The 135,167-nt window shown below is 43.4% G+C and overlaps 1 protein-coding gene across 1 annotated transcript; it reads left to right on the top strand.

The window, feature by feature from the left end:
* Positions 1-40,167: 40,167 nt before the first annotated feature.
* On the top strand, positions 40,168-103,894 carry LOC113409527 (protein ITPRID1-like). The gene is made up of 15 exons (XM_026663549.2): positions 40,168-40,249; positions 42,366-42,540; positions 44,229-44,277; positions 49,417-49,460; positions 52,576-52,627; positions 53,654-53,740; positions 54,338-54,540; positions 62,489-63,078; positions 64,608-64,662; positions 86,157-86,239; positions 87,629-89,134; positions 94,850-94,977; positions 96,294-96,405; positions 101,697-102,032; positions 103,821-103,894. Exons 2-15 carry the CDS (start codon positions 42,387-42,389, stop codon positions 103,848-103,850), a joined length of 3,429 nt encoding a protein of 1,142 aa, XP_026519334.1. The 5' UTR covers positions 40,168-40,249; positions 42,366-42,386; the 3' UTR covers positions 103,851-103,894.
* Positions 103,895-135,167: the final 31,273 nt, after the last annotated feature.

Genomic DNA, 135,167 nt, shown 5'->3' on the forward strand with positions numbered 1-135,167 from the left:
TTGATGACTAATACAGAAAACAAAGATGAAGGTTTCATATCAAGGTTCTTTTGAGATATAATCTGAAGAAGTTAAAGGATTTTTCCAAGTGTTAAAAACCAACTGTGAAGCTGCAAGTGGGAAAGCAGTTCTGTTCAGAAAGTTTGGGGGTATGTGAGTCAAAATCAATCTCCAATAGGAACCATGGCCCTGTTAACTACAGAAGAAATATGATCATAATTCCAAACTATTGGTATTATACATTCAATATTTTGTCAGAGTACTAAACTACCTTTATTCTTCACAATTTATGGTAACGACACTGTGAAGACTATACCCTGCAGCAGTAGCAGAGTGTACACTATAGCAAGTATTAATGAAGTGGTGAAATATGAGGGGAAAATGAATCAGATAAGAGGATGGCAGTCTTGTGGTTAAGTTACTGAACTAGGACGTGGAAGACCTTGGTTTAGTTCCTGGCTCTGCCATAGACTTCTTGTGTGACCTTGGGCAAGTCACTTGATCTCTCTGTGCCTCTGTTCCTCGCCTGTAGTGTAGGGACAATGCTCCTTCTGTTCTGCCCTTTGGCTCTCTCTCTCTTGTCCATTTAGAATGTAAATTCTATGAGATAGGGACTGTCTCTTACTGTGTGTTTGTACATTGCATAGCACAATGTGGGAACTCCATCTCTGCTGGATGCTCTATGCACTATTATAATGCTACTAGTAATAACATAACCAAACTCTAGATTTGCCATTTCCTAAAACCTCACTCAATTAAATGAACGACACCTTGAATTCTTAAGGATACGCACATCATGACTCTGTGTGTGATCTGAAATCTTGTGCAGAGACCAGGGACGGCTCTAGCTTTTTTGCTGCCCCAAGCACAGCAGCCAGGCCGCCTTCGGCGGCTTGCCTGCGGGAGGTCCGCCGGTCCCGCGGCTTCGGCGTACCTGCCGCCGAATTGCCACCAAATCCGCGGGACCGGTGGACCTCCCGCAGGCATGCTGCCGAAAGCCGCCTGCCAGCCACCCTCACAGCAACCGGCAGGCTGCCCCCCCGCAACTTGCTGCCCCAGGCACACGCTTGGAGCGCTGGTGCCTGGAGCCGCCGCTGGCAGAGACAGACTGAAAAGCTGATATTTTAATGAAACTTTAGATATGAGGAATAATACATTGTCATATCACATGGCTTGATAGTGAATTATTTCACTGATTTGCAAGTTGTCATAATGCTGTAAACAAAATTAAAACCTCTCACTCATAGAAGTCTTTGAAAAAGACTGAATCACAAAAAAACCTTGTGTATTTGAGACTAACCCACATATAAGTGTTGCAATGTTATCACAATGATTTCAAAGTAAAAGGATGAAGAAAGGAAGCCAAGTATTTCATAATGAATGCAGCATATAGCTTTTAAACAGGAGTAACATATGGTCCACTAATGTGAATGTGAATGCAAATTAGATACTTTTGATTGCTTTGAAATAAAGTCAGCAGATTCCAAGCTTCAAAAAGCAAATTGTGCAGATTTAACCACCTGAGTGCCACATCCAGAATACTGTTCATACAACATTTCCATATGAAACAAGGTAATTAAACTATTTTTTTAAAGGAAACCTGCCCTAGGTAACTTGAAGTGTTTGCTTTCTCTGGAAATATCTATTTTTGGTTTACCTGGTTTTGTAACCCCTGTTTCTTTAAACGTTGGTGGGCTACACTGCAGTGATTTCACTGTGCATATCTGCAGCTGCTCCATAGATTAGCTGTCATTTGAAGAGGCTGTGCAGTGCAGCTTGCTTTTGAGAAGAAGCAGCACAACTGGTGTGTAGCTGGAAGTAGCAGTTGCTGGGAACCCTTCAGTCAATGCAGTGGGAGAAGAACGTAGCAGAAGTTGTGCTAGGGATTTTAACATGGTCTGATTTAGATGACTAATGAAAGGTCAGAGGCTAGCACAAAAATCTTGGAATTGCAGATGCAACATGGATCAGCACGAAGCAATGACAGTTCACTACACACCTAATCTTTCTACCGCAAGGAGTAGGGAAACCTCAAGTCATTGCTGTCCTTGAGAAAACAGTTGCTTTGTTCTTGATGAAAAAGGAAAACAACAGGGCTGCCCAGGTGTCATGTCTGCGGCATGACATTCACACATGGGGCAGCCCTGTCATGTCTGCTTGCATCTCAACCTGAATCTCTTGCCATTGGCAGAGCGGCAGGCAGGAACTGCAGTTCCAACTGTGGCTGCTAGGTGCTGCTGTGAAGCTTGGCTTCAGGCAGCCTGGCCACATGTCTGCCTGGCCTCTGGCTGCTCTCCCTGCTGGATCTCAGGGGGAAGAAGCAGCAGCAGCCAGGGGACGCCCCCAACCCCAGTGAGAACAGAAGGTGAGAGGGCTCACAATCTTGGCTCCAGCCTTATAGCTGCCAAGTGATGTGCCACTCAGTGTCTGATCTCCCCCATTGCTTGGGAAGGCTGTACTGACCATAAGTTGAAGTTTACAGCCAGATGCAAATGATTTAATTAGCTAATTTCCACATTTGCAAATATTTAAATTAGCTCATTAAATGATTTGCATACATGGTCACACCTGGAGCTGTGCAAAACTTGGCAGCTATGACAAGATTCTTTTTCAAATTAATAATTGAAGAAAAAGGAAAGTAAGCAGAACACAAATACCTTTGCAGTTAAATTGGGGTGGGGAAAGCAATTTTGAACTCACTTTAACATTGCTTGACAAATTTAAAACCTGGCGTAAACAGATGCAGTCCCATCAATGTCAATAGCATGCTACCCATTTATATCATGTCTAAATTTGGTTTCATGTTTCAAAACCTTGACTTGAATGTTACTGAAGTAGCACTCTGCTGAGGGGAGACTATTCAAAAGAGGGGCAGAGAGGAAGAGCGAGAAATTCTAATGAAAAAAGAAAAAGGAAAAAAGGAAATGCACCAGGTAGGGCTATTTGAACATTTGGGGGCGGTTCTATCCTTTAAACCTACTACAGGCTTTAGCCAAGTCTCTGTGGATGTGTCTACACATCAGCTCAGGTAGAGGTTCACATGCGAACTCTGCTGAAGCTAGCGTCTAAAAATAGCAATGTGGCCTCAGCAGCACAGGTGGCAGCTCAGGCTAGCCACCTAAAATGTGCATTGTACTTGGATGGCTAGCCTGAGCCCCGCTCATGTAGCCCTGGCTACACAGAGAATTTTAGTATGCTGGCTTGAGCAGAGCTAGCGCATGCATGTCTACCCCAGCTGGGAGTGACGCTTCCCAGCTGCTGTGTAGATATACTCCTGTGTGTTCCACAGCCACAGTATCCATGTCAACTTGTAAACTGAGAGTACGTCTACACTACCCGCTGGATTGGCGGGCAGCGATCGATCCAGCGGGGTTGATTTATCGCGTCTAGTCTAGACGCGATAAATCGGCCCTCAAGCGCTCTCCTGTTGACTCCTGTTCTTCACCGCCACGAGAGGCGCAGGCAGAGTCGACGGGGGAGCGGCCAGGGCCGGCTCTAGGCACCAGCTAAGGAAGCAGGTGCCTGGGGCGGCAAATCTGAAGGGGCGGCACCCCGTCCGTTCTTGGGGCAGCACTCCGATTTTTTTCTTTTTTTCTTTTCTTCTTCAGCGGCAGTTTGGCGGCAGCTTTTTCTTTTTTTTCCCTTCAGCAGCAGTTCGGCGGCAGCTTTTTCGTTTTTTTCTTTTTCGGCGGCACTGCTGCGGCCGCTTTCTTTTTCTTTGCTTCGCCGCTTGGGGCGGCAAAAAAGGTAGAGCCGGCCCTGGGAGCGGCAGCAGTCGACTCACCATGGTGAAGACACCACAATAAGTCTATCTAAGTATGTCTACTTCAGCTACGTCATTCACGTAGCTGAAGTTGCGTAACTTAGATCGATCCCCCCGAGTGTAAACCAGGGCTAAGTGTAACCTACATGGTTGTGGGAAAAAAACCTTCAAAGTATAAAGCAAGTGTAAATTAATGCAGTGCCGTCTTCATGAATCTGCAGACAGACTGAAATAGCAGCTCTGAGAATGGCTCCATTCATCTAATAGGGTTTTAACTCTGAAACTGAAATATTACACACTAAGGCTACATCTACACTACAAGCTAGGGATGTGATTCCCAGCTTGCCTACTCATACCTGTGCTAGCTTGATGAGAGCCAGTGTAAATATAAATAGTAGTGCAGCCATGATAGCACAGGCAGCAAGCATGCCAAGTACGTACCCATGGGGTTCAGGCAGAGGTGAAAGTAAGCCGGTACGCCCCGGTACAACGTACTGGCAAGAGCCGGTTTGCCATACCGGGGCGGCCCAGCTTCCCCAGGGGGCAATTTAAAGGGCCTGGGGCTCCGAGCAGGGGCTGGAGCCCCAGACCCTTTAAATTGCCACCAGAGCCCCACTGCTGGAGCCCTGGGGGCTATTTAAAAAGTCCGGGGCTCCCGCTGCTTCTACCGCCCTGGCCCTTTAAATAGCCGCCGGAGCCCCACTGCTACTACTCCAGGGCTCCAGCGGCTATTTAAAGAGCCGGGGCGGTAGAAGCAGGGGAGCCCCGGGCCCTTTAAATAGCCCCCAGAGCCCAGGGGTAGCAGGGGGGCTCCAGGAGCTATTTAAAGGGCCTAGAGCTCCAGCTGCCTCTGCTGCCCTGGTCCTTTAAATAGCTGCGGTAGCTCTGTCACTTCCCCAGGGCTCCTGTGGCTATTTACAGGGCCGGGGCGGTAGAAGCAGGGGAGCCCCGGGCCCTATAAATAGCCCCGGGAGCCCTGGGCTGCTGCTGCTACCCCGGTGGGGAAGGGCACTTACCTTACAGGGTGGGCTGGCTCTGACTCCCTCAGCCCCGCCCCTTCCGCCCTAGGCCCCGCCCCTTCCAGGGGCCAGAGCTGGCCCCAGCGTACTGGTAAGTCACTGGACTTACTTTCACCCCTGGGTTCAGGCCACTGCCCGTGCTATTGTGGCTACATTACTTTTTAACGCCTCACTAGTTCTCATCAAGCTAGCACCAGTATGAGTACCATAAGCAAGAGAATCACACCCCTAGCACATAGCGTAGAAGTAGCCTAAATATCTACACCTGTCCCTATTTCACTGCTGATCATTTGAGCACAAACATCCAGCTAATGTGCTTATTCCTACTATTAGGAACTCCTTTTTATGTCTTCCATGGTGACAAAAGCTCCATCTATCCACTACCCAGTGACCAAAACCATAAATGTCCCCCAACAGCTTCTATGGTTCAGGCCAGGTCTACACTACAGACTTTTGCTGGCATAGCCATATCAGTCAGGGGTGTGATTTGTGACCGACATAGCTATGCAGGGAAAGCCCCCAATATAGCTACAGCTTTACTGGTAAAACTGTGTTTTTATTGGGATAGCTTATTTTGCTCAGGAGGACTAGAATAAGCTATGCCAGCAAAGTGAGAAAAAGCCGTGTCCACAGTAGGAGTGCTTTGTTGGTATAACACACTGATATGGCTAGATGGGCAACTTGCTCTTAGCGTAGACCTGGCCTCAGTTATTCTTTGTCAGCACAAAATTCTGTGGCATAATTGAGAATTGAAAAGGTGGAAGCATGGAAAATAAAGTTAATTTTAATATCTAAATTAGATCTGGTCAAAACATTTCCATTGAAACTGTTTTTTGACAAAACGTGGGTTTTTTCCAAAACAAAGATGATCATTTTGGTTGAAATGTTCTGTTTTTTTTCCCAAGGAAGGCAGGAAACCAGTGAAAAATGCAGCTTTTAATGTAAAAATAAAATAGAATAAAAATTCGACTTTTTTGGTTAAAGGTTTTTTGGTTTATGTTGACCTAAATTTCAAATGGAGCCCAGGCCTAGAACTAGTTCTGTCTACCTGCAAAATATCCAAAGAGGCTTGCAACCCTCAAGCTCCCAAAGGTTCTCTCCATGTTGATTTAAATGTCATCCAGTGTGCTGAGTACTTTTGGGTGTTACTGACTACATTGTAGTCGGCAGTAATTAATTTATTTGTGTTCCCCTTGGCATGAAGGATACAATTGAAAATCTGACCAGGTAGAGGAAAAAAAAGTCCAGAGTAAAAAAAAAAAAAAAAAAAACAAATAAAAAAAGGTGACCCAGGCCTGCTCCAATTTCACAGAATTTAATGCCAGAAGGGACCATTGTGAGGGACCATCCAATCTGACCTCAATTTCAAAGTAAAGAAAATGAAAAGAACTGCAACAAGGAATCAAGAAATGGTGGCAGAGAAATATTTCTTCTCTTCAGGAATAGCAGGGTTGTGTTCCTCTATGTCAGCATAATTCTTTGTTTTATTTACTTATATTTTATATTTAGAATCGCCAGTGAACAAAAGCACAATAGTTCAAATATTGGCAATACCACTAGGGAAAAATATTTACATTGCATGTCCAGCATTGTGTGTTGAATTCAGAAGCACGCACTATGTTTGCACATCCTCACCTGCCCGTATCACTGCTGGAGTGTACCTGAGTAAAACTCACTTGTAGTCAAATTCACTTTGTTTGAACATGCACGTGATGTTTGGTGAATATAATTCTATTGTGTGTGGGCACCAGTGACAGAGCTCAGTCATGCTAAGAGCCAGCTGTTCCTGTAAGGTACTGAGCACTCTCAACTCCAGGTCAATGGGAGTTCAGGGTATGCCACACCTTGCAGGTTCAGGCCCATACTATGTAAAATTGTGCTTGCAAAGTGGGATGGCCACATTTTGAGAATTTGGCCCTGTACATCTTGCATATCTGGATAGATTCGCTACTATTCAGAGGGGGAGGAAGTATGACCTAGTGGTTCTGGCAGTAGCTTAGAACTGGAGAAACCCAGCTTCAATTCTCTGCTCCAGCATGGACTTCCTGTTGGACCTTGGGCAAGTCATTTTAGCTTCTTTGTTGCTTCAGTTGCCTATTTGTAAAAGGGGGACAATGGTATTTCCTTGCCTCACAGGGGTGTTGTGAGGAGAAATACATTAAAGACTGAAAAGTGTTCAGATACTGTGGCAATGGAGGCCATATAAGTACCTGAGATATAGAAGATTATATATAAAACTTAGTACCTATGTAATGCAAACTTCCTAGTTTACCTTTCAGGTATCATGATTTCTGGCCCAATTTCTAGAGCAAATAGGTTTGTATGTATAAGTTTAGCTCAGCTTCCAGATTTCGGGATGCTTTTCTGAACTGTACTGATTCTTCAAGCCTATTGCGTTTGTGTCTATCACTCATCACACAGGATGTCTTCTATACTTAGGTCAGGATTGTGCCCCATCTTCCAATGATGTATGCGGTAGATGTGCAGCTACTATGTCATAATCTCAGAATTCTGATCTATAATAATTTTATGAATATTGTATGTGACCTCATCAGTGAGGTAGAGTTACTGTATATTTGTACTGAGTCATTAGACTTTTCTGTATGGATGTATTGATCTAGCTTAATGGGGGCGGCGGGGGAGGGGAGAGAACAAGCAGGAAAGCAATGCAATGAATCTAGATAAGCAATCTCCCAACAAACACTTGGAGGACAATTACTAGAAAATGGCTTACTTCCAGTCTCCAACCTGAAGGTACATCGTTGTTTTGCTGAGGTTGGGAGCCTAGAGGTCAAAGGGCTGTACGCAGTGACTTGTTCTCTGAAAATGGAGGTGATCAAAAAGACTGAGCAACTTTTAGAGATGACCCCCTGAACGAGGGGGTGGGGCAGAAAGGGGGAATGGTTTTGAGTTAAAGAAAGAAATACAGATCTTAGCAGTCTTCTTAGGGTGCCTGTAGTAAGCTTAGACCTATCAGGATCCACATGTGGAAGATGGATAGACGCCTTGCACACTAGACATGCATATCGTCTGTTTTGTTGTTTTAAGACCTATTTTCTCTTAAATGTCTTCGCTCTAAATAAATCATACATTACTGTAAGAAGGCTGTTTCGTTGCTGTGTTCACCACTGGTCACTGCTCCCGGAGGGAACAGAACTGCAGGTACTGAACGCAAGTCCGGTCTGATGAGCTAATCACAGTTAGCACCCGGCACTGCAGAATTGAGAGAATCATGTGTGTGACAGAGAGGTGACAGTCTGAGGCCCGAAAGGGGGTGCACGCAAAGAGACCAGGAGGGGCTGAAGTGCAATTAACCCAGTAACGGTGATAGTGAGCAAGGCAGAGGAGAGCGCACAAGGATCTTTCCCCTCTCAGTGTGTTCCTTGTGCTTCGTTGAGTGCAAGAATTAGAGGAGGTGAGTGACACAGCTAGCCACTAGTGTCTTCAGACTGGGCAGGATAAGGCAGTGAGAGACCAGGGCCATGATGCCCTATCCTGTCTCTTTACTCACTTCACTCTATACTGTAGCCAGTTGAACTAGGTGGGTGCAGAGAGGAGCAGATATTGCATCCTCTTCAAAGCAGGTGCATCAGACACTCTCTTCTATTTTGCTTCAAGCACAGTACCTCCCAGAGTTCCTGTAGGAGCCAGGAAGAGAAGCATCCCCCACATTATCCACCTTATCCACTTTACTTGGAAGGGTCCCATCACTGTAATATCTCATCATCTCTTTGGTATTTAAAAATAGAAATCATGTATCTGTCTCTTTCTTCCTTTTCAGCTTGTGGGAAACATATGCAACTGTGCCTTCAAGCACAGTAAAGCTTATAGGAATTTATAGTAGTGTCCTGTACAGTACTTATCACAGAGGAATTTGATAATGTTTCTGGTACTTCATGGTTCTTGCCTAGTCAGAAACACTACAAGAGTTGGTTTTTGCATGCATGTCAGTGCTGGCCCTTCCAGTCTTGGCTACGGCCAGAAAGTGCTGCAAATAATGAAAACAAAAACAGAAAAAAAAATTAACCAAATCTTTTGCGCTTCCTAGAAGGTACATTTTCAGATTTGGTTCAAGTTTTGCGTGAAAATTTGAGTCATTTCTTATTTTAGCAGAACTGGCTTTCCCATGACTACTTAGAATTAATGCATTATGGAGGCAGAACTGTCTTTGTATCCTTGATCATATTTTATCCTGTTTATGTGTTGTACACTACTGCAGTGATGTTTAATGATATGTACATTTGTCTTGAGACTAATGGGATATTGAATTTATCATCTTTGTTCTCTAGAGTGAATTTGTAGTTACTCTATGCATGGTTTCTGTGCATAAAAGGTAGGCCAGATAATGACAATTGCCCTGATTTGGGAAAGAATCTCTGTTCAGGACAGTACTTAAGCACATGCTTCAATCCCAAATCTAAGCACAAGTCTTAAAGTTAGGGTGACCAGACAGCAAATGTGAAAAATCGGGACCGGGGGTGGGAGGTAATAGGAGCCTATATAAGACAAAGACCCAAAAATCGGGACTGTCCCTATAAAATTGGGACATCTGGTCACCCTACTTAAAGTTAACCATGTGCTTAAATGCTGTCATGAATAGGGATGAACTTAAGCCTATTTGTATGTGGTTTTCTGAGCTGGAGCAATGGCAGATGATACTACTCAAAATTTAGAGTTTGCTTCAGTTTTGTTACAAACATGTGTCTGGGTCTATGTTTGTGGAGAAATAAGTTATTGAAAGATGAAACTGGGCCTATTTGCTAAGCGAAGATGACTTTCCTAGCAAAACTATACAAAAACGCATGTTAACAGAAAGCACAAATTCAGTGTAAGAAGTAATGAGAAATGAAATAGGGCAACAAGTTTTGTTTGTGCAGCTCCATTGTCTGCTCTTCTGATTACACTAATGCAATTTTAACCCTAGTTCACGTCTTTTAAATTCTGCTAAGAACAAATGTAGAATTAAAAAAAAACAAAACCCCAGTGTATGTTGAGAAATAAAGATGCACAGGGATTCTGTACCCTTCAGAACGAGTCCCTGAGGGTCCTATGGGGCAGAATCAGTGCGGCTATTGCTAGCATTGCTAGAGGAAGCTATGAGTGTCACTAGCACACAGCGTTGAGGGGTTTTTCAAAAACAGGCAAAATTTTATTATTACCTATGCAGCATCCAAAATGTGCAACTGTAGATGATTTACAGGAACAAAGACAATGTTTCTCCTCTGATGGTCTTTCAATCTACCTAGAATCTAAAACTGCACATGTGGGTGCAGGCAGGCACAGTATGCAGTGGAATGGATCGAATGAGTGACTGTACATACAAACAGGAACCATTACTTATTTTGTGCACTCAGTTGCATATCTCCCCCACATAAATATTGGATGCATGAATGCATATTTTGCATACGCAGCTTGGGTACCTTTTTTTCCCCCATTCCACCACTGAAAGTCTGACATTGGAGAATAGTTTGCAATGAAAGTGACTCTCTTACTAGACATTACCTAACCTCACAGCTATAACACGCATTTTTGTCCTCTACAAAATTCCACAAATGAAATCTATTTCCTTGTTAAGCCTTCAGTAGAACAAGTTCAGAATGGCCACATGCAGCTATGAAGTTTGGTATAATATGTGAAAACTGCTGTGTTTCATATTTGTTTACTCGTGTACTTCATTTATGTAGGTGTAACAACCTCCAAACTCTACACACACGAACATTCCATTCTATTCAATTATCAAAACACACTGTTATGAAAAAACCCACATTGATACGGCTGACAATGAGAAACATTCCCCAACTTACACAACCCGGAACCTTCCCACCCCAGGCCTACCGCATCAGAGACAGTCTGGGAAAAGAGAGTGTTTACAACAGGCCCTAAAGGTCAGCAAACTCAGCTTCTGTCAGACCAAGGGTGTGTAGGCAGGTAGCTGGGTTGCCAACAGTCCCTTCGTGCAAGAGATGTCCCTTATTTTTTCATCTCTGTACAGCAAAGTCTGGAGTTGCTGAGTGCTGCAGAAAGCATCAAGAAATGCCCCTGGTGAATGTAGGTGAGTGCGGATTATTATTATTATTATTTTATGTATTAATGATAATAATTATAATATTGGGAGGAGTGGTGGGACAGGGGGTGCTAAGAAAAAAGTCCCTTCTTTTTGAAATACAATATTGTTAATCCTAGTGGGTAGAGAGTAAGTGACAGAGCCAAGAGCCAGTTACTGAGAAAGCCCTGCACTCCCTTGTATAGGAGTAAGTGGGCTGGATCCTGAACTCCGCACAGGGCAAGTGTGGGGGTCAGAGGTAGAAGTGAGATAAAGCTCACCTTTGCACTCCCCAACCCTGAGGATGCTCTGTGTAGGGCCAGTTCCCTAGCCTACAAGGTGGTATTGCCAACCCCAAGGATTCAAAAATCGTAAGTTTGGCCCCAAAAAACTCACGAGACTGGTTTAAAAATAACAAAGTTGGGTTCTTTTTATATAATTTCTAGATTTTGAGCTTAGAGGGGTCTATTTTCCTAGCTTTTCTCTGCAACCATGAAGGTTAGAAACTTTCTTTTTTAAATAAAAGGTTTGTTTCTCACATATTCATGTGACTCCATGTGCTGGGGCTTTAAGAAAAATACCAAATATCACAAGATTCATCAGAATATCACAAGAGTTAGCAACCCTGACATGAAGCAGCTCAATGAACTGAAATTGCAGTGTAGGAGCATCCCAGCCACCCCCACTTTCCTCCAGCCTTCCCCTCCGGTTATCAGAGGATTTGCCCTGCGTGGAGATGATTGCTCAGGTTTTTGGGCCAAATTTTGCCAGTGGTTCAGCAAAAAGTGTTCCCATTTTAGCAGAGGATCTTGTCCACTCTCTGTACATGTGACAAAGGCAAAACTGTTCTTCTTACAGATACTTTTGAACATTGTATCTTCTAAATTTATACTTGCAAAATTAGGTGTGCCAAACCTGCCTTTGCACAAGTAAACATGTATTCAGATCAGGTAATCAGACAGTGATTTGCTTGGGCAAATGCAGATGTTGCACGCACAGATTGGTACCCATGCACTATAGCAAGAGCAAATTTACCAGCCCCCTTTGGAAACGTGCACATGTAAGAAGTAATCACTGAACAGCAATGAAAATTGTGGGCATAATTACTCTCATACCATGATGACCATTTACTTTTTATGACAAGGTCTCTCTGCAGAATTAATTATCAGCTTTGGGGAAATATGGGTAGCTTTTTATAGTTTGATAATTTATCAGCCTCTCTCCCACATTCCTTTGCTGGCTGGCTGCTCTAAAAGCACACAGTCAACAAGAGAGCAGCGAACAGAAATATTTTCAAGAGCAGATGGGATGTACCTTCAAAAACCAGGATTGTCCCAGTGCAACTGGGACATCTGGCGATCCTAAAAAAAAAAAACTAGATGAAATAAAAATTATGAGATGGAGGAGCAGAAAAATATGTCTTTGCCTTGATTAGCAGGCAATGTAATTAATCTCCTTCAATTCCCTTTTCAGTCCTTGGACTAAAATGAGGAGAAATAGGGACCTTATTGCTTTACCAAGCATTAATTATCATATAGTAATTTCAAAGCAATAAGAGTTTTAAAACTTAGAAGAAGGCATAATTCATTTATTTTTTCTTCCAAACATTTACTGTAAAGTGCCTGCCACCGTTTTAAGAAATAAAAACAACACCTTTATATCCAGAGCCCATGTAGTCTTTCCATGGATTTCAATCCACTTTGGATCAGGCTTATATGGAACAAACAAAAATACATGGCTGTTCGGAGAGAGATTGTAAAATAGCACTAGCTGCTCCTTAGTTAAACATGAAACTGGCATCGCATTCTGAGACTGATTTTCAACTGGCCCAAATCCATCCCTCAGAAATTTCATATGCCACATTTAACCCTAGGGTAATCTTTTTTTCTGGGAAATTTACAAAAATATAGAAAGGGAGTTTTTAAGTTGTAAAACACACAAATCAGTCACTCCAAGTCATTCATACTCTACTGACACATCACACAATGGGAATTTCTAGAACTCTGATGTAATTGAATGTGTCCTTGGACTTTAATAATTTTGAAATATTTATTATACATACAGGATGCAATGTATACATGTAACAATCTACATCCATTATGTTTGTACAATGTTTAGCACAGTGGGCCTCTAATCCTGATTGGAGTGCTATCATAATTGAATGTTGACCATTGAATGTAAGCTCTTTGGGGCAGGGCCCATCTTTCTATTCAGTGTTTGTACAGGGCCTAGCACAGTGAGGTCCTGATCTGTGAGTGGGACTCCTAAGCACTACCACAATACAAATAATACAGATGATAAAGGTATGTTTGGTTAGGCAGTGCAAACTTCTGAGGATGTTTGTAATAATGGAAATATGGGAGGGGAAAGTAGACCTCTTTAGACATCATCATGGCACAGTACATTTTTATATACTACAACCTGAATAATCAAAACTCCCTGTGATCCTAAATGCATCTATGTGTCCCAAAGTGATTGTATAAGAGTCAATCATTACCCGTCTCCCTTATGACCCAAGCTTCTGTTTATCCAAGTAGTTTTGATGCTCCCAACCTCCATTTTGGATAAATGAGTTTGTGCTATATTATTGGGCTCTATAGCTTTTCTCTATTTTTTTTCTTATGGTCAGCTGCTTATACTTCCCCAACTTCATCCAGCAACTGCACTTTACAGTCCTTTCTGGATTTTTCATATCTGATTCCCTTTTAAATGTACATTCTCACCTTTTCTAAAGCTAATAGGTAAAGAAAAACCTCCCATAAATCTAAGTATCTATCAATTGCACAGAGGCATCTTGTGACGAATAGAATATATTTCTGAGAGAGAACATTTATGTCTGTGTGTCTGCAGGCATACAGTATATGTGCCAAATGCTGTCATCAGTGACACCCACACAATTTAGGTGATGTAATGGAAGCCAGGATTTGGCCCTCTATGAAGGGACTCACAGACAATGGTGCTGGAAACATCCAGGGAAAGAGGGGACACAGATGGATCCCATTTAACCATTGCATTTATACTGAGATTTATAAGATGCTTTACTATCGTATGGACAAATTTGCTTAAGAGAAATGTAACTTCTCAGCACAAATATTCAGACTGTCCCAGTTGCTTAACAACTAAACTATGCCATATGCACTAACAACATAAACAATGGAATATTGTTGATACTTCACAGCACATATTGAATTTGTTTGACCAGACAAATATAGTTTAGTAACCCTTTTTTAGCATTCTTCTTCACCCATCCCAGGGCTATTATCTTTGGTATGGAATAGTCAAATCATTCAAACAGTGTATCAAGATGTTTCCTTAGATAAAAGCAGGCCTTTCACGAAGCTACTTAACTCATTCTTGGGCCAAAATGACCTCTGCTGGTGGAATTTTGCATATCTGTTCAATTGATAAAGTATCAAATCACATGAAAATCTTCTCATGAATATTTGCCTCAAAATGTATTGTGTATGTTTTTTTTAGTATATTTCCATTATGATGTGCTTGAATATTTTAGAGGCAGAAAATTGTAGACTATCAACTGTCCTTAGTACCAAAAATGTACAGGATAGAATAGGTGTGAGATAAAACTTGACTGCTTGAAAGTCAGATCAGGAGGTTATTAAAGAGAACACTTGGAACCACAGACTGATTTGTAACTGATGTCCAAGACTGACTCATGATATTTTTTATCAATTTTTTAAAATAGCTGATTACATCCCACCTTTTCAACAAAATCCTGCAACAATGACTCCCACGCCAGTGATCACCTCTCACATGCATGTTAATGTATGTGTATAATTAATAAGCACTGGTATCACTGGATTTAGATCAAGGATGATTTTGGCCCAGTTAGATCAGCTATGTTAGAATATAATCAGTGTAACACTGTCTATATAGTGCATGAATTTCATATGAAATAATATTATATTACATTTACTAATTTATAGCGCACTTCATTCCACAGTACCACAACATATTTTCTAGTCTTAGAGCCTGATTCTTATTTACACTTAATCTACTTTACACCACTTTGGAATTTAAAAGGCCCTTAAATTGAAAATAATAAAATGCAGCCACCTTTGGATGGAGGGTGGCAATCACCCAAAGCACAGCACATAGCATAACGATGGAAGAATAGAAAATGTTGGCCAACGATACCAGGCAAAACTTTATTCTTACAAAAAGTGTCACATGATCTTTAGTCCCCAAGCAGAGCAGACAGGGCCTCAGGTTTAAAGCTTTCATCTGAAAGGAACAAAAGACAGCTCCTTTATTAACATATATAATCATAATGAATAACAGTGGCACTCACATGATGCCTTTCCTCTGAGGATCTCATAACTCTTTACACACACACTAAGTAAGCCTTACAACTCCCCTATGAAGTACAGCAGGTATTATTCTCCCCATTATACAGGTGAAGTAACTGTATGGTGGTTCTCACAGAGCATTTGTATTTACCATTGAAATTATTTTTATTTAAACGCTAGAGAACACAGCAACCAGAGGCTGCTATAATCGGCAGCCAGCACTGTCTGTTCTGCCCCCTGCAGTCCAGAACTTGCCTTCCAAAATGGTGGATGGCCTTGAGGCCTTGCCTACACTGGTAGCAGGATGTAGGATATGTATAGCTACAAGCTGCATTGAGAAGCAGGCTGTATCCTCACGGCAGTGAAAGGCTTTGGCATGGGAGACTCTGGCAGCATGGAGTTGCCAGAGCCTGTCCCCACTGCTGGAGTCTTTCCCTGAAATGGGGAAAGGCTCCAGCAGCAGCACGCTATACTGCTGAAGATAGCAGTGTAGACATGGGAGGCACCCCATGGGCATGCAGAGAGCAATGGTGCAAGTAGAATTCATTTCGTACCGGCACGCTGCACCAGCTAAGGGGGGGGGGATGTGATCCCCCACATGACTTTTCACATGACCCCTGCCCCACTCCCAGCCCGGGGCCCCGCGCTGTCCACCTTCCCTCCCCATGATCCATCCTATATTACTGGGGGGAGGGGCTGCGCTCCCAGTGGGTGGACACGGCACAGCTGCTGTGTGGGCTGCTAAGAGAAGAGGAGGGCTTGCTCTCTGGAACAACAGCCAGTTTGCAGTCACACCTGCTTTGGGAATTGCCAGCAGAAGAGCTTCAAACCAGTTCCCTCTGACAGCAGAGAATATTTTTTTCAGACACATTGGCAACCGAGCCCCGCGCTGGCCAGAGTCGGCTTTAGGCACCAGCCAGGTGCCTGGGGCAGCAAATCTGAAAGGGCGGCACCCCATCCGTTCTTTGGACCGCACTCCGACTTTTTTCCGCCCCTTCTTCAGCGGCACTTCAGCAGCAGCTTTTTCTTTTTTTCTTCTGCGGCAGTTCAGCGGCAGCTTTTTCATTTCTTCTTCCTCGGCGGCAGTCCGGCAGCAGCTTTTTCATTTTTTTCTTCTTCGGCGGCACTGCTGCAACCGCTTTTTTTTTTTTCTTCCTTTGCTTCGCCGCTTGGGGCAGCAAAAAAGGTATAGCTGGCGCTGGCAGCTCCTCTGGTGCGGCTGTGCCACCCCCAATCCCGCCACGCAGCTGCGTCTCCTGAGTCCTGTCTGGGGTCTGTACAGAATCCTGCTGGAGGACAGACTGGAGCGGGGCAGTAAAGTTGTGCCAGAGGAGCTGCCGGCGTGGTGTTCAGCTCCTTTTGCTGCTGCAGTTTCTGGGAGAGCCTTGAACCGCAGAGCTCTCCCGGGAGCCACAGCGGCAAAAGGAGCAGAACATGGGGCAGCTGGGCGACCCCATGCCGGCAGCTCCTCAGGCGTGGCTGTACCGCCCCCAGCCCTGTCCTCCAGTGGGAGGACAGGCCCCGGACAGGAGACGCAGGCACGCAGCCGGGTGGAAGGGCTGGAGGCAGTACAGCCACGCTGGAGGAGCTGCTGGCGTGCGGCCGTCCAGCTGCCCCACATTCTGCTCCTCCTGTGTCTTTCCAGTACGTCGTACCGGCTATAAATAGCTTACTGGTATGATGTACTGGACCATACGGCCTACTCACCAGTAGAGAGCCATGTAGAGTGCATATTCTACGATTTCCGTGTGTCTTTACTCTCCTAAGCTGTACCTCGCTGTCTACACTACTGGGAGTGTGCAGTGTATGTACTCTACACACTGCCTTAAGTGACATAGTCTGAGTCACCTTCACATCCTTGCATTACAATTGCAGCTGCTTCACATAGTAGGCTTTGTCTACACTAGAAAGTTGTACCATTTTAACTATACCAGTATAGTTCCAGCAGTACAATCCCCTGAATGTAGATGCAGTGTTTATATTGTTACAATTGATTGCTGTAAGTTTGGGAAAATAGCTGTACTGATATGCCTTCATACTGGTTATAACAGGGTACTGGCCCTTTAAGGCCAAAGGGGTAGTGAAAGAGGTGAGTTATCCTGTTCCATGGGTCCAGGGAGGCAGGGGACAGGCACAAAATAATTGAAGCAGTAATTAGGAGAGAAGAAGATGGTCCCAGGGAGCAGTCAGTGGCTGGCAGAGGGAAGGTATGGGGCCATGCCAGACCATTGTTCCTTTAAGGGCCTAGGATCTGGAGCCTGGTACAATGGGCAGGGCAAGGCTCCCCTCTCTCCCAACCAGTATGGACAGATTTGGGGGGTTATCAGACCCACTTGGGAAGCATTAAGAGTCTGATTAGATGATTGGGTGGGAGAATTCAAAAGACTGTCCAAGCCCAGCTACAGAGAACGGCTGAAGGGGAAGCTGCTGAAGCTAGCTAGGAAGAAGAACTCAGCCAGGACACAGCCCCAGGAAGGATGGCTGTGAAAAACCTGAACTTTAGGGGGGAAATGTTCAGAGGCTGAGACTTGAAAGCAAAGCACACCATCCTGGGAAGGGGAGCTCTGCAACCCCTGAGTTTGCTGGGGAGAGTCTACAGGCCATGGAGACCAGGACTGAGGAACACAAGTTTCAAGAAGGAGGTCTGTGAAAGCCCTGAACTTAAGAAGAAAAGTACAGTCCCTAGAAGGAGGGCTGTGAAAGCCTGAACCTGAGGGGGGAGGGCATTTGGGGCTCTTTGGGGAGCCAGATGCTGTTTAATAAATTAGACCCTGGAGAGGGGGAAATGTTAGAAATTTTGGGTGTAAGTGGAGTTGTTTTTAAAACCTCAGTGGGAAACGGAGGCAGAGTTCCTGTGAAGCCAGCCTAGGCCATGAAGGGATGCAATGGGAAGGCACCTGTTTACACCAACATAACTGTATCCACGTTATGGGTTAAACTAGTATACCTAGTTTGATGAAAAACATCACACCCCTAAGTGAAATAGTTATACCAACACAAAACTGTGTGTAGAGACCAAGCTTAACTGTGGCACAGGAAGACTGTTACACAAGTGTGTCAATGGCAGAGCTGGGAATAGAGCTAGGGTCAGATTTTCAAAGATATTTAGATGTCTGAAGATACAGATAGGTGCCTACCTTTGAAAATCTGGCACCTAGAACTAGAACTGGTTGGAAAGTGGGGGGAGAGGGAAATCCAGCAAATTTACGGGTGGGGGGGGGAAGGGGGGTCTGAAATGTTGGGATTTAAAAATTATGAATTGCTGTTGTGACTTTTGAAGCAAAAGGTACATTTTCTTTCATTGCAAATCCCCATCCCTAAATGAAATATTTTTTTAATTTTATTTCAACTACAAGTGTTCTCTTTTGATTTTTCTAACCCCTGCCCCAGTTTTTTAAAATTGGAGTTCCCCCCCTTTTCTGTGGGGGTTTTTTTTTTCCCCTATTGAAGGGAAAAAAGGAAGAAAAAGCAAAAAGGGGGGAATACCCGTCTACTTATTTGCATTTCTTTTAAACAGTAAAAAGGTGTGAAGAAGATAGACTTTCCTCCACTTTCTCATGTTTTCTTGTAGATCCTTAACTTCTGCCCATGTTGAAAGTGTTACTTCACTTCCAACACTTAGCAGGATCTGCACATTTTGCCATTCTTTTCCAAGGAACAGAAGTCAGGAAACAGGCAGAAAGTGGTGGGGGGAAAAGTTACTTTTCCATACTTTCTGCCTATTTACCAACTTTTGCCAGTTAGAGAATAGTAACAATGGGGAGAGCCTATTATATCAAAATGAAAAATTTCTATCTGGAAAAAAAAAATTAAATTGAAAAATGTTGAAATTGACATTTTCCTTTAAAAAATGCCACTATTTTCTGATTGAAAAAAGTTTCTTTGAAAATTTTCTCACCAGCTCTATCTAGTGCTCTTTAATGGGATTGGGCTCATTGTCTGTATATTTGTTTTTTCTTTCTTTTGCCTGGGTCATGAGACTGTGTTCTATATAACAGAGATGGGGGGAAGGAGGAAGGAACAGAGGATTCACAAAGAATTCTTTGTGACATAGGTGGCAAAAGTAAAATATTACCCTTCTGAATTACGTTCGTCACCATTTTCCGGCTAAAGTCATTCAGGACACAGGAGAAATACAGCTACAACAGTACCACGTAAATTTCCGCACAGTCACACAAACGTGCCTACATGCACACACGTTCTCAAATCCCTTCCTTATTAATGACTGCCTTGTTGAAAAATGTTCTCGTCTTTTGCATAGTGTTCCAGAAATAGCTCTGTCAGGAACAGTTTTGCTTGAAAGCCATACATCATCAATGGGACTTTCATTTATTATTTGTATAGAAGGTGTATGTGTCCTTAAATTCTTTATGCAGCAACCAGCCTATTTGCATTTTTGAAAGGGAGGAGGGAGGAAGTTTGTTTTACTTGAAATATGTTGTTCAAGAAAATTTAACAGGCTGATTCTCAGACTAAAGCCCCAATTCATGCTTAATTTTAAGCACAAGCTTAGGTCTAGCTCTAGCCAGCAAAATACTTAAGCATGAGGGCTAGCCAGAAAACAAGAATTCTGTGTTGAGAAAAATCTGAAGATTTTGAAATGTCTTTTCATTCTGCATTGGAAGAAAACTGAAACCTTTAGAAACTTTTGTGAAAAAACAGAGAAAGACCCACCCCGCCCCTCCGCACACACCCCGAATAGCCACTAGTCTGGTGGCTAGGGCACCATGGCGGGAGGTGGAGCACCCAGGTGCAAGCCCTTGCTCTACCTGATTTGGGGCAGGAACTTGAACCTGGGTCTTCCACATTGTATGTGAGTGCCTCAGCCCCCAGGCTGTCGGCTAGTTGGGTGGGTTCCCTCTCCTGTTTTGATCAGAAATTCCATCCTGGATTTGAGAAACCTTGAAAATGAAAGTTGTGTGTGAAACCAGTATGTTGCTGGGAGATGTTTCAGTTCCTATGAGGGGCGGCGGGAAACATTTTGTCAAAAATATTAACTGTGTGGTCTGCTGAATCAGAGCCTAAATCCTGTCCTCAGTTACCTCAGTGCACCCAGTGTAAGAGAGCAGAATTTGGCCCTGCATGTTTAAGGGAACACCATATCTAGTGATCTTTCACATGGTCATATCAACAACAAAACTCTCATTGACTTCAATGTGAGTGGGCATGAACTGTTATTGCACCCGCTGTGCTGCCAGTATTTTAACATGGAGCTCCCACAAAAACTCTTCCCTAGCTTGTGCGAAACACCTCTGTTGGAGTTGTGTGCTCTTGGGGTGAAATTCACTGCTGTGCAGAGTGCCAGCAGATGGGCTAGGCACCACTTAATCCCACTTAAACCTTACTTTGAGAAGAGGGAAAGAATGTATGTCGGGGAGGGGGGATTTCATTCCTTTGTGGTTTTGTTTACATTTACACAAAGATTTCCTTGTAACCATAATGAAGAAAGGAGGCTGCAATGGTTGGCAAGAACACTGCTATTAAGTATATTTGCTGGAAATGTTTATACTTTCCAATGCACTTGTTCAGGTACAAGTATGAGACTCTGTTCAACTTGTGTAAAGTAAGATTGACAGGTGGGCACTGGGCGGGGAAGGGGGTAGCTGTTTTGAGAGGAGCCTAAGGGAACCTTTCTCTAGGAATGCTTATTTTAAATCTCTGCTATTTGAGCTAATCAGGTGCATTCCAAAGGGGAAATATGACTCTTCAAAATTACTTTTAGGAGCCCCAAAAATAGATCACGGCAGGGATGAGTTAGAATTATCCAGAGAGGAAGTGAGCTGTATTAGGCAGGGAAATCAGCCCAAACCTCCTTCCACTTGGTGGTAGATGTTTAGGAAGCATTACTGAGAACCTCTTCCAGCAAACCACCTCCTTTGACTCATCATTTTATGGGTTACTGGTTCCTTAAAATTATTTAATCAGGTTGCAAAACCCCTCCAAGTTTCAAAATCTTATTTGTTTTTTTAACTCTACTATATCAGCAACAAATAAAGAAGAGAATGAAGCAATAGCCATCCGCTTTATATAACACACAGCAAAAATATTGAGCCAGTTTCTCAGTGGATGTAATTTGGCATAGCGCCACTAAAATCAATGAAGCTGCACTGATTTATACTAGTTGAAAATCTGCCCCAGTGTCGGAGGTTCCTTCTGTTGGGTTGACAGCAGCAAACAAAGACACACTGGCCCTCATCATGAATCATGTATCACCGGGAGTTTAGTATGATCATGCACCATTGTGTCAATGTGAGCAGGATCGTGTCCATTGTCCCTAAATGTTTGCCCATGTCATTGATGATATGGTGAGGCTGATATGAAAGAGATTTTGCAGCACAAGTGCACACTGCTAATCCATTGCTGTAGTTGTGTGTTGTGTACATCTGTCGTCTTGAGGGTTGGATTTCTGGCTTTGGGTGGCAGAGGATTCTCAACGCTGGAATTCATTCCCTTTTGCTTCTAATCAAAGCCCATGTCTGGCAATCTTTAGGATGCAATGTAATTCCACCTGGCTTTTTTCCAGTTTTGGTCACTAGCTGGGAGACTACTTATTGCTGGTGGGTAGGAGTGGCAGAGTTCGGATAGACTGAGTTTACTGGGAATTGATTGGGGTTTGATGGCTTTAAATTCTGTCTCTTTATTCCTGGCTCTCTCCCCATAATGGCCATAAATATCTCTTATCCATAATGGCATCCACTGGAAGACTATACATGGATTTGTCACATGTCTAGTTAGTTTTGTGTGTAACATATTTATAAAAGTGTTAAAAGAACATTATTGAGATTGCAAAGTCAAGCATGCCAAATGCCTGTGCCACCTTAATTTAGCACCTGCCCATGTGTATCCATTACGATAGTCTTTAATTACATGATCACATACTACTTGTTTCACATGCCCCTGCCTCATTCAGTGCCTTCTTGCCTAAGTCTTTTTGCTCATCTACTTCCAGTTCTCCCCCTGGAAGCAGCTCCTTGTCAGATCTGTCTCCCCGCCCACCTCATCTCTCTTCCCCGGTCCCGACCACTGATTTCCTCATCCCTGTCTCCTAGTCAGCCATTTCCTTCTTCCAGCTCCCTCAGTTCCTCCTATGCCCCTGGCAGCCAACTGGGTCCCAGTCCCCCACCCAGCTCTAAATCCCAATCTCATTACCCAACCTTTTCCAGTCTCCTTGTCCAAGCAGTCCTGGCCTCCTCTTCCTCACAGCTCAAATCTTGTGACCCAACCTGTCCCACTCTCCTCCCTAACTCCTAGTCACAGTCTTTCTCCCCCTCCAATCCCAGTCTCACCAGAATGCTTGTCCCAGTCTACCCTTTTCCCCTCACTCATCCAGCTGTTGTCCCCTCTGCATTTGCATCATTATTACTGTAAGCTAGAGTCTGAATGAGCTCTCCTGGCCATCTATTGATGAACTGGGAGGAAAGACTTTGGGAGCAGACAGTTTGTCTAGCGACACCTACCTAGGTAATCAGCAGACAAACCTGCTTTGCCAGTGTTTTGGGTTAAAATTCACTTCAGTTTTGAGTGCGGGGTAATAAAATGTTACCCTTCGCTTATACAATAAGGATAATAACAGAACTGAACTTAACATGCCCTAATTGAGGGGCTCGCCCTAACTTTAACCTCACCCACTCAGCCGAATCCATGTGAGAGTCAGCGGTGGGATGGGCTCTGTTTAAAGAGTCATAGATACCATTTGTCTGTCCCCTTCTAGAGTTTCAAGATGGAACTGATGAGACCTTGTTTTTGTTCAGTGATCACTACAGTTGAAATCCTTAATGAGCAGGTCTAGGGTGCTAAGCCTTAGATGTGTTGCAGTGAAAAACAATGCAGAGGGTTCAGCAGCGTACTTGTTCATACTTTTCTCGTATGGCTAAAAGGGAGCAGAGATTGAAAGTCAGATCTTTATAGGATTCCAACAGCGTTATATCTTTGAGCTTTACCCGTCTCTCCTTCATAGTCACCTGCTCCTTTGTTTTCAGCAGGCCTGTCTACCCCCTTTGGAAAATGTTCTTACAAATGGATGTAACACACATAAATTGCTTCACAACAATTTAGGGCCTAATTGTCATGTACAATAAGCTCCATTCCACCACTCTGGCACTGTAAATGGCAATTAAGCCCATCATCTGACTGGATTAGACAGTTGCTGAGAAGAAGCTGGTTTATTGGTGGCCACCTGTTTAATTTGAATTTTTCATTTAATCACTTCACTACAACACGAAGGGTGGGTTCATGAAGGGACTTAGACGCCTAACTGCCACTTTAGGCACTGAAGTCCACCATTCCGGCTCCACTGGCATTCACAAAACCCCAGCTCAGCTGCCACTTAACTCCGTAGGCACCTAAAGTGCCTGGGCACATAAGTTTCTACTGTTAAAGTCCCCAAGGAACCTAAATTTTGGCAGCTGGGTGTTCACACAGCTGCCTAAGTTCTGGCACTACCAGGTAGCTCAGCACATAACTCATGCCTAAGCCCCAGAGGGATTCACAAACTAAGGGGTTGTCTACACCTGAAATGCTACATCAGCATAGCTGCACCTCTGTAGTGCTTCAGTGTAGATACTATCTACACTGACTGGAGGAGTTCTTCCATCGGTGTAGGTAATCCACCGCCCCGGGAGGCAGTAGCTAGGTCAATGGAAGAATTCTTCTGTGGACATAGCGCTATCTATGCTGGGGGGTAGATCAACTTAACTACACCCGGCAGAGGTGTAGAAATTTTCTAGTGTAGACCCTAGCCTAAGTGCTCCCCCGCTTATCTTACCTGGGGGACTGATCCAGTAGACATGCTCAGAGCTACACCCACACAAAAGATGCTGCCAATGCTACCAGAGAAGGTGATGCCTCCACTCCCTTTATAACTTGTAGCCCAGTGATTAGGACACACCCCTGCATAGCTGGTGGGAGACCTAGATTCCAGTCCTACTGCTCTCATGAATATCCAATAATTTATATAGCAGGGCACCAGCTCCTATAGGAGAGCTTGAGAGAGCCCTGCCCTGGAATATTCTGTAGACCAGCGGCTAGAGCACGGTGGTGGGAAACCCAGGTTCAAGTCCCCACTCCACATCAGGCAGAGTGGGGATTTGAACCCACGTTTCCCACATCCAGGGTGAGTGCTCTAATTCCTCAGATAAAGTTTATGGGGGGTGAGGGGAAGGGCATCTCCTTCCTATTTCTCATGAAAAAACACTAACCTGACTTAAGCATCTAACTCCAGAAGAGGATTCATGGTTGTGAATCCTGAGCAGAGGCAGCATGCAGCTAGGCATCTAATTTCCTTTGGGGGTGAGAGCTTGGGCTACACCTCTGTCCTCAGTATCGCTTACTCGCTAGTTTAGCGGCTTCCTTGCTCAGCCTGCTGCCAACTCTCCCCATGCATTGTATAGGGGCCTGGGCACCTAACTTGGCTGTGAATTCCAGTGAGTGGCAGGACATCTAAAAATTAGGCACAGGAACACTTCGCATTGCAGCTCCTAAATCCTCCCTGTGCATGCCACCCTGAGGGTGAGATTGCCTGTACCATAACACTACAATTCACTTGGTGAACTCATCCTGGCCATCTTAGAGGCTTAGGAGGATAACGGGAGTTTGAAACACAAAAGTCGTGACAGACAGGAGCTGGAATTGGAGAGGCAGTGGAACTTAGAACCTCCAAAACCAGAGGCTGTGTTTGTGAACTGCTACTTGAAGAAAAGGGTCAAAGGGATATACTTTGAAAGACTGGGAGTCAGAGAGGGGAAAAGGATAAATTACTCCCAACAAAAGCACCTTTTATGTGTGTCGTCCCCCCCCCCCCCCCCAAATTTATTGTAACTAGACTTAAGGTGAACCTATCTGCATAAGCTTTTACAGACTGTCAGACTAGGCTCTTTTGTTTGCATCTAGTCTTCTTCTCTTGTTGTTCTTCATAGTGTTTTTAATTAGACCCTTGAGCCTTAGTGTGTGATTTGGGAATTTCACACGGACCATCCTGGAGAGGTTGCAACAACCTTCAGCCTTTAAGATGAAGTAGAAAAGGAAGAGAGGCAGGAGTCTGGGTCAGAAAGGCTGGCCTATGGAGTGGCTTCTCACAGGTGCATTGTGCACAGGGCTTTCGGCCTCTGATTGCAGAGAAAATGCCTCCCCACAAACAAGACTTGCGTTTAAGGGGGTACAGGTAACAATTTACATAATGTATTGCCACTTTCAAGTGCTACAAATACATTAACAAACCAATCCTCAAAACACCCTTTTAAGATAAGTAAAGTATTATAGACTATTTTTACAGGTGGTGAAATGGAGACACGGAGAAGTCAAGTGATTGCCAAGCCCACAGAGGGAATCAGCAGCAGAGCCAGGTTTAGAAATGCCGCCCACCCACATCAGCAGGTGGGGGAAATTGATGGGGCTGGTGGTGAAAGGGGGGGCAGTCCCCATAGCAAGGGAGGGAGACGCTTGCCAAGAGACAATAGGTAGCTCCTCCCATGGGAGTCTCTGGCACCCATTGGCTAACTGGGGGAGGGGGTGCTGGTTGGCCAGCATTCCCCAGCTCCCAGGATTTAGCCCAGTGCCAGGGCCATATGGAGCCTCTTTTGGCTCCGTTCCAGCAGCACACCCTACCCACCTGAACTAGGAATGAGAACCCCACCTGGCAGAGGCTGTGGAGCCGACGGCCTGTTTAGGGGGTGTAAGAAGGTCCGGACTCACCCCTGCGGCACCCCCTACTGGTTGCTTCAGGGAATCAGCTCTCCAGCCTCTGGAGCACCCTCTGCAGGCCAGTGATCCACCTGTCCTTCTCAGCTCCCATGTCCCTCCCAGGACCCCGGTGCCCCTTGCTCTGGGTGCTGCCCCCTGGCAGTACCCACACACTAGGTTTCCCCTCCCAGGGGAACCCCCACCCACTATCCCCACCTTGCCTCAGCACTAGGCCACTGCCAGTCACCAACTAGCCCCCACTCCCTGGGGCAGACTGCAGTATAGGCCACTCATCACTGGCAAGGAGGGTTTGGACCTGCTGCCTTGGCCTAGCCCTGGGCTGCCCTCTGCAACCCCTAGTACCCCTTGGCCTCCTGCTAGGCCGCAGCCTGGGGCTATCCAGGCTGGAGCTCCTCAGCCTGTCCCCAGCCCTGCTCCGCTCAGGTACGCTATCTCTAGCTTACTGCAGCCAGGCCCTTCTCTCTCTGCACTCAGAGAGAGACTAGTGAGCATCTGGCTGCCCTGGCCTTTATAGGGCCAGCTGAGTCTGTTTGGGGCATGACCCCAGCTGCAGCCACTTCCCCCAATCAGCTCAGCCTAAAAGCTGCTTTCTCCAGCCACAGCCCCCTCTGGACCGGAGTGGGGTTACCACCCCGCTACACAGGGTCAGGAAGAAATTTTTTCTCCTAGAGGCAAAATTGGCAGAGGAGCAGGGAGTTTTTTGCCTTTCTCGCAGCATCAGCAAGCCGCAGTGGGCTAAGGAGAACTGTGCATGGTGCCTAACTGAGGCACTGGGGTTGTGTTGCTTACACGTCACAACTCACGGCTGGTTTCTTCTGCGGTTAAGAAAATAAAATGAATGGTTCCAAGAGATAAAAGACCTGGGATTTTGGTGATGGGCCTTGTGCTTATGTGGCCTTTGCTGGCCGAGGTCAGATCTTGTGGCCCACGTGGGCTGAGATCCTTGCTCTGCTGTACCCTCTGTCCCGTGTGTGTGTGTGTGCGCGTGCGTGCGCTAGGACTCAAAGAGAGCTGAGTCTTGGGGAGTAGACTGAGGAGAGCCTACCCCGCATTGTGGGTTATATGGTAAGGAGCCCTGTAACCTCCCATCCCCCGCACTAGAACCAATTAAATTCCTGGTGTAAGGTTGTATGGGTGATGGGCAGGTAGTGCCCCGCCCTTGAATGGCATATCTGTTCACACATATGTATTTTATAATATTGTATTACTGAGAGTAGGTTTGTGTGCTCTGGTTTTGTTGTTGGTCTGGCTGTTTGTTTTTTTAAGTCTGATGAGAGCAGCTTTGAATGCTTTGGCTTTGTTGTTATTTTCAAGGGCTGGGTCTGTTTTTGTGAGCTTGCCTGTTTGTTTTAAAAGTCTTGTTTGTTCTTCTGACTGATGTTTGAGAGAGCTGTGTGTAATTTACATGTGTCATGAAGGCATCAGGATTTTTTGTCCCTTGATGAACTCTCTCCAGCGCTTGGCTGACAGTTCCCCAGGAGGTTACTGTCTTTTTGGGAGTATACAGATCTTTGTGCCTCTAGGAGACGGTGTTGATTTTTCAAAGACAAACTCTTGGGCATACGTGACAAGATAGTGTGTGTGTGTCATCATACTGCCAAGGGTGGTTATAAGATCTTGATACTATAAATATCCTGATTTTCCTTGAGGAGTTAAGTATAATAAAATCATATTTTAAATTAAGTTTTTCAGCCATAAACTTTATAGACATGTAAATACGCTACTTGAATTGTGGGATGATTGTCAAAAAATTGCGGCTGAGTTGCGGACAAGCCATGGAAAATTGTAGAAACGTAATAATGAACCTTATTATTTGTGATAATAAAGTCCATTATTACTTTTCCATGATTTTCCACTGTCGGCTGCATGGGGCTGAGAGTGGGGGCCCCCTCTGTCAAAATTGCGGTGGAAACCGCAATTTCTGCAACATCGCAAATTAAGTAGGGCCTTACTTATGCACAGTTAGGTCATCCTAACAATTTTAACTTTGCTGACCAGGAAGGGAGAGAAAACAACAATACCCTAATGGGCCTTTAAAAATCAGTTTAATGTAATTTGGGACGACAAACTCTACAATGCCTTAATAGTAACCATATGGTTATTGCATGGTGTCATAAGAGGGCAGTGTTAATGGAAATGCTAACCATGCCATTGCTCAATATGTCTGGGTTTCTTTAAAGTTTAACCTTAACTCTGGATATTTTTGTGGTTGGAGGGAGAGGAAAAGAGGGGAAAGATAATTGCAACATCCCTGTAATTGTATTTTACCCTAAACTATTGATAATGGCATCAAACTTAACTCCATCTTGACACAGCTTTGTCTGGGGATATAAAATATGTCCTCTCTTATACTTTATAATAATCACATGCTACATAAATGATTATAGTGTAACTGAAATTACAGGTGGAAAAGGTGTACTAAACTGCTCCCCCTCCCACACGTGCAGGATAGACCCAGTCAGAGGATGTATTGGATAATAAAGGGCTACTATATTTGATCTTAGCCAAAAGGCCAAGAGGTAGATTCACTGGAAGATACTGCCAGAGTCTAGCTGGATATAAGAATGGATTTTTAAAAATCTGCAAAACCAATTTACTTTTTCCTTCCTTTTATTCCAGTGCTTTTATACAAAATCTTGTCATCATCACCTGAGAGAACACGCTCACAGAAGTCAGCCTCTGGGCACACCTCCTCCTTTATTCCTCCTTGTTTTCAATCTGCCCCCCTGCCCAAGACAATTCTGAACAGGGATTGATAGGTCACAACAGTTTCCCCCCGCCCCCCCTCTAGTTTGCATGTTGAACAGTTTAGTTAGCTCACTGAACACACCATCCCTTCCTGAGAACACTTGTGTGACAGTAGGAGCAGATAAGGTGTATCTGAAAAACAGGTTTCTCTTTAGAATGAATGGGTGGGGATTATGAAAATGTCAACATAGATTAGGCAAATATTTGTCCTTTCTCCTTTCTTCCATTAGGAACTGTTAAAGCTGTGTCAAAGATTTTTAAAGCGTGAAAGCTGTTGAGCTAAAATGGGAAATTCTACTGGACAGCTTTATCTGTTAGTTTTCTGCTTCTGGATGAGCTTTAGAAAGTGGTTTCTGGATTTCATACTTACATAGGTAAGGCTATTTCTCACTCTCTCTCTCTGTATATATATTATTTAACTATTATAACCTTCTGGTGTAGGACTATAAAAATGAGTGAGCCTCGCAGTAATGTTTTACTACTTTCCCCTAACCTTTATTAAAGCCATGTTTGTCTTACAAATATATTATAGATATCCCACAGCTGGCAGAAAGGTGATCAGGGCCGGCTCCAGGCACCAGCTTAACAAGCAGGTGCTTGGGGCGGCACCTGCGGCAATTCGGGGGCGGCAGGTCCCTCACTCCCTCTAGGAGCGAAGGACCTGCCGCTGAACTGCCGCCGATCACGGCTTTTTTTTTTTTTTTTTGCTTGGGGCGGCAGAAATGCTGGAGCCGGCCCTGAAGGTGATGCCAAGGAAAATACTTTTTGAAGGACCAAATCCTTTGTACACTAAAGTGTGTTATGCATCTAATGGTGCAACCAACTCACTAGTGATGGGAAAGACTGACTCACTAGTGATCTCACATGCTGTCAATTAGTTGTGTCTATTGGAAATTGCTTATTGTTGTTTCTATCTCCGATCTCTTTGACTGAGAAAACTGCATCACCTAGTGATTAACTCGTGGTGCTAGTAATCAAACACACAGATTTTTTGACTCTCCAGCAATGCATTATTCCTTTTTTATATATCCGGTCAAATCCTAAATCAAACCTGTCTATTGTACTATTTTTTCTCAGTTTCCATTCAGTCCTCACTCAAGCAAATTCTCACTGACATCAATGGACATTTGACTGAGTGAGGGATGCCCATAATATGGAAGATGTAAGCAAAGTTGATTAGACTATACATATCAAAACAGAATAAAATCCTTGCCCTAAGAATTTGCAATATAAATTCACAGACAGCAGAGTTCTATAGAGTCATTAGCACATGTGGGGCCTGATGCAGTGAAATGTACAGCAATGGGCAGCTTTCCATTGACTTCAATAGGCTTTGGATCAGGCCTGTAGTCTCTCAGATAAACTGGGAATGGTTTAGGGAAAAATCCTATCTACTTCCTCACTTAAACTCAAAAGGACTTTTGCATGTGTAAGATGAGCAGAAGTTTGACCCCTGAGGGGGAAGAGGGAAGGTGCTCGTTAAATATTCACGAGAACAAATCTACCACATAACTGTAGTATTTAACATCTGATTCTGCCACTCTTACTCACATGGAGTAGGGGATTAGTCCAAGGACTAAATAATTACTAGCCTTACTTAGTCTTATCTGAATTCTGATACTTTTCAGTCTATCTTGTTCCACATACTCTCATTGAAGCCAGTGGAGCTGCTTGTGGACTGGGGTGCATGAGTAAGATGATCAGAATCAGGCCCAATATGAGTAAGGATGGCAGAAACTGAGCGTACATTTCCTGCCTTATTCATTTTGGACACCAATCAAAAATAGTTATATTCACATAGCCAATGCTGATTTTTGTAGTGGAGATATAAGACAGTGTTTGCATGCAATGGGGCAGTGGGAATAGACGTTGGCAAGGAAATAGAATACTTTCCAAAAGTTTATTATTATAAATATTAATGAGTGCAAACATATTTTAAAATTAAGTTCTACTTTGAAAAGCAGCCCTATAAAAATGACATTGCAGGGTTCTACGTTTATCTCACCGTACTTACTGGATTAAATTTTATTTTTCAGTTCTGTGAATTTAGCTTGGGCTCTAAGAGTCAAATTGAGTTCTTTCTGACTCTGGCAGCACTAAAAATAAAAATAACAGGCCAAATCTTCAGCTGGTGTAAATGTGTTTAGCTCCAATGAAGTCAATGAAACTACAGTGATTTATACCAGTTGGGAACATGGCTCTCTGCATGTAGAATTTAGCAAGTGCATCGATTTCAGAGACTAGAATACAGTGACAAAGAGTCCTGTGGCACCTTATAGACTAACAGAAGTATTGGAGCATAAGCTTTAATATTAAAGCTTATGCTCCAATACTTCTGTTAGTCTATAAGGTCTATTAGATACTGCATTCAGGGTAGTTACTCTGTTGCTACTCTTCCAAGGCACACAGCACTGCAAAGAAGACATGGCCCTCCTTTCCCTTCATACTGGCCCATAAATCGGGACAAGACAGCAGAGGAAGGCAGGCTGGACTCTATAAAGGGGTACAGCAGCAGGACAAGAGCTCCCCCTGCCTTAATATTAAAGCTTATGCTCCAATACTTCTGTTAGTCTATAAGGTGCCACAGGACTCTTTGTCGCTTTTTACAGATCCAGACTAACACGGCTACCCCTCTGATAGAATACAGCCTTTCCCATAGAAGTGATGCCTCTGCAGGACTAACAGAATTAAAAACAACCAAACATTTTTTTTCTCACTCAAGTAAGTGGATATATCTGTGAATACACACAGGGAACTGATCTATTGGGTGGAGGATCTAGACGAAAGTTATTTCAGAGGTGTTGGGGTAACACCTCTCTCAATGGATTATTCACTCAGAGTGACTATTTCATTTAACTAATTTGCCATGCTACTAGAGTTTTAAAAGTTTGTGCTACCATCTGGTAAATTTGCCATTTTAAAAAAAAAATGCCTGCGAGAGCATTTCAAAATTAATTGCATAGCACTGGAAAATGGGGAGGAAGGAAAGGACTCTGCTTGCGGGACAGGAGTAATGGAACTGAAAAGTTGAAAGTATGAGCCCAATAAATTTTCAAGCACCTATGTTAGAGGGCCAGGTTCTGCCTTTGCAGATGATAGTCAACACTTGCCAATTTTGCCTGCGCTATATTGAAAAGTTTACCTCAGTATTTGCTATACTTCCCTGTCCTTGCTAGAGGGAATACCTGGAATGCTAGAAACACTGGACTAGACATGCCTGTTAGACCCAGCTGTGCATTGGGGGTGGAAGCTCTGCTGCACTGCATTGGGGGAGAACGGGGAAGCATTGTGCAATAGGGAACTCCTTCGTAGGCAGGGGGAGCTCTTGTCCTGCTGCTGTACCCCTTTATAGAGTCCAGCCTGCCTTCCTCTGCTGTCTTGTCCCGATTTATGGGCCAGTGTGAAGGGAAAGGAGGGCCATGTCTTCTTTGCAGTGCTGTGTGCCTTGGAAGAGTAGCAACAGAGTAACTACCCTGAATGCAGTATCTAATTGTGCTTTACTCAGGCCACGCAAGGGTGGAGGAAGGGTCTTTGGGCCCATTCCTTCCCCCATTCTTCCCCACACTGTGTGCTCACCTAAGGGCCTGGCAGAGGGAAAGTCCTACTGAGGGGAAGTTATCACTAAGGCCGTGGGAGGTGCCTAAAATGGGCACTGGGTATCTGAAAGTCTTGGTCCTGTAAGGTGCCAAGTACCTCTTGAAAATGGCACTCAGCATCTCATGAGGGACATTCAACACCTCACTGGATCAGGCCCTAAAGTGAATGTTTCAGCAACCAGGTAGATGCTCACATCTGAGAACTGGGCCCACAATGTAAAGTAAGAGGTCAGCTAAAAAACAAACAATAAAACCCCAACCCTTTCGCAAAGCTTCCTGCTCCTTATTTTCTTGCCCTATTTTCTCAGTAATACAATAGCAGTTGACTTTAGCTTTCTGCAAATATAGTTTTAAAAACACATGCTGGGCTAGGCATGGTGCCAGCTCCCAGGTTTAGAAGAAAATGAAAAGCAAAACATATCTGGATGGGGAGGAGGAAGAAACATATTGGGTCTGATTCTCCTCTCACTTGCACCAATATAAACAGGGAGCAAATCCCCGGAAGTCACTGGAGCTACACTAGTGTAAAACTGGTTCCTGTGAGCGGAGAATCAGACCCACTCTTTATATACCAAGCAATTCTCTCCTCTCCCCTCTCTAGCTTTTCCCATGTCAAATCTCAGCAGACCTGCTGGGCTGGATGAGAAAACTCAGTTGATGCAGATAGTGGTGATCTGGATTCAGTTGTGGTACTGGGGACTGTGTGTTTGAGGGCTAAGCTTCCCAGACAGAACACCATACAGTAAGTGGCACTCTGCCCCAAGTCAGTATGGAATTAATGTCCTAGCATGGAATTAGGGGTCCTATTCTCTCTTGGCATATTCATCAAACTGGAATCCTGACCTCTTCTGCTCACTGAAGATCCAATGACACATTTTATTCAAGTCAGGATGTCTATGCCTCGTGTCCTGGTCAATTTCCAAGTCTGGTAATTACATTTTACCTCCCTGAATCTCCCCAGGAGTTTCACATGTACACAACAGTCCTCCTTATCTGTCCTAAATTGTTATTCCTGCGGGGAATTCTGTGCCACTACGCATGCACAGAATTTATGTCCCCTGCAGATTTCTTTGCTTCCCCACAGAAAAATGACTTTCTGATGGGGAAGCAAAGGGAAGCCACAATAGCGGTCATGCGACCCTCCCCAGCAGTATGTTTCGGGTGCCCAGGGCAGCAGGCGGAGAGGTAAATCACTGTGGGGCAGGGAACGGGACTGGGGAAGACCTGGCCGATGACTCCTACCCTGCACTGGGCTCAGCTGCTAGTCCCAGCTGGGCTGGGGAGGAAGGGACTCCCTCTTCCCCTGCACGGCATCTGGGGCCAGGTCAGACCCACCCCCAGATTTCTCCCCCAACTTCAGGAAGCTTCCTGCATCCATAACTCCTCAGCTGCAGGGGGAGGGATCCCTCTGCAGGGTGCTGCTCCCCCATCCACCCAACCCCGTGCATCCAGACCACTCATACACAGACCCTCACACCGAGCCTCATGCCCTCACACTCAGTACTTATCCATGAGCCCCATTCCCCATGCACCTGGACTACCCTGATGAGCCACCCAGATCCCCCCCCCACCAAGTCCCAACCAGCTGCACCTGTATCCCCACCCCACTAAGCCCCACTCCCTCATCTGGACCCCCCCCCACACCCAGACCCTCCTGCTGAGCTCTATCCCCCCGATACCCAGACCCCCCCTAGCTGAGCCCCAACCACCTTCGCCTGGACCCCCCTGCAGAGTCCCATTACCGTTGCACCCAGAACCCCCGAATGAGCCCCTGTTCATCCAGATCCCCCCATACCCAGATCCCCCACTGAGCTACCCACAGAACAGATTGCCCCACACAGAACCCTCTCAATTCACACCTGGATTCACCCACACTTGGACCCTGCCTTGCTGAGCCTGCCTGTCCACACTTGGTGCACCTGGCATAGAGGGGCAGGGCTCTGGGGTGTTTCTGGGACAGGCCCAGTCCTTGTATTGTGTCAGGGTTGGGTGCAGCCTCACCGCTGAGTCCGTGTGCCAGGGGAGAGCTGCACAGTGATCTCCAACCTCTGTGCAGTCAGTGGCCTGTGCTCCCCAATGCCATGCTGGAGCCTCCACATTTATTTGACAAATAAAATTTGCAGAATTTTAAAATATTGTGCACAGAATTTTTATTTTTTTTGGTGCAGAATTTTTAACTTTTTGGTGCAGAATGCCCTCAGGAGTAAATAATTGTGATATAGTCTTGCTTTACATTCTGAATCGGCTGTTCTTTTCCCAGGGCTAGATTCTGCACAGCTCTTCTGTGGCTCCAATGGTGTATCTGAGAGGGAGGGAGGTGCCTCCTCTGCCTTGCATGGCACATGTAAGGCTTGGGCAGAATTGCAGCCCTAATTTACTCCTCTGGGGGAAGACAATACCTCAAATGGTGCAGGGAAGGGGTGGAGATTAGGCAGCCATGGCTCTGCCCTCCTTGCTCCACCTACATTTAGGTGACCAGACAGCAAGTGTGAAAAATCAGGACAGGGGGTGGGGGGTAATAGGAGCCTATATAAGAAAAAGACCCAAAAATTGTGACTGTCCCTATAAAATCAGGACATCTGGTCACCCTACATTGGCAAAGCTGGCTGGCCATGCAAAGGAGATCATGCTGCAGCTATTAGTGATGCAACAGTTTGTGTGCTCCCCTATACATTGGGGAACTCAGGGAGGCCCCCTCACTTTCTGCTTCCTTTGGGGTGATCTGACTGCTGTGTTCCCAGTGCAAAGATGGCACGATCCAACCCCAAGTGACTAAACAGCATTTTTAGCCAAATGTCTGTATAAAATTCCTTTTTAAACTGTATCAGATCCTTTGAAATGAGAAACCCTTAATAGGTTCTTGTAATAACTGACATGGACTGACAAATTTGGGACCCAGTTCTGCTCCTTCTGAAATCTATCAGAATTTGGCTATTTACATCAATGGGAGCAGGATTGGACCATTTGTATCTGGTATCACATGGAATAAAAATGATGTGCTGGACTTAATGACTATAATGATGGCTACATTTTAGTTGATAAACAGAATTACTAGTAATCAATTATGTGCCGTTCCTTTTTGGGGCAAATGACACAGTTTTTCACTTTGCTATTTGCTACTATGCATTCAGATTGGATCCCTGTAGCTCTGTTTAAGGGATTTTGCATTTATTCTTTTAGCTCGTACAGCATCTTGCACACTGGGGTCTTGGTCTGTCTCTAGGGCTCCTAGGCATGATGTTAATACCAATAACAAATAACAATAATAAAAATACAACTTTGCCTCTTTCATTTCTATTCCAGTATTGATAGAAATCTAGTACTTTGAAAATATCAAATGATTTATATAACCTTGGTGCCAAGTAGCTACTAAATTGGAAAAAACAACAACCTGAAACTACAATTCAAAACTAGATATCAGTAGAAATGTCATTTGCTGGTTACAGAGTCTTAAGCACGATCGAATGTACCCGTTACTTAAGAATCTGAAACCTAAATCCTTTCTTTCAACCTTTGTATTCTAAGTACCAATGCAGGTCTACAGGTCTGGCTTTTTTTACTTGTGAGCTTTTACATGGACGTTCAGGTGCTCTGCATCCTGAATATCAAGTTCTGTGTCCTTCATTGCTTGTGATTGTTTGCAATGCAAATGGGAGGGTTTGTATCAAAGAGAACCATATCCATGGTAACCAAATGAAGACAAGTTTGCATTACTTCCTTAGTAAAGTGTAATCCTTCCCCTTGTGCATATGCCAAAGGGTTACACTGTGTTAAAGAGACGGGAATACATTTCTTAAAAATAAAGGCAAATAAAGCAGTTTCTACTTTTTTTATTTGTCTCAGTTCTCTCTCACACCCCCCTTCACTCTGTGATTTTTTTTTTTAAGTCTTCTCATCATTAGAACCTAGACTAGACATTGTTCCTACTTTCCTTTGGCAGGGAGGATAAGCAAACAGTCATCCATCTTAACTGTCAACTCAAACACCACTTGTTGGCAAACAGCCTTTCTTGGCCCTTCGTGTTGGTTTTTTTTGTTTGTTTGTTTGTTTTGTTTTTTTAGTTTAATGGGGGCTGGAGAGCCGACCCATGAGCACAAGTTCCTGTATCTTGGTTTTTCAGTCTTTGAGGGAGTAGCACAGCACAGATGTAGATGCACCCAGACACCAATTCCATTTTATTAACAGCTGGAGCAAGCAATACAGGTTAGATCGCAGCTAACTGTTTTTATTATACTACAAAATGCCTTCTGTTCTTCCCATGTAATGGAAAAAATGCTGTTTTGTTTTTATTTTTCTGGTTTACGTTCCAGTTAAAAGAACTGTAGCCTTGATTTCTTTAGCTTTTTCCCTGCCTTTTTAGCTTGTACTTGTTTGACCAAGAAATGGTATTAATGAAGGCAATGGAATCTGGTCAAATGGAATGAATTGCTAGACCTTTGAGGTTGTTGCTTTTGTATAAGTTGTTCTAGTTAACAGGTTGTATCAAGTTTCACGAGTGATGAGCTCTGTGCTAAATTTTCAAACTTTCCCTTTTGTGACAATATTAAAGAGGTTTAAAATTCAACTATTTCTCTCTGTACAGTTTTACATTGTGTTTCAAATGGAAAATTTTGGGGAGGGAAGGTGCTGTTGGTTCTTATCATCTGCTATGCTTCATTTTCTCAATTAAGAGCTAAATCATTATGATTAAAATTTAACATTATGATATGATTCAGCTTCCGTCACAGAATTCATTCACAAAGAGCTGCATTAATTGTCTTACATTGCGCTAGTACTTCTACTTTAATAAGAACAGGAGTGAAATCCTGGCCCTACTGAAGTCAATGGAAGTTTTGCCATTGACTTCACTGTGACCTGTAATTCACAGCAGATTTTTATCTACAAAATCATGATAAAAATAAGGCATTATTTGAACTTTTTTTCCATTTTGAGTAACTGCTGTATTTTTAAAAAGTTTTCTATTTCATACCATGGAATTATTTCATATTATTATTATTATTATTATTTTAGTCCCCAGTATATATTTTACACTTCTACAGCAGCATCACATAGGGATTGCAATACGCTTAACAAACAATTAATTTAGCCTCACAATGTCTCTGTAAAATAGTTTAGTATACATGGGGAAATCGAGGCACAGAGGGCTAGGTTCACAAATAGACATATTACCTAACTGCCGCTTTAGGTGCCTAAATCACAGAATCAGGCCCTCACTGGGAATCGCATAGCCCCTGCTCAGCTGCCCCTGAATCTTGTAGGCATCTAAAATCACTGAGCCTAAATTTTTGTAGTAAACAGTCCTTAGACACCTACTTTTCTGCCTCTGAGCGTGTGCACTGCAGACCACACCAGGTATCCAGACACCTAAATCCCAGAGTGATGCACAAACTGAGAGAAGATAGGTGTTCCTATGCCTAACTCACTTGTGGGACAGACCTGATCACTGTGCTCTGAGCTCACCTACTGGATCAGGCCCCTGAAGGTGAGCGTACACAAAATGGCCTGGAGGTTGGGGGAAACAAGGAGGAGTCGTCCCTCATAACTTTTAGCCCAGTGGTTAGGGTACTCACATGGGATGTGAGAGATCCCAGATTCAAATACCCCCTCTGCCAGAGGGAGAGAATGGATTGGAACAAGGATCTGCCACCCCTCAGGGATATTCTGATGTGGGGCTCCCTTAGCCTCTCCTTCTAAAATTGTTCCACTGTGTATGTAGATTGGCTGTTGTCACAAGATTTCCACCATCTGGGTCCACCTCCAAACAGGGAACAGGTTCCAGAAAATGAATCTCTTCCAGCTTTAGATATGAACCAAAACTGTAATCGTGGGTTCAAATCCAGAAATTTGAAGCTGAAACCCTCTTCCAATTCAAATTTGGCAGAGGGAGGCTTGAATTTGAGATTCCAGTGTGATCCCGTCTCTAGGGCTAGATTGTGACCAGTTCTGCACAGGTTCCTGGGGTGGGAGGAGAAAGAGGGTGCAAGAAATCTTTTTTTACCCCCCACCTTCCTGGGACTGGTCACTGCTGGTGCTCACGTCCCTGGAGCTGGCAGGGCTTTGGTAGAGGAAAGTGCATGCTACAACCTATGTCGCTCCCCTTCTACTCCGGACGTTGTGCATCCTGTGTCTTCTTTCTTTTTTTACTAGGTTATGTATATTGTGCTCCATTCACCTAATATATTGGTATATAGAGAAGAGAGAAGACTCAGGATGATGACCGTGATTCTATTCTATAAATACTTTCAAAGTAATAATAGCAAATAATAGCCATCTTTGTGTGGGGGTTTCTCTCTCTCTTTTTTTTTTTTTTTTTTTTTTTAATCCTTCCTAAATGCAGGTGATCAGTTTAGAACTATATATAGTATTCCACTTACACATCCCAGGATATACATAACTTGTTGTGTGATCCCAACACATATGTCTGAAAATAGCATTGGCTTTTTCCACAATGGTGTTGGATTGCAACAGTATGCTTAGTTTGCTCTTATAATGCATAAATCATTCTGGCCCCAAGAACATGCTCGAGTGCTTTGCTGAATGGAGATGGAATTACAGATGTGTTTAAAGTTAAGCCTGTCCTTAAGTGCTTAGCTGAACTGGAGTGTCTATGACTTGCTGCTGTCTTCTAATCTGTATATGTGTGATATATGTCACTTTCCTAGGAGCTTAGCTTTACATTTATCAGTACTGATTTTCATTATGTGCAAGCCACTGTGTTGCTCTTGTCCTGTAGTTTGTTTCTGTCCTGCTGTGTTTTATGCAAACCTCTCCATTTTACTGTTATCAGTTGATTTGATGATTGTTGAATTCTATCCTTTCTCTGGATGGTTAATAAAAACATTAAATGATATCCATTCCAGTGACTGACCCTTCCGGCACATTACTTTTCCATTTGGAGATCTTTACATTAATAATTAGTTTCTGTTTGTCAACTAATTTCTAGTTTTCATACCTGGCAAGTATTTATCTAATTCCTTTAAATGTTTTTTAACGTGTACGTATCGCACACCATGATGAATGTGGTGTGATGAAAGGCGTTCCAGAGTAACTTGTTTTTGTGAAATAATAATTTAAATATTGTCAGTGGCAAGGAGAATGGGGTTGCTAAGTGCTGGCAACTTTAACTGAGACTGATCATCCTGAAAACTTGCCATAAATTGTCTACATCTTATTTCAGATGTATTTATTTGTTTGTTTATTTACTTTGTGTAGTTAAGAACCTGTGTACATAGCTCATTCACAAGAGTCTTTAACTTCTACCTTGTTGCCTTCCTTGTGAATAGAGCCTCCAAGATGTTCCCAATGTGTTTATCAAATGAACAAAACACACAGAACATGGAAACTAGCCAGTCATTCATTTCATCGACAGATTTGCAGAGCTAAATTTACTTCTGGAGATCAATTAAATTAAAACACACAGATGATGAGTGGCTCTGGCACCCAAACTGTGATCAAGAGGACACTCTTGTCTGAAAAGATGTATCTTATCAGATTAATCATTATGTTTTATAATTAATATGAAATCAAAAGGAGCTCTTGAGTTGTGAGTTCAATCCTTGAGAGGGCCATTTAGGGAACTGGGGTAAAAATCTGTCTGGGGATTGGTCCTGCTTTGAGCAGGGGGTTGGACTAGATGACCTCCTGAGGTCCCTTCCAACCCTGATATTCTATGACTCATTCTATGACTCTATGACTCACTATCCATGGAAAAGAAGTTAATGTTGCTAAGAATAATTAAGGCTAATGGGAGTTACCTATATACATTTCCAGATATAAGGCTTGATTCTCTATTGCCCTGCACCTTGTGTAGTCATTTACACCAGGGGGAAATGGGTACAATATACTCCAGTTTGGATTTGGTAGTATTTTACACCCATTTTGCCCAGGTAAAAAGGACAACACAAGGTGCAGGAGAATCAGGCCCCCAGATACAAAACTTGAAAATAGGCACATTGAACTAAACTATATCTGAATTTTTGTCCTTCATCCTCAGACATTCCGTGTCACAGCATCTCACCTTCTGTTTCTGCTGAAAATGGTGAGAAAAAGGAGATCTCCTCTCCACATTGTAAAAGGTGTGGATTTACATCCTTTGTGTGTCCTACTTTCCAAGCATTTTTTTTTCCTGACAAGCATAAGATTCCACTTCCTTGCAGGCAGTAGTTCCTGTAGTCCCATATCTTCACTATGGGCTCAATAGCGAGGCAGGCTGTGTAGCCTTGCATGAGTGTAAGGAGAAGTTAGATCTCCCTGCCTTATACACTGGCACAGCCTCTATGGAGGTTGGGCCTGTAGGTATAGGGCTAAGGGGGCACTGCATGCCCACTTCTCTGCCTCCACCTCTTCCCCTGCCTAGCAGGTAAGCAGAGATGGAAAGGCATACATAGCTCTGTCCTTCACCCTTGTCTCCCTGCAATGTGTTGGCCAAAACTGCTCACATAGAGAAGACCTCACATGTATCCCCCCGGACACTGCTATGTTTCCAAGTAGAGAGAGAGGGAGGTCACTCTGTACCCAGTGTGATTACCCCAGATTATCTTCACTTGGAAACAGAGCCAAATGTTTTTTGCTGTGAGGAATGTTTAATTTATTTCCCTCGCAGAGTGCCAGGACTGGGACTGTGCACAAGGTGTGAGTGTGTGGGAGAAATGCTTCCTTTGTTCTCTTCTTCCCTCTCTCCATTCCTTTCCCCCACACTATGTCCCTCTCCATTGCCTGCCATAATCTGGACAAAAGGAGTTTGAATGGACTAGACTCCCTCCAAGAAAAGGTAGGAGCACACTGGCAGCACAGCATGGGGAAGCTCACGCTGGCACTGTCTGTACTAGGCCTGTTCTCTGCATAAATAGAGGACTTCACTCTCTAGTTCTTTCAGAAGTGCCCAAGTCACCTTGAAAAGGAAAGAACTCCATGGGTAGACCAGGTCATGTAAGCCAATGTTCCATGAATGAGCTTCAGCCAACAAAAAAAAGTGGTTTCAAAGGATGTTAAGAATCCCAGTTCATTTACCTTGAAAGCATCCACAAAAGACAGACAACAGAGGGATTTTTACACCCTAGTTACAGACACTTTGCTGGGTAGGCTCCTGCCTTTTCAGTTACATTCAGTTCCAGGTTTATTATGTGTAGTTCTAACAGAACAAGCTTTGAAAGGGATCTTTAGGCTTTGAAACTATAAGTGTCACTAAACTGCCCCACTGTTGGCTATTATGCCACTTCCTGGGCAGATTCTCTGCACGAGAAGAGATTGGATTTCCTGGGGGAGACTGTGGATAGAAATGAAGTGCCTTAGCAAAGCGAGGAGGGGAGACTTTCCCAATGCCTGCTAAACTGTGCCTTTCTCAAGCCAGTGTTGTCATTGACAAAGAAAAAAAATCTCCAGATTAATTTAAACAATGAGAGAGACAACCTAACCAATGTTCCCCTTCCTCTCCTTTTCTCTCTGTCTCTTATGATAAAAAAAAGCTCTTAAAAGCTGCTCTTACGGGGCTTAATCCTCTCTCGTCTCTTAAAATCTTTGATGCAGTCTGGCCTCCATCTGTCATCACACACACACACACACTGAAAAAACAATCTTGTTGTAAATGTGATTCACGACGACAGTGATCTTTGTTAGAACGTTGCTGCATTGGAGCGCGGCGGGCAGATTGAACGGCAGCACTTGGAAGGTTGAGTCAGGACCACTTTTTTTTTTTTTTACTGCAGACTTAATGGGTGATTTGCTGGACTGAAATGTGGAAGGTTAACAGCTGAACAATGCTAAGCTTGGTAGAGAGTAAGATGTGCCCGCAATGCCCATTGCAAAGATATTTTAAATTTGTATTACAGTAGCACCCTACAGGACCAGCTGAGACCAGGGACACATGGTACAGGACACTGTACAAACACATAGTAAGAAACAGTCCCTGCCCCAAAAACCTTCCAATTCAAACATATCAACATTACAGACAGGGAGCTGAGACGCAGAGAGGTGAAGTGACTTGCCCAAGTTCATACAGGAAGTCTATAGTAGAATCAGGCATTGAACCCAGGTATCCTGAATTCCAGTCCAGTGCCTTAAATTCACTGCTGAAATGCAGGCCTCTCCCACTTGAGCTAAAGGATGAGCTCTGTCTATAGGTTGCTATAGTGTAAAACAGCCAGGATTTGTTAAATGTATTAAACATGATTTTCTTTGTATCTGTTTTCTTAGCTCACAAACTTGCACCCTGGGATGGCTTCAGAGTCTTACTGTCATGGGACCAGCAGTACCTTTGAAATGAACAAGAGGGATATCCTGTTATTTGCCAAAGCATCATGGACTCACCTGGATGAAGATTCTCTGACTCCAACTGTAGTAGACAACCCTCTTCCTCTTTCACAGCTTGGTGAGACCTGGGAATGGCATTACTGGATTCTTAAAAGCCTATTATGACAGAGGATAATGGCATTTTTCTTGCATTGTAGTGACTGCACTAATGACATGAGTACTAAGGCACACACTGCACTAGAAGTAAGATCAGGCTTATAGTCACATGGCTACCTTGAAATAATCATGTCATTTTACAATAATTCCATGGTAGACAATATGCAAACTCCAGTGGAAACAATTACACAGTAATAAGCATTAATACTATTGCATTATCTCCTAATAACTCTGGTGATACAAGTTCTAAACAAGAATGTCACACAGTTTTTTAGTACCAAAGAGCCTTAAGTGGGGAGTATATGAATGTACAATAAAAGCAGTCCTTTTATTTTTGTTGAGTTTGCCTGACTGCTATATTTGCCAGTTGCTCCCATTAGATCGATCCCCAGTCTTGTCCCTTCTCTATTCTATATTTCATTTCTAGTTATTTTAAGGTTTTATACTGTCAGCTATCACCATAGGATTTGAGCCCCTTCCATGTAAAACTGAGAGGAATAGCAAAGTCCATAGTGGGATTCATGTAGTTCCTGGCACTTCTCCTTTTACTTTTTAAGGCTGATTTGTTTCAGAGTATTTTTTGGTTGGTTGATGTTTATTGACTAAAAGAGGTATCAGTGTTTTATCTACTATTTTAAAACTATTTTGTTAACCCCAAACCTTACACTGCAGAAATGCAGGCCTCTCCCACTTGAGCTAAAGGATGAGCTCTGTCTATAGGTTGATATATTGTGAAACAACCAGGATTTGTAAGATGTATTAAACATGAGTTTCTTTGAATCTGTGTGTGTTGTTTTGGGGTTGGGTTTTGTTGGTTTGTTTGTTTTTTGTTTTTGTTTCCATTTTAGGCCCTGATCTGTTAGTGTGCCTGCACAGTGGGAAAAGATGCAAAACAAACCTAGGTCTTCTTTACATTCATGTTGCACTGGTTTAATTTGAATAGGCTTTAAACTGATTTAGGCTTGGTCTACACTAGGAAATTAGGTCAATATAACTATGTTTCTCAGGGGAGTGACAAATCCACACCCCAATTTCTGGTTTTGTTAAAATTTTATTTTTGTTGTATTTTTCTGACCATCTCTTATTTATATTTTGGTGACTGCAGTGTCTAACATTTGACAGCGCACAAACTTCCAGGGAATACTCTTCCAATGAACTTTAATCCTAATCCCCTAATTAATTAAAGACTCAGTGGTGACAGCTAGGCTATTTTTTAAACTGATGATTTATCTGAACATCAAGAAGCAAAAAAAAAAGAAGCATTAATACATATCAGATTTTCATTGTAGCATTTTTAGCAATTAAATAATTGTCTCTCTGTGCCTCAGTTGCCCCATATGTAAAATAGGGATAATAATCCTTCCTTTCTCCTACCTTTTATTCATCTTCTCCATTTAGATTGTACCATTTTTGGGGCAGGGACTGACTCTTACTATGTTTTTGTATAGTGCCTAGCACAATGGAACTTCATTTAGAAAGAACTCAAGTTATTGAAATGAAATTACTGGCAGTCTTTCCCTGGATAGCTTTTGCAAATTCTGGGATTAATGGCACTGGGAAATGAAGCAGTTCAGTCATATGGTAAAGGGCTATAAACCAATCAGCAACTGTAGCCAATGATCCTATATTTTTTTTTATTGTTATTTTTAGAAGATTCTAAAGAAGAAAATATTCGCCACTGGCTGGATTCTGGGTTCTTGTAAGTTTTGGTCATGTTATTGAATAAGTATTTCCTGCATCCTCGAATTATGCCTGTGCACTTAGTGATAGCAACAGTAGAGCTGGCCAGGAATTTTCCATTGGGATGATTTTCTGACAGACAATGCAGTTTCTGAAAAATTGAAATTTTCTGCAGGAAAATTGAAATTTTGCTGAAAATTTTTAATTTTCCATTGGAAAAATCAAAACTAAATATCTGATTTTTAGGTGTGTTCAAAATGTTTTGTTTTGAATCAATTCAACATTAAACTATGTTTCCCTATTATGGTGCATTGCCTCATGGGAGTTGTAGTGCACTTTCCCATTCTCTCATATTGTTTAGGGGGCTACACCTTCAATAACACAGTATGGATAACCCTCTGACCAAACTGCGTGATGCATCATGGGAGTCATGTGATTTGGGTGGATCATGGGAGATGTTCTCTGCTGAGGGAGTTTGGTTTATAGAAAAGAATAGAGGCATCAGACTTCAGTTTCGGGGCTGTTGAAATGTTTTGTTTCTACAGAAAATGGCAAAATGAAATGTTTCAACATTTCCAAATCAACATTTTTCAGAATATTTTATTCCATAAGGTTTTGCTGTTTTATCCAATTTGTGATTAAAACAAATATTGGAATTTCCCATGGGACATAAATTCTGAATTTTGCTTAGTTGTAGCCTATAGCACTGTGGATACGGTATTTCAGTAGCTAGAACTACATTCTGCCTCTTCATAGGCAGAATTGCACCAGGGAGAAGGAATGGCACAGCCTTAGGAACAGTGTCTGGAGGCATGGTGATGAGTATAAAAGGATGTAGGAAGCATGCCAGCACCTTCTAGCTTAGCGTGGGCAGGACCATCACCATGGCCTGTGCCACCCAGCCTGTGCCACCCAGCCATGCCCCACTTGGTCATTTAGTACAGTATTGCAAGCTAGTGACCACCCCACCACACATATTGGATCTAGTGGGAACCAGATTATGGCTGCCTCCGGTGTGGGTGCACTAAAAAGGGTAAGGCTTTGTTCAACCTCTTCCCTCACTAGTCCATGTGCAAAGGGGAAGCCATAATTTTAGTTCTTGATAGATTTAGGGCCATAAACTGCAAGCTTTACTTAGGCAAAATTTTCAGGGACATAAACAGAGTCTTTGCCTGTAGCAAGGACTGCAAGATTGGACCCTTAGTGCTTAATTAAGGTCTCTGAATGTTGGTGAGTGGGGGAGGGGGCATGTACTGGTAGAAATTAAGTTGGGCACAGGGAACATTTTCCTCACCACCATACATACATGGCAGCTCTAATATACATTGAATGCCTAGTGCTGTACTTTTCTATGAAACTGCATCCCCCTACCATATCTATTTAATGAATCATAGAATCATAGAATATCAGGGTTGGAAGGGACCTCAGGAGGTCATCTAGTCCAACCCCCTGCTCAAAGCAGGACCAATTCCCAACTAAATCATCCCAGCCAGGGCTTTGTCAAGCCGGGCCTTAAAAACCTCCAAGGAAGGAGACTCCACCACCTCCCTAGGTAACGCATTCCAGTGCTTCACCACCCTCCTAGTGAAATAGTGTTTCCTAATATCCAGCCTAGACCTCCCCCACTGCAACTTGAGACCATTGTTCCTTGTTCTGTCATCTGCCACCACTGAGAATAGCCAAGCTCCATCCTCTTTGGAACCCCCCCCTCAGGTAGTTGAAAGCAGCTATCAAATCCCCCCTCATTCTTCTCTTCTGGAGACTAAACAATCCCAGTTCCCTCAGCCTCTCCTCATAAGTCATGTGCTCCAGACCCCTAATCATTTTTGTTGCCCTCCGCTGGACTCTTTCCAATTTTTCCACATCCTTCTTGTAGTGTGGGGCCCAAAACTGGACACAGTACTCCAGATGAGGCCTCACCAATGTCAAATAAAGGGGAACGATCACTTTCCTCGATCTGCTGGCAATGCCCCTACTTATACAGCCCAAAATGCCGTTAGCCTTCTTGGCAACAAGAGCACACTGTTGACTCATATCCAACTTCTCGTCCACTGTGACCCCTAGGTCCTTTTCTGCAGAACTGCTACCTAGCCATTCAGTCCTTAGTCTGTAGCAGTGCATGGGATTCTTCCGTCCTGAGTGCAGGACTCTGCACTTGTCCTTGTTGAACCTCATCAGGTTTCTTTTGGCCCAATCCTCTAATTTGTCTAGGTCCCTCTGTATCCGATCCCTACCCTCTAGTGTATCTACCACGCCTCCCAGTTTAGTGTCATCTGCAAACCTGCTGAGAGTGCAGTCCACACCATCCTCCAGATCATTAATAAAAATATTAAACAAAACCAGCCCCAGGACCGACCCTTGGGGCACTCCGCTTGAAACCGGCTGCCAACTAGACATGGAGCCATTGATCACTACCCGTTGAGCCCGACAATCTAGCCAGCTTTCTATCCACCTTACAGTCCATTCATCCAGCCCATACTTCTTTAACTTGGCAGCAAGAATACTGTGGGAGACCGTATCAAAAGCTTTGCTAAAGTCAAGGAATAACGCACCCACTGCTTTCCCCTCATCCACAGAGCCAGTTATCTCATCATAGAAGGCAATTAGGTTAGTCAGACATGACTTCCCCTTGGTGAATCCATGCTGACTGTTCCTGATCACTTTCCTCTCCTCTAAGTGTTTCATAATTGATTCCTTGAGGACCTGCTCCATGATTTTTCCAGGGACTGAGGTGAGGCTGACTGGCCTGTAGTTCCCCGGATCCTCCTCCTTCCCTTTTTTAAAGATGGGCACTACATTAGCCTTTTTCCAGTCATCCGGGACCTCCCCCGATCGCCATGAGTTTTCAAAAATAATGGCTAATGGCTCTGCAATCTCATCCGCCAACTCCTTTAGCACCCTCGGATGCAGCGCATCCGGCCCCATGGACTTGTGCACGTCCAGTTTTTCTAAATAGTCCCGAACCACTTCTTTCTCCACAGAGGGCTGGTCACCTTCTCCCCATACTGTGTTGCCCAGTGCAGCAGTCTGGGAGCTGACCTTGTTCATGAAGACAGAGGCAAAAAAATCATTGAGTACATTAGCTTTTTCCACATCCTCGGTCACTAGGTTGCCTCCCTCATTCAGTAAGGGACCCACGCTTTCCTTGACTTTCTTCTTGTTGCTAACATACCTGAAGAAACCCTTCTTGTTACTCTTAACATCTCTTGCTAGCTGCAACTCCAAGTGTGATTTGACCTTCCTGATTTCACTCCTGCATGCCTGAGCAATATTTTTATACTCCTCCCTGGTCATTTGTCCAATCTTCCACTTCTTGTAAGCTTCTTCTTTGCGTTTAAGATCAGCAAGGATTTCACTGTTTAGCCAAGCTGGTCACCTGCCATATTTACTATTCTTTCTACACATCGGGATGGTTTGTTCCTGCAACCGCAATAAGGATTCTTTAAAATACAGCCAGCTCTCCTGGACCCCTTTGCCCTTCATGTTATTCTCCCAGGGGATCCTACCCATCTGTTCCCTGAGGGAGTCAAAGTCTGCTTTTCTGAAGTCCAGGGTCCATATTCGGCTGCTCTCCTTTCTTCCTTGTGTCAGGATCCTGAACTCGACCATCTCATGGTCACTGCCTCCCAGGTTCCCATCCACTTTTGCTTCCCCTACTAATTCTTCCCTGTTTGTGAGCAGCAGGTCAAGAAAAGCTCTGCCCCTAGTTGGTTCCTCCAGCACTTGCACCAGGAAATTGTCCCCTACACTTTCCAAAAACTTCCTGGATTGTCTGTGCACCGCTGTATTGCTCTCCCAGCAGATATCAGGATGATTAAAGTCTCCCATGAGAACCAGGGCCTGCTATCTAGCAATTTCTGCTAGTTGCCAGAAGAAAGCCTCGTCCACCTCATCCCCCTGGTCTGGTGGTCTATAGCAGACTCCGACCACGACATCACCCTTGTTGCTCACACTTCTCAACTTTATCCAGGGACTCTCAGGTTTTTCTGCAGTTTCATACCGGAGCTCTGAGCAGTCATACTCCTCTCTTACATACAATGCAACTCCCCCACCTTCTCTGCCCTGCCTGTCCTTCCTGAACAGTTTATATCCATCCATGACAGTACTCCACTCATGTGAGTTATCCCACCAAGTCTCTGTTATTCCAATCGCATCATAGTTCCCTGACTGTGCCAGGACTTCCGGTTCTCCCTGCTTGTTTCCCAGGCTTCTTGCATTTGTGTATAGGCACTTAAGATAACCCATCAAGCGTCCCTCTTTCTCAGTATGAGACAGGAGTCCTCCCCTCTTGTGCTCTCCTGCTTGTGCTTCCTCCCAGGATCCCATTTCCCCACTTACCTCAGGGCTTTGGTCTCCTTCCCCCGGTGAACCTAGTTTAAAGCCCTCCTCACTAGGTTAGCCAGCCTGCTTGCGAAGATGCTCTTGCCTCTCTTCGTTAGGTGGAGCCCGTCTCTGCCTAGCACTCCTCCTTCTTGGAACACCATCCTATGGTCGAAGAATCCAAAGCCTTCTCTCTGACACCACCTGCGTAGCCATTCGTTGACTTCCACGATTCGACGGTCTCTACCCAGGCCTTTTCCTTGCACAGGGAGTATGGATGAGAACACCACTTGCGCCTCAAACTCCTTTGTCCTTCTTCCCAGAGCCACGTAGTCTGCAGTGATCCGCTCAAGGTCATTCTTGGCAGTATCATTAGTGCCCACGTGGAGAAGCAGGAAGTGGTAGCGATCCGAGGGCTTGATGAGTGTCGGCAGTCTCTCCGTCACATCGTGTATCCTAGCTCCTGGCAAGCAGCAGACCTCTCGGTTTTCCTGGTCGGGGCGGCAGATAGATGACTCAGTCCCCCTGAGGAGGGAGTCCCCGACCACCACCACCCTCCTCCTCCTCTTGGGAGTGGTGGTCGTGGAACCCCCATCCCTAGGACAGTGCATCTTTTGCCTTCCAATCGGTGGAGTCTCCTTCTGCTCCCTTCCCTCAGATGGGTCATAATTCCCTGCATAAGAAGTAACCACTTAAACACGGGCCTTTGAATCTTTAAAGCAGTGCAACAATGCAGATGGGTAGTACTGATGGAGCTCCAGGGTAGGATCAGCTGAGTATCATGCTTTTTATGGCGATTTAATTCCTTCTTTTTAAAAAACACATCTTATATTTACAGTTTATCTACAAGTGAAGATTTACAACAAGACAGAGAAAAAGCAGGTAAAACAATAAAAAATCTGGGACATCTGCCTCTCTGGGCAAAGGATTAACTTTAGTCAGTAATGGTAGATATTCTGCATCAGATAGCACATCCATGATTAATAAATAATCAGTAAACGTTTCACCATTTGTCTTGTTCCTCTGAAGAATTGTTCATTTGTACAATACTAAAAGGCACAGCTCTCCATTTGTCTTTGCATCTGCTGTGTAGAGCCTTTCATCCATAGGTAAACTCTCTGTTCCTTCTCCCTCTGGAGTCTCAATCAGAAGACTCCCGAACTAGTACTCAGCAGAGACCTCTTTAATCTCCAGATCCTCAGTGGATGTAAACTTGTGTATCTCCACTCAAGTCAATGGAGATACCTATGCAGATTTCTACCAGTGGACGATCTGGCCCACCGAGTTTTTGTGGCGTTTGATTTGATCTGCTTTAATTCTTGCTTTGATTGTGACATTTCTCCTAATGTACTTGTTAACTGAGGGTAATAGATCTCTGGGTTATGTCAGTGACGGGGAAACATGAAGGGGAGCCAGAAAATCCAACCCCTTGTTCCCTTTCAGATATGTAAGTCCACCAAAGCTTTCAAATCTTGAGTACCTGCTGTGGATCCAAATAACTGCTTAATAATGCTGCTCAGATTCTAACATGGTATTCTCAACTTCCTATTTGCTCAAAATTAAGAGGTATAGAACTTCAAAATGAAATTTCCTCTTATCTTCTCTTGATATCCAGCATCTTCTGTGCTGCTAAAGTGTCCTAGTCCCTTTCAAGTATTAGATACTACATTTAACCCTGCAAAATGTATTCTTTACTGCACATATGTAAGTACATCTTTGCCTGTGAACACAGTACCGATTAGCACTGTTGTTGGCTTAGAAAACCCTTTTTGTTTTGTGTTGTTGTCATAAGCTTTTTCTGACTGATTTCTAAAGGGCATTATTTTCCCAAAAGTATATTCCAGCTCAGTAATCAGATGAAATGTTTTCAGAGTCTAGAACAAATGCATTTTTAGAGATCAGAAAGCGTACCTACTGTACCATCACACTACCTTATGGTCTCTTAGTTTGAGAATTTGTAGGTTCTCTTTCTATATATCCCCTTACAATCCCACTCTGCCGGTTTGGGGATCTTCTGATTAAGGCTCAAGAAGGAAAGGGAAGTGGAGAGCTCACCTATGGATGAAAGTCTACTCAGCAGGTACCCTCAGATGCAAAGATAAATGGTTCTATGTTGTGTCTAAGCCTATTGCTGACAGACTAGTTATGTTCCATGGCTACTCAAAACACTGAAAGCTACGACCATTTCAAATTAACACGCAGCAGCAGCTTCCACAGTGCTGTATTTTTACATTGGTGGTGCATGTGTTTGTTTCAATCCCAGTAACACACACTATTGAGGAGTTTACTATAATGTTAAATTTCTGTTGGCAGGGCATCAAGTTCTTTTGGAAGGAAAAATTGGCAAGCCCTATCAAGGAAGAATTCTAATAACTTCCCACATTTTTTTTTCTTTTGCCTTTGACAGGCACCCAGCATTTTTATAGTGCATCTCCAGCTTTTGATTGCATGAAACCGGAAAAGAGAATACGTTGTGTCATGAGACAAGTAGCAGATTCTTGTGCAAATGGAGCACAGAGTTTGCTATTAGAGGTTCTGGTTTATGTTGCCATAGCAATTACAGAATGCCAACATCCTTTTTGTTCATAATTTTGTTGGTTATCTTTGCAGCGAGTAAACCACAAGAATTTGTGTTAGGATTTATGAGCAGGAAAGTAATCCAGTAGAGAACATGAGGATGCTTTTTTCTTTCTTTGTAGACAAAGCTTTGTTAATAGAAAGCAAATATTTAAATCTCGAGAAAAGAGGTAAAAAGATATTGGCATGTGCCACAGAACGACATCTATTGTTAACCACAGGAAAATATTCTGCCCCAACTTCCAAGCAGCAAGGAAGATTTCGAATCCATGAGTGTGTTATTTCATTGTTGGTAGGAGCAATGAGTTATACTGACACAGCACACTGTATCCTAATCTCACTTATTTACAGTAGTGAGCAAGGTTATTAGATGGTATAAACAAAGTGTAGCTTATAACTTCTAACTGTAGCACCCTGGAACTCCAGTAACCAGTGTTCAATACTTCCAGTTCATAGCCAGACTGTTTCTCTAACAAAAACTATTTCAGCTGCTCTGTGACTGTTTTAACCCCAAACACATTACAGATTTGATCCAAAACCTAGTGGAGTCAATGGAAAGACTTCCATTGACTTCACTGGGCATTGGATCTGATGTTACGAGATTGTCTACACTGGAAAGTTGTACCAGTGTAAGATAAAGTGTGAATTTAAATAGATATAGTTGTGCTAGTATAACCCCCTGTGTGGATACTCTTATCCCTATGAAAATTTAGCCCTCCTGATTCAGGTGAAAATCAAAACTTCAACAAAGCTTGGGGATCAGAATCTTTACAACAAAAAAGGAAACTCATTTAAGAATTGTTCCACATAAATATAAGGAGTTTGGTATATACTGTTAATGGTGCACCACATCCAAAAACATCTCAACAGTCAACATGTGGAACTCTTTGCCAGAGGATGTTGTGAAGGCTAAGACTATAACAGGGTTCAAAAAAGCACTAGATAAGTTCATGGAGAATAGGTCCATCAATGACTATTAGCCAGCATGGGCAGGGATGGTATCCCTAGCCTCTGTTTGCCAGAAGTTGGGAATGGGCAACAGGGGATGGATCACTTGGTGATTACCTGTTCTGTTCATTCCCTCTGAAGCACCTGGCATTGGCCACTGCTGGAAGACAGTATCCTGGGCTAGATGGACATTTGGTCTGATCCAGTATGGCCGTTCTTATGTTATCTATTTTCCTTACCACTGAACCCAATTCAGTGCTTAGGTAGGTTGATCATCAGTGGCTAACATGCTCTATGGGGTCCTATCTCACATCTGTGTGACAATGAAGTTAAAGTTTTCACATATTTGCTGCTTTTGCTAAAATAACATGGTCATGCAATAAAATAAATCTTACGTTTGTTCTAGTTTTACAGCATTTCTGTCCTGAGAGGCATTAGGAGTACAAATATAAATGTATTTTCTTATTTGCAGTTTCCTTGGCTAACCCAGGAATGGTGCAAATGACTGTGCAAAGCTATATGAGGTAGGTTTCAGACAATGCATGGCTATATTAGATATAAAGGAAGGAATTTTATATTTAATATTTTCAAAGAAACCACAAAGTTTTTTCTGTAGATACACCTCTACCCCGATATAACGTGACCCAATATAACACGAATTCGCATATAACGCGGTAAAGCAGTGCTCCGGGAGGGGGAGGGGCTGCACACTACGGTGGATCAAAACAAGTTCGATATAACGTGGTTTCACCTATAACATGGTAAGATTTTTTGCTCCTGAGGACAGCATTATATCGGGGTAGAGGTGTAGTTGTTTTGGTTTTTTTAACATTAGTACGTTAGTACAAGACATAAGCAAAATTTAAATCTTGTTTAAGCTGTATCTTGTGGGGCAGCTTGGAAGGATAGAGAATGGACCAACTTTTCATCCATAACTATATTAATGAACCTAATCGCCTTAGGTACATGTGAGTAAAACAAAGTCCATCTATTACAGAAGCATTCAATTTGTGCCTTAGAAAAAGACTACCAGATTACAGAATGTTCATTCTACAATGAATAGCTCCTTAAAAACAAGCATTATTATCCAGATTATTCATTACAAATACAGTCAGAAACCTTAACTATGTAAAGAACTGAGATGTAATTTGAAATGTAGTTTCTGCTGTTGCTACTTAGTGAGCCTATTCTATCTGAAACTTTGTTAACAGCAATTATATCCTTTAGAAGTAGGTGGCTAGAGAAACTGTGCTCCCTAAAGGTTCCCCAAAGATTCACCATCTGTCAAAAGCGAGACATTCTGCCACCTTTATAATTAGCATTTATTGGTACCTAACACCTACATTCTAACACCTACTGTAACATACTGTTCTTGAGAATAAGTGTATTGCCATAGTATCATACATGCTCTTCTTCTACGGCCTTGATATTATGTATCATTATAAACTAAGACAAAATGCAAATGTTTACTCTGGAAAAAAATCATAATGACATCCCAAAGGACCCCAAGAGTAAACACACTTCATTGTTACTTTTTCCAACTCCTGTAGATCTCTGCATCAGTTTTCAGAAACTCCTGTTATGTCAAGATGGAACAGTTTCAACTCATCCCATTCTCTTCCTAGTGCACCGAAAAGGTTAGTAGTTTCCAGATATTTTCAATCCAAAGCAGTAGGGATTAGTCCCATTTAGAGACTGACAAATATATGAGGATTAAAAACCCAATAAATGGAGTGTAAAGAATAAAGATACATGACACCCAATCCTGTTCCCATTGAAGTTAATGGGAGTTCTCTCATTCACTTCAATGAGAACAAAATGGCCCTCCACTGATTAGTAGGCACCTGATAAAAGCTTTCCATTGACATAAGAGGTGAGTATTGAGGCATGTTTGTAAGGCAATGTGAGGAATGAATTGCTGTAGCATTTGTCTTATCTATTCTATCAAGGATAGAAAGAGGATTTCAATCTATAGGAATATCAACTTCTACATATGTTCCTCTTGCTGAGTACTCTAGATCCGCCTTATCTTTCCAGTCTAATGCATCCCTGGGAGAAAAAATCATGTGCCTCTGAACTGTAAGAATATAACTACCACTAATGGAGTAGTGTGGGGAGAGTGAGATGGAGGAAGGAAATAGAATTTCTGAGCAAAGGCAAAACCATGTAATAGCTAAACAAAAAGAAGGGTAATGTCAGGACAGTGATATGAATTGTCTTTGTTTTATCCACAGCATCACTGAATGGTTGGAGCTCTGGGAAAAGGATCCAGTTGAGATTCTGCTGGATTTGGGGTTTGGAACAGAAGAACCTGACATTTGCACTAAAATCCCTTCTCGATTCATCAGTAATGCTTCAGTAGCAAAAGGAATCAACATCCGAGTCTTTCTGGAAGCTCAAAAGCAGCGTATGGACATTGAGAATCCCAATTTATATGGTAAGTGTTCGTCAGAGATGCAACAACAGCAAATAAAGTGGGGGTTGTGGAGGTAGGGAGAGGACCTTGAGAGGGAAAATTAATGAGACCTGGGACCATATTCGGGGGACATAAACACAGTTCTGCAAACTTACAGCATAACTTCTTCCTGACATGGTTAATACAATTATGATTTTTTAAATGTATCTAACCAGGTCTTCTAACGAACTGTTTTTATAGGGTAAACAGGCCCTAAGATGTAATATCATCTACAACTATGTTAAAATTTGCTATCTGGGCTGTTACTTTTTAAATTGCATTTATTACTTATATAGAATCAACAATACACCGTGCACTTCACAGACAAGTTCTTTACACCAAAGGAGAACCATGATAAAGCCAAGTTAGAGATTTTTTGTTTTTAAGCATAGATCTGGGAGACACATATTTGGACAATCAGTGTTTTAACATATTTGCACCTAGTGTTGTTCTATCTTCCAAGGATATTGAAAATGTGAAAGGATTCAGAAAAGAGCAATAAGAATAATTTGAGGACTGGAAAACCTGGTTTAGAGTGAGAAACTTAAGAAGATCAATCCATGTAACTAATCAAAGAGCAGGTTAAGAGGTGGTTTGATCACAGTCTAAAGGTACATATGTGGAAGATGAGATATGGAAGAGAAGATTTCAACAATCTACCTACTGATGTGGTATTTTGAAGTCTTTAAATGAAGATTGAAGGGTCTTTCTAAAAAATATGTTCTAGCTCAAATTGAAGTTATGATCTTGATGCAGAAATTACTTGATGAAATTCACAGGCTTGTCTTTTGCAGGAATTCAGACTAGATGATCATAATGTTCCCTTCTGACCTTACAATCAGTTACTCTTTAGTATAGACAGGATTTTAGGATTATGAGCACACCTTGTAATCTCTATGGTCCAATTTCTAATACAAATTCCCCCATATTTATGCTGAAGACTACCTAACTCAGATAATAGTCCCACTGAAGCCAATGGAGATACATATGAAGAAGTGTTAAAGTATCTACCATGAGTAAAGCTACCAAAATCTGGACCCATGTTTCTTAGTATAATTCAAGTAACTGGTGTTTTGTGCCCCATAAATACCAGAGGTAGATAGATCACTTCACTACGTCACTTATCTTAACTCATTCTTGTCTTGCTGCCCTTTCTCATGCAATTAGGAATGCTCTGTGGTGTCAAGATACTGCAATCCATCTTCTTCCAACACCCTCCCAGCACTACACCCTGCCACTAGCAGAGCAGTGAGGATCTGTTCTTCAGGCTCAACATTAGAACTGGTTGACATTTTTCAAATTTTGAAATTACAGATTTTGATTTTTTTCAAAGGAAAGGGGGATTTTTTTCACACTGCCCTCCTTTTTTCTACCAACTTTATTCAGTACATATGCTACACACAACTGATCACACCATTCCCTTCCTCCTCCTGTTGCTCAGACACCCCTTCCATTTTTTTTAAAATCTGGACTACACTTCCCAAGTCTGCAATTCTTATTCTTGCACAGCTTCCACTCCTGTCTGCTGCACAATGATAGCCAGATGACCTCAAGAACTTCAGTTTGCTCATGAGATGCTCATTGAGGCAGGATTTCATACATGTTGGCTGCCTTCCTATTCAGAAACTTCATCAAGTAAGCCGTACATTATCGAATGAGAAATGCAACAGAAATGTCTACCCTTACAGAAAATGTTTCATAGACCCGTGTGCCCATCTAAATGTTTACAGCAAACCCACACATCAACAAGATTGGTGTGTGAGCAAGAGAACTCCCCAGATGGAGGAGAGGAGAGGGAAAGAAGAAAATCAATGAGAGTGAAAGGAGTGAGTGAGGAGGAAGGGCAGATTAAAGGAGGAGAAGAAAAGTGAAAGAGTGAAGGAGAAGAGGAAAAGAGATCAGAACAAAAGAGCAAAGGATTAAGATCTAGCTTGGAAGAGAGAAAAGGAGTGGATGACAGAGGAGGAAGAGATTTGTCTGTCTGACTAGGCAGAGTGGTCTCTCTAGGGTTTGTTGGTTTTTTTTAAATCTCCCAGTTATTAATTTCCCAGTGAAGTCTTTTCTATTTGGGTTTCCCTTTTGGTGGGAGAACAAACTGTGGGTTTGGCTTCCACAGTAAAGTTAGATTTATTATTTTCCTGAGTTTCTAGAGCAGTTTAATTGCTGATCTGACCTTTTCAAATGCATTTGCTGCTCAGTTGGTTATTATTTGTTGATGCTTCTGTTTGATTGGTAGTAATTGATTTTTCTGTATAGTCACTGAGCCAGATTTTCAAGAGCTCAGCAATCCTTTGGGCATCTAAATAAAAGCCAGAGGTGAAATCCTGGCTCCATCTAAATCAATGGCCAAACTCCCATTCACTTCAATGGAGCCAAGGTTTCAGCTCTGATTTTTCAGAATAGCTCAGCAGCTCCCATTGTGACACAGATGGCCAGATTTTTATAAGAACTAAGCACCAAAAATGCTGAGCTGTTTTGAAAATCTAGCTACTTATTGTGGTGTCTAAATAGGAGCTGAACTCTTTAGAAAATCTAGCTAGTTCCAGTCATCCTCAGATGGGAAAGGACTTTGCTGGGAATGAATAGCCAGAAAACACAAGTCTTTAGAAGAAGAAAAACATGTCAGTCGAATTTCTCTCCTTTCTCACTCACTCCATTTCCCATCTGTTTTCCTCTTCCTCCGTTTTGATTCTCTGTGCATGTCTGATTTGAGAAACTTTATAGTTTGTACTCATGGATCATCAATCTGGAGGTTCCCCAAGTTATTCTGTATCATATTCTGCATATGTTAAATACTGCATTTCTGAAGCTCTTCTAACTATCCCTGAAAGATAGTTTAATATTTTGACTATAAAATCCAGAGTGCAATATATTGATTGTGTGACTCACTGGAACAGAGGAAAGGTTGCTTAAAGAGAAGGAGGGCATATGTGTTAAGATCCATCATCAGTTTCTGTTTTGTTTTAAATTCCTAGAGCTGTTCAAATATTAGAATTTCTGTCCCAGGGAAAATCACAATACACCAAAATTTGTTAATGTCAATATTTTTTGTGAGATGGAAAGTTCAAAAAATTAGGATTCAGAAAGGTCAAAACATTTCATTTCAACATATTTGATCGAGGGCTGTCAAGCAATTAAAAAAATTAATCGTGATTAATCGCACTGTTAAACAATAATAGAATACCATTTATTTTTAAAATATTGGATGTTTTCTACATTTTCAAATATATTGATTTCAATTACAACACAGAATACAAAGTGTACAGTGCTCACTTTATAGTTATTTTTATTACAAATATTTGCACTGTAAAAAAACAAAAGAAATAGTATTTTTCAGTTCACCTAATACAAGTCTTGTAGTGCAATCTCTTTATCATGAAAGTTGAACTTACAAATGTAGAATTATGTACAAAAATACCTGCATTCAAAAATAAAACAATGTAAAATTTTAGAGCCTGCAAGTCCACTCAGTCCTACTTCTTGTTCAGCCAATGGTTCAGACAAACAAGTTTGTTTACGTTTGCAGGAGGTAATGCTGCCCGCTTCTTGTTTACGATGTCACCTGAAAGTGAGAACAGGCATTCTCGCGGCACTGTTGTAGCCAGCGTTGCAAGATATTTATGTGCCAATTGCACTAAAGATTCATATGTCCCTTCATGCTTCAACCACCATTCCAGGGGACATGCGTCCATACTGATGATGCGGACCGACGCATGTTCACTTTCATTATCTGAGTCAGATGCCACCAGCAGAAGGTTGATTTTCTTTTTTGGTGGTTCAGGTTCTGTAGTTTCTGCATTGGAGTGTTGTTTTTCTAAGACTTCTGAAAGCATGCTCCATATCGCATCCCTCTCATATTTTGGAACGCAGTTCAGATTCTTAAACCTTTATCTCCTGTAAATGTAAACTAACTTGTTTGTTTTAGCAATTGGCTGAACAAGAAGTAGGATTGAGTAGACTTGTAGGCTCTGAAGTTTTACATTGTTTTGTTTTTGAGTACAGTTATGTAACAAAAAAAGCTACATTTGTAAGTTGCACTTTCACGATAAAGAGATTGCACTACAATACTTGTATGAGGTGAATTGAAAAATACTATTTCTTTTGTTTATCATTTTTGCAGTGCAAATATTTGTAATAAAAATAATATACACTTTGATTTCAATTACAACACAGAATACAATATATATGAAAATGTAGAAAAACATCCAAAATATTTAATAAATTTCAGTTGGTATTCTATTGTTTAACAGTGTGATTAAAACTGTGATTAATGACGATTAATGTTTTTAATCGCGATTACTTTTTTTGAGTTAGTTGCGTGAGTTAATTGCCATTAATCAACAGGCCTAATTTGATCCAAAAAAAAAAATTTCAACATTCACAAATCTAAAAAATTTCCTTTCATTTTAACACTCATCTGTGTCCTCCTGAGCTTCCGTGGTGCCTCATGGGAGTTGTAGTTTGGGTGCCTCATGCACCCATTCTTTTTTATGGGCTGGAGTCCCCAGCCAGACTACATCTCTCAGATATACTGTTGTCTTATGACTCCCATGATCCATCATAGCAGTTCAATCAGGGGAGACTGCAGTGCATCATTGTAGAGCTGATCTGAAATGAAGCATTTCAGTTCGACAAACCAAGATGACATGAACCAAAATTAAATATTTCATTTTGATTTTCAAAAGGGTAAATAAAAATTTAGATTTTGCTTAATTTTTTTTAATGGAAATATTTTTGCAGAAACCGCATGTTCCATTTAAAAAACATTTTGTTGGAAAATTTCCAGTCACCACTAAAAACGCCAAAGGCCCCTTATTCATTTCCGTGATGGCCACTTATGAGATTCGAAATCCTTATAACACAGTCTTCTAGACAATTTACCTTGGGACTTAGGTAAAGATCAATTAAAATGTGTTTTTTTTTCCTCTCAGCTATTTAAGACCCGACCTTACAAATTCTTAGACACTGCCCAAATTACACATGCAATATAACTGAGTCAGTGGGCTTGTTTGCAACATAATTATCCTGAGACAATTACAACACAACTGCAAATTCTGGTGTCTCATCTCTATTCCTTAAGGCAGGGGTAGTCCATTATTTTTTTGTCAAGGTCTAAATTTCTTGGTCAAGGTATAGTCAAGGTCCAGGCTCCAGAGAAAATAATAAGAAAACAATAACAATAATGATAAGTAGTAAATAAAAAGATTTTGGGGTTAATTCAAAAAGCATCTGGTGGTCTGGATTTGGCCCGCAGTCCGCCTAATGACTACCCCTGACTTAGTCTCATCTATATTACAGATTTCAGCTGTGTTGTAAATGGCTGTGAGGATAACTGTACTGTTATCAGGATCTCACAGCTATAATGTGAATAGGCCCTGATTCACATGAGTAGTCGAATTGTCTTCAGTGGGATTGCATGCATGGGCAAGGATTACTTGAGTGAGTAAGGATTGGCAGAGTTGGGTCCTTAGTATTTAGGAAAAGAGCTAAAAGCTCTGTAAGTAATGTGGGCTAAATTCAGACCTGCTCATCTTACTCACATGTTTAAACATTACTCCTGGGAGCGATCCCACTGAAATCAATGGGGCAGCCTGCATGGGAGGATCAAGCAATGAAGCAATGTTAGCCTGATGTAGTTCCTCCAGTGACTTGGTTGAAATCGGTGCAGTTACACGAGGGATGGATTAGATTGTGCATTGATTACATTCACAATTAGTGAATTATTGTTTGCTTCTCTTTTTCCTCATCATTTGATTCATTCATTAGCTGTCAGAAACTGAGGTCGTTTTTGACGTGTTGTTTTGCTTTTGCAATCTATATCAAACTATAAAAGGTGGTTCTGATTTAAATTAGAAACGTTAGACCATTCTGTCACTAATAATTCAGAGGAGATTAGAAGTTGGCATTTTTACATCCTGACTCGGTTAACAGCCTAACAATGTACAATACTGAGGATATATGTTTTATTCGGGGAATATGTGATGGCATCATTGATATGCAAAGCCATGAATGACTCATACCATCATCCCAAACTCATGCCAATAAAACCTTTATATCACAAAATACCACTCTGTACTCTGTTTACTGGTAGATCCAATTACTAGTTTTTAACCAGAGGAAGTGAGAGCTTTGCCATCGTCCTTAAAAAGACTTTGGGATGGCAAAATCCTCCTCTGAAGTTAAAAATCAGGCAGTGTTTGGAAAAACATGAGTCTTAGAGAGAAATGGTAACAGTCAGGAATTATATGTCATGATACTGGTCCTCATGCACAGGCCCAGCTCAGATCTATGTTAAATATCCCCTTGTTGTCTAATCATCAGTGAAGCGGCTTCAACAGTCTGCACGCAGAATATATGCAATAAATTTGGCTGCTCACTAGGAGAACCGGAAGCCAAGAATGTTAGAACTTTGCCATCTATTCTCCTTAATGAATTTCTCAAGGAATCAGGAGCCCTTTTGACATTTTCATTGCCTCAGGAAGGGTTTGGGGCACAATATATAGGAAGATGTGTTGTAGCTCCTTTTATCAATAACCTGACAACATTTTACAATAATGGAAAACTCCAAAATTCTTTGGTTATTTTTTATTTTTTTTGTAAAACAGATGAAAAATTAAAACATTTCCCTTTAGCTGTTATGCTGTGGAATAATATTCGCCAGCGAATTACAGAGACTTAATAAGCTTAACAAGCTGTGGGAAACTTATGAAACTTCTGTGTGTGCATTCTGCTGTGTCTGTGGAGGACAATGCACTTCTTGTTTTCTGTTGCTCTGAAAACAAGAACAGAGCCTTTAGGGGTTGTATTGGTTAATACAGTGAACTATTTATTGAAATAAATTACAGTACTTAATCACTACCAGCTAAAGGGTTTATACATTTACAGAAGTCTTGGATGACAGCCAACTGTAAATATTTGAGAACTGATCTGATACCTTTATTCACAGTGAGTAGCACCGTACTCTGAGTGGACCAATTGTACTATGAGTCACAGTGGGGTGACTCATAGTACAAATTGCTATTCAGTCTTAATACTGGAATCAGATCTGGCTTATGGTATTTGAGAACTTGAGGCTTGATTCTGCAGTGCTTACTTATGCTGAGTAGTATTAACACAAGTAGATCCAATGAACTCAATGAAACTGTTTCTATAAGTACTACCTGATTTAAGAGTTGCACAATCAAGCCATTATAACCCTGATCCTAAACCCATTTGAAGTCAATGGAAAGACTGGTTGACTTCAGTGAACTTTGGATCAGGCCCTTAATGTGTTCATTAACAGTGAAAAGTTTTAAAATTAATTATGCTCCAGAAGGTAGTCAATTGTTTCAGAAATACAATTCATCTTAATTCACATACATGTAACATAGATGGCCCCAATTTAGCAAAGCACTTAAGCACATGTTTATCTTTAAGCACCTAAATCCATCCCTTTTCAACAAAACATTTAGGGAGTGATTCTCATTTACACTAAGGGCCTTTTAAGTCCATGTTAACTGCCAGCATGGAGTATAGGGCCCATAGTGTAGCTCAGAAACACGCTCTTTAAAGTTCAGTTTAAGCACGTTTAAATTCTTTGCTGAATCTTTGAGTCTCAAGTTAGGCTCCCAAAGCCATATTCATGCATCTCTCTCTGTACGCCCTGCAAATTTTGGTTGCAGAACTTTGGAAACCACTCTTCAAAATTTGGCCTTTAAAATATGGATAAAAAAGAATCCATAATAAAGGGATCTGGAGAAGCCCTAGCATGCATTTCCCAAAGCAGCCTGTTATTTGAAGAATTCCCAGCCTCTCTGAAGAAAAGCAGAGGGGAAAGGCTGAACCATCTTGACAACTGTGTGTAACCTGATAGCGTTAGTTTAGGTCATGACCGCATTATTCTTTTCTGTTTTAACAATGGGTCTTTTCATCCCTTTCCATCAAACTCCAGGGCGTTTTCGACAACTGGAAGTCTTGGATCATGTGACTAGTGCCTTCTCCTCTTTGCTGAATGGTGTTAACACCCAGCAACAGAAATCAGAGGAGAGTAATGGGGACGAAAAGAGCATGACGGACATTGAGAGGAACAAAGCCGAGGCCACACGAGCCAAGCGGAGAAGGCTAGGTCATCTTCTGAGAAAAGCTTCTAGACAAGCAACAGTACTGCAAAGGAGCGCTCGGGCTTCTGGAAGTTCAGAGTCATTCAAGGATAGAGAAGAACAGTCTCCCACCTATGCTGAGATGGACCGGCGCACAGCAATCAGGACAGGCTTTTCTGAAAATAATACCTTGGTGGGTCTGACAGAGGAACATTCTTCCACTGAGGATGATGCACTGACATTATCACAGCTGCCACAGGCTCCAACCGGGAAATCTCAGGTTTATTCATATATACCTATAAAGCAGCCCCAGCTTCCTTCTGCATCGGAGATGGCTGTCAAAGACAGACCAAGGAAAGAGTCCAATTTGCTCTTGACCCACACACTCAGAAGGGTGTCTGGTCTAAAGGGCAAGCCTCCAGATTCATTTGAAATGGAAGAGGTAAGGCAGATTTCAATGTACTGTATAAGGACCATGTGCATGTACAGATGGTAAATACAAGTGTAGATCTGGCTTCTCTGGTCCAGGATGAGAGCTAAAGTATAATGTTTTCAAACATCATATCCCCGCACCAGGGAGAGAAGCCAGACCCCTTTCTCTGTGTGTTATAGACTGTTTAAGATTTTCAATTTAGGTTAAAACTGCTGTCAAAAAATTTGGCACAGGTGTTTCACACAAAAAATCAATGGTGTCAACAAGTACTGTAGTATAAAATGCCAACGTGCTTTCCAGCAGTTGTTCCTTAAGCTCTGTGTCCTAAAAACAAGCTCATTCAAAGCAATAGCTTGTCCTCTGATCCACATTCCATGGCATGGCTCTAGTCCCTGATGTTCTGCTGTCAATACATTTTAGGAGCAATGGGAAGCAGATCAGGGTCAGTGTGGTGCAGCATAACCTGGAATGTTTGTCAATCCTAGTCTTATATAAGAACAGTGTGCAGTTGCAACAGTGGGATCAGCTGGAGTGTGTCTGGTCCCATTGCTGCAGAAAGAGGTCCAGAAAGGCTACTGCCCCATACTGGCAATTCTAATAGGATGCACAGAGGAGCAGGCTTATCTTTCCAGCCACCCAAAGACTAAGGATAGGGGAAGGAGGCCAACAATTAGGGTCTCCCTGAAGAACCAAGGAAATGGGGAGAGGAAACAGCCAGCAACCCACTACAGACATTTGGAATTTGAGAGAGAGAGAGAGAGAGAGAGATGGCATGCGTCCTCCGTAGAAGATGGCAGCAGATTAAGGAAGGTTTCCACTTTCAAGGGTCATCTTGGGGAGCTGGGATTCTGGATCCATGGAGAGGAGGCTCGTTCATCCGAGTCCTGTTTCAAGTTTTTCTTTTGCTACAAGAGTTTTGTCCCAGCCTACATTTACCTATATGTCCTACAGTGGCTAAGAAAAATGCTAAGCTCTGACTGCAAGGCTGGGGTCGTGGTGCTGTCCTCCCCCATCCAAGCTTGCAGAGAAACACATGAAACACTATTGTACCTCTCTGAGGTGGTGTGGTTCAGCACAGTGGATTAAAAGGTCCGAACTAGCTGCATACATTTTGAAGAGCATCTAGCACAATGGAGGCACCAATCCCTATGCGGGAGGTTTGGGTGCTTCTCTAAATACATTCTCTGAGCAAAATCCTGCCCTTCCTTACACCTCATTGCAAGAATTGCGCCCCAGAGTCTGATTTATGCTAATAAAGGCACATTTTCTGAGGGGCATTTGTTTGAGCCAGTTCAGTGGCAAGAGCTTGAATGTATAGTATAGGCGTAGGGGGCTTTTGTGCATTGATAGTTAAATATGGGAGTTGGAGGGTGACCAGGACTAGATCCTGGCTTAAAATACTAAACAGTAATAAAAACAAGAGCCACCAAAAGAAGACTTAACAATATTTCAGTTGGAAATTCTTAATTCTAAAAGGGGAAATACACTTGTAATAATAAATAAGCTGGTTTTGCTTTTGTTTGTTATTTTTGTCTCAGATCCAGAGCTTTGAGGATGAACCTCCAGGGGGAAATCTTCATGACAGCACTTCAGGTAGGTATTAAGAAAAAATTTAGCTTTAAAAAAAATTAATTTTGCTGTGTATTTTTTCTAATTTCTCATCTCTTGCAGAAAGCATTCTCTAGCTGCTCCTACCATCTATGCAGTTTGGATGCACAACTATAAATGTGCCAACCAAATGAGCATTCCGCGTAATAAAATAATGTGACTTGCAAGTACGCACACCAAGTCAAAGGGGCTATATGTGTGTGTGCCTAGAGATCTGCTCATACACAACTCATTGCCAGGCTGGGGCCTGTGTTAAGTGCTTAAAGGGTTAAAGCACAAACTGCTGGACCGACGTAAAGTGGAAGTGTGTCTTGACATCCTGTGGGAGGACCTGAGTTTGAGTCCTGAGTTCTTCCTGCTAGAGAGATGGATGGGAAGTACTGGAGAAGCAGGCTGTTCAGTCTCCAGAACAGGGAATGTCTAGCAGGGTTCCTCCCTCTAGTTGTATTCAAAGCAGCAGTGACAAACTCCAGAGCAAGGGAGAGTCATTATGTGATTGAGCTTGAGAGTGGCAAGGAACAGACAGCAAGGAATAAAGGGAGAAATCCTGGTGGGCCTTACCATATCATAATAGAATGATATTGATGATTTAAATGCAAATCCATATTTAGTCACATAAATAAGTGGCCTGATATCCATAGATGCAAATCATCCGTACATCCCATTGATTTACCCAAGAGTTGACATCTCCAAGGGTGACATCTTGGTGGCAGTGTAGTCAATAGCACAAGTCCCGTTGACTGCAGTGAGGCCAGGAGTTCACCTCAAGTGCATAAGCTTCACTTAGTAAATGCTAGAGCTGATCAAACTATTTGCAGTGAATAATTTATCCGACAGCCTTTCTTTCTTTCTGTTTCCAAATGATCTGTGAGCAGGTTTTTGTTTGAATGGTGTGTTAGTTATACGTAATCGTTCAATAAACACTGTATGTGGGTGTATTTCAGCTTACGGATTGTTCATTTTGGTCCTGTCTTTGGCTTTTCACGATGGGCCTGATCCAAAGCCCATTGATATCAATGGAAAGACTCTCAAGGGTATGTCGACACTGCAATAAAACACCCGCAATGGCCCGTGTCAGCTGACCAAAGCTTGTGGGGCTAAAAAATTGCAGTGTAGACATTCAGGTTCAGGATGGAGCCTGGACTCTGGGACTCTCCAATGACCAGCCTGAGTCTAAATGTCTAACCGCTAATTAAACAACCCCGCAGGCCAAGGCCTCTGAGCCCTAGTCAGCTGACACAGGCCAGCAACAGGTGTTTTTATTGCAGTGTATACATACTCTCATTGACTTCACTGAGCTTTGGATAAGGTCCTCCTGTTTGCTATTCATGGTGTATTAATCACCTCAGTTACATGGTATTGTTTTGTTTCTGCTTCCTGAATCACAACTGAAACTTTATAAATAGAGACATGCTCCCACACCAATGCACAAATAATCTGCATACTGGTATTCACACAAAGAACAGTCATTCCCCAACATTTGTGCAAAGAAAACCTCATTTGCACAAGTATTCACAGAGAGTGACCACAGCCAAACCAATTCAGGATTTGCTAAAATGCTCACAAATAGAGTTTCTTACTATTTGTCCAGCTCCAGTGAATTACTGTACCATGTAATGACAAATAGTATTAATTTCTGCAGATCACATAATTATACTCTTCTCACTAGGTACCCTGCATTCTGGCCTAAAACACAGAAATAAGCATGGTCTTAGTCGAGATTTCATGGTACAGTATGTAGAATGTGATTACTTTGCCTATACTGACAGCAGTGCTTTGTCATCCAGTTAAATGGCCAACCAATATCATATAAGTAAATAGTACAAGTATTGTACTAAGGAGGGGTCGGCAACCTTTCAGAAGCGGTGTGCCGAGTCTTCATTTATTCACTCTAATTTAAGGTTTCGTGTGCCAGTAATACATTTTAACATTTTTTAGAAGGTCTCTTTCTATAAGTCTATAATATATAACTAAACTATTGTTGTATGTAAAGTAAATAAGGCTTTTAAAATGTTTAAGAAGCTTCATTTAAAATTAAATTAAAATGCAGAGCCCCCCAGACTGGTGGCCAGGACCCAGGCAGTGTGAGTGCCACTGAAAATCAGCTCGTGTGCCGCCTTCAGCACGCATGCCATAGGTTGCCTACACCTGTACTAATGTCTGTGACACAAGGTGTAGTTCCAAAATGTTATTTCAGCATGTGATTTAAATTCTGGTTTTTCTCTGTTGTTATGGTATTATTGATACTTGTCTTAATTTCAAAGAAGACAATGTAGGGCCAGATCCTCTAATGTATTTAGGTACCTAACTCAGAACTGTGGATTCCACTGGGGGCAAAGTACCTAGAACATTGTACCACTGAATCTAAGTCCCTTTTGTGGATCTAACCTTAAGGCCCCAATTCAGCAAAGCACTTAAGTACATGCTTAACTTAAATTGAATAGTGATGAACTTAAACATGTATTTAAAGTTAAGTATGTCCTTAAGTGCATTCCAGGACAGGGATAGACTTAGGCACATGGTTAAAGCCACATGCTGAAGTGCTTTTCCAAATAGGAACCTAATTATGGAAAACATTAGCCCCAAAAGTGAATGTTAATGTAGACTGTAATCTCTCTGGGGGCAGGGACTGTCTGTTACTGTGTTTGTACAGTAACTAGCACAATGGGACCTCTTTCTCAGTTGGCCAGCAGGATCTATTGTAAGAAATGTAAGTTACAAGCATCTGAAAATAGGGATGGAATGGAAGCTGTTCCACTCCATTACCTCTGGATGTAGTGCTAGGTGCTGAAGAAGTAGGGCTAACTAGCAACAGAGTATTTTCCATAAATGGAGCATATTAGAAATGGGTGATTTATTGAAGTACTTGCCCTAAATGGTCTTTTCCCTTGGTTCTGTAGCCTGGCCTCAATTTTAGTCCAATTGCTTAATTTTCTACACTCCCTAGGAAAGCCAATTCCCTGTCTGCTGCGCGCCTTCTTTATATTTCTCCATAATGTAGATTTTGGCTGCTTAAATGCAGCAGGCTTTATGATAAGGCTTTTTTTCTTCTTCTTTTCTCTTCTGGCAGAATGCTGAGACTTAATTTTAAAAGACACTCAAACCCCCAAACATCCCTGAATGCCTTACAAGGAAAACAGTGTTTTCTAGCTCTGTTTTAAAAAAAAAAAAATACAATTTTTTATTAGGCAATTTTATCATTGTTATAAATAAGTAATTGTACTGGGGAGAAGGGATAATCCTTATTTAATTAAATTCATCTATACTCCCAGGTTGGCAGCAACCAGACATATGTGAGACTAATACCCACAGCCTGCCTGTATGCATGTGCAATTAAAAATTCGCTCTACAGTAGCACTGGCAGTTTAGTGTTGCTTTTGGCATTTACAAATTCTTTTATTTTGTGACTTTTTTTTTTTTTACCATACACATATGCTGGAGCAGATGTTGCTTATTTGTTGTTTATTCAAATCTGTAGGCTCTGGCAGCTAACTCCATTGTTCTGTAATGAAGCTTTATTCACTGTCCTGTATTAGGACCCAGCAAATTCATGACAGGCAGAGTTAGCTCCCAGCAGAAAGCTATAGTTATTGCTCTTACTTATTGGCTGTTTATATTCTAAAGCTCACAGTTGAGAGAGCTGGCTGGGCAGTGCAAGGGACTGGTGCTGTTGTGTTCTGAGGGAAATAACTCCACTGTATCTTTGCCCTGATGAGGTGCAGGCTTGCATGTAAACTCATCTGTTGCAGGGATTTCATATTCGATACTTGACAATAGAGCTGTTCTCGCTCTCTACCCCCCATCGTTCTTTCCGTTTTCAATTAGCCTTTGTAAAGTACTGGGTTTAACTAGAGGATGTTTCGGTGTTGTTCATGCCCGTTAACTCAGCACGTGTCTGAAGATTCATTTGCAACAACGTCTATTATGGATGCAAGGGAACTGAGGTTTATTTTTGTACAATATTGTATTCGTTCACTCCCACTTCTTTCTTCTTTACTCCTCAATGCCTTTCCCCATTAGGGGAGCCACACTATTGCTATGCAAGGATTCCAATGTGGTATTGACCAAAGAAGGACCTGCTGATCTCTGAAGGTTGTGTGCCAACATAAAGGCATTAGCCTGCTGGAAAACCTCTTTGTAGCCCAAGAGGCAATCAATCAGAGAAGTAACCACCTCCATCTGGCACACTGTGACATGGAAACTCACTATTAGAGCATTCGTGATTCATCTTGTCCCAAGTAATGGTGCCAGGGATCAAACTATACTCCGTCTTCACAGCAGCTGGGAACATTCTAGCTTCCCAGCATGCTAAGCTAACACATTAGCTCCTGTGACTTATCAAGTAGCAATTCTTTTAATTATCACACCTTCACTCCTCCTACCCACCAACTCCACATACAGTGTGGCACCATGGGAATATTTCCAGAATGCAATCAGTATTTTTCTTAATTGACTGCGTTCCAACAGTGTGAATCCTGTTTATTCTTCATTGTAACGTGCATGGCATTGATTGCTCCATGCCACCACGAGTACAGGAAAGGAATCCACATTTATTTCCGTGTTTCTTCTAGCATTAGGATATTCCTGTTGCCTCTCATCATTTTTAATGTTTAGCAAAATAGTAACAACATAGAGCCAGCTACCATAAGAAAGATTCCTTCTCGCCAGCGGAAGGGGGTAACAAGGTAATTCACAGTCCTGGTTACCACTAGAACTGTCACACTGTAACCATTTACACTGTGGTCCTTAATTGTCCCCACTTGCTGAACAGTCCTGACAGGTCACTTTAGTGTAATAATGACCTCCAACAAATGGGGTGAGAGAGAGGGAAATTAGAGCATTGCTGGTGGAAATCCAGTGATGGATCTTGTTGCCTGTGACCTAAAGGGGGCTGATTTTCCACTCTGCTACATGGGGTTTACATTGGTGTAATTCCCTTAACTTCAGTGGAATTATATCTGCGTAAGTATGGGGTAATGGGGTGACTTGGTCCCAAATATTTTCTATACTACTGTTACTTTGCTATAGCTGCTGTGGGAGATAGGTGGGCTTTCCTGTCGTCTGTGATGACCGCTGTGGAAATGCTGAACAGTGGAACTCTTCTGGGTGGCTTCTTTCTGCTCTGAGGAACTTAAGTTCTTCACAGACAAGTCCCGACCGATTCAGAACAACCTCTGTGGAGCTAAGGTCAAAGTGGATACTGGGTCAAGGAACAAGGATTTACTGTGCTGTCCCACCCTCCAAATGAGTCTTATGCAGTATTCTAGTTAGAGGTTTTTAAGCTATTGTAAGCTATTGTGATTTGGACCTAATCCCTCCCTCAGAGAGGGAAAGCTGCAGGGAAGTTGCAAACAAATTGTGGTCAAACATACTTAAAAAAATGGACACCAATATTGTTACTTATCTGTACAGTGGTAATGCCTATGAGCCCCATTCATGTCCTGAGCCTTTTCTTTCTGGCTGAGATCACTGAGAAGGCCATGATGGGTCTAATCCAAAATCTGATATTCTGAAGTCCTTAAATCCCCTTCTAGTCAGGCTTCTGGCTGGACTATAGCATGGAAACAGAGCTAATAGCATTGGCTGGTGAACTTCACGTCAAGACATCCATGCTGACCTTTCAGAGGTTTTTGATACCATTTAGCAGAGAGTGTTACTGGACCTGGCAGGGAAGGGGGGAATTTTCATTCTATTTGGGGTGATTCTATAGGATGGTGTCGAGTGACTCCTCCTCCTTCATCAGGGCACTCGGCTGTTGAATCCCACAGGAGTTCAGTCCTGTCATTTCTTTTTATTCATGTCTCTATGCAGTTGCCACTTGGGGAGATTGTGAAATAATATCTGCAATGTCATCTGTATGCTGATGACACTTAGCTCTACATCTCATTTTCATTAGAACCAGACATAGCCATCACCAGGCTCTCCTGAAGTTTGGCAGAGATTGGAAGATGGATTAAAGCCAATTGGCTGAAGCTCAATCACTAATAAGATGGAGGTGATGCAGGCTGGCAAGGAAAAATACTGGGAGGACCTGGCAAAGTCTGAAGCTGTTCCATCAATTGAAGGAGGATAAAAGACCATTGCCAAAGTGGGCTGTAATCTCAGGGTTTAGCTAGATTAATCACTTCTCTTAGACTCCCAAATTGTATCAATGGCTAGAAATAATTCTGATCATGCATCACTAACTAAAATATTATGCCCTTTCCTCTAAAAGGCAGATCTCACATTGCTCATTCACACCTTCATTATTCCTAGACTTGCCATGCAGTCTGTTTATGACTAAGCAAGAAAGCCATTCAGAAGCTCTGACTAGTGCAGAAAGCAGCTGCCTACCCTCTGAGTGAGATCCGTTGTCAGAGCATATCACACCTGTGCCCTGGATTATTCCCAGTGAAAATGTGTGAAATTCAAAGTGTTGGGCAGTATCATCACACCTAAAATGACCCCAACCCCTGATACCTTAAAGATAATACTCTCGTGCTCTCACTCTGACCCAATTGCCTTTAGGGTGTGGCTGCTGGAGCCAAAGATGAGGTATTCTCAGTAAAGAACCCCCACCTCTGAAGTTTGCAGAACTCAGTTCTGGCCTTTCTAGTAAGTTGCAACATTTTGTTCACTAGAGATTGTTGAGAAATATTTTTCCCCCATAAAAATTTTTAATTAAACAGCATTTTTTCCATTTTCATCTAAATTTTTCTTCTCCAATTCTGGGGCGGGGTTGGAAAACACACAAAGGAATACGTTCATTTGTTTTTTATAGAAAACAGAATTTTCTTCATTTTAAAAGTTGTTCTAGAGAAATTTTTCACCCAGTTCTGCTCCTCACCAAGGCTTTCTACTAAATGTGAGCTATGAAAGCATGTGCTCTTAGATAGAGAGAGCCCTAGCCATTTCACTATTTTCTAAAGCATAGGGCTCATGAGGAACATGATGCCAAGCGCCTAATTTCTCAGGTGTTTTGGGTGGGAATAGATTGAAGGCTGAGGGCTATGGTGATGTGCTAGTTATTCTGTGGTTGTTACATGGCTAGTTTAGAGGATGTTTTATACATTTATTTTTATTCTGCGTGATTTAATCTTATGAAATGCTTAGAGCCTGGGATAATCACTTTTAAATCAAAATAACTAAATACATTTTGTTCCTTATATGTGGAAAATATAGTCCCTTTTCAAGTTATGTGAAGAGTGCCCCTATACCACAGTGATGGGTGCCTTATAAAAACATGTGATAATAAATAATAGCATGTACAGTGGGAGGCAGAAAACAGGAGAGAAAATTGCACAATTATCTACAATATAGGCACCATATAACTGAAAATGTACATCACATCTTAGATGTATCCGTGTTATCTGTGATTACAGAAAGAAAAACAGGCCAGACTTTGAGAAGGAGGGTAAGAGGATGGTTCTTTGGTAAAAGTAGAATAATTATACAGCAACAGCTCTGGGGACCCTGGGTGCCTTGAAGTTTTCTGTTCTTGTTATAAGCTCTCTGGGGGCAGGAACTGTCTCTTTGCTCTGTGTTTGTACAGCCCCTAGCTCAACGGGGTTCTTGCCTATGACTAGGGCTCCTACGCATTACCAAAATGCAAATAAATAATAATAATAATTGTGTTTGGTACAGGATTTTGTATGTTACCGGTAATATGTGGTGGATCACAACTTCAGCATGAGTTAACAGTGCAATGCTGTTGCAAAAAAAGCAAATGCAATTTTAAGTTGCATTAACAGAGGCATAGCTGCAAGTCACAGGAGGCGACAGTACTGCTCTGTCCAGAGCTGCTTATGCCTCAGCTGGAGTACTGTGTCCAATTTTGGTCACCAATGCATAGAAAGGATGTAGAGATAATGGGAAGGATACAGAGGCAAGTGACAAAGATGATAAAAGGGATGGATTGCAAACCATGTGAGCAAAAGCTGAAGGAACTGGGTAGTTTGGAAAAGAAGAAATTGAGGGGGAACATGTTAGCAGTCTTCAAATATTTGAAAGGCTGCCGGAGAAAAGTTGTTCTCTCTTGCCACAAAGGGAAGGACAAGAGACAACTACAGCATAGCAGATTTAGATTAAATCTCGGGAAAAACTTCCTAACTGTAAAAATAGTAGGACAATGGAACAGACTGCCTAGGGAGTGGAAGCTCCTTCACTGGAGGTTTTCAGAAGGAGATTGGACAGCCATCTGACTTGGATGATTTTTAGACACAACAAATCCTGCATCTTGACAGGGAGTTAAACTAGATGACCCTTGTGGTCCCTTCTAACCCTATGATTCTGTAATACTGTGTATACTAATTTAAACAAGAATCTCACTTAATCCAAATGGAACAGAGGACATGGAATTTATTTAGCTAACCTGCATTTTGAATAAGATGTAACTAATGCATCGTGGGGCACATAACCCAGTTTTCTATAATGTGGGTTTCAGATAAGAAGATTTTTCTAACTTCTACTATAGTTTTGTTTAAAACAAAGATCAGTGGAAGGGCATTAATGAAAACTGTAGTTTATTCCAGCACTGAAAACTGAAGTTATGGTTTGTCTACTGCTGCCACCTGGTGATCATTCTCCTATGCTGTTGCATGTTGTTCAGTTTGTCAGGTCTAGTCATATGGCGATGCGCCTAGTTGGGCAGCCCTTACTCCAATGAGAAATTCCATTGAAATGGGCATTCCTAGAAGGCGACAGACTATAAACATGAGAGAGGGTTGTAGAATTGGGCCTCGTATTGTTTCTATTTCAAAAGTAAATATAAACAAAGATTTGCTAGCACCATCTGATCTGTATTTTTACTTCTGCAGTGGGGAAAATAAAGTTTTTAAATGCTTCAGAAAATATATTTGAATCATAAACATGCTGTTTTGTATTTCAGCGATACTAAGTGTGCATGGCATGGATATTGGTAATCAGAACAGCTGAAAAACAGCCCTTTAGAATAAAGGCAGAATGTGCAGTTGTGGCAGTTTTGCACTCCCCAATTTTGGCAGTGATGTGGAGCTGCCCTGCAGATGTGCAGCACAGGTTAGCGCAAGACATTTTGGTCACATACCTGCAGGGCTGGCCTTACCATGAGGCGAACTGAGGTGGCCGCCTCTGGTTCCAGACTGTGTAGAAAATTGTGTCTGCTGCTGGTGCGTATGTATTCTCTCTGCTCTAGATGCACAGAGATGGTGGAGTGCTGTGCTGGAGGAAGAAGGGCACAAGAGACATAACAGGCAGGCAGGAGAAAAGGTGAGAGGGAATAACCGAAAGCAGCAGGAGCTGCAGGGAGAGAGAGGAGGAGGAGCCTCTTATGTTCCTCTCTAGCACCCCCAGAAGCCTGGACTGATTAACACCAGCTTCTCAGGGAGCTTCCTGTTTCCTGCTGCTTCCCTGAACCCGCTTGAGGAGAACAGGCAGTCAACTGAAGTAGTAGGAGCCAGTTAGGCCCTTAAGACACTGATATCTTCCCTCACTCAGGCCCTGCTACCAGCCTGCTTATTTGTTCCCTTCAATTGAGTGTTGAGAGCCACTATAGCTGGCACAGAACAGCAGTCATGAGTGAAAGAAGAAAATGCTCCTCTGGGGCAGCATTCAGAAAAAGAAAGAAAGCAAAGGAAGCTTTTCTATCTAAGCGGGAAGGAACTCTCCTGAGATACATAGACACAAATGTTCACGGTGAGCCCTCCGGCCCCAGTGAGGATGTGAGTGGTGAGGAGAAGGCTGATCTTCCAGTTAGTCAGAGTGCAGGTGACCTGGCAGCTACTGCAGCATCCATATTTCCATCTCAAATGGATGTAACCATGCACATTCCTGAAGAAAAGTGTAGAGCAGAGAAGTGTGTGGTGGAGGCACAAGAAACAGCTGCTGCTGAGTTTAGTTCCTTAAGTCTAGATGATCCAGGACTGTGGACCTACTTGAGCAGTAGCCTGAGGGACTTCTTTGTACTGCATGGGCCACAGCAAGTGAAAAACTTCATGTTCGCCAAAGCCAATTAAAATAGAAGTTTCCATCCAACACATTACTGGCATGAAATCCCCAATGGTGACAAAGTGGAGAGGCCATGGCTTATGTACTCAAAAATCCAGAATACTGCATACTGTGTTTGTTGCAAACTCTTCCCTCTAATGTTCCAGCCACATTGGGTTCTACAGGAACAAAGGACTGGAAAAATCAGGCTAGAAATCTGGCATGCCATGAGAAGGCAGCAAATCACCAGAGAGCATTCCATAGGTGGAAAGAGCTTGAGATGAGACTAAGGATAAAGGCCACCATAGATGATCAGCATCAAGAGAAGATTGCATCAGAATCTCTTTACTAGCAAAATGTTCTGAAAAGGCTCATTGTCATTGTGAGAATGCTTGCTACCCAAAACCTAGCCCTGCGTAGCACTTCAGATCAGCTGTATGTGCCAAACAGTGGAAACTTCCTTAAAATTGTGGAGCTGATGGCTGAGTTTGATGCTGTACTCCAGGAGCATCTAAGAAGAGTCACCACCCAAGAAATGTACACACACCACTACCTTGGAAAAACAATTCAAAATGAGATCATACAATTACTGGCAACAAAAGTCAAACAGAAGATTGTGGCAGACCTGAAGTCAGCAAGATATTACTCTGTTATTCTGGACTGCACACCTGACATCAGCCATATGGAACAAATGACTTTTTAACGGTGCGTTTTGTAACAACAACAGAACCTAGTGAAAATGTCCCTACAATAGTGACTGTCAGAGAGCATTTTCTAGAATTTATTGACATTGATGATACTACAGGAGCTGGTATGACAAATGTGCTTCTTAAAAAGCTGGAAGATATGGGAATTGCGATAGCTGACATCAGGGCCTGCTCCAGGGTTTTTGCTGCCCCAAGCGGCGGGGGGAAAAAAAAAAAAGCTGCGATCGCGATCGGCGGCAGCTCCACCGCGCCGCTTTCTTCTTCGGCAGCACTTCGGCGGCAGGTCCTTCCCTCCGAGAGGGACCGAGGGCCCCGCCGCTGAAGAGCCAGATGTGCCGCCCCTTCCCCTTGGCCGCCCCAAGCACCTGCTTGCTGCGCTGGTGCCTGGAGCTGGTCCTGGCTGACATAAGAGGTCAGGGCTACGATAATGGTGCCAACATGAGAGGAAAGAACAGAGGAGTGCAGACATGGATCCGAGAGTTAAACCCTCAAGCTTTTTTTGTCCCATGCAGTTCTCATTCATTGAAGTTGGTGGTCAGTGATGCAGCATCAGTTTCTAGTGAGGCTGCTGAATTTTTTAATGTAATTCAAAGCATCTATGTATTTTTCTCTGCATCAACTCATCGATGGCAAATTTTGAAGCAACATCTGGGAACATCCTCTCTGACACTGAAACCACTGAGCGCCACATGATGGGAAAGTCGAGTGGAGGTGATAAAGCCTATCAAACACCAAATTGGGAAGATACATGATGCCATAGTTGCCATTATGGAGGATAATGCTATGACAGGAACTGTTCATGGGAGAACAGTGGCAGAGGGAAATGGAATCACCAGAAACATACATAACTTCAAATTTCTGTGTGGTTTAGTGTTGTGGCATGACATATTGTTTGAAATAAATGTTGTAAGCAAGAGACTCCAAGGTGTTGACCTTGTTATATGTTGAGCAATGGAACAACTGGACAAAGCAAAGTCATACCTACAGTCTTACCGGTCAGATGAGGGATTTAAAAAATTTCTGAAGAGTGCACAAAAATTGGTAGAGGAACTTCACACTGAAGCTATTTTCCCACCCATTCAAGAATACAAGAGTCACCGAAGAAGAAGACATTTTGATTACGAGGCACGGGATAATCCCATAAGAGACCCCCAAACAACAATTCAAAGTTGAATTCTTTAACCAAGTGCTAGATTGTGCAATACAGTCAGTTGAAGAACGTTTCATGCAGCTCAAGGAGCACAGCAGTATATTTGGGATGTTGTATGATATTCCAAAACTCCTCACTATACCTGAAGAAGACCTACACCAGCAATGCAGGGCACTAGAGACAGTGTTGACACATGATGACATGCGCAATATTGATGCGAGTGATTTAGGTGATGAATTGAAAGCCCTTTCGAGATACATTTCAGCAGGATCAACTCCAAAGGCTGTTGTAGAATATATGTGCACAAATAAGATGACCACCCTCTTTCCAAATGCGTTTGTTGCTCTGCGCATACTTCTAACACATCCTGTAACAGTTGCCAGTGGACAGGAGCGGCTCTAGCTTTTTTGCTGCCCCAAGCACGGCAGGCAGGCTGCCTTTGGCGGCATGCCTGCAGGAGGTCCCCGGTCCCGCGGATTCGATGGCATGCCTGTGGGAGCTCCGCCGGTCCCGCAGCTTTGGCATACCCACCACCGAATTGCCGCCGAATCTGCGGGACCGGAGGACCTCCTGCAGGCATGCCGCCGAAGGCTGCCTGACTGCTGCCCTTGCAGGGACCGGCAGGGCGTCCCCCGCGGCTTGCTGCCCCAGGCACGCGCTTGGAGCATTGGTGCCTGGAGCCACCGCTGCCAGTGGAGAACGCAGCTTCTCCAAGCTGAAGTTAATAAAAACACATCTACACTCCACAATGACACAGGAGAGGCTGGTCGGCCTTGCAACCATCTCAAGAGAGCATGAGCTGGCCCAGACTGTGGCCCTTCAGGAAGCAGTTCAAATCTTTGCAACCAAGAAGGCACAGAAAGCACCCCCTTGATTATTCAAACAGATAAAAATGCCAGTGTTTACTATGCAGACAAGAAAAGTTACATTTGCTGTTCAGGCGTTTGAAAGTAAAGTGTTACTTAAAATTTTTGAACAAGGCATTTTAAGTTGTTAGTTCTCCTTTATTGGAGTAGGTAGCAGAGCAGTACCATAAGAGGAGTAGAACAGCAAGAAGGCAGAATTGAGACTTTTCAAAGTTTTGGCCCAAGCGAGAGGACATGGGGGCGTCATTTGAGCTCCCCTCCTCAGGTGCCAAAATGTTGTGAGCCGGCCCTGCATACCTGAGGACCCATATGCTCATTTCTAAGCTGTTTATATTTTTGTTTTGCATCCAGATGCTTAGATGAAATATTTTCTTGTACTGTGCAAAAATCCAATGGACTGCGAAGAGTCCTCTACTCAGATAATAGTTGGAAGCCCACTGTATATCTGACAACAAGTAACTATTCCAGGGGAGTTTTACTAGATTTGGTTGTAGCAGTTCGGGGAACAGAAGTATGTGGAGTATCAATCAGTCCAGATACAGGTGATTCTTTATCCTTTATTCTAGTTACTTTAACCTTCTCCAAATGATGTTCTGATAGCAGTTAGGTTAGTGGTTGCACTGAGCTCCCTGTCTATCATGCTGAGCAATATTGTCTCATGGTTTCCTCGTAGTCTCCCCATTGGTCTGTCTTCATCCATCTGTTATCTCTGATCTCACACTTAGACTACAAACTCTTTGGGGCAGGGACAGTGTTTTTGTTCTTTGTACGGTGCCTAGCGCAGTGGGCTCCTGGTCTATGACTGGGGCCCCTATGCACTATGGCAATACAAATAACTAATAAGAATAATCGGATCTACTCAGCCCTGATCTAGCAGGTTGGTTTGGAGATAGTGGGACATAACCGGGTAGGAATTTCCTGTTGATAGATGTTGTAGGTAAGGTTGTATTGTGGAGAAAGATGACATACAGACCTAGCCAATGGTATAACAGAACATAGATGGGGCAGACACCCCACAGGAATCTGCAACATCAGGTGTTGTTGATAGGGTTGGGGGGTATAAATGAGGCGTAGTCAGTACCTATTCCAAAGTTAATACAGCTCTAACTTTAGTAGACTCTTTTGTCCATCCTTCAAGACAAATACCTGAATTTTAGGTACCACAATGTTGTGTCTTGACATCATGAGGTGCACTCCTGTGGGTAAATATTAAGACTGACATTTTCAAACTTTGTACCTAAAGTCAGGCACCTAAAGTGACCTGCTTTAAATAGGTTATGGGGGGTGGGGGAGTGTACTAAAAGTGACCTGATCTCCAAAGGTGCCAAACTCCCAGTTTCACAGGTGCTGACTTTCCAAAGTGCTAGGGGGTGCTCGACCCCCAGGCCCCACCCCCACTCCACCCCATCCCCCAAGGCCCCACCCCCACTCCACCTCTCCCCACCCCTGCCCCATCTCTTCCCACCCAGTTCCATCCCCCTCCCCCGAGCCCTCCATGTCCTTGCTCCTACCCCCTCACCCTCCCACCAGAGCCTCCTGAACGCCGCAAAACAGCTGATCGTGGCAGGCAGGAGGCGTTTGGGGTGGAGGGGAGCTGATCAGGGGGGCTGCCAGTGGGTGCTCAGCACCCACCATTTATCCCCGTGGGTGCTCCAGCCCCAGAGCACCCATGGAGTCAGTGTCTAAGCCCAATTTCTTCTGTTAGAGTTTTGATATTTGGCACCTTTGAAGATAGGCTTCTTAATAAAAGTGACCTATATATGGATTTAAGTGCCTAAGTTAGGCACCAAAAGTCAATTTAAAACCTGAGCTCTGATTTTTTTACAAGTCACTCTAATTTGTTTTCATGCTTGTTTGGTTTTTTATATATACATTTTTAGAAACGAGAACATCCAATCTGTAATCAAATGTTTCCATTCAAGATCCACCACCACCATGTAATAGCTGCAGGAGACCTGACTCTCATCACAGTGGTAGCTTACCATAGTTGCACTGGGACTACTCACTGCTTAGAGTTAGGCATATGCTTAAGTATCCTGCTGAATCGGGCCTAAAGGAGGAGAAAGTCATGATTTATAATTATGCAAAGACCTTGAGAGTTTTGTGTGAAAGACTGTAAAGTGCCTTACAAATACAGCTGAGTGAATAATTCAGAATGACTCCTTCAGCCTTTTTTCCCCCCTTACAAAATATCCATGATCTCTGTTTCTCGGAATGTATTTATTATTCAAATATATGTGCTGGATATTTTTTAGAAAAATGTACTCTGTGTGTGTTTATCACACATATTTACAATTTGAGCCACATTGCTTACTTGTTGTTGGGCAGATAAGTCACCTCATATTGTTTCTCTTTTGTGACTGGATGAGCAGGTGAGCACTTTGATGTGCATTTTTACACGTGTGAATTTAAAATTCAATTTCTTCAAATACTCATTCATCCAGCTTTGAAAATTATGAATATTTGTGCCAATAAATCTTAAGTATTCAAATGCTCATGAAAGACAAACGAGGTGTGATCATGGCCTAAGCGAATTTATTTTAAAATTCATGTGAATAGTACTGGATACTTTTTTGCTGCATTCACCCAGCATTATTTGCATTATTAAACACAACATCCGTTTGAGGTACGTTAAATATTCACTCGGTTTTTCAGATTAGAAACCAGGTCACAAAGAGGTTAAGTGTCTTGCATAAGGTCAACAGAGAACCAGTGACAGAACTTGCAGCTGAACTCAGAACTGGAGCCCGGTCGTGTATTTTAACCACAAAACAGTACTCCTCCATTAGGAGTAAACATACAGACACAATAATTTCAAACAGTCTGTTTACTCTAATCTTATGTGCTGGAGATTGCTGAATTTGGAAAGTACTGTATCCACTGCACCCCCCAAAATGGGGAGATTAAGTCTCTTTATGAAACTATTGGACTGAATTAAACTGATAAAGTAGTTCTGAGTGGTTAATGAGCTTTGGGACCTGGAAAGCAGTCTTTCTTATGGGAGACTAAATAGGTGTGGAGCAGCCACAGGATTAATAAATTATCCTAATCTACTTTTATTTACAACTCTTGCAGAACAGAAATGGGATTTAAGAGCAAAACCATCCTAATCTGAGCTATCATAGCAAGGCTAAGAGCCAAGGCTTTCTAGCATTTTGGGGGGAAATTTTCAGAGTTCCCCTTTGTACCATGGCCAGATGTATTCTCTGCACAATTCTCTGAGTTGTAATTGTTAATTCATAACTCAGAAAAGGTCTCCTCTCGAGCTCCTCTTCGAAACACACTTTAGCTCCCCTTTAAGCTCTGCATACATGCTGAAAATCTCTGCAGGTTTGGGAGTCTCTGTACACTAGGGGCTTGTCTATACTTATGCCTAAATCGCCACTGCTGCAATTGATGCAGTGGTGTCGATTTTAATGGGTCTGGTGAAGACAAGCTAAGTCGATGGCAGAGCACTCTCTCATTGACATCTGTACTCTAGCTCCCTGAGGAGCATAAGGTAAGTCGGCGGGAGAGCATGTGCCATCAACACAGTGCGGTGTTGACACCAGTGTAAATCGACCTAAGTTACGTTGACTTCAGTAACGTAACTTATCTAACTGAAGTAGCATAACTTAGGTCAACTTACAGCTTTAGTGTAGCCCAGCCCTAGGAGAATGACCATTGCCGGCAACAACTTGTGCCCTTTGGGTGACCTTCAACCATTGTTGAGAAAGTTTAGCTGCTAATGTGGAGTGGGCCAAACTATCTTGAATACTCAATCTGTATGCTTGAGAGAAACCTGGTGTACTGAGTAATTCTGATTTAAGGGGCTATCAAAGTGTCAGTGTCCTAGTGTAGGCCAGCATTATTATATATGATAAAGGAGAATTTATTGAAACGCTAACAGCTTGCTTACAGTGGTAGCCACTAAATACTTTTACAGTTATCATTGGCAAGAAAGTTAGTTACCACAGTGTTCAGAGGAAGTAAAATCCACTGCTGTGCAGAGAGCCAGCATAAGGCATATCCTCAACTGAGGGCTCACTTATCAGCCCTGTTTTGAAGGTTGAAGTGGAATTGAAGAGGTGCATACGCCTAGAGTTGACCCACAGTACAGGGACCAAAGGGTGGATGCCCTCCAACTGCTCACTCAAGTGTAAAGGTGTTAAACTATGTCTACAGTAAGTGCTAAGTGATGTTTCACATGGAGTCAGCTACCTCATAATAGCTACTTAAAGCAAATGCAATTTTAGGTTACATTAACAGAAGCATAGCCTGCAAGTCAGGGGAGGTGATAGTACCACTCTACTCGATACTGGTTAGGCCTGAGCAGGAGTATTGTGTCGAATTTGGGTCACCAAGGTATAGAAAGGATGTAGAGAAACAGGAAAGGATCCAGAGGTGAGTGACAAAGATGATTAAAGGGATGGAATGCAGCCATGCGAGCAAAGGCTGAAGGAACTGGGTATGTTTAGTTTGGAAAAGAGGAGATTGAGTAGGGACATGATAGCAGTCTTCAAATACTTGAAAGGCTGCCATAAGAAAGATGGAGAAAAGTTTGTTCTCTTGCTACAGAGGGCGGTACAAGAGGCAATGGGTTCAAACTATGGCACAACAAATTTAGATTAAATCTAAGGAAAAACTGTAAGAACAGTAGAACAATGGAACAGACCACCTAGGGAAGTCATGGAAGTTCCTTCACTGGAAGTTTTCAAAAGGAAGCTGTATAGTTATCTGTCTTGGATGGTTTTTAGACACAACAAATCCTGCATCTTGGCAGAGGTGACCCTTGCGGTCCCTTCTAGCCCTATGGTTCTATGATTCTAACTTTTTTTTTTCACCTTTTACCAAGCCGACAGACTGCAAAGCAAACCCTCTTCCCCAAAACAATAATGCGTCCCAGTTCTCCCAAATGCACGATGTGTAAGTTAAAATGGTTTGGAAAAAAGTCCGTCCTCACCTTGAGCCCGTACCCTGAGTTTCATATTCAGATTTTACGTAGTCTTGTCATAGGCAGACTCTCACTGAAGAAAAAGAGATATTGGCCTGAGTAAAAGCAAAGAAAAAACCTGAGAAGCTGACCGACAAGAGAGAAAGTCTCATCTTTTCAAAATTTTCTGTCTTTACTTATAGAACTTCTGCAATAAGTATGTCATTGTCACTTCAGTGATTTGATGTAACCTTACCTGAACATGCAGTTCTTTCCTCCCCGTGCCCCATTCTGTCCTAAACAAGCCATGGGTGCTTTCAAACCACAGTCCTAAAGAGTTTTTATTTAAACAAAACAGTAGAAGACGGAATCTGAACACAAAATGGACATTAATACTTTGTCTATATTACAGTTTGTAACCACTTAGTGACGTGGTTGGTTCTGTCTCCACATCCAACATAGTTAATACATTGTTGAAAATCATGGCAGCTAGGCATGTGTACAGTCTAGGGAAGCACATCGTTGTCTTTCTGTAGCTAGGTTGTAATGCTGTACTTTGATCTGTAGACAGCTCAACCAATCTTCTAGCCTCCTCTTGTGCATTAAGATGCTTCACATCTGGCTGGTTCATCTTGTGTGCATGTCTTTCAGGGACTTTTAGATTTTTCATGGATACAAACAAGGGTAGGTAGCATAGTAAGTGGTGATGTGCAAACATGATTGAGTATTTGATGGCTGTGTTGTGGAAAAGTGCTGTGTGGATGCAACTCAATGCAATCTGTTGGAAATTGGGTCATACAAGAGTGTGATGACATGGTTACAACAAACTTGGTAGAGGGGGGTGGGGGGCCTAAAAGGTCTAGTCTTCTATTAATTTTCAGAAGATTCCTCCATGTAACTCCCAATAGCAATGAGTTGTCTATAAAACCCAAATGCAACAGCAGAAGAATAAACATCTTAATCACCACCACTCCCAAACAAATACAGGTAACACGAACTAATACGTTCTTCTAATAGCAGTGTGAATTTCCAAACTTACAGTAGACTGACCCTATCTGAGATGTGGAATCTTTCTCATATAGGACATCAGTTTGAGTCTAATGCAGATTGGGAATACAACTGAAAAATTACTATATTTAAAAATTATGCTCTGCTTTTGTTTCTTTATTGATAAATGTGAATGGATGTAGGACAGCAGGATACATTGTCAGCAGCAGCTGGCTAAGGTGCAAAGGGTAATTGAAACATCTTGAAATAAAAGTTTAGAGATGTGGTGGAATATTTTTCTCATGGGAGAAATTGAACTGTGATTTTGAGACCACGCATAAAACAGAAATTTTGGAGCAATCTTGATGCAAATTATTGATTGTGCAGGATACAAGCTGACAATTCCCATAAAAAATGAGGCAACAATTGCTGAATTGACAGTTTATGTGCTGGTGACAAGAAGACAGATACTACAGTTTATGAATTTGTAATATTTAACCAATGGTCTGGTCTTGATTTTACAATTGCCTTCATTTACAAATGTTTTCCACCCTTTATTAGTTCAAGCGTCAAAATGGAATATATGTAACACATTTCATTGTAGGCTATTGGGTGAAAGCATCCTTTTGTGTTCCTGCTTTTTATGTTTCTTAATGCACACAAATGGCTATTGATTGTTCTTGTCCTGTCTTTTTGGACAGTGAATTAACCCTTAGGTAACTAGCTTCACATGCAATGGGATGAAAATGGTTGATTTCCACAGGTTGTGGGAAGTGTTGTGTTAGACAGAAGGGAGGATTATGTAGCTGTTGGGAGGCTGGGCTGGAGCCAAATTGTTGCCTGGAGTAAGTCCAGAATGACTCCACTCCTGGGAACCCCATTCTGCCTTGGCATGCAATCCTGTTTTGACCTAAGAATAAGAACATAAGAATGACCCTACTGGGTCAGACCAAGGGTTCAACTAGCCCAGTATCCTGTCTTTTGACAGTGGCCAGTGCCAGGTGTCCCAGAGGGAATTAAGAGAACAGGTAATCATCAAGTGATCCATCCCCTTTCACTAATTCCCAGCTTCTGGCAAACAGAGGCTGGGGACACCATTCCTGCCCATCCTGGCTAATAGCCTTTGATGGACCTATCCTCCATGAATTTATCTAGTTCTTTTTTGAACCCTGTTACGGTTTTGGCCTTCACAACATCCTCTGGCAAGGAGTTCCACAGGTTGACTGTGCGTTGTGTAAAAAAATACTTCCTTTTATTTGTTTTAAACCTTCTGCGATTAATTTCAGTTGCTGACCCCTAGTTTTTGTGTTATGAGAAGTAGTAAACAACACTTCCTTATCTACTTTCTCTATACCAGTCATGATTTTATAGACCTCAATCATCTCCCCTTAGCCGTCTCTTTTCCAAGCTGAAAAGTCCCAGTCTTATTAATCTCTCCTCATACGGAAGCCGTTCCATACCCCTAATCATTTTTGTTGCCCTTTTCTGAACCTTTTCCAATTCCAATATATCTTTTTTGAGATGGGGCGATCATATCTGCACACAGTATTCAAGATGTGGGTGTACCACGGATTTATATAGAGGCAACATGATATTTTCTGTCCTATTATCTATCCCTTTCTTAATTATTCCCAGCATTCTGTTCGCTTTTTTGACTGCCGCTGCATATTGAGTGGATGTTTTCAGAGAACTATCCACAATGACTCCAAGATCTCTTTCTTGAGTGGCAACAGCTAATTTAGACCCCATCATTTTATATGTATAGTTGGGATTATGCTTTCCAATGTGCATTACTTTACATCAATCAACATTAAATTTCATCTGCCATTTTGTTGCCCAGTCACCCAGTTTTGAGAGATCCTTTTGTAGCTCTTCGCAGTCTGCCTGGGTCTTAACTATCTTTAGTAATTTTGTATCATCTACAAATTTTGTTATCTCACTATTTACCCCCTTTTCCAGATCATTTATGATATGGACTGGTCCCAGAACAGATCCCTGGGGGACACCAGTATTTATCTCTCTCCACTCTGAAAACTGACCATTTATACCTACCCTTTGTTTCCTATCTTAACCAGTTACCAATCCATGAGAGCACCTTCCCTCTTATCCCGTGGCAGCTTACTTTGCATAAGAGCCTTTGGTGAGGGACCTTGTCAAAGGCTTTCTGAAAATCTAAGTACACTATATCCACTGGATCCCCTTGGTCCACCTGCTTGTTGACCCCCTCAAAGAATTCTAGTAGATTGGTGAGGCATGATTTCCCTTTACTAAAATCGTATTGATTCTTCCTCAACAAATTATGTTCATCTATATGTCTGACAATATTGTTCTTTATTATAGTTTCAACCAGTTTGCCCGGTACTGAAGTCAGTCTTACAGGCCTGTAATTGCCGGGATCACCTCTGGAGCCCTGTTTAAAAATTGGCGTCACATTAGCTATCCTCCAGTCATCTGGTACAGAAGCTGATTTAAATGATAGGTTACAGACTACAGTTAGTAGTTCTGCAATTTCACATTTGAGACAGTCAAAAGTCAACAATTTTAGCAAGTGAAATAACGAAGCAATAGGACAAGTGGTTTATTGACTATTTACATTGGTTTATGTCGAGTGTTCAGATGATGACATTTGTTTTACACATATGTAAAATGGAACTTACAGGTGGTGATTATACCTGTAGTTAAATTGATGCCTGCCCTGGTATTTACAGCTACGCTGTGCTCACTTTGTAGTTCATTCTAGTTGTAGATATATAATTGGATTCGGAGCAATACTCCTAGGATCAGGAATATACTTAGCACAGGGACGAACATTTAAAGTCCACCCACTGTAGAATCTAGTGGGAAGCATTTACTGATTTTTATCCTGGCTTGCTGTTTGAATCTCTTTCTTCTCTCCCCTCCTTTTCTCCCTGCAGAAGTGCTGGTGACAAGAACAAACAGCTGCCAGTCTGACAGCAGTGGATTTCTGGAGGAACCACCGGAGCCCTTACCTTTACAAGTAAAGAGCTGCTGATATTCTTCAATGAGATTAATGAAAAGTTTGAGCAAAACTAATATCCAAAAGTTATCAGGTTCATGAAAAACAAAAGCAATACAGGGGGATGGAATTTCCCTGAGATTCCCTGTGGGGAAAACAGGGAGATTTTCATAGGCAAAAAAAACTTTCTACCCCAGTGGAATACTATGCAAGGTCCAAAATTATACCTTGTAGAACTATTCCACTTTGGCTACTTATATCCTAGCTTACTGTATTGTATTGTTGCCCCTTTGGCTCAAGTGGTCAGCCAACATTTAGGCCTTTGCTGGGTTGTATCTGTTAGGAAGAGATGATGTGAGTCAGGTATGGTGTAATCTAGTTTATTTACAAAAGATCTATAGAAAGTCTTCCCTGAATACAGTAGAAACAGCAGGCCATCTCCTCGCTCAGAAATAGCTCAATGTGAATCTCCATCAAGCTCATAGCCCATGAAGCTCTGTCTCTCTGCATCCCCTTAGGGCCACATTTGCAACAGCTTCTCTTGCTTTCTGCCTCCAGCCTACACTCAGCTGCAATCAATATTCTAGCTCCTCTGTTTGTATCCAAGGAAGACCCACTGTCCATACAACTTAGTTCTGACCTGCCATGTGGCCTAGTGCACTGAACAGTAGCCTCCATTGCTTGCAGATAAAGGAGTCACTGAGCCTGAAAATGAGTGCTTGGCACACCTGTCTTTAACAAGTTTGTTTTTGGATCAAAAAGCTCCTTAATGGCAGCCATTAGCATCTCTCAGCATAACGTTATCTAGGCAGTAGCACAATTTGAGGTTTCCAAATCCCCTATATTCAAAGACTTGCAGTAAGATGTAACTAGAACTTTTAATGAGAATTCAAAATAGCGGGTGGAAAGTGACATTACTCCCTGCACCAAAGCTCAGTGAAGTCAACAAAAGTATTTTTATTTACTTCAATGAGCTGTGAATCAGGCCCATATACTGCAGACCTCAGTAGGTGTGAGGGGCAAGGGTTGAAAATTTGATTGGCCCTGTTGGTCTTGTCTTCACAATGAAGTGTCTAGTCTTTTGCTCAGCCTGCTAACTCATATGAAAACTACAGACCACCTTGTTTTCACAAGAATGTTAACTTGAATTATGAACACACCTTTTTTCCCCCCAGTGAAAACAAGGCTTTTGTGTGAAATTGGTACAACATTTAGGAGGAGAAACCTCATTCTGCTCTCCTGACCACCCAGGGACCAACTGACCACAATCTGCCCTTAACCACGTACCAAACAAAAGAGTTCCTTTTGTATTTAAAAATTCTTCAAGATAAAGTCCCATTATCCATCTCATCAAACTAGTCCATGGCTTTGCAATATTATATTCTTAGTGTCCTCTCATTTTCCTTGCAGAATCCACCTTTTCCAGGACACCTGAACCTCAGCTGTGATACCCATGACCGAAAAGTAACTCTGCCACATAGAACAGCTCTCGCTGTGTCACACCAGGATTTTCATCAAAAGCCAAAGGGCCCTGTTGCTAACACCTCCACTGCAGATTGCAAGAACATTCCAAGGGTGTCTAGTCCAGATAGAGAACACAAGGACCAGAGGGAAGAGACCGCCCTCTCACTAACTGTGGAAGATGGTCTACATCAAGTCTTCAGTGATCAGTCAGAGGGTTTTGTCAAAGAAATGGTTTACAATGCGAATAAGCAGGAGATTAAAATTGGAAGAGGGCAATTGGAGAAAGAGGAGAGCTGCATACAACAGCAAACTCCATGTTTTCAGGCTGGTAATCAGGATGTGAGAGATATTGTCACCCCAGAACCTGACTGTCATTTATACTTTGGTTCAGTACCCAAAACTCCAGCTCCATCTCACGCTGAAGAGAATGGCACAACTCCCATTGACTTCACTGGCAGTGGAGGCTGTGCCAAACAAGAGGCAAGAGAGGGACCTTTGACTGAGGAGGATGCTGGGAAAGTACTTAAGGAAAATATCCAGGAAGGTATTACAGGACATGTAAAAGGAAAGCAATGTGATAAGGAGATTTTCAGTAAAGTTGATACCCTGGTTCCAGTCACCAACGCCACAAGTGGTCAGCAGTTTTGCAAACCGGACATTGATATACACAGTATAAGCCGCTCTTGTGAAACAGGGACACCAGAGACCCAATGGCAGGTCTCACAAGTACAAAATGAAAGCAAGGTTATTTCAAGCAGTTCTTTACAAGTGGCTAATTTTTCTGCTTACTGCAGATCTGAATTTAGTTCCCAGGAAAGCACAGAGACTTGCTGTTTGGGTAAAATATCAGAAGCCAACAAAATGGAGAAGAATGATTCTGTCCAAAACGCTGAAATACACACTAATCCCTCCAAGTCTGTTACTGTTCAGATGTCTTCAAGGCTGGTGTCCACTGTGCAAAAAGTTTCCCTGAGTGAAGGCCTTGGCAAACGCCAGTCTTTAGAAATTAAATCCATAGGGTCCCAGTGCTCTGAGGGTGAGCCAGTAATTACTTCAGAACTGGGTATTTTGAAGGAAAGTCTAAAGGAGATGAGAGAAGCTTCGATTCAAACTGACACAATTGGAATAAAAACAAGAAATTGGTGGCCTGACCCAAATCTTCTCCCTCCATTCTGTAGACGTGGTCATCTCACAAAATCAGTCTCCCTAGAAACTGGGCTTCATGGGAAATACAGATCATCCTACCATGAAACATTGGGTGCCCAGTCTGCCCAGTGCGGTCACAGCTGTCATTGTGTCTGCTGCCATCATTGCTGCTTTCAGTGGGCCTTTCCCTTCACTGCTTCCTCCGAACATCTTGGGGCCTGTTGTTCAAATCACAGCACCGTAGAGTTACAGCTTTTGAAAACGTTAGAGCTCCTGCAGGATACAGCAGTGAGGAGTATTTCTCCAGTAAGTATGTTTCTTGCTGAAATAATACATAGAATCTGGCGCATTGAGAGTAAACTCCTGGGGTGTTAGTTTTTTCAAGGTCCACTCAAGCGCTGTTCAGTGTTGCAGAGAAAGTGTCAGGAATGTAGTTTAGGAAACAGATAGGAAGAAGGGACAGTCCGTCCTGGACAAATTGGAGGAATGTCAGAAATATACTTTGACTCAAATTAGGTTGTGTTAGACTATGTCTCTTAATGCTGAGAGTGTTTAAATGGTACCTGCTAGGTTAACAACTGACCAAGATGAGCTGGAGGACTAAGGCCTTGGCTACACTTGCAGCTGTACAGCGCTGTGAGGTAAACCTGTCTTCGTGCAGCTGAGTAGGGAAAAGCGCTGCAGTCTGTCCACACTGACAGCTGCCAGCGCAGTGGTGTGGCCACACTTGTAACATTTGCAGCTGTGTTGGGAGCGGTGCATTATGGGCAGCTATCCCAGCATTCATGTGGCTGCAACGTGCTTTTCAAAAGGGGGGGGGGTTGATTGTGACAGGGAGTGTGGGGGGAGAGAGAGTGCTTTTTGGAGCATGTCATCTCTCTATTTTGCAAGTTCCGAACTCCCGGCCCCCTGCTCATTCATTCACTCACTCAAAGCCAGCTGCAATCTATTTACTTTTCTCTGTGATAGGAGCTTTGAAACCGGCACTTCCGCATTCCTGCAGCCGGTCACAACAATGGAGAGGATTGGCCACTTGATAAGGTGATTAGTGCAGCCCTGCAAGCCGTTTACACTCACATCCGTGAGTCGTAGCCACTCCGCTGTTATTCCTCTCGGGGAGGTGGAGTACCTGCAGCGGTGTACCCAGGGAGATACAGCGCTGTAAGTGCCCTGCCAGTGTGGACGGGGAGTGAGTTACAGCGCTGGGGGAGGCTTTACAGCGCTGTAACTTGCAAGTGTAGCCAAGGCCTCAGGTTTATACAGGTCAAATTCAGAGGTGAGAATGAGCTGCTGTTACTTGCTGCTTCTTCCATTCTCTTCAGTGTATAAATTCTACCAATCTGGGTTCCCTTAGGGCTTCTCTACATAAAAAGTTGTATTGCTTTAAACTACACCAGTATATATAAAGCAGTACAACCTCCCCCTCCCCAATATGGCTGCAGTTATACAGTGCTTATACTGATACAGCTTTATTCCCAGCCAGGCAAGGGAATAAACTGCACTGGTACAAGGCAGTTTTATATCAATATAACTGCATCCACACTAGGAGCTGTACCAGCATAACTGTTTCAGTTAAAAAAAAAAAAAAAAAAAACACCCCCCTATTTCAGAAAGTTATACCAGTACAAAAACGGCCTTACACACTCTCAAACCCACTCAGCCTTGCTTAAACTCACACCTACCTATCAATATGTAAATTGTACCCTCTTATGCACCACTCTGCATTTGGCCAAGTGAGTTTGAGTCCCAAAAAAGAGCCTAAGTAGTTGTGATTTCCACACTGAAGGGGCCAGCAGATGCCATAAGTTACACTAGTTCAGACTCACCTCACTTTGGCCCTGTATCTTTATTTTATCAGGGCCCTTATTCATGGCAAAAAAAAAATATTAGAAATGGCTAAAGGGAGGGAAAGGTTTGTAGAAAAACAAGTCAAATTTATGTAGGTTTCAGAGTAGCAGCCGTGTTAGTCTGTATCCGCAAAAAGAACAGGAGTACTTGTGGCACCTTAGAGACTAACACATTTCTTTGAGCATAAGCTTTCGTGGGCTACAGCCCACTTCTTCGGATGCATATAGAATGGAACATATATTGAGGAGATATATATATACACACATACAGAGAGCATGAACAGGTGGGAATTGTCTTACCAACTCTGAGAGGCCTTACTTAAATGTCTATACTATAATTAAACAGCCGGGTAGCCTGAGCCCCACGAGCCCAAGTCAGACATACCCTTAGCCTACCCAACCTAAAGCTGTGTTTGCTGTCGGAACCATGTGAAATGTTTGCAACAAGAACTGAAACTACAAAAAGTCACCAGGTTTTGACTTTGTTACGAACTCAAAACTGAGGATTCAGGGTCACCCGGGGGATGGAGGGCCTCACTTGTTTGAGAGGCACCCCAAATCCATGGAACAATATGATGCAGAGCAGCTGGGGTAAACTGTAGGTAAACATTGCAACCTGGCACTCAGGGTTGCAGCACCGCTCAGGTTTGGCCCAGCCGCCCCTTGGTCATGACAGAGGGTGGGGGACAGCTGGGACAAAATTGAGTGAGTGTTGCTGAGATCTGGTACACAGGCTTGCAGTGCCACTATAGGTGAACCGGACCCTGCATGCAGTGTGCCACATGCCAGGTGTTCATCTGCTGGCTACCAAAACCATGGTGGCTCTCTCAGCAGTGAGGACTTGCTGGGAAGCAGGATGGACCCAACAGGCAAGTCTCACCAGCAGGGAGGGGTAAGATAAGGAGTGGGCTGGGAAGGCAGGGGCTCCTGGAGGGGGATGGCAGGAGAGCTCCCTGGAGGGCTGAGGCTCCTGGGAGAGGGCTGGGTGTAGGGGCTCATGTGCCAAGGGGTGATTGTCAGGCTTTTTAGAAGGGTTGGGGGGCCTCCATTTCAGATTTTGCCCCAAGCCCCCATAAACCGGCCCTGCTAGGATTGTCGGAAAGCTCACAATGCTTCTGAGAAAAGCTGGGCCAATGGATATTTCTGCACCATGAGGAATGTGAGTGTTTCTCCTGGTTTTGTGTTGAAACTATGGAAACTTGATGGTTTCAAATGAGTTTCTTCCTTTCTTTCTTTGAACCTGAAACTCAAAGTGAAACTTGGGACTGTTGTAAACACAAGTGGGTCAAAGTGCAGAAAACGGTAAGATTAACCCCTATGTAGTGAAACTGATGAATTCATGTTATTGACTATATCAATGCTATGGGGGCTTTTCTTTAAACTATTTGCTGAAGTGCTATGAATTTTGTGAGATGTCTCTCAATTGCCACAAGATGTCAGTGTTTTAGTACATTACAGCTGAATTTACATTGTCCAACTTATTTTATCACTCGGCTGATGGTGGTGAAGGATTAACAGTGATGCTTTTTCAGTAATCTGAGACTGAGGATACTGCAGGCATTGACTGCACACTACACTATTGTTCAAGCTCTATTGTTTAAGCAAAGATGTGTTAAATCTGGCACTTGTCTGGGGTTAATCATGTGAAATCCAGCCCCTGCATCACAGAAGGACCCAAACAACTGGGAAAGCTGTGATTATGTGTGTTCGGTGTAAGGGACATGTAGGAAAGCCCATGTAGGGGGGTCAGAAAACATTCCTAGGTTTATGTGCAGTGGAACTCCATGACCATCTAAATTGGAAAGCATTTGGTATGCTGGTGTGTAGTCAGTGGGTCTGAGGCTTTACTGGCCTAAAATCTTGGGGAGTTAAAGGGAGAGCAGCAGCAGGTTGCATCTGCTGCTACATCCTGTGTCTTAGAATTGTGGGTATTGCTCCACTGCACAAGGTTGAAGATTCTGCTCCTCACTTCTTCATATGGAGAAAATCCTGTGTATGTAGGCTTTATTCCACATGACAGGATTTGGTCCATAATCTTTAGTCCAGCCTGTCAAGGGATTTAAGCATCAAACATTTGCTAGAACAAGAGAAAATCCTGAAAGTAATCAAAATCTATATTAACTGCAACATTGTTCTTGACAGAAGTCAGTGTTAAAACACTGAAAGAGCAAATAGCCATCAGATTATATTGAATTTGCATGTTTATATTTTATTCGTCTGGGTATGACATTTTCTTGTACAAGGAAATTATTTCCCAACAGAAACACTTTATTTCCATACCTTTTGGAGGCTCAGTTGCTGATTAACACAACTTTAAAAAAATTGATTTAGTTAGGTTTTCCAAAGTGATCATATCATTCTAGTCTATTCATGTTCTTATACCATATCCATCACTAAGGTACTTGAGTGATCTCCAGCAGTGAATTAGGGGACATGACCAACATTTTTCATGTCTGGTTCTTTCTTTATTTCTTTCTCTCATCCTCTCCCTAGAGGGGGAAATTACATTTTTAACATATGACATGCTATGTCTTTATATTAGCAAAATCCAGGTAGGAAAAATACACCTTGATCTTGGCATGGAAAATTGTGAGGTTTGAGGTAGTTCGGAGATCCCATGGGAGTTGGTTCCACAACCTTGAACCAGCCCTTGAGAAAGCTCTGTCTCATGCACAGACAAGCTTTACCCTTGTGGCTAGACCTTTCTATAACACCTTGATGTGCAGGAACCTCCAAAGCAGAACAGGCCAGTGATCCATTGATTATTTATTCAAATGTATAACTGATCTAAACAATTCGTCTAGAATTCCGTTTCTAACTGAGGCCCATGCTAGAGTCTTAATGGGAAAATGTAAAGTCCCCAGAGAAATACTATGCTACGGGGAAATTACTTCTCAATACCAATCAATGACCACAGTAGACATGAAACACTGCAGACATTATTTCCAAATATTTATTTGAATGTTCAAGAATACAAACATATGAATTGCCATATTAGAGAAAGACAGTTCATTCAAATCAATACCTTGTACAAGAGAGAACCTGGAGTGGACGATTAGGGAATAACCTGCCCAAAGAAATTTCTTTCTAACTCCTGTCAGTTAGTGATTGACTTTTTTGCCATGAAGTAGGAGAGTTTATATCCTTTATAAATAAATGTGCTTTGGCCGTGTTTGTATATTCTATCAAGCAATGTTACTGTCAGGAATGTTCCCCAAAACATTGACTTGTGAACAAATATTGCAAACTCTCTGCAAAAAGCAAACTTTGAATTTGTCCTGGAAACCTGATTCCAAGACTTACACTCATCCAGTCTGGGGACAGAAATCTTGTGTCCTGTGAAAACAGCTCAAATTTCAAATAGTTAATAATGGATACTCAAAGCAATATTTGCCAAGGACAGTTGATGAGCAATCTATAGGCTGAAATATATGTGTATAACACATTATTTGAATAGTTTTCAGCAAATGAACAGATCTGTGGGAATTGTGATGTTTGCAGACTTTTTGGCACAGAGAGAACTGAGCTATATATGTCATAGTGCCAGCTCGAATCCCAAAAGAATTGTATAGCCTTTGAAATTTTATCCTAGCTAGTGCAATTGCAGTTGCTATTTTTATTCTTATCAATATCTGATCCTCTTTTTCAAGTTTACTAATCCTTTTGCCTCCACTAGTAATGTAAAAGTCAGCTAAATGTTAACGTCTACAAATGGTGGGTCAAGAAAATGTGATGATGGTTCTAGAGGTACAGTGCTCAACCTGTCTTTCAAATCAGACACATGGAGCAAACTTCGTCATTCAGTGATGCTGATGTAAATCCAGGGCAACTCTATTCAATGCTAATGATTTACTTAAGTGTAACTAAGCTCAGAATTTGACCCATTGTGTCAAAACTATGGGCAAAATCCTGTCTCCCTTGAAGACAAGGGCAAAATTTCCATTGACTTCAGGGGAGGCCTATGTGACTTAAGAAAGAAGAGCTGATAACTAAATACGACATTTATATTCTTCAGAAGTCATCTGGAAGCTTGTACCTACTAATGTCTGACAAGCCTGCTTAGGATGTACCTGTTCTGTTGATGAGAATAGGACTGCTGCCTCCTGAGCTGTCAGTATGACAAATATTAAAAGGAAAGTAATGAAATAGTCACTCTTCTTGTTCTTCTTCGTAGTGCACAATCCATGAAATAGAAGCTATGAAGAGTTCTTGCCAGAGTTTCCGGGAGAAGCTAGATGAGATCGAGCAGCACCTGGTAGAGCAACATGATCTTTTTTCCAGTGCTATGTCAGATGAAGGAAGGTAATTATATCACTTCAGAAATACACATATTATGGTCATTAAAAAAGCAACATTTTGGACCCTGACTGCGTGTGCAGAGCATCTTGCTGTATGTGCCAACACTCAGACTTAACATTTTTATAACACAGAAGTCAGCATTCAGTTGTTCATCACTTTATTACTATCCATTTATCCAACCAATATTTTCTAAACTTGATCATGGCAGTGTATGTTATAAACAGTTTATGCTGCATTAAGATTAGGTGTACATAAGGGATTTATAATATGTGCCAACGAACGTACACTCTTTGATACTTCTCAGACTCAATGGCTGGGATTCCTCATGAGTATGACATCCCCAATCATGAAGGTGCCATCATGGGTATTGTGCATGTCGTGTGCCCACCCTGCAAGTGAAAAGGACTTTTTATGTAATTGTGTCAGCATAGAAAAGTATGACTTGTCTCCATTAATTTCAATGTTCAGAAACATTAGAATTAAAAATATGGTCTATTTTAGTTTTAAATGACTTAAAATACTATGGAAATACAGGCATAATTTGCAATAGATCTCATTTATTTTGACCTCAGCTTTCCAGATGAACATAGGTGGGGGTTTGTGGGGGGAAGGTGGGGTTTGATGATGAGGACATTATACAGATTGGGCCATAACCAAAGGAAGCACTGTATTAGAATCATAGCAGTAACACCATCATCAAGATTGTAAAACAGTCTCCATTATACACCTAATTTTAAAAAATAAGTCTTTCCTTCTAATAAAACTTGTTTCTGGATGAAATTTTTCATGTGCAGTCCCTTGGCAGAGGAGGGTAGTTTGAGGAAAGGTAGCAGTTAATCAAACAAGACATTTTTGAATGAAGAGCACTTTGAAGTGTGGAGGGGGGGAAGGTATGTCTTTTTTTGTTCGGTTGTTTTGTTTTTGTTTGTTTGTAATGTCATAACTCAAAATGGCTGGCTCCAAATCTGTTTAGTTGGGTTGTCTGCAGTGAGAACTAGGGCCCAGGACTATTTTTGTACGACTGAATGGTTATTCCCTATGAATTAATATAGGGAAAGGTTAAAAGAAAAAGGGAGGACTTTACAGTTGGGTGTGTGACACACACATGAATTCAGTTTATTCAGAGTTCTGTGGCCTGCATAGTGCAATGCAGTAAAGGAACTATCTGATGCTAGTACTGTTAGGTTATTATTTAGACTGTAGAATGTTTTGTGGTGCTATGTCTGAAACAACACTGCATTAATGGCATGAATGAGAAATGGATGCTTTGCAGAGCATCACTATTCACCTGATTGTTTTTCTTCTGTTGTCTACTACAGGGAGGAAAAAAGACAACTGCAGGTCTTACGTCAAGCTGTTCGTCGTGAGGTTTCTGAACTGGAATTCCAGCTGAATGATCGATCTCGCCAGGCTAGGGAGGGAATTCTGATGGTACGTTGTATAAGCAGCTATTCTTGTGAAACATAGGAAAAAGGAATCTAGTTTAAAGACTCTTTATCCTATTGCCTTTACTGGTGCAATGTCACAGTTAGTGGTTGCCGTTTGTGGATTCCACATGCATTTGCTGTCAGTTGAACATGTGACCAAACCAACAAGGTTAAATTGTATCATCTGGTACAACCTTGGGCCAAGATTTTCAAAAAGGGACTAGTGAAAATCCCTTTTTTTTCCAGGCGCTTCAGTTTTTAGGTGCCCAGTTTGACTCCTTAAAGGGCTTTGATTTTCAGAAAATTCTGAGGTCCAACCTTCTGAAAACCAGACCCTGGATACACTCAACATCACTAGTGGTGTTGGCCACACTGTTGCTCTTTCAAAATCTAAAAAATGTTAAATCCAGTAGGTATTTTAGTAATAAACTGCTGTCAGATGCAAAGCAAAAGTTTTCTCTTTGGAAAGAGAGAACTTTATATTTTGTCAGATCTCCAACTGATCACTTGTTTCTTGCCATTTGTGATTTTATAACCCAAAATGTCATCAACTTTCCTCCAAATCAACCACTGTAGTTATAGAATTGCTGCATGACTTACAGTCATGTAAGCGTACGCACAAAACAACCATTTTGATACTAACTTCACAGTGCAGAAATTTTCAATTACTGAAGGCTGATAAGAGCCTGTAAAAATTAACATGGCTGGTAGGTGCAGTAAGGATTCACCTGGCATGGACACCCATCGTCTGCAGTTAATATGAAAGAAGTAAAACAACGGCCAGGAGCAGTCAGTAGTGAAACAGTTGATGTACACAGAAAACGTATCGTAGCTATGGAGCGACTGAAAGCTGTTGTTTGAGCAGTAACTAGAGCCAGCATGAGATTAAAACCCCAAAAAGATTTAAGTGCTCCTAAATTATTTGAAGGGTATCCCCATTAAGTATAATTGTCAGCCCCATTAAGCAACAGTTGCTGCTATAAAGCATTGTACCAACCCACCCACCCCCTTCTCTGTGCTGGACACAGGATCTGGTAGATGTCTGAAGGTAGCATGTTTGCACCTGTTTCTCTTCAGGTCAGGCACAGACCTGGATCTGGAAACCCCTGCCACAAAAACACCCAAGTGCACACAGAGTTCTGAGACCATTTAATTAGGCCGGGAGAAGTGGCTGCTCAGTCTGGGCCTCTGTCCTGGTGGGATTTGCTGCTCCATGGCTACTCAGCCTTCCCTTGCCCTCAGGATACGTGCGACCCTAAGTCCCCAGTGCTCATCGCCAGTCCCAGTCTAGCTGTCTCTGACAGTCCTGTTCTTGGGCTCATTCACACCGCGCCCAGGGCAACACAGTCCTTCTTCCTCCCACAGAACTCTCTCCCCCACCCCCAAAACACATGCTACTGTCAGGATGGCAAGTCCCTCCAGCTCCTCCCCACAGTCATGGAATCCTCCAGTTTCTTGCACCTCTAGGCCGTTGACTCCCATAACGTAGCTGTTCACATTTAGGTGCCATCTGCTGGCTTATTACATTACCCTCCACGCCCACCTTCTAAGATGATGTGCCTCCGCATCCTACTGAAGCTACTTCAAATAGTCCTTAAGCCAGTCTGTGCACCTGCTGCAGACCGCCACGGGCTTCTGAGACTCCGGGCCGGCCCCGGGGTTTTTGGCGCCCCAAGCAGCCAAAAAAAAAAAAAAGCCGCGATCTGCAGCGGCAATTCGGCGGGAGGTCCCCTGAGGGACCGTCCGCTGAATTGCCGCCGAATACCTGGACGTGCCGCCCCTCTCCGCAGCGGCCGCCCCAAGCACCTGCTTGCCAGGCTGGTGCCTGGAGCCGGCCCTGCTGAGACTGGTGGCAGGGGTGAGTCTTCGGAATGGCCCCCTGCTGAGCCCTACCCTGACACCACCTCAAGTGTTTGCTCACGATCCCCATCTTCATCAGGCCAGGGTACCCACTCTAGGCTTTCTGACACAGGAACATTCCTTGTATGTAGGAACTGCAGGGGAGCTGCAATACAGCACTCCTGAGAGTATTTTGCCTGAGGTTGGGTGGTCACCAAGGGCTCCTGTGTGGGCTCAATGTCCCTGCCCTCAATTCACAGAGGGCTTCAACTGGTTGTAATCTGCAACAAAAGTTTATCCACGTAGCACCCCAAACAATTTCCTGATGCCTGTAAAAGGGACCATTAAGCTTTCTGCATAATTTTGAACCCTGCCCCTTCCTGGTCTCATACCCACACCGACTCGCTTAGCTCATACACCTCTCTGGTGACCCAGACATCATAGTATTCTTTCCGTCTTTGTGTGGCCGTAGCCTGATTCCTCTTAGCAGCTTGACTCACAGAACTCAAGTATCCTGCTACCTGTGTGACATAGCTGGATGGATTGCTAAACTTGTTTTCTCCTAAAACTTCAGCTCAATGTGCAACAGCAGTCAAAAAGGCTAACCATGTTAGGAACTATTAGGAAAGAGAGAGAAAATAAGACAGAGAGTATCATAATCCCCCTATATAAATCCATGGTGCTCCCACACCCTGAATACTGTGCTCAGCTCTGGTCTCCCCATCTCAAAAAAGGATATAGTGGAACTGGAAAAGATTTAGAGAAGGGAAACAAAGATGTTCAAGGATATGGAACAGCTTCCATACAAGGAGAGACTAAAAAGATCAGGGCTGTTCAGCTTAGAAAAGAGATGACTAAGGGCATGGGGGGGGATATGATTAAAAAAGTCGATACAGTCATGAATGGTGTGGAAAAAGTGAATAGAGAAGTGTTATTCACCCTTTCCCACAATCCAAAAACCAGGGGTCACCTGATAAAATTAATAGGCAGCAGATATAATACAAACAAGAGGAAATGCACAATTAGCCTGTGGAACTCATTGCCATAGGATGTTGTGATGGCCAAAAGTATAACTGGGTTTAAAAAAGAACTAGATAGGTAATGGAGGATAAGTCCATCAATGGCTATTAGCCAAAGATGGTTGGGGCTGCAACCCCATACTTGAGGTGACTCCAAACCTCTGACTGTCAAAAACCCGGAGGGGAAGCCTGCTGGATTTCTCCAAAATTGTCCTGTTGTGTACACTTCCCCTGAACCTCTGGTAGTGGCCTCTGTTGGAGACAGGATATAGGGCTAGGTGGACCATTGGTTTGACCCAGTATGCTAATGTTCTAACTCTTCCAAAACATCTACCTCAGATATGCATTCAACAGGCAGGCAGATCTTCCACCAAATAACACCATATAGGGTGTATATCCTGTAGATGACTGGACAGTGCTCCACTAGGCCATCCTAATGTAGGGGACAAGCTCATATCACTCTCTTTGATTGTTTTGAATCAGAGAGGGCAGCATACCAACACACACGTGGTTGAATCATGGAACTAACCTATCGGATTAGGGGTGATAAGGTGTAGTGCAGGTTTTGTGGATCTCCCAAAGGTCACACACCTCTTCGAACAAAGGGAATTCAACATTTCTTCCCTGATCAGCATGCAGGGGCTGAGGCATGTGTCTATGGTAGCACACAAACCTCTTAACAAATGCTACTGTCGGAGCTTTCTGATCAGGAAGGGGATATGCTTCTGCACACTTTGAAAAACAATCAGCCACTAGAAGCACATATTTATTCCCTTGGGGTATAATGGACAAAGGCCCCAAGATAGCCAATGCCATTCTTTCATTCAATGCCTGGCCTGGGTAGAGACCATTGGAGCTCTGGGTTTACTTCCCATTTCTTTTCAAGCCCCACACACCCTCACAATCCCCAGCACCTCCTTCTTTGGCACCACGCCTTGAATAAGTTCAGACCTTTTCCAAGATCCTGGCAGTTTCCGCACCAGCGTTCCCTGTCTAACACTTGGCTCAGGCCACATAGTCCAATAGCTTTTCAGGCATGGATGATGCTGAGCTTCATCTGGGAATTCCCCACTACCAGTTCCCTTCCTACACCAATCTATTGACCCTATGGGAAACTGAGGCACAGAGAGATTAGGGGTAGAATTCACAAAGGTATTCGGCATCTAATGCCCATTGATTTCAATGGGAGTTAGGCACTTAAATACCTTTGTGAATCTCATCTTAAGTGATTTGCCCAAGGTAACACAAGAAGTCTCTGACAGACCTGGGGACTGAACTTTGTTTTCCCAAGTCACTAGTTAATGCCCTAACCACTGAACTATCCTTCCTTCCTAGCCTATGTTGCCTCCCTAAGTACTTATCTATGCAGGGAAATTGACTGGCATTGCTAGAGCTCAGTCATGATAAAAGTGACTTTATTTTGGAATATTTACTCTGATAAAGTCACTTTTGTGCTGGAATAGTGTTCCCATGAGGAGTTACTCCAGCATAGCTGTAGCGGCTTACTTATTGTGTTATAGTTGTGCTTGTCATTTTCCCCTGTGTGGATAAGCCCTAAAACACAACTCAAATTGGGGACAGGGAAGAAGGAAGCCCCATCTTCATTTGGTGCAGAGTAGGGAGATGGCCACCAGAGTTGTATCTCCCCAGGGCTGCTCTGCCTGGTTTTAGTGTCACTTACAGTAGCTGAGGAAGAACAATTGAATTGACAAAGCAGCACTCTGTGCCTGCCCCAACATCTCCACCAGCTTTCTCCTCCACCACAGGAATTCTCCATTAGCCATTTCCAGATTGAAGCCATTCATTTTGCAGTGCCTGCATGACACACAGTGCATGGCGCACTGGTGAATCTGGGCCACAAATTGTTACGATACACCCTTTTCAATCCAGGGCTGCCGCACACATCCACAGAGGTCTGCTTGGGGGGTTGTACTTAGGGTACGTCTTCACTACCTGCCAGATCGGCGGGTAGTGATCGATCTATTGGGGATCGCTCTGCCGTCGACTCCGGAACTCCACCGCGGTCAGAGGCGGAAGTGGAGTCGACGGGGGAGCAGCGGCAGTCAATCCCGCGCCGTGAGGACGGGAGGTAAGTCAAACTAAGATACGTCGACTTCAGCTACGCTATTCTCGTAGCTGAAGTTGCGTATCTTAGGTCGATCCCCCCCTAGTGTAGACCAGGCCTAAGGCAACTGTGTCAGTCAATCACAGTAAAATGGGATTGAAATTTATGTTACTGAAACGTGAAAATGGGATTGAAATTTATTACTGAATTCTTTTCACGGCAGCATATCAGCTGCCAAATTATACTTTGTTTTTTTGACCAACAATAAGAAGTGGGCATGCTTCATAACCTCTCCTGTGTATCACTGTCTGATACCTTTTATAATTTTTTATTACTACAATATGCATGTCTTCCCTATTTTCTCTGCCGCAGCTGGACCAATTACTAGGAGAACAATCCCATCTGTTTTCAGAGCTTGGACTCCCTGATTGGAGGGAAGAAAGAAATGCCCAGAATAAACAAGTTGCTCCAGATGCCGCTGACACTACGCATCCTAGAGCTGGGTGCTCAGAAACGGTAGTTCCAAGGCGCCTGAGCAGAAGTGAAACATTCCCATCAGCTCCATCAGCCTCAATGCCAGGAACGCCAGAGATACAGTTTCCTGCTATGGTAACAGCGGAGCTAGACCCACAGGAACTCCACACCAGTAAAAAGGAAATAAAAGGTCCTCCCCAGCCAAAAATTGACTTTAAGGCTTTTCTACAGAGTGTAAGAATTCATTTTATTCTGGTTGCTTGCGTATTCCAATGTCAGAACATGCTGACACAAGATTACTATTGTTTTTATTACAGTAGTGGCTAGAGGCCCAACCAAGGGCCCCTTTGTGCTAGGTGTTATACATACCCCTACCAAGCTATAGTTTCTGCTCTAAATACCTTACAATCTAAATAGATAGGGCAGACAAAGGGTGGGGTAGCATTCTCAAAGTTAACTGCAGCGGTTACTCATGGTAATGAGGGCAGTATTATTATGTGGCTGGTGGTATCAGCAATGCCTTGTCAGTCTAGAACTCCGAGTGTGATTGGTTGAGATCTATACCAAACTGTGTGAAATTAACAAGTAGCATTAGCCTGCAAAACAACTTCAACTAGTTTACATGGACAGCCAAGGGAATGAATTTAGGTATCAGAGGGGTAGCCGTGTTAGTCTGTATCCACAAAAACAACGAGGAGTCCGGTGGCACCTTAAAGACTAACTGATTTCTTTGGGCATAAGCATCATGATGCATCTGAAGAAGTGGTTTTTTACCCACAAAAGCTTATGCCCAAATAAATTAGTGAATTTAGGGTTTCACCGGTTTTGTGTAAAAGTGAAAATGCTCACCTTTTTGACTGATCTGCTTTTACAGTTTCACCATCAATAAGAAACAGATTTTTTTTTCTTTATTGTTCAAGATACAAAAACTTAGTAAAAGAGACTAACTAGAAAGTGGTCTAGCTAAAAAGTCAGATGGGTAATGGTCATGGTCTTTCACTTTTCCACTTAAGAATATGGACCCAAATCTTTAGGGCTGGACCTTCTCTTAAGCAAATAGCTAGAGCCAAATTCTGCATTACCTTCATGTAAGCCTCAGTAAAATCAGTGGATTTCATTCTTCTCACTTTTAGGGTTGCCAGGTGTCCGGTTTTCGGACACTGACCGGGCCATTAAAAGTCCAGTTGGCAGGCTCCCGACCTGGCTCCGCATGGCTCCCGGAAGCGGCGACATGTCCCTCTGGCTCCAAAGCGCAGGGGCAGCCAGGAAGGCTTCATGCACTGCCCCTACCCTATGTGCCAGCTCCTCAGCTCCCATTGGCTGGGAACTGCAGCCAATGGGAGCTGCGGGGGCGGCGCCAGTGCATGGTGGCAGCATGAACCCCTCCTGCACCCCAAGCCCCTCATCCTCACCCCACACCCCAGCTGGAGACCTCACCCCTCACACACACTCCAATGCCCTGTCCCAGCCCAGAGCCCTCTCCTGTACCCTGAACCCCTCATTTCAGGCCCCATCCCAGTGCCTGCACCCCCCAGCCAGAGCTTTCACCCCCTCCTGTACCCCAACCCCATACCCCAGCCTGGTAAAAATGAGCGAGTGAGTGAGTGTGGGGGAGAGCGAGTGACAGAGGGAGGAGGGATGGAGTGAGCAGGTGGTGGGGACTCAGAGAAGGGGCGTTCAGAGGGACATGTCGCCGCTTCCGAGAGCCATGTGGAGCCAGGTCGGGACAAGGGTGTTCGGTTTTATGCGATTAGAAAGTAGGCAACCCTACTCTCATACCAGTTTTACACACAGGAGTTATCCCTGATTTATAGTGGTAAAGCAGAATCACGGAATCATTTCCGAGAATGAAGCCCCCGACTTACAGAACCAAACAAGCAATTAACGATTTCATTTAAAGTATTGTGTTCCTTTATACCAGATATTTAAAGACTAAGACTGTTTAGTTATTTAGAAACTAGTTGTTAGTTGATTACTAGTTTTTAGTTACTTAAAGACTAAGACTTATTTTTCTTTTGCCAGCTGAAGAAATCGTTCCAAAATTTTCAGTAATGACATAGCAGAATGAAGAGATTGAAGGAAGACTGACAACTGTGGACTTTTTAAAAAAAAATAGTTGTGACTTCTTCCTACAACAAGCACTTTAAAGCATCTAAGGCTTTACAAAAACAGAATGAAACAGCTGTCATTTGCAACAGGGCATTCTATATATTTTTGCAGTGCATGGACTGTCCTGAAAGGAAACCATTTTAAGGGGTTATCTCGATGAGGGTGCCATGTATTGTGCTGTTCTGTGGTCATAGGCAAAAGGCCTGTAGTAAATTCTATCCTTTGGCACAGTATTAGACGCCAGATTGTAAGCTGTCATTTCAAAAAAACAGTTGAGCCCTCATAGTTGTGAAGAAAATCTTGGAAACATGAACCAAGTAAACTGATGTTGCACTGTCTTCCTGTACATTCACCCAGCCTGAGAAAATAACTTGGAAAGGTATTAACTCTATAACTGCTGGTCATTTGAGTGAAGCATCTAGCTAACATTAATCCTCAACCCCAAACTGCCTCGCACACTTTCCCTATCAACCACTAAAACCTCCATCTTCCCCCTGACAACTTCTATGATGGATGTATCTATCAGCGCTATAGAAATCTGCAGCACAATGACAATGTGTGGACAGCATACAATGTAGATTGAATTGAGTACCAAAATATATAACACAGTGAGTATCGTACTGATTGTATTAGTCATTTTCATATTTAATTCCTAATTTTAAAATAATATAACTGAAACCACTGCAAAAAAACCTGCAGAACCCAAGAAGGCTGCAGGATCCAGGGCCACTGCCTCAGCATTCTGGTCCAGTTTGCTGTGGAGTACACAGGGCTTTGATCTAGACACAAAATCTATTAGCTTGGAAAGCATGTATAACTTCGGAGGCACCTCTGGTTCTACCAGCTGTGTATGGGATGGCAATACATAAAGTGTTCAATATTAGAGACATAGTATTGTGTATGACTGCTTTTTAGCTTAGTGCTTTACATCTACAAGGATTGCCAGACATCTAACCATTTGTTTAATGCTGGGAAGGCGTTTTTGTGTCATTTAGGCCTTCATCTTTCAAGTCTTTACCCAATGGAAGTGCAAGTGAAGGCATCACTTGCTCACCAGTAAGATTAAGTGCTGAATGGTAGTAAAGATCCATTTCTCTCCACTTACAGTGAACAGGGTAACAAGCAGGGCAAGGCTGTTATTGGCTTAAGCAAAAGCCTCAACAAGTTAATGGGGTGTTTATTAAAGCACTCCTGTTGTAGAATAAAATTCATCCCTCTGCAGATGGCCAGCATGAGACCTGTGCACCACTTACACCCTATTTGAAGGCATAATAGGGATTTAAAAAAGGTGCTTGGGAGTTGTAGCCCTCTGCACAGGGGTGAATTTCACCTGCCAGTTATTAGGCAGGAGTAACCAGTCACAGCAACACCCTTTAAAATGTGTGTGTGTGCTCCCCTCACTCATCATTTTCTACTTTGCACTGACATGTTCCACCCTCAGAGGGTGAGGATATGTCCCGTTTCGGACAGGACGGGACCGTCCCTTTTTTAAGCCCTGTCTCGGTCGTCCCGACTTTTTTGGCAAAGGGAGCATTTGTCCCATTTGCTCGGGCCGACTTCATCAGCTGGCAAAAGCAAATACGCCAAATGCCCATTTTTGTCAAAAAGGCAGGATACGGCGCAGAGGAATGTGGAGGGGTGGTGGTGATGCCAGCATCATGCAGCGGGGGGGGGGGCAGGCCTGGCGGGGGGGGGGGGGGGGGTAAGTCAGGGCTGTGAGGATAAGCGAACCCAGGCAGTGCTCAGGTGAGCTGCAACCCTCAGCCTCACGTGAGGGAGGGGGACAGGTATAGCTCCTGCGAGCTGTGACACCCCCCCAGCTGTGCATGGGAGAGGCAGACAGGCAGGTTTCAGGAGAGCAGCATCCCAAGTCTCATGTGGAGGCGGGCCGTAGGCAGAGCTTGGGCAAGCAGTGACCCCAGCCTGAGGTGGAGGGGGGGTGGAAGGGGCAGGCAGGAATTGGGGAAGCAGCCACCCCAGCCTCGCACACAGGATGGCAGGCAGGGCTCTAGTGAGTGGCGATCCCAGCCCCGCTTGGGGGAGGGAAGGGTAGGAAGGGTTCAAGTGAGCCGTGACCCCAGCCTTGAGTGGGGGAGAGGACAGCCGCAGGCAGGGTTTGGGTGAGCAGGCACCCCCACCTCACACGCCGAGTGAGGGGCAGCGGCAGACAGGGCTGGGGGGGAGAAGTGACCCCAGTGTCACGCTGGGGAGGGGAACAGGGGCAGGTATGCCTTGGGCGAACAGTGACCACAGCCTCACACAGGGGGGGGGAGGATCTGCAAGGGCTCAGACAAGCAGTGACCCCAGCCTCGCGCATGGGGGGGAGCAGGTAGGGTTGCCAACTTTCTAATCGCACGAAACTGAACACCCCGGCCCTCTCCACAAGACCCCACCCCTTCTCTGAGGCTCCATCCCCCTCCCTCTGTTCCTCATTCTCCCCCACCATCACGCATTTTCACCAGCCTGGGGCAGGCGGTTGCGGGGTGGGGTGGGGCTGCAGTCTCTGGCTGGTGGTGCGGCCAGAAATCAGGGTTCAGCATGGGGGAGAAGGCTCTGGGCTGGAGCAGGGGATTGGGGTGTAGAGGGTGAGGTCTCTGGCTGTGGGGTGCAGGCACTGGAGTGGGGCTGGGGATGAGAGGTTTGGGATGCAGGAAGGGGCTCCGGGCTGGGGCTGAGGTGTTCGGAGTGGGGCCGGGCGGGGGGCAGGCTCTAGCTAGGTGTGTAGGCTCTGGGGTGGGGCTGGGGATGAGGGGTTTGGGGTGTAGGAGGGAGCTCAGGGCTTGGGATGTGGGCTCCAGGAGGAATTTGGGTGCAGGAGGGGACAGCAGGCTGGGGCAGGGTGTTGGAGTGTGGGAGGGAGTTCAGGGTTACCGTGGCTCTTAGGAAGCGGCTGCCAGCTCCCTGCAGCCCCTAGGTGCATGGGCATCCAGGGAGGCTCCACGTACTGCGCTCGCGCCCGCAGGTGCTGCCCCTGCAGCTCCCATTGGTTGCGGTTTCCAGCCAATGGGGCAGCGCATGGCACCTTCCTTGCCACCCATGCGCCTAGGCGCCGCAAGGAGCTGGTGGCCGCATCCAGGAGCTGCACGGACCTAGGGTAAGCAGGGAACCTGCCTTAGCCTGGGCCCCCCCCCCCCCGAACAAACTTTTTACAGCCTGGTCGGTGGTGCCGACAGGAGCCACCAGGGTCCCTTTTCGACCAGGGCTTTCCAGTCAAAAACTGGATGCTTGGCAACCCTAGGGACAGGGCAGGCATGGCTTGGGCGAGCAGCGATCCCCCAGCCTTGCATGAGGGCAGGGGTTCAGGAAGGGCTCGGGCAAACCATGATCCCAGCCTTGCGTGGGTGGTGGCGGGGCAGGGGCACGCATGGCTCTGGTAAGCATTGACCCCAGCCTCACGTAGGGGTAGGAAGGGCTTGAAGGATCTGTGATGCTAGCCTCGAGCGGGGGTGGGGAGCAGGGGCAGGCATGACTGAGGCGAGCAGCGACCCCAGCGTCACATGGGGGCAAAGAGGCCAGAGCCAGGCAAGGCTCAGGAGAACAGCCACTCCAGGTTCACGGGCACCCTCCAACCTCACTTTGGGGGGGGGGGGTTTGCAGGCAGGGCTCAGGCAAGCAGTGACCCCAGCCTCGCACAGGGGAGAGGGGGATTGGACTGGCTTAGGCAAGCTGCGCCCCCAGCCTCACAGGGGGCACAGCAGGAAGGGCACAGACAAGCAGTGACCCCAACCTCACGCTGGAAGCTGCAGGCAGGGCCTGGGCCAGCTGTGACCCCCAACCTCACTTGGCGGGGGGGGGGGAGTGGACGGGCTTGGACGAGCGGCGGCCCCAGCCTTGCACAGGGGGCTGCAGGCAGTGCTCGGGCGAGCAGCGACCTCAACCTCACACAGGGAGCTGCAGGCAGGGCTCAGGCGAGCAGTAATCCCAGCTTTGCACGGGGGAGGGAGTTGCAGGCAGGGCTCAGAGGGGAAACGACCCCAGCCTCGCATGGAAGGGAGGCAGGCAGTTCTTGGGTGAGCAGCAACCCCAATCACACAGGGGCTGGGGGTGGGAAGGGAGGCAGGTAGGGCTCAGGCATGCAGCAATCCCAGCTTTGTGCTGCGGGAGGGGCAGGCAGGGCTCAGGCCAACCCCACAGTGGGGGAGGAGGGCTCAGGCCCCACCTAGTTTTCCCTTTGGGAAGTTTGGTCACCGTACACCCTCTGAACATGTACTAGACAGGATCAAACTCTTGTCAGTAGAACTTCTAGCCAGACACCACCTCTGGCCCAATCATGCTTGCCTTAGACTAGGTCTACACTACAGCGGGGGGTCGACCTAAGATACGCAACTTCAGCTATGTGAATAGCGTAGCTGAAGTGGCGTATTTTAGGTCGACTTACCTGGCTGTGAGGACGGCGGCAAGTCGACCGCTGCCGCGCCGCCGTCGACTCCGCTACCGCCTCTTGCCGCGGTGCATTTCCGGAGTCGACGGTAGAGCCATCAGGGATTGATTTTATCGCGTCTTCACTAGACGCGGTAAGTCGATCCCCGATAGATCGATTGCTACCCGCCGATCCGGCGGGTAGTGAAGACAGAGCCTTAGTGACACAAACTCCTAATGACTTCAGTGGGAGTTTAATGTGACAAGGGCAACAAGATCTGTCCCACTGTGGCCCGTATTTCCTCTTTGAAAAATCTCTTAAAATATTGATGCAAAAGCTGTTTTTAAATAACAGAATCCACAGCACCTGAGCCAGAGCACTTTGTTTACGAAAACTGTTGCTTCAATGTAAATGTTTTCTGAAAAACTAACAGGCAGGTGCAGACATATGTCTCTGTAACAGGATAGATAAAATCGATTTTATTGAGGAAACTAGCAATGGAAAATTGAAACTCCTATCCCTTTTAGCCATTCATGGTTGATACATGAACTTATTGACCTGTTCAATTACAACTCAAAAGAGCACTTACACTGAATTAATCTTACTTTAAAAACCATCCTCTTCAAAACTCAAGGTGGGCTCCTTTAAAGTGTGTGAGCCTGTGACAGGAACCCAGGGATGCAACCTGGGACTGCTGGACTGCTGTGCCCCCTTAACTCACTAAGCTGGGTTGTCTCTCACAATGTCTTACTGGTGACAAGCAGCAACCCCTCCAGGTGCTGTTACCACTCAGTACAATTGCATGTGAAGCCCCACACCCAGATAGATTGCATGAATGCTCCCAGAACCACTCACGAATCACACAGAGAAAGGCACCAGCCAAATCCTCCCAGCTCCCAGTCTTGTACCTCAGGAATATACCCTCTTGCACTGCTCAAGACCCTTTCTTGAGCAATGCAAGTTTATTAATTGGTTCACCACTTCATCAATGGAAAGTGGACATACACTAGTCTTTGTAACCTGAGCATATTTACCAAGCACTTCAGTCAAACGCACTGGTAATGATAAACATTAGAATAAGTTTATTGATTACAAAAGATGGATTTTAAGTGATTGGCAAAAGTCCCTGCAGCCCGCGGCTTCCCGCAGCTCCCATTGGCGGGGAACAGTGAAGCATAGCCACTGGAAACTGCGGACGGTCAACGTAAACAAAATGTCTCACGGCCCGCCAGCAGATTACCCTGATGGGCCGCGTGCTGAAGGCTGCCGACCCCTGGACTAGGCAATATCTGAATTAAGCAGTTTTTCTCATGCCATTGGATACTGCAGTTTGGTTACAGTCTTTCATATGCAGGTTCTCCCTGTTAGCCTGGGGACCAGTCTCCTCAGCTCCAGTGTTCTCATTGCCTTCAGTGTAGGTGGGAGAAGAGACAGGCCAAACCATACAGCCTCTGTTCCCTATATTATATCCTTATTCCATGTGCTTGAAGAACACAAGTCCAGGCATGTCTGGTGGCCATTGATGAGTCACGAGACAAGGTAGAGCAATTCCCCTGGTGTGGCCTTGTGTAAGGGAGTCATCGAATTGTAACTCCCTTGCTGGACAATGGCTGCTCATAGTTGTTCGACACCCACCCAGGCGCTGGTTAGCTCCCTTGTTGTTTCTGGGGAGCTAATATTTTGGCGATTCCCCAACTCACAACATATTTTAGTGACAACAATACAGCACAATCTCAGAACTTCATATGCACTAATGATATACATATTTAGGTAGAACAATGGCTTTCAGCAGATCATAGCCGTTCCCATGATACCTTACATAGTGTGCTTTATATGAAATATCACAATTCTATACAAATGATGAATATGGGGGTTACAGGGCACTCCTCCAAGGTATGGAGTGTCACAGAGCCTAATCCATGAAACAATACTTGGAGTGTACACTGGGCCAAATTAACATCTGGTAGAACTCCTCTGACACCAGGGGTGAATTTGGCTCAGCCTTTCCCCACGCTCTCTAATGCAAGAGTGAGTGAAAGCACAGCTGCAATAAGCTGCATCAGTACTGCATCGCGGTGTATAGAAGATGCATAGGCAAAATGGATAAGAAACATATGAACAATGCCGATTTGGGCCACAGAAAGAGAAGTCAGCTTTGCAAAGTTTCTTTATCGAGCACGCACAAGGGATGTGGCTCCTCCCACAGAACTGTAACTAGCTCCTTTCCAGCAGAATCCAAAAATAGTTCCACAGACAAGTCAAGCTCCATGAGAACATATATACTGTGCTACTAAGCTACACCCAAATCTCAAGATCGGAGTAAAGACCTCCAGCTTTGGCACAAGAGGTCAAATTTATCCCTGAGTCAAGAGGGCACACATGGACTATGCACCATTTAAATCCTAATCTAAGGGATGAATTTCATTGCTAGTGAATACACGTTTCCATTTTAGCACTCTTTGAATGGTATGGCCAGTTCATGGTGCTCAATACCATTCATCATTTAAATTTAACAGAGGAATATCATACAAAATAGTTTGTTTTCTCACATGATGCCTAGAATTCCAAACATATAACATATAAATATATCTATTTATATACTGAAACTGTACAGAACTTTTGTGCATTTAGGGCTAGACCAGTAACTGGATTCTTTTAGCAATAAAAGTATTCTGAGCAACAAGAAATAGAAAAAGTCGTCAACTCTTTCTAATGCACAATAATAATAATAATAATAATCAAACTTTGTTCTAAAATGCAACTCAGAGCATTTTACAAATATCACTAGTAGTTAAAAACCCATGCTGTCACATGGGCATGGCAGCTGAGTCAAGTAATCCACCATCTATGCAGTTCCTGTTAGACAACCAATGGAAATGTTGCATGCAGATTAGCTGTAGAGTAAGAGTGATGATTGATTGATTGATATCACAGTGGTCTAGGACTCTTGGTATGGCATATATACACGCCTTACTGTGCTGTCGTACGGGGTAGCACATTAAGTCAATAATGGCTGAGACCTTAAAAATTGGATGATGATAGATTGTGAATCCCAGTTCTGATTGAACCAGGGCCGGCTCTAGGCATCAGCGCTCCCAGCATGTGTTTGGGGCGGCACTTTCCAATGGGCGGCACTCTGGCTCCCTTTTTTTTTTTTTTTTTTGCTTGGGGCACAAAAAGCCATGAGCCGGCCCTGAGCGGAGGTGAGCTGCGGCGGTGGGGGTCGCGGGGAGGGCCGCAGGAAGTAACCCTGGGGGGGGCCAGAGGAACCTCCCCCCCGCAGCTCACCTCCGCTCCACTGCCACCTGCTCCCCCGAGCACACCGCCGCTCCACTTCTCCCCCCTCCTTCCCAGGCTTGCCGCGTGAATCGGCTGTTTTGTGGCAAGCCTGGGAGGGAGGGGGGAGAAGCAGAGCAGCGGCGGCGCGCTCGGGGGAGCAGGCGGAGCGGAGGTGAGCTGCAGCGGTGGAGGGGCGCGGGGAGGGCCGCAGGAAGTAACCCTGGGGGGGAGGGCAGAGGAACCTCTCCCCCTCCCCAGCTCACCTCCGCTCCACTGCCACCTGCTCCTCTGAGCACGCCGCCACTACGCTTCTTCCCCCCCCCAGGCTTGCCTGGGAGGGATGGATAGGAGGGGAAATGCGGCGCGCCTTGGGGAGAAGGTGGGGCCAGGGATTTGGGGAAGGGGTTGGAATGGGGCGGGGAAGGGGCAGAGTTGGGGCGGGGCCAGGGGGCGCGGGAAATTTTTTTTGCTTGGGGCGGCAAAAAACTTGGAGCCGGCCCTGGATTGAACCTAGTGATAATCTAAACAAAAAAGGGCTCTCAACCATATTGGTGGTTGTTTCTGTCACTTCAGGTTCATGGCTGCATGAATCCATTGGTCCAAACTTCCCAATTTAGTAGAGCTACTGTAGCCCATAGATTGCAGTAGTAGCCCTGCTGAATTGCTATGTAGATGCTATGGTACCATGCTAGGGTCTCCCATTGGTGGCTCTTCCAAGTATCTATGCAGTACACCCTGGAGAGTAATGGATGGTTAAACATCAGCGCGTCTCTGACACATTAATGTATGTACTGTGTGACTGAGTGCCTCCTACAGAATCCAAGAAGGAGGAAGCTTGGGGTTGATCTTACTCCCTCTGAAGTCAATGGTAGTTTTGTCACTGACTTGAGGAGAAGGAGGCTTGGACTCATAGTGGTGGGGTTGGAATTAACACTTGTCTGATGGCCACTTTACGGCAGATTCAGCACTGGTATAAAGTGGCCATAAAGCAGCTTGAAGATTTTCAGGGAACAACTGTGCATGGGAGTTTCCCTAGGAAGCACAGAGTTGGCAAAGCATGCTCCATCCCCATCCTCCCTCCGCCACATGAGTGCCCCATGTAGGGGGGCAGGTAGGGCATGGCCAGGTTATTCCTACACTCCTCCTATAACCTGGCAGCAAAATAAGCCATGTGTGTCATTGCAGCAAAGTGCAAATTTGCTTAAGCAGGAGCAATGTTATAAGAATTACAGTGACCAAAGGTTAGAAATATTATTGAATTATTATTAAAATTATAAATACTACTTGCAAAAGATACTTACATGCTGCTATATATACTGCTGTTCATAGCATGCACACCAACCTGCAGCAAGCACAACAGAAGGTGAACCTATTGTTAAAATAGTCTTTGATGGCAGATGAGCAACCATCTCAGAATCAGTGTTTTTGCAGGCTATCATCTTTTATAAAACAGTAGCAGATACATTAAGGCTGGAACCTGATAGGCTATTTTAACTGTATCTTCAAATCCAGACTATGCAACTCCTGCCCAAAAAAAGGGTCCCGTTGATTTATTTATGATGCAACAGTTCCGTTTTTAATCAAATTCTTGTCACAAGCCAATGTGAATTCTCCTTTTCAGGTGGATCATATACGAAATGCCATGCACTGGAAAGTAGAAGCGTGTTGGTGTCTGATGACCTTTACAGCACTTTCCACCTGATGATCTCCAAGCACTTTGCAAATATTAGTGAATTGAGTCTCATAACACTCCTCAGAAAGACAAGATGGGTGAGGTCATATCTTTTATTGGAACCAGACAATCACTACGCTTGCGAATGAACTCAGACAGAAAAAATGATGAAAGAAAAAAAAAACACCGTATCACATGTGGGCAAACACTTTTCACAAAACAATCACTCCACATCAGACCTCTGTGTCCTCATATTCAAAGGAAACCTGCATAACACTTACAAAAGATGAGCCTGGGATCTTAAACTAAGGGCCGCCCCTACCCATACGCAAAGTATGCAGCTGCATAGGGCACCAGGAAATTTGGGGCTGAGGTGGGTCGCTGCACTTCCGGCTGCCGGTGAGTGCAGGTCCGGCCCTGCTGCAGTCCTCAGGGGAGTGGGGGCAGAGCAGGGATGGGAAGAGGTGGGGTGGAGCGGGCAGGGCCTTTGGGGAAGAGGCGGGGCAGGGGCTGGAGAAGTTCACAACAACAGATAAATCACACATTCATTTGCAGTGGGAGACTTGCCCTACAAATCCAAGCTATTTTTCAGTGGGTGTCACCATAAAAGCCCGATGCCAAGTTCTTTGCTGGTGTAAATGGCTGCAATAGCTAAACGGCTAAAAGTCAGTTTGACAGGTGAAGCAAAACCTCAAGGGAATTCATAGCAGCAAGTAAAATTCTGGCCTCAGATGCATACGGATGCATTGGGCCCCACGATAGGCAATTTATACTGCCAAACCAGTGACCTGCAAGGGGATAGCTGAATATTCTCCCAGCACTAGCCCTACATCCCACTCCTCAAATGCAGGGGGAGGCATATCAGGAGTGAAAATGGGTATGATGGAGGCCAGATGGAGTGGAGCTGCAATGAGAAGCTCTCCACTGATCCCCAGCCTTACTGTTGCAAGTTAGCGCAGGCCTGTTTCAGTGTGAATAGAGCGCAACTGGGGATTGAGCCCTGCATGAATTAGATTTGAGTTGCACATATCCTCTTGCTGTGCTGAAGCGAACAGTCCTGCATTGGCAAGAGATGGATATTGTATTTTCCATTTCTAATTCTATTATTATTTGTTAACAAATGGATGGGATCAGAGCTTAAATGGCCAGCATTCTCATGATCTGTTTTTAACCCTCCTCTTTTCATATCCCTAACCAATTATTGTAACAATGTTCTTCCATCATCAGTGGAAACCCTGAGCTGAGTTAAGGAGTTTACGTAGTGTAACATTATGATGGATGTGGTTGTGCCATCAACAGAAATACTCTTAGAAATGGGCCCCAACTGGGAAAAGACCATGTGTACATCCGAAGGTGAGATGGACAGAGAGAAACCACAAACACAGGAATCATAACATCTGTCCCTGAAATGTCGACACCTTTGTGGTAGAACAGAGCAGCTATTTAGCAGCACACAACAATACAGTCCTCCTAGAGTTTAGGGCGCAATGTTAGGATAAGAATACAGTATAAAAGGGTTTGAGTGTCTATCTGTGGTAGAAGTTGTGACCAGGTGCCTGGGATGGACCACACTGAAAATGCCACACCCAGGGCAGACTGCAAAAAACAGGGCAGGCTATCCCCCCGTTAAGGCTGATTCCCCACTCTGGCACTTCGAGTGCAGAAGGTGGGGGCCCTCAAGGATTCTAAAAATTAATACTGGCCACTCCAGGCTTGTATTAAACTCCCAATGTTACAGCTCTTTTCTGACCTTGTATGGGTAGATGCTGCCACCACCCAAGTGCAAAAACCCCTTTGAGAACCCAGGAAGGTGCACTTGGGAATTCCTTCATGTGGGGTACCCTCAAGCCCTTTCACTCCCCCCACTCCAGGGAAGAGCTGAGAAAGAAAACAAAGGAAATCAGCTGTTGCCACCAACTAATTGAACAACATATGCACAAACCTCTTAGGACACAAAAATCCAATCCTGTTCTTAAAAAAAAAGGTACATTTTATTAAAAACAAAAGAAAGAAAATACATTTGGAACTTAGGCTTTTTGCTAGATTTTAAAAAAAACCAATTACAAAGATTAAGCATGAAGATAGCTCTCTTGAGGTCCAGCTTAAAGGTTACAAGCAAAACAAAAAGCACTTGGGGTTAGCACAGAGGAGTCCACAAGCCATAAAGAAATAAAAGAGATAAACCTAATCATGTCTTCCTAGACATTTCCTGATCTACTTACATATCTGAGGTTTCAGATAAATAGTTTCTAGGTATGATCTGATGATTTTTCATACGTGGCTCAAACCTTTTTACAGCATAGTTCCAGCACTGTCTCTGTTCTCCGGGAGAACACCACAGACAGACAAAGGGGAAGTTTTTTCCCAATTTTAAAAAGTTCTAGCCTTCCTATTGGCTCTTTTGGTCAGATGCCAATCCCTTCCTTTTACCTATGTAGGGAGACTTTTTAACCCTTTACAGGTAAAGCAAGCAGAGAACAACTACCAAGAGGGATTTATAGCTAACGGGCTGGCTGGGTGTCCATAAAAGGGAGCTACCCCCCCTTTCATTTATCACACTCCCAAACTGGTGGTTTATTCTATAATTAGATTAATCAAGCCAGTAACAAAAGTGCTTCTGCAGTATCACAGTAGTTAACCAGAAGCCAAACACAGTCCCACAAAGCCATGCCAGCCCTTGGCTCCCATCCAGACAAATAGGTCTAATATAGTGAGAGCTTACTGAAACCCAGGTCATCATATGTGAGGTTATACCAATCCCAAAGGATGAGACACTTACCCCCAAGTCAATATGTATTTCAGATCTTACCCAAATATCACACTGCCAGACAATCTTTAGTAAACTAATTAAAGATTTATTAATAAAAAATAGAGTTAAAATGGTTAATAGATCATATACATACAAATGATTGCAAAGTCCTTATATCAGGTTTGTAGCAGTGATGACATAGACTACTGGCTTGCAAAAGTCTCTCTGGTATTTTCCAAAAGCTTGGTAGGTCCTCAGTCCATAGTTCAAAATACTCCTATTAGTTGTAAAACGACAGTCCAGACAGTTGGATCAGGAAAAAGGCAAAATGGAGGTGTCTTATATCCTCTGCCATGTGCATGGAAATGTACTGTGCCAAACAAAGCCCACAGCCCCGTGTATGGAATGTTACTAGCCCAAGATGGAGTCCGGGGTCACACATCCACATCACATGCCCTTACATGATTTGCTGAATCACAGGGGGTGGCCACTGGCTCCTTGCTGTCTGAGGCATCCACAGGCAGACCTACTGGGCAGGATGAGTTTCTTCAATGGCCCATTGTGAGAGTGGAGTGTCTTTAATGGGTCACCAACACATAGATATCTAACCCTGGTGTAAATCTATCTTGGAGGTGTCACCCAGGAATACAACGCATGCTTAAGATACAAGTACATAGCCAATATCCATAACTTCAGATACAAAGCTGATAGATGCATATAGGGTGACCTGATGTCCCAATTTTATAGGGACAGTCCCGATTTTTGGGTCTTTTTCTTATATAGGATCCTGTTACCCCACCCCCTGTCCCGATTTTTCACACTTGCTGTCTGGTCATATAAGCAAGATAAACATACTTAACAATTCATAACTTTTCTATCAAGATCTCACATGACATACTTTGTACAGGATTCATGGTAACTTTGTAACAGTGGTAACAACAGTGATATAAATGGTCACCCTTCTTATACACAGCATCACAGAAGTAACTAGGGGCAGGGAAAGATTTTGGAGGGAAAAAATCCTAAGAGAAAAGCTATCTCAAGAGGAAGCTTAGAATGAAGGCTACATTTCTAATTATTTACGTTAGTAATAAAGACCAAGAGCTAGTAAGGAGGTAAGCATGGACCCTAAACACTGTGTACGAGCAAGAGAGGAACTTCACCTGCCTACACACCACTATTTTTTTCAGGGCTTAATGAAAGAGAAGAGTGCCAGCTGCTGTGTTACAAACAGCATATCCTGCAGCCCCTGGAGCCTGAACAGCTCAATATTATCTCAGCTGGAGGTAAGGACATAAATATGACTCTTCAGTCTCCATCAGACAATATGTCTAAATGCATCTTCCATTCTCTCATTACCATATTATCACAGTTTAGCCAATTTCCTTTTCCTAGCTATTTCTCTTACCATGCAGAATTGTAGGCTGTCAAAAGTTGTTTTTGTCCTTCACGACAAGCAGGTTGTGAATTAAAAACAACCCGACGCAACACATTCAGCCAGTAAATCAGACTGAAAATCAACCGCAATAAGACAGATATCATGACCCTTAATATTGCTTCCCCATCACCAGTATGATAGAGGATCATGTTCTCACCAATGTAGAAACATTCACATACTTGAGAGCACCATCAGCCAGGACGGTGGAACAAGCCAGGATATCCGGAACAGAATCAATAAAGCCAGGAACACCTTCAGGAGCTTAAATATAGTCTGGAAATCATCGAAATACAACACCAAAACCAAATTCAGGATTTATCAGAGCTGTGTACTTTCAACACTACTTTATAGTGCAGAATGCTGGGGAATGTCAAAGTATGACATGTCCAAACTGTCTTAGTTCCATACAACCTGCCTCAGAAAAATTCTCCGTATCTTTTGGCCCAGAACAATCTCAAACCAAGACCTATTCACACAGTGGAGCCAAGAAGATATGAGCACTATTATGACCGGGGTCCCAGTGGGGACCAGCTATGGTCACTCAATTAGGGTGAACTGCAAAGAATGGGCAGACAAACACCAAAAATCTGGTGAATATTCCAATACTTAGATTTATCAAGCCAGCATAAAACAGCTTCTTTATTACCTTACTAGTTACTCAGAAGTCCAAACAACACTGTTCCCTTAAAGTGATCCAGCTCAGGCCTCCATCCAGGTACCTAAGTCAAATATGATGATTTCTGAAAACCTTATTTCATCATATAAAAGAAAACAGTCTACTAATCCCAAAGGATCGGACACATTACCTCCCAGGTTAATGAATGTTTCAGATCTTACCCAAATACACGCTACAGCCAATTCTTATTAACTAAACTCAATTTTATTAAAAAAACAAAAGAAAGAGAGAGTATGGTTAAAAGATCAATATACATACAGACATGAGTTAATCCATTGAGATTCAGATTCATAGCAGAGATGGTGAGCTTTGTAGTTGCAAAGAGTTACTTTAGAATTCAGTTCATAGGTTATAGTCCAACATCCAAATGTCATATTCAGGGCGTATGAGCATAACTGGGACCTCAGTCTTGTGAATCAAACTTCCCCTGATGAAGCTTAAGCAGATCTGAGATTAACAGGATCAGGACCCATGGGTCTTTTTATACAGTGTCCTAGAATCCACTTGACCACATAGTCCTGGTTAAACTATAGGCTTTTGATGTAACCTTTTGCTTTCCAAACACCACCAGTAATTAGTTACACAAATTAACATAGGGCAATTTATCCATTAGGCAGTCTATTACAAACTTTAAAGAGACATATAGACAATGACATTATTTTACCCAAGATTCATCCAAATGTTAATATTCCCTTTTGATCTCTGAATCAATAGTTATAGTGACAGATAGGGGTAGCATCTAAGATACACACAATTAGTATTACTTCTAACAATATAGGTTTGCATTTCAAAGTTCTAGCCTATTTAGCATGAATGGCCCTAATTATCATTCGCATACCTTTCTAACATGACTTTAAAGGTGGGCTTTGGGTCATTCAGCCTGCAAACTGTTTAACCCTTTCTAGCCATGCATCACAACCATCATTACCAAGAGGCGTTGAAGATGGATTGGTCATGTGCTTTGGATGGAAACTGAGTCCTTCACCAGAATAGCAATAAGATGGACACCTGAGGGCAAGCGAAAACACGGTTGCCCGAAAACAACCTGGTGAAGAGCTTTGGAAGCTGAGCTGAAAAACCTGGGGAACCATTGAAAGACTTGCCAGAAACAGACAGAAGTGGAGGAGCTTCGTCGCTGCCTTAAACACCAGAGGTGTCATGGGCACTAACTAGCTAATTAACTAACTAACTAATAAGAAGGTTGAGGTTAAGCCCTACATTGTAAGATATTCTTACAAATGATTAAATGTTGCTAAGAAGGCTAATGACATTTTGGGCTGTATAAGTAGGAGCATTGCCAGCCGATTGAGGGACGTGATCATTCTCCTCTATTTGGCATTGGTGAGGCCTCATCTGGAGTACTGTGTCCAGTTTTGGGCCCCACACTATAAGAAGGATGTGGAAAAACTGGAAAGAGTCCAGTGGAGGGCAACAAAAATGATTAGGGAACTGGAGCACATGACTTATGAGGAGAGGCTGAGGGAACTGGGATTATTTAGTCCACAGAAGAGAAGAATGAGGGGGGATTTGATAGCTGCTTTCAACTACCTGAAAGGGGGTTCCAAAGAGGATGGATCTAGACTGTTCTCAGTGGTACCAGATGACAGAACAAGGAGTAATAGTCTCAAGTTGCAGTGGGGAGGTTTAGGTTAGATATTAGGAAAAAGTTTTTCACTAGGAGGGTGGTGAAGCACTAGAATGGGTTATCTAGGGAGGTGGTGGAATCTCCTCCCTTAGAGGTTTTTAAGGTCAGGCTTGACAAAGCCCTGACTGGGATGATTTAGTTGAGGATTGGTCCTGCTTTGAGCAGGGGGTTGGACTAGATGACCTCCTGAGGTCCCTTCCAACCCTGATATTCTATGATTCTATGACTACGGGGAAGGTGACACCCTTTATGTGCATGTGTATGTGTGGGTGTATGGGGGTCAGGTCAGGAGGCAGAAGGGAATAGAAATAGTAGTGCTTGTGGGGACTAAAGACAGAGGAATTCAGAGGTTCCAGGTAGGCATGGAAGTCAGCAATGTAGCTATAAACTGCAAGCCATATGACAGAGAGTGGGAAACTCAGTCAGCACCAGGGCTTTTCACCACCAGTAATGGGATCTACTTTTAAAAAATAAAAATAAAAAAGCAAAATAAAACCCAAGTTCTTGACATCAAGGATCAAAAACATCAGATTGGGGGCAACTGTTAGTAAGTCACAGAAAGTTATTTGTTACTCTTTCACCTCTAGAACTCACAGTTCTTCTTCACTGCCCTGAGGATTTGGGGTACCCCCGACAGTTACCCAAGCCTTTCCTGCAACACCTAGCTGTTCCTTTGAGGGTTTTCACCCAAGTACTGTCCAGCTGGACCCTGCTTAATTGGTGTGATATCAAAGCATGACGAGCTAATGGGCATCTTCCAGCTCTGACATTTAGAATTTTATGATAGCATGTCTTCTGCACCTTCTGCCACCCATCATTAAGCAGCATGTGCTGTTTTAACAAATCTGCCACACAACAGATGGTTCCTGCTGCATGGCCCTTCCATTCCCCACACACAGGGATGATGGTGGTGGTGGGAAATGCCAGAGGAAGAACTCACACACTCAGGTGGCAAATTTATGCAGCAGCAGCTGTGGATTACTGGCCCGGCCACATCCAAGAGACCTCTACAAATAGGTACATGGGAAATATTCCCCTACTGTGTGTTCTCCTCTGAGCCAGGTGTCTCTTCAGTTTCTACAAAGCAGGGGCTCAGCATCAGGACTCCTGGGCGCTATTCCTGAGTGTCTGTCATTCATTGTGGGACCTCGGGGAGGTCAGTTTACCCTCCCTTTTGCCTCAGTTTCCATATCTGTAAAATGGGTTTAATAGTCCTGCCCGTCCCCACAATAGGGAGGGAGGCAGGATTCAGTCACTGATGATTGGTACAGGCTCAGGGATTCAAAAGTACTTTGGGGATTATTACAAAACAAGGTACTTGTAAAATATATCAGCTGGTGAAAGGCCATATTTTTGATGATCCAACACCTCTTATAAAGTTATCTGGAATTTCTTGAGTCCTTTGAACAGGGAGGAGACACTTCAGCCAAAACAAGTTGCTTTAAAAATATTTTAATTGCCTGAAAATTGGGATTCCAAGCAAAGGTAACACTACCATGAGGTTCATGGGACCCAGTGACATTTCACTGCCTTGCTGGTCTAGAAGCAGCAGCAAGAACTGGGGAATATCAGCACATGGTGAGATGGCAGCTGTGCTAGTTACTACCACGCCATATCATTTCACACCAGATCAAATTGTTTTCTGGGGCTTGGGTAGGCAGTGGTGTAAGGGGGGGGGGGGTGTCCATTTTATTAGCCCCATTTTACAAATAGAGACACTGAGACTGACTCACCCAAGACATGCAGAGCCAGGAAAATCCAGGAATCCTGATCCCCAAATCCACGCTCTATCCTCTAGACAACACTACCCCCTCTGAGTCTTCTGTTTCTTGTTCTGAAATCAATAATCTGTGAAGGGGCCTGGGACACCACACAGAGTTGCCTGGGGAAATCACAAACAGCTGGGACCAGCCTAGCCCTGAGTGAGCTCATCACAGGAGATGATGCAACAATGCTGTGATGTCAGCAGCTCATGTCCAGTTGCTGCCTTGGCAGTTGCATAACATTCTGTCCTCAGAGAGCCTGGGAAAGCTGTCCTGACTGTACTCAGCAACCGGATTGGGATCTGCAGGGGCAAAGATGAGTGATTAGAAACAGCAGAGAAGGGAAGTCAGAGACCTAGGAATGGGTGAGGAAGGGTATGGAAAATACAGAAAGATAAAGGAAAACAGGAGTAATAAGAGGTGGAAGAGGAGCAATGAGGGAAAGGAGGCACAATGAAGGCCAAGATAAGGGTAGTGACAATGAGAGAGGAGCTATAAGACTAGAGGTAGGATAGACAAGGGAGATGTGAACACATGTAACATCCTTCTGCCAGGTGGTTAATAGCAGCAAGAAGGGCTGAGTTCACTATATCTAAGGTCCCTCGTGACAAATAATTAAACCAACTTGAGCATCCCCACACCCAGAAACCTGAACTCATTCCCTGGATGCTCTTATTAGGCAGAACTTCCCCCCTCACAAGCACTGTAGGAATGGGTAAAGTCAAGAACATTTGTATTAACATAAGAACATAAGAACAGCCATTCTGGGTCAGAACTGTTTGCAGTTCACCCTAATTGAGTGACCTCAGCTGGCTCCCACGGGCAGCACCGTCACACGGGGGTAGTGATTGAGTTTCTTGAATGGGATGTGCCAGGGAAGGGCAGGAATATGGTTTCTGTATGGCTGTAAAAGGGCCACCTCCTGGGGTTTGTTTCCCACTCTTAGGAGTTACCTTGGCTTCTCTGCTGTTTCACTTGTGAAACAGAGCTAAATACTCCCATTTCCAGTCTGGAGCCAGGAGCGATGTGCCACATCTCAGAGGTGGGGAAAAGTTCCAAAAGTCCCAATATTACAGGAAACATATCTCAGCATTGCCATCCCCAAGTGTTCAAAAATCATGAGCCAGGCCCCAAAAAATCAGTGGCTTGGCTTAAAAACAATGACATTTTTTAAAATACAACGGTTGGATTATTTCTATTTGCCTGCTGGATTCTGAGCCTTTACAGTGCACCTGGGGCACAGTTCCAAGCTCTTCCCTGCAACCCTGGGGCTAGAAACTTACTTTTTAAAATGCAATCTGGGATTTTCATGCAAGCTCTGGAGGGGGATTTAAGGTGGGGGGCTCATGATAAAATCAGGAGAGTTGGCAGAAATGGTATCTATAATTGGGTACATGGTCCAAGGCAAAATGGCCCAGATCATCAGAGGCATTTAGGCAGCTAATTCCCATTTAAATCAATAGGTGTTAGATGCCTAATTACCTTTGAGAAGCTGGGCCAATGAAAGCAACACTAACAAAGGTGTGTCTCTGTGGCAGGGCATTCTCAATTCTCTTTGGCATGTTGGTGAAATATTTGAGGAGGTAACGGCCTGGCCTCTCCCATCTCAGCATTCAGTAATAGAGTGAGACCTCTAAGATAGAGGTCTGTTATCATTCTTCCTAGAAACAATCTGATCATCTACCTTTTCTCTTCTGTGAGGCTGAGTTCAGAGCTGCATGCACTGTTCCAAGTAGGGCCACATGAACATCTCTGAGCATTTCAAAGGGTAAGCTTAATATTTTCAGTTTGCATTTTAATACTGTCCTGTTTTGATTAGGCAATTTCAAAAGACATGGTACACATGAGAAGGGCTAACTTTTAATATTGCTTCATATTTGTTATGCTGGGATGATGTTTGTTTTCAGAAAACGGAGACAGGAGTGTAACAGTTGATTACATTAAACATTGTAGGGGATGAAATGCACATGCTGATCAATGCCTATTTTCAGGGAGAGATATTGAAAGCACCAATTAAGAGCCTGGAAATCAATAATCATAAAATGCTATTCCCTATCACCAAAGATATGAAGTATAAAATGCCAAGTTTGCCCTCACATTGCATCCTGACTCTATTATTTATCCCCTATTGAGATGCAATTTACAGATTTTCATTACTAAAACTTCCCATAATTTTACATGTTTTATACAGGAGCCAACAACTGGAGTTTATCAGGTTGGTGTGAACACAGTCAAACTCTGTTATCAGATTCAAGAAGATGAAATGTGTAAAATGTGTTCTACAGGACCTCCCAAATTACAAATAATGGTTTATGCTGGTTCAGGACCCTTTCACACTAAGGCTAGTGGATTCCCAAAATTGACCAAAATGGAAAATTGTCAGGATGATGAACTAAAAACTCATCTTCCATCCATCTCTTATCTGAAATAAAGACCTCTAAGTGAAATAATTGGTGGCCAGCATCTTTCTCAACTCGGAGCCACCGGATAGAGAACTAAGTGCGAACAACGTAGGGTCTGTCTACATTGCAATTAAAAACCCATGGCTGGTCTGTGGAAGCTGACCCATGCTCACGGGGCTCAGGCTAAGGAGCTGTTTAATTGTGGTGTAGATCTTCGGGCTCAGGCTGCAGCCTGGGCTCTGGGACCCTGCCCCTCAGGGGGTCCTAGAGCTTGGGCTCCAGCCCAAGCCTGAAGTCTACACCACAATTAAACAGCCCCTTAGTCTGAGCCCCACAAGTCAGCTGGCATGGGCCAGGCATGGGTTTTTAATTACAGTGTTGATATACCCTAAAGAACAGCATAGGTGAATTTACAAACCTCTCAAGAGGATTTAATGTGCAGTGCGGCTCTTAAATATCACCGTAAAAATTGCGCCATCTGAGTCAATAAACCTGCTCCTTGTGTGAGTGTAGAGTCAGACCGGCTGACTTTAATATCTCAAAATAAATTGTAATGCTTTTTTCTCTTATTAGCACAGTAAAACCAATACAGCTAAGAGAGGCTGAGCCAGTTTCCAGTCCTTCTTGTCCATCAGCAACAGCACTGTTGACAAAACTCCAGTTAGTTATACATGTGCAAAGTCACTGAAGGCAACAGGACTCCACAGGTGAACTGAGGCCCATGTCCTTAAAGGATTTGGAAACACCTCATTGACTTTAGAGGGCTTTGAATCAGACCTCAAAGTCATAATTTGGCCTGCAGAATCTTTTACTGCTCATGATGCATAGGAAGGAAAATCCCACCTTTTCTTTCAGAGCCCAGGTTGAATTTACAAGCTGGCAGTTAGGAATATTAACTTTTTATTTTGAACGGCATACTTTAAATCTGGAACCCTGCAATGCCATTTTTACAGAGTCAGCCTAGATCTGTACTTTGACAACTTTGATTAGAATCATCACGAAAGCACATACAGAAGGGGGGGCCACATGCCGCATACCATTGGCAAATTTTTTACATGAGTAAGGCAAACAAGATTTGGCCTTGTGATTAAATTTGCAGCATGTAAATTCTCTTCGGATTTGTAAAGGGTTTCCTTCCATCATGGTTCTTGAAATGGGAGGACGAGACTAAATAAAACTTGCTTGGCTTTGCTAGATAATATTTATGTAATGAGAACAGAGTCCTATTCAACTCATTTCTCAATAGCCACTTGCCAGAGGACTGAATTGCATTTTCTAATCTTTGATGTTAATTTCATGGCACTGAGGGATAAAAAGGGAACTCTATAGTCTTTTTTTGGTGTTTAATATTACAAAAAAAAGGTTGCTTTCACGTGTATCTGCAAAACGTCCTGGTATTAACATTCATTGTTCTGCAGTTTCATTATCGATGAACAGAAAATATAGCAATGAATGGGCATTTAATTAAACTGCAGGCAAAGGAGCTACTTCATGCAGCCACATGTGTTAGGAGACTGCTTGAAATGGAATAGCCATTGTCATGGAAATTCACCAGGAATTTATCATTGAATTTCAGGTCCACAAACACTTTTCCCCTCCATACATTTTATTCTAGCATTGTCTGTTTCACATGCCCTAAGCTGTTACCTTTCACGGTATGGCTATTACTTTAAAACGTGACCTTTCCCTACAAAGGTCACAGTTATTCAGCAAAAAACAGTTGTGTAACCCTCTCCGAGAACATCTGAATCATTGTTATAAAAGTAAAAAAAAAATCAAAGTGGGCTTTATCCTGCAGATGTTTTATTTGACCCTACATACATACTTGAAATGTGAAGAGAGAGGGTTAGTTATATTGAGCATGAGCAGTTTGTGTACTCTGGCAAAGCTCTCATTCTAGTGAGTGTCACTTCCTCAGAGATGCTGTTCTAGCAGGGCTGCTTAAAATGCTGGGATACCCACAGCAAAGCCAAGACATGCTCAATCGGAATTTTGTCATCGGCTTCAGTGGGGGAAGGATTTCACCTACAGTGACATGCCGGTTTACAGTCCAGACCAGTGGGGGGGGGGGGGCTGTGTCATCCCTGCCCTGTGTCTGGGGGGGCCTAGCAATGCCTTGCTGCTGTAGCCTTCAACCGGGACTGCTCACAAATAGCCACCAGCATACAGGTCATTCCCAGATGCATTTGTGTAACTGCAGCTGCCAGTCACACCCTGGCTCTCATCAGCCTTGGTTATACTGCAGGGTGACCCCAACACAGTGTCCGTCCCAGACTTTCCCCCAGAAATGTATCTCCTGCACTGTCCAGTCCTCTCTGTCAGTCCAGAAATATTAAGTTCACTATTCCTTTAGGGCAGTGGGTCCCAAACTGGGGTTTGTGAACCCCTGGGGGTTCGCAAAATGTTACAGGGGGTTCTTGGGGAAAAAATTCCCTAATGGCCGACAGAGCTGTCCTTAGGGACCCTGAGCAGCACGGGGCCAGCAGCCCGGAGCCCCTGGACTTCCAAGAGCTAAGCAGATCAAAGCAAATATATTTATCGCACTGACGAGATTTAAACTTCAAGACTCCTTATAAGAAATGGAAAGCGAGGTGGATATTTTTTGCTGTTTTTTAAAATTAAATAGGCAGCTAGTATTGTTTTTAAAATTATTATGAAGAACAAGTTTAGGCTTTGTTGTAACGTGCATTGTTTGCCTGGACTGCTCAAGACCTGAATGCTTGTGTAGGAGGAACTCTTTGAGTTGGCTTCTTAAATACCTTCATGCTGTTTCACATCTGATACACCTTGATGAAACATAGGAGCTTTGTCTTATAACAGGCTTATTCAAAGTGATACAAGTACAAAAGTGAGATCTTGGAAGAGTGTTGCCGTTTTCATAATGTAATAAAAATACTGTAATGATAAAAAATAATTAATAAATAGTATGTAATAAGCATGTTATAAAAGCAGTGATCTTGGAAATATAAAATTTGTTTTTATGATTTATACTCAGATAAAGGAGAAAATCCCTGGAAATATTCCTTTTTAGGAGGGGGTTTGCGAGACTTGACATTTTAGTGAAAGGGGTTCACAGGTTGCTAAAGTTTGGGAACCACTGCTTTAGGGGAATAACATGCACCAGCGTATCATGATAAATGAAGTTACCAGACACTTTAACTTAAACACAGTGGATTAGATAAAACAATAAATCAAGTTTGTAGTTAATAAAGAGAGAGGTTTTAAGTGAGTACAAGTAATGAGGCATAAAAGTCAGAAATGGTTACAAGAAAAATAAAGAAAAAACACAGGTGCCTAACTTAACAAATTATGTTAGATTCAAGCAAAATTTCTCACCGTATGCTTCCAGCAAGATTACTGACCAAATGCTTCGGGTCAGGACCCCCCCGCCCCTCCCTCCAAGTCCAAGGGTTGTTTCCTTTTGTCTTCTCAGGTGCAGAGAATGTGATGGGCAGGGGGAAGGAGAGAGAGAGATGCTTTGGGGTATCTGCCCCTCCTTTTCATCGTTTCAGTCCCCCCCTTGAAAAACATTTCCAGCTGAGAACCAGGAGACAAAGAGTCTGTGTGGAAGGATGTTCCCTGCTGGAGTTTTTTTCCACCTGTTTGAGTCTCTTTTGTTTTCCCTTCCTGCTTGATGACTCTGTTTACTGCTTATTAAACAAATTAAACACATTCCTTTGTTTAGGCCAGACCTGTTTGCCGACTTCAGCTTGGCAGGGCTGTGGGGTTTGAAGCATGTATTAATAACATCATACAAGGGAATCCTATAACTTCACAAACAATGTTGCCACTCATAGTTTATCAGAACAATACTGACCAGCAGATTATGAGTTTTCAAATGATACCTTACAATGTATACCTAGTACAAAGATTATTACAATAGAGTATTGGGTGTGAATACAGGGGTATATTATGTCACACCCACTACATGGCAATTGTACTGGAAACCACCGATTCTAGATAGTATTTTTATTTGCCACTACCGATAGTGATGTCAGCAGCTCAGTGGGTGTAAGCCCATGTGCAAATCTTTTCTTTGGTTCTTCATCCACATTTCTTTTGTGAAGCAAAGCATTGAATATTATATAGCTCTAGGGAGGGATGATAATAAACTGTAATGCGCTTGCATTGGGACAGGTGTCTAGTGGGTTGCCTTCAAACTGGGCTGAGCTGTATTGAAATTATACTGAAGCTGACAAGGCTGGAAAAGATAAAGAAAGAAGTGGTTCTGTGGTAGAATTTTCAGAAGCATTCAGTGTTTGCCTAACCGCCCACTGAAATGAATGTTTTACTGGTAACTTCAGTGGGACCAGAGCTAGGCCAGTGTTTGTTGCTTTTGAAAAATCCCATGCTGTAGGTTTTTATCTTTTAAACCTCTTATGTCATGTCATTTGTTTAACGCCTCTGTACAGCCAGCAGTGATGGAGAGATGATCTCCAAAGGAGTTCAGGCTTCTGAGCCTATTACCAGGAAACAGTTTGCTTAGAGCAGGGATTATGCAAGAGCTCTTACAACAGTTCCTTCCCCAATCAAATGTCCCTTCAGGTCACACTTACAGCAGGCTTGTGAAGATCATCAGATCTGAAATTCAAGAGAACTAGTGAGACTGTGGGGTAAAAGCAGTGCAAAAAAATAGTATATACCTATTGGCTATTGCTTGCCTTTTGGTAGCATGAGATGCATTGTCCATGCCTTAAACTTCTGTATTTCACCTAAAATAATATTTGGTCCAACATTGAGACCTGCCACAAAGAATGCATTTAGCATCATCTGGCATACAGCATCTGTTCCCCTAAGAGAATTCTCAGACAGAGATTGTTTCCTTTATGTTTGTGGTATAACTTGACAGGACTATTGAGGAGCAGGTGTGGCATTTCTCTCCCCCTCCCCCCCCTTCATACACTGTGGTTTGTCTCATGACTTTTTTAGAAATTTGGGGAGCCCATTTTAAGGCTGAGGGTCAGTTTCTGTGCTGTGCCTCACAGGAGGTAAGATGTGGGCCAGGGAGCAGAAGGGCACAGATGGCCTTATACCACCTTTGCAGCCCCAAATTCTAGGCCAGGCCAGGGTGCTGCCCAGACTCTACTGCAGTTTAAATATCTCCAGGGGTGCAGTGTTCTGGTGACATGCAGCTACATCGAGCCTACTCTGAGACTGCCCCTCCCACTCCTGGACACACTCCTCGTATGCTGTTATGCCAGATGTTGGCAAAGTGTGGCTCTGCCAACCCTATTATAGCCAGACAATCCCTTTACTCAGGCTTTTTCCCAAGAGTTGCTCTAAGTAACGGTGACCTGGCAAGGTTGCCGATGGGCCGCTGTGCATCCCACAAGAGCTGAAGCAATGTGTTCCAGCAACATCCCTTCCCTCTCACTGTGTAGGAGCGTAGCATAGGGCTCTTTGCCAGCCTTACAACAGCAAGGGAATCCCTTACTCAACTGGTATTCCCAGAGGGCCATTCTGCACCCTTTATGGCACCTTTTTCCAGCCAGGGCAATATAAGAAGGCCACAGGAGGGGACAGAATCATGCCTTTAACTTCCCAAGGAGCGTTCAGCAGTATGAGCAGAGAATCAAGCAAAAATGCATATCCCATCCATTTAAATGTGCCGTAAGAAGCGGGATCGGAAGATGTCTGACTTGAGTACAGATGCATTAGTCAGCACATTTTAGGTCTGTTTTTCACCCTTATTAAATCTACTTAATTGAACAATTGAAATGCCTCTGTTAAAGGTCCCCAATGCTAAAAAATTAATATTCATCCACAGCTTTAAATTGGCAATGACTGTGTGGCTTACACTTCTACTCTATAGCCCAGCCTAATGTCCAGTTTAAAGAGAGCAATGTTGTGTTGGTGCTAGTAGAGGGGCTAAAACCAGCATAACTAAACAGAAAACACCAGGGCAGTAGGTTTTTTTTTTTTTTTAAAAAGCCTTCCCTAAGAACCTAAACAGATCAGAATAGAAACTACGGCCCTGATCCTCCTCTCATTGAAGTCAATGGCAAAACTCCCAATTGGGTAACCACTAGGAAATGGAAACCATGAAGTAAAATGGCAATGAAATGACAGCAATGAAACCAAAATGGAAACCAGAAGTAAAAATGGCAATGAAATGACAGCAAGAGTAAATAGCCTATGTATCAAGGAAAACAGTACAATTATTCAAACTAGCATACACTGCTATTCTAACTGGGCCAAGAAAGCTGTGTTTTTAATTTGTAAAAAATTTATAATCCAGGTTTGCTGAACCAGAGGTGAGTCGGTTCCACATTCTTTTAGGTTCCCCCCCCCCCGCCCCATAACCACCAAAGTTAGTGAAGGTGGAATTTTTTAAAAAAGTGGTTTTGCCCCATCTTTAATTACCATGTTTATTTTTTTTTCTACAGCACCACAGGGTTTACACTTTGCATCAGTATTGAACGACCAGGGGCCAAATTCATCCCTGATGTAACTACATTAGCTTCAGTGGAGTAAGTTGACTTTGGTCTGAGGTCATTACCCTCATGAGTTTACAATCTAGGGACTTGATCCTGAAAGTCGCTCCCCCCACACATGAACACTCCCCTGTGCACAGATCCCCAGTTAAGTCATTGGCGCTCTGCCCACACGCAGGGTTCTGCCCTGCAGACCAGCTCACAGAACAAGGGCTGAAGTTAGTGAATAATGACAACAAAAAAAGTAGTATAAAGATGGCATGTGCGACTGCACTCTCTCTAGATCAGTGCTTCTCAAACTTTTCCAGGATCCATTAATCTATTGCAGTTTCTTTCTATAACCTACCTAACTTTGTGGGATTGCAGTCACTGAAGAAATCCTGGCTAGTTTGGGGTGCTGGAACCCTTCCGAATCAGAGCTTTTATTGCTTTGCAAAATCAAAGGCAGATATATTTTGCATAACCCAAGAAGTGGAGGAGAAATAAAAATAAGACTGTTATCTCTTCCTCCAGAAAGGAAGGATGATCTTGGAAGGCAACTGAACAGGGATTCAGGACACTGGGGTTCAATACCCAGCTCTGCCTGCCACAGACTGTGTAACCTTAGGCAAGTCAATCTCTCTGTGGGTACGGATTGCAACCAATATGGATAAGCAACCATTACTCACGTTACTGACTCGGGCTCTCAGAGCTTGGGCTCCCGGCTGAGAAATTGCAATGTAGATGTTTGGACTCAGACTGGAGCCCAAGCTTTGGGAGCTTCCCACTTCGCAAGGTCCCAGAGCTCAGCCTCCAGCCTAAGCCCAAATATCTACACTGCAATTTTTCAGCCCACAGTCTGAGCACTGCAAGCCTGAGTCAGCTGACCTGGACCAGCCATGGGCTTTTTATCACTGTGTAGATGTACCCTGTGCCTCAGTTCCCCATCTGTAAAATGGGAATAACAATTTTGAATTGTCAATTTAGATTGAACCTTCTTCAGCTCAGAGATGATCTCTTACTAGATGTTTCTGCAGTGACTAGCACAATGGGGCACTGATTTCAGCTGGGGCCTTTGGGTACTACCATAATACACATACCTAGTGAGGACTAGGGATTTTCAAAGAAGCCTGTGCACAAAACTGAAAAAAATTCCCATTGAATTTTAGTGGGAGTTAGTTCCTAATTCTCTGGCTTAAGCTCCTTTGAAAATCGGTTTCACGCCTTACACTTAAAGTATTGTGGTCCAGTGTCAATCCATTCTGGTTTCACTGATACTTTCAGCATAACATTTTCTATATAACACATATGTTCAAGTACTCTTTGCTGTGATTCTTCACAGATGCATAGGCTACAACCACTCCCTCTCTTTTTATTTTCTTGGTTTTAGGCAAAGGCTGGAGTTTGCTACTGAAGCTTTGCTTCTAGTTTGAGAGAGAAGCACATTTGGTATTCAGTGTGGTTTCTTACCTTCATGCATATAATTTTCATGCAGGTAGCTCAGTGAGCAGTATTCTTCCTAGGCTTGCACGCTGGTAAAACAAAGTAGACAGTACACATCATATTAGAGGACAAATATCAGAGGAGTTTTATAAACTTATTTTTAACTAAAAATGAATAAAGTCTATAATTTTATTTAAAAAATATAGAATTCAATGCGCATAACCAGAAACCCCTGCAATAAATCTCATTTGGAATGCTTTACAAGAAGAACCCAGTGTGCTGAAATAAAGGTAAAAAACCAATTCAATGCCTAATCCCACCGCAGTAATTTATTAGGGAGAGGGGGCAGGAATGAAAGAGGAGGTGGAGACAGAAAATGGATGTCAGGGAAGTTGCTCCAGGAAGACAGAGAAAGGCATGGAAACAGGGAAGGCAGCAAAGGGGCCTAGACCAGATTAGAACTCCCCTTTGACTCCATGTCAGATAGGACCTCTACATTTGAGGTAGAATATGAACTGCAGGGGTCAGAGGTCTTCTGCTCCTGCTTTGCAAAGAGTCATTATCCTGATCTCTCTGGAGAATAGATTTCCATTACCATCTGCCGTTTAGTGGATTTTTACATCTATCTTTCCCTAAATGTAGGCAGAATAAAAACTGACCCAAGGAAATATAAATGGGGCTGGATGGAAATAATAGAGTTCAAGGCTTTAGGAATCTCAAACTCATTTGAGAACCTTTTCCTGTAATTTGGAGCTATGTATTTTTCAAGGGTGATTGCTCTGGGAGTTTCAGGGAGGCCTGTGCTTTGTGTCAGGGATAGGAGAAATCCCTCAAAATGTGAGGCTGGCACAAATGCATGTCTTGCACACTATATATGTAGTGGGCAAAATTCTTCTCAATGACACCTTTTCATCCCCATTAACTTCAACTGGGGTGCCCAGGTGTAAAACAGTAGACTTAGGCCCACTCTATCTATATTTTCCTTGGGATTTTTCTTTCCCCCGTCCATTTCTTTTCTCATAAGGCTAGATTGTGCATCACCCCAGAAGTGGCTCCAGAAGGCAGCATGCCCCAAAAACACGCCTCTGAGACACAATTCCCTCCCTGCTTCCTCTTTGCTCTGGGAGGCAGGAGGGAATGATAGTTTTGCTGCTGGCCTGTGCCAAAAGCAAAGTACAGCATCCCCTGCAATGGCTTAGCCCTGGTCCACACTACAGAGTTAGATCGACATAAGGCAGCTTACGTCGATCTAATGCTGTGAGCATCTATACTACAATGTAGCTCCCACTGATGTAACTTGCCCATTACACCGACTTAACTCCACCTCCATGAGAGGCGTAGCAATTAAGTTGACGTAGTTAGGTTGACACAGTATCCGCATAGGCACTGCGTTGCTTACATCAATTCTTGCTGCCTTTCAGAAGTGGATCAGCGGGTGGGAGGCATGGAGGTGGGGAGAGGCGGGGAACTTGGCTCCCAGTGGATGCTGAGTACCCACTATTTTTTTTTCCATGAGTACTCCAGCCCTGGAGCACCCATGGAGTCGGCACCTATGGTCTGTGCAGTGATATATGGGATAAATACCAGCATTTGGGCTCTCTACAGAAGTAAGTGCATGAAATTCTATGCCCTGTATTATATAGGTCAGACTACACTATCTGGCCTTAGAACCTATGAATGAGTCAGATAACCATGGATTCGCTTTTAAAATAAGAAAAGAATCCACCAGGAGTTAATGTCTTCCCCTCAGTTATTGACTAACTCTGTCATATACAGTTGACTGCAATGGTTTGCAGTTATTTAAGGCCCTCCACCTATAATGTAGATTTGACTTTCAGGCTATAGTGCCTCCACAGGGCTTACCATAACCTGGCAGATTACTGTGATTCTTTTCTGCCTCAACACCATACAGTAAGGCTGTGACGAAGAGCTGACTTAGAAACTCCATTTGTTCCTCCAGATTGAGTTGTGCTTTGCCAGTCTTTCAAGTCTCTCCTATAGTCCTGCTAACATTTGTCGGGGCAGCGGGGAGCTCAGAGGTATGTCTACACTGCAATTAGACCCCAATTGCTGGCCTGTGCCAGCTGACTCAGGCTTGTGGGGCTCAGGCTAAGGAGCTGTTTAACTGTGGGATAGACGTTTGGGCTTGGGCTGCAACCCAAGCTCTGGGGTCCTCCCACCTCGCAGGGTCCTACAGCCCGGGCTCCAGTCAGAGCCCAAATGTCTACATTGCAATTAAACAGCCCCTTACCCCGAGCCCCAGGAGCCTGAGTCAGCTGGCACGGGCCAGCTGTGGGTTTTTAATTGCAGTGTAGACATACCCAGAGACTGCTCAGGCCTCAGTGGTTTCACTCAGCTTTATAACCGACACAGATGGTCTGTCTGCTGGGCAAATACACTTTATTTCAGAACATGGCAAAGATTTTCCTAAAGTCAAGCTCCTATTTTTGAAGATCTGGACCTATATGCCTTGCTGCAGTGATAAAGTCAATTCGTATTCTTATAGAAATGCAAAGGAAAATAGGCATATCGGGCACGGAATCTAGTCTGTCACATCCTAAATGTATATGAATAGCAAAGAAGCTATGAAGTTTAACACCAGGTAAAAACTAAATACATCACTTCTATTTGAGGAAAAGCCTCATTATAGTCATTGATCTACTAGGTGCTGATTGCCTTTTACTACCACATCAAACCATCCTGATAGCAGTCACCTAAACTATAAGATGAATCATAGTTTATTACCTAGAGAAAATTTTCAAAAGGGCTTAAGTGACTTAGGAGCCTACATTTCACTAAAGTTAATAGATTTAATCTTCTCAATGCCTAAGTCACTCCTAAGTCACACAGGCACTCTTGAAAATTTTGCCCCACGCCATAAATTGATAAGATTTCTGTCTGCAATCAGACTTGTACTACTATAGCCTCTGATCATATTTCAGCAGAATGTCACCATTTGGATGGAAGACCATGATGGGAAACGTTGTTTCTGACGTTAAAGCATTTGGTTTTACACTATTCACATGTCCACATTCGGAATAAAATGGAACAGACAACTCTCCTATCACCACTCACCTTCTGAGCTCATCTATTTGCTATTTAATGTGTTAACACTGTCTGGAGTGGCTGTGAGTGCCTACCTCAGGGCAGACTGTCAAAAAACAGGGCAGACACCGCAAACTGCTAGTGTGTTCTATAATTAGATTTCACCAAGCCAAACTCCTGTGAATGCCTGGATCACTGTAACAGTCTTACCATGGAGTCACAGACAGGCCCCTTAGGTTCTCCGTCTATGTTGTCAGCCAGACAAACTGGACTTAGTGTAAATGGTCATTTACACCAAGCATCACATAATATTCAGGTTCCTTCCACTCCCAAGAGACCAGTCACTTATTCCAGATCAATTGGTACCCTAGATCT

This window comes from Terrapene carolina, unplaced genomic scaffold, assembly GCF_002925995.2.
Source record: "Terrapene carolina triunguis isolate 2854851 unplaced genomic scaffold, T_m_triunguis-2.0 Scaffold33723, whole genome shotgun sequence".
Lineage (NCBI taxonomy): Eukaryota > Metazoa > Chordata > Testudines > Emydidae > Terrapene > Terrapene triunguis.

What these genes read in the sequence shown, in the direction of transcription:
- LOC113409527 (XM_026663549.2), top strand. Translation starts at nt 42,387, where the DNA reads ATGGCTTCAGAGTCTTACTGTCATGGGACCAGCAGTACCTTTGAAATG. An exon ending in TCTTCCTCTTTCACAGCTTG is followed by an intron (nt 42,541 to 44,228) that starts GTGAGACCTGGG and finishes TGTTATTTTTAG; the next exon opens with AAGATTCTAAAGAAGAAAAT. An exon ending in ACAAGACAGAGAAAAAGCAG is followed by an intron (nt 49,461 to 52,575) that starts GTAAAACAATAA and finishes TCTTATTTGCAG; the next exon opens with TTTCCTTGGCTAACCCAGGA.